Source organism: Schistocerca nitens, chromosome 8 (genome assembly GCF_023898315.1).
Source record: "Schistocerca nitens isolate TAMUIC-IGC-003100 chromosome 8, iqSchNite1.1, whole genome shotgun sequence".
Classification (NCBI taxonomy): domain Eukaryota; kingdom Metazoa; phylum Arthropoda; class Insecta; order Orthoptera; family Acrididae; genus Schistocerca; species Schistocerca nitens.
The window spans coordinates 540628949-540772076 of record NC_064621.1 but is presented as its reverse complement, the minus strand read 5'-3'; the positions used below and the strand labels follow the sequence as shown (position 1 = coordinate 540772076).

The 143128-nt window shown below is 39.9% G+C and overlaps 1 protein-coding gene across 5 annotated transcripts; it reads left to right on the top strand.

Annotated features, from left to right (window-relative positions):
- The first annotated feature begins 44730 nt into the window (after positions 1-44730).
- Positions 44731-138489, top strand: LOC126198434 (F-box/LRR-repeat protein 7-like). Of its 5 annotated transcripts, none has more exons than XM_049934745.1 (12): positions 44731-44942; positions 45631-45709; positions 71547-71620; positions 71699-71835; positions 97489-97784; positions 107595-107780; positions 109210-109490; positions 111330-111609; positions 119674-119828; positions 121836-122004; positions 132035-132262; positions 138250-138485. In XM_049934745.1, the coding sequence occupies exons 1-12, from the start codon at positions 44940-44942 to the stop codon at positions 138309-138311; spliced, it is 1950 nt and encodes a 649-aa protein (XP_049790702.1). In that variant the 5' UTR covers positions 44731-44939; the 3' UTR covers positions 138312-138485. The 5 variants fall into 5 exon arrangements, with proteins under 5 accessions (XP_049790702.1, XP_049790703.1, XP_049790705.1 ...); XM_049934746.1 differs by having other exon boundaries at positions 44731-45000; positions 138250-138484; XM_049934748.1 differs by having other exon boundaries at positions 44743-44840; positions 138250-138484.
- The last annotated feature ends 4639 nt before the right edge of the window (positions 138490-143128 follow it).

The window sequence follows — 143128 nt, the reverse complement described above, 5'->3', positions numbered from 1 at the left end:
TTCAAAAGACGGCGGAAGATGATGATTGGTTGAGTAACGTGTTGTGGACCAACAAAGCTCATTTCATGCTCCAAGGGTCTGTCAACGCCCACAACTACAGAATTTGGGCTACCGAAAATCGTAAAACGGTTATGGAAAGTCCATTGCATGACGAGAAAGTCACGGTATGGGTTGGATTTACCACATCTACTGTTATAGGGCCTTTTTTCTTCGACGAAATGCGTGATTCTGGTTTTGTAACTGCTACCGTGACGGGTGAGAGGTACGCCGATATGTTACAGAATCGCACCGTCCTGAGCCTGGCTGATAAACACCTGCTGGAATGTACAATGTTTATGCAGGATGGCGCTCCACCCCATATTGCTAGACGCATGCAAGATCTCTTGCAAGCGTCGTTTGGTGGTGATCGTGTGCTCAGCCGCCACTTTTGTCATGCTTGGCCTCCCATGTCCCCAGACCTCAGTACGTGCGATTATTGGCTTTGGGGTTATCTGAAGTCGCAAGTGTATCGTGATCGACCGACATCTCTAGGGATGCTGAAAGACAACATCCGACGCCAATGCCTCACCATAACTCTGGACATGCTTTACAGTGCTGTTCACAACATTTTCCTCGACTACAGCTATTGTTGAAGAATGATGGTGGACATATTGGGCATTTCCTGTAAAGATCATCATCTTTGCTTTGTCTTACTTTGTTTTGCTAATTATTGCTATTCTGATCAGATGAAGTGCCATCCGTCGGAAATTTTTTGAACTTTTGGTCAATTTGTACTTCTCTATCTACATTATTCTGTGATTTATTCAGTTTTCAAATTAATACTGACTTTTTGATCACCTGTACATACATAGTTTTTGTGTATTGTTGGCTGCAACAGGCGGAAACATGCTTTGTTGGTGCTGCACATTTTAGGGATTTTGTTAAATTCAAGCTGCAGTGTTCTACTTTGGCATGCCATTGTGGACGTTGGCACAGAGACTAATAAATGAAAAATCTGTGCAATTTGCACATTTATTTATATATAAAAGCCAACTTCTGAATTTACTTTTGTGCGAGACAGCGTGTGCGAGATCTGTGTGCCGATTTGAAATACATATTGTACTGTTCGCATCAGTTCTGCATAATCTTCCACTGATTGTATCAAAACATATTTGAATTGTGATGTATTGCGAAAATTCTAACATTCGCAAGTGTCGCGAAAAACTCTTAATGTTATCGTCAGTTGTAGGCTTTAACTTATTTATCATTGTTGCAAACAATCATTCTGTAATTTCATTGGGTGATTACGTGAGAAGTAGGGTATTTTTGAGAATTTTGGATGCTTACAAATCATTGTTTTAAAGTGTTATTACTTGATATTTTTTAAAAAATATGATTGTTTCACATATAGTACCTCCGAAGCTAGTTTTAGTTGCTAAATGAAGCTGTATCGTGAGAAAATATGCTGTTTGTAAATGTAACTGTGTCCTTTAGACTTAATAACAGGCCACATCTAACTGAACAAAATACAGTTTTTTTTTTTTAATTTTTTGTGAAGATTGAGTTACTCCAGTGTTCTTTTGACCAATCAGCAGGGAAGAACTGTTACACACTATTAAGTCATTAAAAAATAAATGTTCAGCTCGAGTTGATAATATGCCAGACTATATCATAAAAATATCGGCAGAATGTACACACACATCCCTGTTAGACATCTGCAATTATCCACTATCAAGTGGTATCTTCCTGCAGCACTTAAAAACTGGAAAAGTTACAAAACGGTCCTCAGTAGCAGATGGTCAACTATAGATCTATGTCGTCAGGCTTTTTAAAAAGCATTGAAAAATTAGTTCTGTCACAGTCAACCAACTTTTTAAACAACAGGATATCAACATGGCTTCAGGCCACAGCACAGTACTGAAACAGCCACTTTCACCCTCGCAAATTTTATTTTATATGCAGGGGATAATCGCAGAAATGTTTCAGGGGTTCTCCTTGATTTAACCAAAGCCTTTGATCTAATAGATCATGAAATTATTCTGAGAAAGTTAGAGTGTTCTAGTGTAAGAGATCTTCCAAGCAAGTGACTGAAATCTTACTTAGAAAATCGCTCTCAGATAAGAGAGGTCAAACATATGAAGAAGGAAAAAAAAAAAAAAAAAAAAAGAAACTCCAAGCTTATCACTGGAAACCTTCCACATTAACCCTTGGTGTACCGCAAGTTTCAGTTTTATGTCCCTCTCTCTTCTTAGTTTTCATAAATGACTTGCCCCTACATGTTCAACACTCTGAACCAGTCCTATTTGCAGACGGTACCAGTATATTTGTTGAAGGTGAAAACGAAAGGGCTCGTAATCTATATGCCAAAGACGAAAATGGAAAAGATTTCAGAGTAGTTTGTGAGGAATAAGCTAGTGGTAAACCTTAAAAAAACAGTCGCCACACACTTCCATACGCCGCAAAATAAAAATCATTATGAGGATAATGAAAAATGCAAACAGCTGAAAATCGTGTAAACCGTTCTTGAAAGTACTTAGGATCCTAGTCCTACCATGTTTCTATATATTTGAGGTTGTCATGTATGTAAAAAAGGAGCATACTAAAAAAGGAAAATAAGAGGGTGGCAAGTTACTTCAAGGCCATTAACAAACCATATCTTTAAAAATCTGTAACCTTATATTCTCTGGAAAACTAATTTTACTCAGTATCACAGTATCTTGGAAACTGAATTTGTAAATATACTGCACAGCTGATGCCAAGAAGCTGTCTCCTGGTAAATATGTACATACAAGTACTGAAAAATGACAGTGCAAAAGTGCCAAGTTGCATGAGGTATATTGAACTGCATTGTATTATATGTTAAACATATAACACTTAACAAAAGAAAATTATGTAAAATGCATATTTTAACAATTTTTTCTGTTGTAAAATATGCTTACATGAATATCATACAAATGATTCTAGCAAATAATAATACTAAATATAACAATGTTTAAATTAATGAACTTTTGTCCAACCTCTATGGTGTAATGTATGTACCTCAAAGCAATCAGAATGTAAAATAAATAAAAAAAGTAATGGATTTTTCCAGATTGTGGAACACAGAACAAACACAAAACAAAACAGTAACACAGCACAGTAAAAATACAATATTATTCCAGCAGATACATAAACTTTAGCTTTATCCACAAAAGTTCTTCTTTCAAGTCTCTTGTATCTCAAACATTCTAAAAATTCTGCTACTGAATAGAAGCAATAGCAATGATCTAGTATGAATTCCCTTAGGGTTTTACAAAAGTATGTGAATGATGATATGAGTTTTATCTTATGTGGAAGACTATTGCAAATTTGTATACCACTGTTTATTGTGGAAGTGATGTAGGCTGGAAGTGGGAGGATTGACAACTTTTGAAAGAGGGTTTGCAAGAATGTTTGTTCAGCATGTTGCATTGCTTTTACAGTTCTTTTCTGGATTAGGAAAATAAGTGAACTAGGTGGTGTATTACCCCAGAATTTAATTTCATACAGTGGGATGCTATGGAACTGAGCAAAGTAGGCGATTTGGACAGTGCTAAAAATCTCTTTAATGGAGATTAATCATAGACTATAACATATTTTTTTGGTGTTTCATTTATTTTGTTTGTATGTGTATGCCATTTGAAGTTATTTTGAGGCCATATGTTTCCAGAGAAGACGAAAGTTGGTTGGAGTTTATTGACACACTGGTGTTGCATGCATCACCTTTTAAACACAAATTTAGGTGTGTTTATCAGTAGTTAATTCCCCTCAAACCATCTGTTTAGCTGTGCTGTAGTTTTATTTAAAGCTACTTATAACTGACTTGGGGTGTTCCCTGTAATAAGGATGCTTGTGTCATCTGCAAAAAAAAAGTATTTGTTTGTGACTCAGTGTTTAGGTCCAATAAGGCTGGATCCCTGAGGGCCTCCCTCTTTTTCTTCGAATTTCTGCATCTGAGAAACATATCCTAGTATTTTTCTTTAGTTCATGTCTTGTTTGTATTTTCTGCTTCCTGTTCTTCAAGTACAATGTGAACCATTTTAGTGCAGTACCTCTAATGTCATGTACTTGGCATTTGTCCAGCAGTATGTTGTGGCCCAGTATGTAAAAGGCTTAACCTAAGTGGCACTTTATTTTTTGTCCATTGTTTGTAGAGCATTGTGTTTCCTGATGACATTTTCTTAAGAGTTGATGCAGTACATATGGTTTCACCTGGAGTTGTTCCACAAACATAGTTGAAAGAGGAACATGAGTGCACTTTGTTTTTTTCTTTCCAGTATCTGTTTTGCCACTGACTATTAAATTATTTGTGATATCTGCATAGTAGCACCCTTGTCCTCATGCTTCAGAGTGATATTTTCCATTTTAAGGAACACTTTATTTGCTTCCTTTTTATTAACTTCCATATTGCTTGGATTATATTACGAACTTATCATTGGCTTCTTTTGTGTGTGGCATATCACTCTTTGTAGGTGTGAATGTATTTCTGAAGGTAGCTATTCAGAAGTGGGGGTTATGTTATTTTTTCTCCTTTATCAGAGTAATTCTCTTTTCCTTGCTGTTGATATTTTCATACCTATTGTTATCCATCTCTTTGCTTTCCGAGTTGTGCCTTTTATTACTTGTGTTTTAAGAGGGAATGCAATTTCAAGGTAATCACTAAAGATGCTAGAGAATTTCTCAAACGAGTTATACAGTAAAAACATGGCTAGAAATGGAAAAAATAAAGTGAATATTGATAAATTTGAAGGGCCTGATAATTGTGGGAAATGGGAATGGCGTATCTCTGATGCTGTTCATATGAACTTGAAACATTATTATTGGTATTATTGGTAATCTGTGCTCTTGCCTTAGGAATCAAGTGAATAGAAAGCAGCATATGCAGAATTGCAAAAAAAAATTATGCAGACGCTACAGGTTTGGTAACAAGTGCCCTAAATCAGTTAAACTCGTGTTGAGCTGCGAAAGAACTACCCAATCGAGCTCAGCTGAAAGCATGTATTGCGGAAAAGAATAATACATTCAAAATTGCAGATGTTGAGAGACTTACACATGAGGCAATAGACAGCATCTCAACAGGGACACTGTTACGGAACGATTCATCATAAATCTTGCTGAATCTGATTCATCTACGTCAGACAGCAAAGAAGATGGCGTTGATTTCTTGCTGTGAAGTATGTAAGTACCAGTTACTGCTACTTATGACTATATGTGTGACTGTGCCTGCAGCAACATAAAAAAAATTTTAGTGGCTCAAGTTTCATCTTTGAGCTCGTGACAATGTCGTTTTCTTCATAAGACTTATTTCGTTTAGTTAAGAACATATACTATAACGCAGTAGCAGGTTGAACAATGAAAGAAAATTAGCTTGTAGTAACACATCTGATATCCTTATGGTCACAAATTACTAAAACTTGAAAATGCTTTAGATTATTCGATCACTGTGGTTGCCTAATGTAAGCAATGCAAAAATTTGTTTGATTAACGAAACAAATCGTTGTCGTTCATAAGACAGGAACATTAGACATTGACAGTATTTAAAGAAAGAATGCAGCTACATCACGATTGACAAAATAGTGTGTGTATTGAGGTTGAAGCTCTTCCGTCTGTGTTTGATTTATAAATAAATTGGTCTTTTGGAAGGGGTCCTCATTGCGCAAAACACAATTGTTTGTTTTTGTGCTATCACCCAGAGACGTATCGTTGAGGTTTCAGCATCATTGCTGGGCTTTCATTAGCTTTCTGCTATACAACAGGAAAAATATTCGTTATTACTTACATAAATTAAGAGTTTTTAAGAAAGTTTTTACAAACAGCATAAAGTTTTGCATGTATACCTTCTTACCACATGCAGTGATTTTCCTGTTTTTTATGTTTTCATTACAGCTGTTTTACTTTCAGAGTCTGTTGTCTTCAACCACATAGAACTTAATGTAGAGAAATTATTTATCTCGATATTTTATACGATTAGGAATGTAGTCATTGAGTTCAACATTAATTAAACCTATGTGGAAGGTTGTGTGTGTGTGTGTGTGTGTGTTCGCACGCGTAAGGATTCTCGTTACTAAGAATGCAGTTCTTAAAGTTCACTGTGGAACACTGTTTATGCTAGCGCGTCGTCAGCTGTCTCAGTGCGTGAACTGACGGAAGGAAATTGGCAGCGTCGCAACGTATCTTCCCTCCCTCTCTGCGCAGACGCGCGACGCACCCCGCCTTCGTAACTGCACTCCACAACAGTAGTATAAGTCTGTCTGTAAACTTAAGAGCGAGCAGCGCTTTTGGTGGGGGAAGTGGCCTTTCCCGGAAGAACGCTGCCACCGGCCTACAGGGGCACCCAAAATCGGTTGCCCGTTACCTGTCTAGAGGTGTAGATCGGCGTGCAGTGATATACGTCGTTTCTGTTCGTATGATCTTAGTTGCCAGTGTCAGTCAGTTAACTTTGTATACTTACTGATATACTTCGATTTCCGGAAGTGATGGATAATCGTCTAGGATTGCAAGAAAATGTGCAGAATACCGGGAATAGGACGTACTTGCGGAGTAACGAGCGTTCGATCGTCTCTAATGTTATTACATCGTGTATTAAAGAGGCGACCCAAAAAGAACTGTTGGCTAATATTACCAGTCCCAATCAAAGGGCTGCAATTTATGCAAACGTCAGCCGTGTCCAATAGGACGCATAAGGAAGGAACGCGCAAATAAGCCGCATGGTTTAGTGGAATTGCCACGAAGGAATACTAATAATCTTGGGAGGAAACCGATCGTTATAGACAGTTTCTAAATCACGTAAAACCTTTGATGCTTATGGAACTCTAAATCTCTATCTCGGTCACTCTTCACCTGATTCTGAGACATATTGCTTGAAATTTGTGCGCAATAGCTATTCTAAACACTGCTGAAATTTTCTTCGAAACATGTACGTGGATTCTGGAATTCAAAAAGCTTGACATACGAGATGCGTTCACGTATTAATTTTTATTTTTTGGTAAGAACTTTATTTGTTAATTTACAGCAATGTTATCCTCTTCAAAATATTCCCCAATACACTGGGGTTGTTTATAGGTCTCTTAACTGTGCAGTCTTAATCTCATCCATTCTTGTAAAACCGCTGTTCTTTAAGGCCTGCTTTGAAATGTTTATACCACTTGTATGCCCTTGGCTCACGTAACAGGCTCACCAAAAGCAATATTTGACATTTCTAAAAATTTCATACACTTCATTCCATTCCTATAACAAAATTTAATACAGAATCTCTAATCTATTTTTATACAAAACAAATTATCGTTGATGCTACCAAAACACATGTAACCTTTTTGACTGTTGACAACAGAGTAAATGCCCTATATGCATAACATTGTACACACACTTTTGAGACATGTTTACGAAGACAGTGACAAAAAGTAGTGCAAATCTGACTCATACAACACGCAAAGTTATAAATTTCTGCTTACTTTTTAAACACTCTTCGTGTTGCAAAAATTTTATGTTTCAATGCAGTCCTTCAAAGAAGACATCTGCCTTTTAGTAGAAACACAAAGTAAGAACAAGCCTCAAAATCTACAGATTGATTGCATTTTATGGGGTTCGTTTTAAGAATAGCAATAGAGGAACATACAATACATTCACATGAACAGGCATTCGGTTCTATGTTTGTAGTATAATCCTGACTTCCAGTCTTATCTTAATATCATTTACTCTATAATATTGTTATTCTGAAGAAGGTATCGTTTTTTGTATTCCTTATAGTCTTAATACATTTGTCTAAAAATGAACGCAGCCGAGACGTATCTGTACACGGCGTCGCCACATACACTCCTGGAAATTGAAATAAGAACACCGTGAATTCATTGTCCCAGGAAGGGGAAACTTTATTGACACATTCCTGGGGTCAGATACATCACATGATCACACTGACAGAACCACAGGCACATAGACACAGGCAACAGAGCATGCACAATGTCGGCACTAGTACAGTGTATATCCACCTTTCGCAGCAATGCAGGCTGCTACTCTCCCATGGAGACGATCGTAGAGATGCTGGATGTAGTCCTGTGGAACGGCTTGCCATGCCATTTCCACCTGGCGCCTCAGTTGGACCAGCGTTCGTGCTGGACGTGCAGACCGCGTGAGACGACGCTTCATCCAGTCCCAAACATGCTCAATGGGGGACAGGTCCGGAGATCTTGCTGGCCAGGGTAGTTGACTTACACCTTCTAGAGCACGTTGGGTGGCACGGGATACATGTGGACGTGCATTGTCCTGTTGGAACAGCAAGTTCCCTTGCCGGTCTAGGAATGGTAGAACGATGGGTTCGATGACGGTTTGGATGTACCGTGCACTATTCAGTGTCCCCTCGACGGTCACCAGTGGTGTACGGCCAGTGTAGGAGATCGCTCCCCACACCATGATGCCGGGTGTTGGCCCTGTGTGCCTCGGTCGTATGCAGTCCTGATTGTGGCGCTCACCTGCACGGCGCCAAACACGCATACGACCATCATTGGCACCAAGGCAGAAGCGACTCTCATCGCTGAAGACGACACGTCTCCATTCGTCCCTCCATTCACGCCTGTCGCGACACCACTGGAGGCGGGCTGCACGATGTTGGGGCGTGAGCGGAAGACGGCCTAACGGTGTGCGGGACCGTAGCCCAGCTTCATGGAGACGGTTGCGAATGGTCCTCGCCGATACCCCAGGAGCAACAGTGTCCCTAATTTGCTGGGAAGTGGCGGTGCGGTCCCCTACGGCACTGCGTAGGATCCTACGGTCTTGGCGTGCATCCGTGCGTAGCTGCGGTCCGGTCCCAGGTCGACGGGCACGTGCACCTTCCGCCGACCACTGGCGACAACATCGATGTACTGTGGAGACCTCACGCCCCACGTGTTGAGCAATTCGGCGGTACGTCCACCCGGCCTCCCGCATGCCCACTATACGCCCTCGCTCAAAGTCCATCAACTGCACATACGGTTCACGTCCACGCTGTCGCGGCATGCTACCAGTGTTAAAGACTGCGATGGAGCTCCGTATGCCACGGCAAACTGGCTGACACTGACGGCGGCGGTGCACAAATGCTGCGCAGCTAGCGCCATTCGACGGCCAACACCGCGGTTCCTGGTGTGTCCGCTGTGCCGTGCGTGTGATCATTGCTTGTACAGCCCTCTCGCAGTGTCCGGAGCAAGTATGGTGGGTCTGACACACCAGTGTCAATGTGTTCTTTTTTCCATTTCCAGGAGTGTATTTAAATCGTGCGCCGCGGCAGGGCCGGTACTGCGTTCTGAAACGGCCTGTAGAAGCGCCTTGTGACGTAGCTGGGTTGGCAGAGTGGGGACTCGCTACCGACAGACTATAGTTCCCATAGTGGTCATATACATATGACAACACAATAACGTGGAATTAACAGAATTCCTGAAAGCTGAAGCCTCTGAATTTTCTAATGAAGACTAATTAGAGATCGGAAATTTTTAGTGTCCCTTTTTACATATATAACATAGATATTTTGTCATAGAGTAGTCAATATAATTATATTGACATACCGGTAATGCATTTAGTCAAAGAACATTGAACATCGAAATAAACGAAATGTTTCGTCTTAACTGATCAGTTAATGGTACAGTGCTATAATGGAAAATGTTTTATATGGGCCCCATGCAAGTGCCAATTTGTCCTCAGCCAGAACAGCTACAATACACTGAGGTGACTTATACAGCTGGCGGTAGTATCGTGTACAGAAGGTACAAGGTAGTGCTTTGGCAGAGCTGTTGTTTGAACTCAGGTGAATGTGAAAAGGTTTTCCGCGTGATTACAGCCGCACGACAGGAATTAACGGACTTTGAATGCAGAACGCAACTTGGAACTAGACAAATGGGACATTCAGTTTCAGAAATCGTTTGGGAATTCAATATTCCGCGATGCAGAGTGTCAAGAGTGTGCCGAGAATACCAAAATTCAGGCTTCACCTATCATTACGGACAACGCAGTGGCCAACTGCCTTCACTTAATGATAGAGCAGCAGTATTTCTGTAGAGTTGTCAGTGCGAATAGACAAGCAACAGTGCGTGAAATAACCGCAGAAATCAGTGTGGGACGTACGATGAACGTGTCCGTTAGGGACAGTGCGGTGAGATTTGGCGTTACTCCCACTGACAATCTCGAGTAAACACATAAACATGGAGTGAGCAACTATATAGCATATAGAACTAGGGGATTAAATTTTAGTTGGAAACAAGTCACCCATAGGGAAGTGTCTAAAATAATTGCAAAATTGAGTAACTCCAAAACCGAAGATTATTACGGTTTCTCTTATGCTATATTGAAACAAATCTCACAAGGGGAGGCCGCCAATTGTGAAATTCAGATTCGATTCATACTGCGCATAATAAAAGCTCATGGCCAGAGGTGTAATGTGGCAAAGCACCAAGATGCACTTCTCAGCCGTTGTCGAGAAAATCGACAGTTAAAAGAAACCGTTGCGGTGAAATACTCTCTACGATTAATAATTTTCGACAGCGTCGTGGCGCAGCGGTAAGCGCCCGGGTTCGTAATCCGAAGGTCGCCGGATCGAATCTCGCGCCATGCAATTTTTTTTATTACCTTTTTTTTATCAAATATATATAAACTATTAATGAATTGCTTATGCATGTTGGTGAAGGCGGATCGCTCTCCAATTGTACCGCCTCCATTTTTCCGTTTTTTTAACAGGGTGTACCAAAGCTCTCCCGTCCGCACTGATTTTCGACGATGTTATAAGTTGCGCTAGGGACCGCACCTACCTTCTTTCGAAGTTAGCAGGCAACTACGCTGTTATGCGGAGGCTCGTTTTGGCCCATTCAACATCTGTTCTTCAAGTGTAACGAGCGAGTAACGGAGTTCATATTTCATACCTGCCGCAGCAAATTTGTGTTCGTGGGGTCTCTATTCTAATTCGAACGTTTGACGTACGCTATACGTATTCGTTTCGGAATACCGTTTCTACGTCTTCCGTTAACTATACGTGGTTAACATTATGAAGACAATTAATAACATTTGTGAAATACAACTTTGTTTGCGGAAAACATAATGATGTTCGAAGTCGGCAGTTTTTCCACGACAAACGACTTTCAACAACTTATTATGTGCATAATTGTTGCAACTTATTGCCGGAAATTTTATATATATATATATATATATATAATAAAATTTCCGGCAATAAGTTGCAACAATTATGCACATAATAAGTTGTTGAAAGTCGTTTGTATATATAATATCGTATTATTAATCGTAGAGAGTATTTCACCGCAACGGTTTCTTTTAACTGTCGATTTTCTCGACAACGGCTGAGAAGTGCATCTTGGTGCTTTGCCACATTACACCTCTGGCCATGAGCTTTTATTATGCGCAGTATGAATCGAATCTGAATTTCACAATTGGCGGCCTCCCCTTGTCAGACACAATATTGTTAACGTTAACTTATCTCATAAATTGCATCCTTGAGGAGGGAATCTTTCCAGATTGTTTAAAAATGACTATCACGGTTCCAATGCACAAGAAAGGAGACAGAGACTGTCCAAATAACTACAGACCAGTTTCGATTGCCCCTATTTTATCAAAGTCATTGAATATTGCATGAAAACACAACTATTGAAGTACTTTCAAACGAACAATTTATTTAACAATGCTCCGTTTGGATTTAGGACAGGTAAATCAACCATTAAAGCCGTAGACAATATCATCAACGAGATTGTTACCAATTTCGAGCTACATTTAATTACTGGTATTACACTCTTAGACCTCAGTAACGCTTTCGATACTATTTCCCATGAGATCTTATTTTCTAAGTTAAAACTATACGGAATAAAGGGCTCACAGTTATCGCTAATAGAATCGTACCTTGACAACAGACAACAAATGGTCATAATTGGGAACCAACTATGAGACATACTCAAAATTGAAACCGGAGTTATTCAAGGATCAGTAATTCGTCCATTTCTCTTTCTAGTGTATATCAATGACCTCCCACATAAGTTGCCAGACAAATCAATTCTATATGCTGACGACATCACCTTAATAACATCAGACGGAAATCTGGAAACTTTACAGGACAAAAATACAGACGTGGTAGAAAACACCACATGGTTGCAAAGCAATAATTTGGTCTTAAATGACAATAAAACAGAGGCAATATATTTTCATTTGAGTAAGTTGCACATCTGTCAAACTGCTAGGAATTTATTTAGACCCGAATTTGAACTTGGGCGAACATACACAACAACTGTGCAAGAAACTGTGCAGAGTAATTTTTTTACTGCGCAAACTTAGGACTTGTCTCAGTAAGAGCCAAATGTTAGAGGCATACTATGCTTTTTCCCACTCGCACCTGGTCTATGGCATAATACTTTGGAGGAACTCTTCAGGGGCTCAGTTTTTAAGTGGCAGAAGAGGGCAGTTAGGGGTATAAAGGACTTACCCAACAATGAATCATGCAGACCAGTATTCAGGGAGCTGAAAATAATGACTCTCTCTGAAATATTCATATACCACTGTGTGATAGACATCAAAGAAAACCAGAGTAACTTCACGGTAAGGGGGGAGATACATTCACACAACACAAGAAATAAATGTTACATTGCAGTCATGGACTGCGGCTGGTCCCGGCGGAGGTTCGAGTCCTCACTCGGGCATGTGTGTGTGTGAGTGTGTGTGTGTGTGTGTGTGTGTGTGTGTGTGTGTGTTTGTCCTTAGGATAATTTAGGTTAACTAGTGTGTAAGCTTAGGGACTGATGACCTTAGCAGTGAAGTCCCATAAGATTTCACTCACATTTGAACATTTTTTTTGCCTCTCCTGATCTCGTGACCATATCGGTTGGACCCTAGATGACTGGAAAACCGTGGTCTGGTAAGATGAGTCTCGATTTCAGCTGGTAATAGCTGATGGTAGGGTTCGAATGTGGCACAGACGCCATGAAGCCAGGGACCCTTGTTGTCAAAAAAGCACTGTGTAAGCTGGTGGTGGCTCTATAATGATGCAGGCTGTGTTCACGCGAAATGAACTGGGTGCTACAATGTGCAATGTCACAGGGACACAACAGTTCGCAACTCGTTTGAAGAACATTCTCAGATCGTGCACAAAATCCTGCACCAGCAACACTTTCGCAATTAGGGATAGCAATAGAGTCAGCATTGGTTCAATATTTCTGCAGGGGACTTTCAACCACTTATTGAGCCCACGCCCCATCGAGCTGCTCGGAGATACACGTGACTTTCACCACCTCAGTGTATGAAGTTCGACTGAAAAAGTGTTAGGATTTAGGAAAAAACCAGTGACGACATCGTCATTACAGGCTGTGTTCAAAATTAGCTGTATGTGTTGAGTACGTGTGTTGTTAGCCCAGAAAAGAGTAATCGTGTGGCATCTTCACGGAATATTACATTTTGCCACGAAAGATATGGACTTCAAAAGAACCAACACGTGAAGAACATCTTGAAGAAACTCGGGATCAATGTAGAAGCTTGTAAGGGTGAATTCCGTGATGGTCGTGCATTAGGAAAGGTGCATAGAATACCATTCAAACAACTAGCAAACCACTCCACCGTTACTAGCGTATTAATCCACGCAGATGTCAGTGGATCAAAGGGCACAGAATATTGGTGTTCGATATTATGTATGTTTAAAAGACGATTTCAGTAAATTTCTTCGAATTTTCTTTCTGGAGCACAAAAACAGAGTTTGCACCATTTTTAAATGAAACTCAAACCAAAGGACAGTCTGTTAAAAAATTTAGATGTGATGGAGGCACAGAATTTAATAATAGCAGAGTTCATGAACGATTTCTGAGTTGCGGAATTATGTTGCAACATGAAATGAAAAGAGTCAGTTAGCTGATATTTTGATGAAGCCACTTGAGTGAGTTCAGGGCCTGATCCAGGACGGACTCCAGTGGAGAGAGGTGAAAAAATTTTCCAGTGATCTGAAGTTGTTGTATATTACTACTTAACTAAACTGCTAATGATGCTTTGCGTTACCAATAACCAGACTGAAATTTACGGCCGTTGTGTAAATCGAAAAAAGTGCATCATTTTTAGTAATAACATTTTTAATTTGAAAATAAACAGCCTTTCTTTAATATCTGAATACAAAGTGCTGAATATAAACTTCAGAAATTTATCATAATTAAATTAAAGAACAACAGCGATCGAAAGATTGTCTTACATGTTAATGCGGCGCATTAATTTCTCACTATGGCGCACCTCTCAGTTACAGGGTCCGTCTTAACACTAACATTTCTGTGAATCTAAAGCAAAGCTAAGCCTGTCAGTCGATCAATATTCGGCCTTATATACAGTGGGAGGACAAAAATATGAAAACGATAGAAACACAACACATTACCATGCCTGACAGGTGGTAGGACAGCAGCTGGCATTCAAAATAGATTCCAGATACCTTGGAATCTATAGACACGGGTGCTGTATGGTTTTCAAGGGAATCTTATACCAAATCTGCAAAATAGTTGCACGTTCGGGTAACAATGATGGAGGTGGATTACGATTACGCACCCTTCTCTCCAAAGCAGACCACGACGACTCAATATCAGTTACACCTGGTAACTATGGTAGTCAGGGGAGATGCTACGATTCCTGCTCGTGCTCACAAAACCAATCCTGTATATCAAACAGGGGTTCTGTCGTCTCAGTACATGGCATCACTATTTGGGGACAAACAAATGTACCATGGGACTGACCTGATCAATCGAAATGGTCACACACTCCTTGGCAGTTATGCGACTTTGCAAAGTAACTATGAGTCTCATGGAGTTCCACAATGTTGCTGCCTAAATCATCACTGAACACCTACCATGTTTCACTATTTGGACGTAAACTGAGCCAGAAGTTGGAAACAGTGTGAAACAAGACTCATCCAAGCGAATGACTTTCTTAAATTGCTGCACAGTTTGGTGTTGAGAGTTGACGGGTGCGACTTTCAGTTCTGTAGTGACTTTTGCAGCTACAACCAGTGGATTGTTACACTGTCCACAGCTCCTTTCTACTATCCTCCATTTCTGTAATTCTCTTTGACTATTTTTCTTTTTCAAATGGGAACATCACAAGATTTTATGAAAAAAGGATCATGTTGTGTCAGTTTCAGTGTACACATATAGTCTGTCACTCTACCTGACTTCTCACTAAAGATTTCACAGTAATTCCACAAATCTTTATCTAAATCATCTCTTTTTTGTGATACTCAAATTAACTGCTGTGTTTATTTTATCTGGAACTAAATGTGAAAAGCTGTCATAAAACAAATGGTTGTTGTAAAACTCATCATCCTGCTCAATGTAATTTCTATCATCAAAAACTTCAACACCACTTAATTGATTCATAATTTTCCCAGTCAAAACTGAAACTGGCTTTAACTATCCAGTCCATCACTAACAAAATGTGTTCATTCAGACCAGCTACCACTAGACGACCTTGTTCAAAAGTAAAATTATCAACTGAATGAAATTAAAGCTTGTCTACTAATCAGTTTACTAAATTTTCCTGTGGCTCCTTTAATTCTAATATTGGTGATAGGAAATCCTGTATAACATTCAGTGTTGTTCCGTCTATCCCTGAACTTAACAGAAATAAAAACACGAACAGGACTACCAGTATCTACTAAACAAATTCTTTTCCAACTAACAATAGAAGTCTCAATGTATGGGCTACCAGGTATCTTATGTTTATCAATATTTTCATCTTCTGCTAGTAAATCATCTTCAGTCTCCTTAAAATTTAAATCAGTGTTCAACTGTAGTTCACTAGCTGCTGTAGGTTGTATCACTCTCAGTGACAACTTACAACTTAAGTGTGTATCTTCTAAAACTGACAAATCGCTGTCAAATGTGTATGTGTGTTGACTAAGCGAAAGAATCTGACTACCTGTATCCAAAGTATTAGAAGATGTTTGTGTGTCTTTAACATTAGTATCAAAACAGTATTACAATTAACTTCAGCATAATTTGATCTGTTCAAAACGTCAAGCGTGTTGTCACTGGTCTGCCTAATTTTCTCATCTTTATTACCGCAGCTGTGTAAGGTCTCACTGACATTAATGGGGATTAGTTGACTCTCAGGCACCTTCTCTACTAACATCAAAGTATCATCATCAAGTTCTATAATCTTTCAACTTACTTCATCATCCAACATTTCTACAAAAATCATACCATCTAATTCATCACAGAGGAATGGATCAGCAACAACATAAGTAGTATTATCACATCTACTAAAATCATCATCAAAATAATCAATATTATTACTAGCATCAATATGAACATCTGATTCTACTTCGAAACTCTTTACAGCTAAATCATCATCAATATCACTTGTGTTTGTGCCTGCAGACATACAGGCAGAATCAGTTACCAAGTTATCATTCTCCTTAGGTACAAGATTATCAGCCTCTGCCACATCTACCTCCGATGAGACTGACACTACATCACCACACAACAAACTGGCTAAACCATATTTATCAAAATCATTACATACAACATCATTACTAAAGACACGCTGATCATCAAGAAGACTAGTCAGTTCAAACTGGTTTCCTACTATTCTGTCATCTTTGCTCATCTCTTGTAGCGTGCAGTCCCAAAATTCATTCCCTGAATTGACTGTGTTTACCCAGTAATCACTACTGTGTCTGCTGCAGTATCTGTAATCTGAACTACATCTATGTCTTCTCCTCTTAGCCCAGTTTCTAGCAGTTCTTCTCACCTCAAACTGACAGGCATCCAGTGAGGTGGTTGTCTGTTTTCCTAACTGATATTACTATTCTTGCTTGATCTGTTGTCATTTCTCCTCTCCCTATTATTACTCTCGTTATTTTTGAGTTTATTACTAATATTGTCATTATTCCTATTGTGAGTGTAATGGTTATTACAACTGTTATTTCCTCTATTATTATTATTATTATTATTATTGTGCCTATTGTTTTTATGGTGTTGACATGACCCCCCCCCAATCCACACACACACACACACACACACACACACACACACACACGTTGAAATTGGTGCACTCTATGACTGTGGCTGTTATTTGACCTGTCATCTGTCATTATTTTTCCAGGAACAATCCAGTTTGTCAAAATATTTAAGAAATCCTTCTACCAAATCGTCTGGCCGACAGACCAGACCCCATTGGACACAGTAAGGCAAGCTCCATTTCAGTGTGTCAGTATGTATGAGCTAATCTAATGGCCTTTCAAGGTGCACTAATGTCCTAAGCTGTCTTCCACAAAATCCACACATCATCATATTTCTTTCACATCTCCTACCATTTAGAAATTGTATCTAAAGTCTGGCCTGTTTATTTTCTGACCAAAATTTGTTAAAAATAATCTTTCAAAAAAGGCAAAAGTCATTTCTGAGTTGACATGCTTTTTAGCCCAGTGGAAAGCTTCTCCATCCAGAAAACACTTCACTAATCTAATTTTAAGCGTTTCTGGCATAGAAGATGTGAAAGCTGTTCTTGTACTGGTATATAAAATCCATGGGATGCAATTTAAAATCTCGTGATAAAACACTCAGTGTAACACTATTACAATTATTTACAAACATGCTGCCGCTACCATAAGTGCTACTAAGCATATTTGTTTCCAAACCGCCTACACTGGAGTAGAGTGTTTGAAGATTTTGAGCAACTGTGTAAACTCTATTGTTAGTGGAAGCAGTTTGTCTGTAACAAGCACTGAATTTAATTTTTCCTGGGTATAATTACTACAGTATAGTTTTGAATTGTTTTGAAATCGGATTTTCACCTACTTGTCAATGACAATATTTTCGATCATTAACCAATTTTAATTCAAAATGTATGAATTTCTTCAGACAATCAAACTCTAACTCTACAACATGTACTAGTTCATTAGTAGCATCTAATTTTTTATTTGCTGCAACAGTAACCTACTTAATTCACTTTAGGCTATTATTTTATTTTTCGCACATTACATCTACTGTTTTAAATTTTTGGTCCATATTTTTACAAACATTTTTAAAATTATTATACATTTTTCTATTTTATTCTGATAATTTAATATCTAGTAGCTGAGAGAGCTGTTCAATTGGCTCCCATGGTGGCCGAGCGGTTCTAGGCCCTACAGTCTGGAACCGCGCAACCGCTACGGTCGCAGGTTCGAATCCTGCCTCGGGCATGGATGTGTGTGATGTCCTTATGTTAGTTAGGTTTAAGTAGTTCTAAGTTCTAGGGGACTGATGACCTCAGAAGTTAAGTCCCATAGTTCTCAGAGCCATTTGAACCAGCTGTTCAATTAAATTAACTGGCTATCCTATCTGTTGAAAACTTTGAAATAGTGATGATAAACTGCTGGATGTATATCCCTGATTCTGATCTGGAAAATTTAACGTTGGAGGCGATGTGTGTAGCAGACATCCAGATACGGTCATCACGCATATTTGGTCTAACTTTCACACATATTGGCGAAACTCGTTATCAAAAAAAAATCACGTGAAAACTCTTTCACTAATAAATTCCTTCAGAAATGTCACACGCAGTATTCTCTAACTAAGGTATGGACAGTGAAATCACTTCTTACTATCAAATTCTTTAATCACTGAAACCAGAGAAAGAAAAGACAATCAATAAATGTACTCACATGAAAAAAATTTCTTTTTGCCAGCTGGGTCTGTCCATATCCAAAGTGAAGCACAGCACTTTTTGCAACCAATTATTGTACCCGAAACTTAAGATGAATTAACACGTTTACACACTTATACACATCTGATCTCCTCCACCACATATCAAAATGGAACTGCTGACAATGAAGAAGTCAGTGTGGTTTTGGATGTGTGTAATACGGATTGCTAATAAATGAAATATTTGCAGTCTTATAAAAGTTGAAAATTTATGCCAAACGTTATACCAAGTTTCACAGCCACAATGACAAAGTGGACCACAAGAATTTAAAGAATGGGCCTCCACCAGCTGAGATGCAACTGTCTCAACAAATTGACTGAACTGAAAAATGCAGAACTGTTCATTAATTTAGAGATGAAATATTGTCACCAAGATGTTTGAGACATTTACATAACTTGTTGATCTTCATTCTTGAGATGTAGCTTCGCTGCAAATACTCTTGAGTTCTTGAGCTGTGTTGCTGTGCATGCAAAACTAATCATCTAATTTACAAAATAAATTCCAGGTACAGATTTTCCACAAAATTGCTTTAGTCACACGCTAGATATTTGGCAGAGAAAAATTTGTAAGCAAAGTTCTACATGCTGTGCCACTGATCATTGGTAACAAACTGACTCTCTGCTGTATGAAAACTGGTAGTATTTATATGATTTGCAAAATCATTTTCAATCAGAATTTACAAATTTTAAGAAACAGCAATTAAAAGTCTGTAACAAAATTAACTCACATACATAGAAAAATAACGAAAATAATGCTTTAAAATTTTATGTGGTCATGAATATAATTTCATTAAGAATTCCGAAGTAATTTGCAAATTTCCATAAAACAATAGTACATATTACTTACCATGTGTATGAATTCCAAGTAATGTGTTTATCAGAAATAGCTGGCCAATTTGCCAAGTATAAATTTGTAAACTGCAAGATACACTTTTTTATGTAGGTATATTCGGGTTTTGATAAATATCAAATAACAGACTCAGTGTAGTAATAATTTAAAACAAAATATTCCTAGTGTGCTGGCGAAAGCTGTCGCCAGCACTCCGATCGGCTAAGAGGCTGTGACAAGATCGACAGTAGGCACTATAGCAAGCGAGCCTATCAGGAGAGAGGGCAACAACAGACTCGTTAACAACCCGCCACCAACGCCCTCTCGACCGCCAGTATTTAGATCGCCGCCGCAGACCGGAGATCCCAGTCAGTTATACAGTGAGTCATCGAGTCGAGTCATCATTCACAGCCCAGTCATTTGCAGCCGCAGGTGTAAGTAGAGTCTCAGTCTCAGGCAGCACATAGCGACCAGAGTTGTGTGTACAGCATGACTTCTACTTCACCAGCAGTGAGGCTAACATGGACTATTACAAAAGCGCATGTACCACAACAACTAGCAAGATATGTAATCTCTTACTCTTATGAATAAAGAACCCTGTCGATACCTGCGTGCTGTTATTTTATACAACGTGGATAACATCCACCAAACATCCTTTCCTTGCTTCCCATGGTACAAGCCTCCAGTGACAACGAAATGACAGAACTGGTGATGAGTATAATTCAGTACAGATTTTGCTTGCTTCTCTTGTGTTTTAGCTTGCTTCTATTTGATAATGTGATTTTGTGTTCTTGTATGTATTTCAGGAGTGGGTCCGCAGACCCAATCAAATTTCTCTTTTCAGAGGCTTTGCTTGCTTTTTGCTATAACATATTTGTGTAAACCATGGCTACCCCCCCCCCTCATGAACCATGGACCTTGCCATTGGTGGGCAGGCTTGCGTGCCTCAGCGATACAGATAGCCGTACCGTAGGTGCAACCACAACGGAGGGGTATCTGTTGAGAGGCCAAACAAAAGTGTGGTTCCTGAAGAGGGCCAGCAGCCTTTTCAGTAGTTGCAAGGGCAACAGTCTGGATGATTGACTGATCTGGCCTTGTAACAATAACCAAAACGGCCTTGCTGTGCTGATACTGCGAACGGCTGAAAGCAAGGGGAAACTACAGCCGTAATTTTTCCCGAGGGCATGCAGCTTTACTGTATGATTAAATGATGATGGCGTCCTCTTGGGTAAAATATTCCAGAGGTAAAATAGTCCCCCATTCGGATCTCCGGGCGGGGACTACTCAAGAGGACGTCGTTATCAGGAGAAAGAAAACTGGCGTTCTACGGATCGGAGCGTGGAATGTCAGATCCCTTAATCGGGCAGGTAGGTTAGAAAATTTAAAAAGTGAAATGGATAGGTTAAAGTTAGATATAGTGGGAATTAGTGAAGTTCGGTGGCAGGAGGAACAAGACTTCTGGTCAGGTGACTACAGGATTATAAACACAAAATCAAATAGGGGTAATGCAGGAGTAGGTTTAATAATGAATAGGAATGCGGGTAAGCTACTACAAACAGCATAGTGAACGCATTATTGGGGCCAAGATAGATACGAAGCCCACACCTACTACAGTAGTACAAGTTTATATGCCAACTAGCTTTGCAGATGATGAAGGAATTGAAGAAATGTATGATGAAATAAAAGAAATTATTCAGATAGTGAAGGGAGACGAAAATTTAATAGTCATGGGTGACTGGAATTCGAGTGTAGGAAAAGGGAGAGAAGGAAACATAGTAGGTGAATATGGATTGGGGCTAAGAAATGAAAGAGGAAGCCGCCTGGTAGAATTTTGCACAGAGCACAACATCATCATAGCTAACACTTGGTTTAAGAATCATGAAAGAAGGTTGTATACATGGAAGAACCCTGGAGATACTAAAAGGTATCAGATAGATTATATAATGGTAAGACAGAGATTTAGGAACCAGGTTTTAAATTGTAAGACATTTCCAGGGGCAGATGTGGATTCTGACCACAATCTATTGGTTATGACCTGTAGATTAAAACTGAAGAAACTGCAAAAAGGTGGGAATTTAAGGAGATGGGACCTGGTTAAACTGACTAAACCAGAGGTTGTACAGAGTTTCAGGGAGAGCATAAGGGAACAATTGACAGGAATGGGGGAAGAAGAATGGGTAGCTTTGAGGGATGAAGTAGTGAAGGCAGCAGAGGATCAAGTACGTAAAAAGACGAGGGCTAGTAGAAATCCTTGGGTAACAGAAGAAATATTGAATTTAATTGATGAAAGGACAAAATATAAAAATGCAGTAAATGAAGCAGGCAAAAAGGAATACAAACGTCTCAAAAATGAGATCGACAGGAAGTGCAAAATGGCTAAGCAGGGATGGCTAGAGGACAAATGTAAGGATGAAGAGGCTTATCTCACTAGGGGTAAGATAGATACTGCCTACAGGAAAATTAAAGAGACCTTTGGAGATAAGAGAACGACTTGTATGAATATCAAGAGCTCAGATGGAAACCCAGTTCTAAGCAAAGAAGGGAAAGCAGAAAGGTGGAAGGAGTATATAGAGGGTCCATACAAGGGCGATGTACTTGAGGACAATATTATGGAAATGGAAGAGGATGTAGATGAAGATGAAATGGGAGATACTATACTGCGTGAAGAGTTTGACAGAGCACTGAAAGACCTGAGTCGAAACAAGGCCCCCGGAGTAGACAACATTCCATTGGAACTACTGACGGCCTTGGGAGAGCCATTCCTGACAAAACTCTACCATCTGATGAGCAAGATGTATGAAACAGGCGAAATACCCTCAGACTTCAAGAAGAATATAATAATCCCAATCCCAAAGAAAGCAGGTGTTGACAGATGTGAAAATTACCGAACTAACACGAATTCTTTACAGACGAATGGAAAAACTAGTAGAAGCCAACCTCGTGGAAGATCAGTTTGGATTCCGTAGAAACACTGGAACACGTGAGGCAATACTGACCTTACGACTTACCTTAGAAGAAAGATTAAGGAAAGGCAAACCTACGTTTCTAGCATTTGTAGACTTAGAGAAAGCTTTTGACAATGTTGACTGGAATACTCTCTTTCAAATTCTAAAGGTGGCAGGGGTAAAATACATGGAGCGAAAGGCTATTTACAATTTGTACAGAAACCAGATGGCAGTTATAAGAGTCGAGGGACATGAAAGGGAAGCAGTGGTTGGGAAGGGAGTAAGACAGGGTTGTAGCCTCTCCCCGATGTTGTTCAATCTGTATATTGAGCAAGCAGTAAAGGAAACAAAAGAAAATTCGGAGTAGGTATTAAAATCCATGGAGAAGAAATAAAAACTTTGAGGTTCGCCGATGACATTGTAATTCTGTCAGAGACAGCAAAGAACTTGGAAGAGCAGTTGCATGGAATGGACAGTGTCTTGAAAGGAGGATATAAGATGAACATCAACAACAGCAAAACGAGGATAATGGAATGTAGTCGAATTAAGTCATGTGATGCTGAGGGAATTAGATTAGGAAATGAGACACTTAAAGTAGTAAAGGAGTTTTGCTACTTGGGGAGCAAAATAACTGATTATGGTAGAGAGGATATAAAATGTAGACTGGCAATGGCAAGGAAAGCGTTTCTGAAGAAGAGAACTTCGTTAACATCGAGTATAGATTTAAGTGTCAGGAAGTCATTTCTGAAAGTATTTGTATGGAGTGTAGCCATGTATGGAAGTGAAACATGGACGATAAATAGTTTGGACAAGAAGAGAATAGAAGCTTTCGAAATGTGGTGCTACAGAAGAATGCTGTAGATTAGATGGGTAGATCACATAACTAATGAGGAAGTATTGAATAGGATTGGGGAGAAGAGACGTTTGTGGCACAACTTGACCAGAAGACGGGATCGGTTGGTAGGACATGTTCTGAGGCATCAAGGGATCACCAATTTAGTATTGGAGGGCAGCGTGGAGGCTAAAAATCGTAGAGGGAGACCAAGAGATGAATGCACTAAGCAGATTCAGAAGGATGTAGGTTGCAGTAGGTACTGGGAGATGAAGAAGCTTGTACAGGATAGAGTAGCATGGAGAGCTGCATCAAACCAGTCTCAGGACTGAAGACCACAACAACAACAACAATGGCTACCCCACCCCCTCCACCCTCTGCCCCCACGCCACAGCTGCAGATGGCCAATATGATAGATCTATCACAAGCTTTTCAGTTTCAGAACTAACAAATTGCTATCTTGCTGACAACTGCTCACTTCACAAGCTGCATCGCCCAACCGACCAGCCCAACAAGTGCCGCCGACCAGCATACCAACATTCCGGCAATTTAATGACGCAGAAGAGGAATGGCGTGAATGCCTGACACAATTCCAAGCATATTGTGAAGTTCATAGAGTTCGAGGTACTGTAAAGCTACAATACTTTCATTCGATCACGGGGTCCCCAGTGTTCAGGTTTATACAAAAATTATTCCCAGCTGCGTCCCCTGCTCTCAGCTATGACCAAGTAATTCAAGTAACTGCAGCCAGATATCAGTTTTTTCGCTTGCAGGAAAAGCCGGAACAGATGTACCATCATTGATGTGCAGAATTAACTGGCATGACTAGGAAGTGTTAATTTAATTGTAGTTGTGGCAACTTCTACAGTGATTTAATGATTAGGTATGCAATAACATTCTGTGTCCCAGATAGTAGAATCGGGAACAGATCTGAAGCACTCTGATCCCTCACTTCCAGAAAAGTTGCAAATCTTATAGCAATATGATTTGCGTGCCATGACGGCCGATAAGTTTGATCAGGACCCGACTTGTTGGATCGAGTCGCTCCTTGTTTGTGACCGCCCCAGCAGCCACAACAACTAGAGCATATACCGCTGACAGCCACATAGACAGGTAAGCAGATCTGTGAACTTAGTGAAGTCTTGCTCTAAATGTTTTGCTCGCCATAAAAGACAGGGTTGCCCATCACGTAATGCAGCGTGTTGCACGTGAGGGAAAAAAGGCCACGTCCCAGCAGTTTGACTGCAACGGTACGAAAACGCCAATTTTGCCCACTCTCAGAAGAAAAGAGGCTCATGCACCCGCAGTGAACGTTGTGTTTTCCAAACCTAAAACAAGTTCTGACAAAAGTAAGATTAAACTTGTGCCTCCTTCTCGCCCTAGTTCTGCGCAATGACGTTCTAACAAACTATTTGTCTCACTACCAATTGCTGGGCATCATGTGAACTTTCAGTTAGACACAGGCACTGCAGTAACTTTGCTTAATGATGCCACGTATGAACCGTTAGACTAAATCCAGCAAGCACCTCATTGCTTACAACGGACAGGAAATTCCAGTGTGTGGACAGTGTAGTTTGCATGCCACTTACAAATCTCACACTAGGACAGCGAATTTCACTGTGTTGAAATCGAGAGACACTGGGAACATTCTCGGTTTAGCTGCCTTTGATTTGTTTGGACTTATCATCCATGAGAATGTACTTTCCATATCAGCATTTGCACCAAAAGAACAGTGTCGCTAGCTTGCTTAAAGAATTTCCTAAACTACTTTCATAAGGAATGGGAAAAGCTAATAACTTTGTAGTGCATGTCACATTGAAAGCCTAAGTTGTTCCGGGACCCACCCTGTCCCAAATGCTTTAAGAGACAAAGTGGCAACTCAATTGAAAGACTTGCAAGATAGTGGGCTAATTGCTCCCATTCAAGCTAATCAATGGGCAAGTCCTCTCATTTTGTTGCCTAAGCCTTCTGGTCGCATTCGCATTTGTGTTCAAAAATGTTCAAATGTGTGTGAATTCTTTAGAGATGAAACTGCTCAGATCATCGGTCCCTAGACATACACACTACTTAAACTAACTTAAACTGACTCGAACCTCCGGCGGGAGGGGCCGTGCAATCCGTGACATGGCGCCTTTAAACGTGCGTCCAATCTGCCCGGCCATTTGTGTTAACTTCAAGTCTAGTTGTTGACACTTATCCGTTACCTCACCCTGAGAAACCCATGGACAGACTTGGTGCAGAACGCTACTTTTCTAAAATAGGTTTGTGTGATGCCTACTTGCGAATTCCATTGGATGAAGAATCATAGAAAGTGTTTGTTGTAAATACACACTTTGGACTGTTCAAGTATTTGCGTTTGCTTTTCAGCAGCGCTTCCACACCCACCATTTTTCAAGCTTACTTGGAACAGCTGACTGCAAAAGTGCGATTTATTTCAAACTATCTTGATGATATTGTCGTCTCAGGTCATACGCCAGAGGGACACATTGCCAATTTGCATACTCTTTTTCGAGTGTTGTCAGAAGCAGGACTCAAGTGTCGTCCCGAAAAGTGTGCCTTTTTTCAAACTAAGCTATAGCACTTAGGTCATGTGATAAACAGTTTGGGTGTGCAGCGCCTCCAATCTCATTTGCTTGCAATCCATGACCTGCCTGTTCCTCGCAATGTGTCTGAACTGCAGTCAGTACTTGGCAAGATGAAATACTACATTCGGTTCATACCGAATGCCGCTCAGATCGCGGCTCCATTGTATCGCTTGTGTCACAAAAATGTACCTTTTGTGTGGACAGAAGAGTGTCAAGACGCATTTCGGAAACTCAAAAATTCTTTGCTTGATGGCAGATATTTAGTGCATTTTGACCCTGACAAGCCGTCAGTTTTGCAAGTCAGTGCTTATTCCTACAGAATCTCACAGAATTGGTGCACAAGACAGACCTATTGCTTTTGGCTCAAAGTTGTTAATTCGAACTCAGTGCAATTATTCTCAAATTGAAAAATGGTATGACAAAATTCCATCACTATTTGTATGGTGGCAGGTTTTATTTAGTGACAGATCACAAGCCTTTGCAGTCCTTGTTTCATCCTTCAAATCTGGTTCCTACTCGCAGTAATTAAAAATTGCAACGATGGGCTTTGTTGGTTTCACAGTATCGGTATGAAATTGTTTACAGACCTACGGCAAAGTTTGGCAATGCAGACGCTCTATCTCGCCTTCCGATCGGCCCAGACCCTGATTTTGATGCATCTGCCGCATCTTGTTGCCAAATCGATGCGCAGGGCTGTGAATTGCTGGAATCTTTTCCCTTGCCCTACAGAAAATTTGCACAGGCCATGGAAGTAGACCCATATCTCAAGATTTTGTTGCATTACGTTCGCATGTCTTGGTCTCGCTCATTGAACAGTAAACCAGAACTTAGTTTTGCGCTGACGCTTTGCTCATCAGCATAACCTTTTGATACAACAAGATGTGTCCGCAGCTCGTGGTCTTGCGGTAGCATTCTCGCTTCCCGCGCACGGGGTCCCGGGTTCGATTCCCGGCGGGGATTTTCTCTGCTTCGTGATGACTGAGTCTTGTGTGTCTTTCACCATCATTTCATCATCATTGACTCGCAAGTTGCCGAAGTGGCGTCAACTAAAAAGGACTTGCAATACGGCGGCCAAACTTCCCGACCAACAATGCTATACGATCATTTCATTTCATTTCACAAGAAGATGTGACTCTAGTTAAAAATGACAGTGGACAATCGTGTGTGCTTACTTCAAAAGTGTTGCAAAAGGATGTGTTGCCGTTGCTCCACCAAGGACATTGGGGAATTGTTCGCACTAAACAGTTAGCGTGCCGGCACTATACTTGGCAGGGCATAGACGCCCACATTGGACAGATTAGGTCACAGTGTCGCGCATGCGCGGAGAACCAACGCGCTCCGCCACAGACATTCTCAACTTGCCCTAAGACTCGATCCCCATGGCAACGAGTGCACATTGACTTTGCAGGACCATTTTAGAACACTCGTTGGCTCATAGTGATAGACTCTTTTAGCAAGTTCCCATTTGTGTTGCCTGTGGCTTCTACCATATCACACAGCACTATTCAAGCTTTGTCTTCCATATTTTGCATACAAGATTTGCCAGAAATACTTGTGTCGGACAAGGGACCAGTTTACTTCAGGTGATTTTGAACAGTTTTGTGAACGAAATGGCATTCGTCATCTAACAAGTGCTCCGTTTTACCCACAGTCCAACGGAGAAGCAGAATGCTTCGTACACACGTTCAGACAACAGATGTCCAAGCTTTGCACCACCCACACACGGGAACAAGCGCTGCTACTCTTACTCGCCTCCCACTCTCCAGATGGACCATCATCGGCGGAACTTCTGCATGGCCGCCACCATCGGACCCTGCTCCACTTGCTACACCCACTGCAGCATCCAGTGCCGCCAATGGTTAGCAAATTTCGCTTTCCGACTCATGATCTTGTTGTTTTCAGAGTTAATGGCAACTGTGGGCGCTGGGAAAGAGGCGTGATCCAGGAACACATTGGCTCTTTTGTGTACTTTGTTGCAGGTCCCGATGGTTTGCAGTGCCGCCACCAGAACCAAATTCGCGCACAGCATTTGCCCCGTGATTTTGCTGCTTTTCTTCTCCCAGGTTCACGGTCTCATGATACTGCACGGCCTTCGCCGCCGCCCGATGGTGCCACCAGGGCACCCCAGGAGGAGCAGTCCCCGTTCGCCGACCCTATGGATCAGGACCCATCAATGCCGTCTCCATCGCCACCGTCACCCCAGGACATGCCCTCAGACCTGGACATTTGCGATGGCAGCAGTTTTTCGGAGGATGCTCCTTTTGCCAGATGGTGGGGTATAGTCGAGAGAATGCCATCCTCCACAGCTACGGCTCCAGGCTCATCTCTACATCTAGAGTCCTGCCTCTCTCCCTGTTGTCGTTCACAGCAGCCTCACTACATGACAATGGTACAGCATTTCGGGGGGGGGGGGGGGGGGGGAGGAATTTGCTAGCGTAGGCTGTTACCAGCACTCCAGTTGGCAAAGAGGCTGTGACAAGATGGATAGTAGGCAGCGGAGCAAATGAGACTATCAGGAGAGAGGGCAATGACAGACTCACAAACAATCACCGCCAATGCCCTCTCGATCACCGTGTACGGCAGGATTTGTACTTCACAAGCAGTGAGGCTAACTTGGACTATTACAGATGAGCCAGTACCACAACAACTAGGTTAAAGGCAAGTAGTTTAATAGTCTTATGAATAAAGAACTCTGTTAATACATGCGTGCTGTTGTGTTATAGAATGAGGATACCGGCCACCAAACAGCATCCTCTCCTTGCTTCCTATGGTATAAACCTACAGTGGCAAGGAGATGGGAGAAACCTAGCATATTCACAAACTTGTTACTGTCCACAGACTAAAACAGCAAACTCAGATTTTACATAAGTTGCGTTAAAGAGGGTATTTACTGACATAGGTGCGCTGTAGCATTGTACATTAAACAACTAATTGATCATAAAATAAAAGCAATCTCTTCAGAGGGTGACAAAGGATGCGCAAGGGGCTGTTTTATTGGATTGTGTAGATCACCTAAGAGTATCATTAATGTATTTTTAGGAAAATTTGGCGTTCTGATAGACATATTTAGAGAAACTGGATTCATACATTATGACATCGTAATAGGTGGAGATCTTAATGCAGATTTTGGTATGACAACACATAAATGTAGTGTCACTGAATTGAACACTCTATTAAGTCAGTGCAATTTACACTCCATTAATAACAGGCCCATTAGAAATCAAATATGTATTGACAATATTTTTGTCGGTTTTAAAACCACAGAAAAATTGTATGATGTGATAGTGTTTCAATTTTCAGACTATAATTCTGTAACACAAATAGGTTCCCTCTTGATAAGAGTAATGTAACTTGACCTGTCATAAAAGTTGTGATCATCAAGCTTGTCACTGACAATAAAATTGTCAGGTTTTGTAAGTCCCTTGATGACAGAGACTGGTTTGATTCATGTTATGACACACAATCTATTTTACATAATGATATGTCAGCAAAAATAATATCTGCTACACTGTTAAAGCATTTTAGATACAATGCAGGCAGTGTTCCCATAAAGACATAGAGAATAATTGATGAAGGGTTCACAACCAAAATTCGATGCAGACAAGATCCCTGGTATGCCAAGCGAATCACAAATTGTAAAAACCAAATTATGCTGTTGTTCAGTATATACAATACTCTGAAGACTTACCATGCCAGACTAACCTATGTTAAATGTAAGAATGAGCATAAAAAAGCCACTGTGGAAGCCAAAAAACTATGCAGTCTTAGTAGTAATGGGAACTATAACAATAAGTGGCAAGCTGCATGGAAAATTATTGTGGGAGTTTCATAATGGTGAGTATGTGGAAAAATGTGCGGCTACTGTTGCTATGAATTGAACCAATTTATTCACATGAATCAGTTCACAATAAGATACACTCACTTTAATACACAATGACATGGCAAGACAATAACAAGAGAGAAGAACAAATACATTATAATATTCAAATACATAAATTCATATAATTCTTCATATCGATTTTGTATGTCTGTATCTGCACCTCCAGTGCAGAGTACAGAGAACATGAAGTGGAATCCAAAATTCTTACTGGTGCTGCCAACTGGAAAGTAGGAGTAGTAGATCTTTGCACCACTAGGTGGCGAGAGATGCATATCTGATGAGTCAGTGTGCGGAGAGGCATTCAGCTGGGAGGATGTGTTGCGTGTCCAGAGTGATTTCCGTAATACTCTGTGTTAGGTGTGTGGCGATTTTATGATGGATCTGCGAACAGAACAGCGCATGTTGAAGTGTGCATGGAGCTTCGTCAGACCGCATCTGATGATCCAACCTTCTTGTCATGGGTTATCATTGGTGACGAGAGCTGGATTTACAGTTATGACCCAGAGACAAGACAACAGTCGTCCCAGTGGGAAGAGCCTGGGCTGTCCAAGACCCAAAAAAGCGAGACAGATGAAGAGTAAAGTGAAGAGCATGATCATCATTTTCTTTGATACCAAGGAATTGTGCACAAGGAATTCGTCTCACCCAAGCAAACAGTGACATTTTGCGACAGCTCCGTGAAAACGTACGGCGACGCCGGCCCGAACTTTGGCATCAAGGGAACTGCCTGCTGCATCACGACGATGCGCCCTGTCAGACTTCCTTGCTCACCAGGAGCTTTTTGGCAAAAAAAAAAAAACAACATGGCGGTTGTACCCCACCCACCGTACTCGCTCGATTTGGCACCTTTCGACTTTGCACTATTCCCAAAACTGAAACTCAAGTTGAAAGGCCGTTGGTTCGACACTCTAGAGAGGATTCAAGAAGCATTTATGGTCGTGATGAACACCCTCAAAGAAAACGTTTGACCAGTGGCAGAAGCACTGGGACCGATGTTTACATGTGGATGGGAACTACTTTGAGGGTGATAGTGACCATTAGTCTAAAAGTATGGTTTTCAACAGATGGCAGCACCAGTTCCGAAAATTTTGGATAGTACCTCACAGGATAGGAGGGGGATCCTTGTCCTGAATGTAATCTTTCAGAAAATCAGAAGGGTGCAGGGACCTGCTACAGTGAGAGTGGGGTGGATCACTATGAATGATACTTGGATATGGTAGTCAGAAGTCAAATTCCTCCCTGAGGGTAGGATGGTCTGACTGAAGAACCATGTCGTTTGTAGTGGAAACGGATGAAGGGTGCTCAGATAGCGATCGCAGGTTGTTTACCTCTTCCTGGTCACCCTCACCCAAGCTGGCTGGAGGCACTGGACAGAGATTGTTGACGGTTTACCATGCAGAAAGATAGAAAACGTTGGTTCTCCATTTTGAAGTACTTTATGGGGGCCAGAATAAGGTTGTTGGAGAACAGGACAGATGGTGTCATCTTAGAGCATCAGATGGGTGCCGTTATTTAAACTGGGTGTATATGCCCTGGGACAACTGGAAAAACGCGGGAGTCTTTTCATCTGGGAGAACCCCACGAACTTTATAGAATTCTGGGAATTTTTCATTGTTTTCGTTTTCAATTAATTTTTGTAATTTCGATTAGTAAGAACTGGTACTCTAACAAAGAATTTTACTGTAACTCCTCTACTGCAGAATAATACTGCAGTAATAAAACATAAACGAGAGAATAACACGAAAATAAAACTTTAATTGCAAAGAAAATGCGCCATTTACAATTTAAAAAAAAAAAAAAAAAACACAATACACACACAAGCGCCTGCCGACAGCAAAATGTGTCGAAGTCTAAGGACGAAGACTATGCAATACAACAAACTGCTTTTCATGAGTGTGACGTCGATACTGTATAAATTTCCAACAGGTCGCGGAAAAATGTTACGAATGTGGTTTGAGAAGCGTTACTTTCTTTCTATGCAAAACGAATTATGTGTGAGAAATTGCGATGAATTTTTGAAATCATGGAGCGATTGACTTTCATTCAAAACTTGACACTTAGAGGACCAGCCATTTCGAAAAATTATGCGCCCAGGAGACCGCCAATTATGCCATTATTTAAAATTTTATTGGCACATTTGAGTTTGATGTATCTTAAAGGATAGCACGCTCTAAAAAAAGAAGACCAAGCTACATGTTTCGTTTTTCATATTTATTTTAGCTCTTTCATAGATAACAAATTATTCAATAAAGTTGGCAAAAAGTAAAATCATCCTTCAAAAAAAAAAAAAAAGGAAAAGGTGACTTCTTGAGCAATTCCACATGCAAATGGCTTTTCTATTGAAATATCAAAGTGCTTGACGGGACATGTGTTCAGCCAGGTGACATACGAAATGTTCGATGTACAGCAGTGAAATTTATGATCGAGCTTGTCGGAAATATTCAGCTGCTGCAATTTAAGCTGTGCTCTGGCTCCTGCCTAACCATACCCTTGGAAAAAAACAATAAAAAAATTTTTGACAACAAGTGTTAAATGTCAAAGCTTAGCTTTTCTTGTAGCTATACTGCATATATATTAATTTAAACCGAAGACTTTTCCTATTTGCGTGCTCACACTGCTGAACAGCGATGTTGCTGTTGGCTGACTACATCACGTGTCCTATGCTCTGAATATCTGCTGTCATTGGCTGGAAAGATCGTGTGACATGGGATGTGACTGGCTCACAAAAGTGCATTGTGCTGGGCAGTCCTAATTTCAGGGCTGTAGAATCTATCATGCTGTGCTTAGCGTAATTCATATTGTCACGTAGAAGAAGGTGTAATTAGATGAATGACGAACACTAACTTCACTTAACGAAGCTTTATTCAGCACCTGCACATACAAGACAACTGCCTCCGGCCGGAACACACATGGTATATATACAGTCACAGAACATTTCTTTAATAGGTCGCGGTAAAATGTTTCGAATGTGTTTTGAGAAGCGTTATACAAAGGCCTCTGTGATGCTCAGCTGTTCTTTAATCAACGGCTCAGCGTTTGCTACTCACATGTGTGTTAGAAGGATCTGCGGTTCTCGGCGACACAAATCACTGAATCCGTTCTTAAACAAGACGACAGAAGCTGGGATAACTAAGTTATTCTTCAGTGGTATGCTTCTCTTACAGTCCACTACAAGATCCATGGGTTGATGCGTGGCATGACACATGACAGTTACCTTTCTAGCTCTGACTGCAGGATTGATCATTTCACCATGCACACAGTCTCCACACACTCGGATGCGCATCTTCCTGTCCACAGTATCTCATCTCGTCTAGCCCGAGAAGCTTTCAAAAAGTCCCATCCGAGAATGACATCATGACTACACTCTTGTAAGATGATGAATTCTAAGGGCTGTGTATGGCCACTTATACCCACACGAATGACACATCTTTCTGTAGGTTTTACATATTTCCCATTAGCCACCTTCAGTAGAGATGGTTTTCTGTTGACGAATACTGTTTTCCGCAACTGGCGTCAGTACTTCTCTAAAATGACTGAATATGACGCTCAAGAGTCCACAAGAGCTTGTGCTGGTCGGCCATCCACGAGAATATCGACGTAGTTTCCTATCATTTTTGTGGTGATCGACGGTGGAGGATTTTTCTCTTCGGCGGTCTCACCCCCAAGGAAGGTCGCACCCTTTAGTTTTCCAGGTTGCGGCGGTTAGATGATCGGCTGGAGCTTCTAAACGGCGATGGAGACCTCGATTGACGTGTTGGGGAGGGTCCTCTACAGCGGCTAGCATGTGGCGATGGTGATCTACGTCGTCCTGCACCCACATCTTCTTGTTCATCTTCGTCGTCCCGGAGCTGGCGTCGGCTAAGACCGGTCTGCTGTCTTCTGGCACGGGCGTCACCAAGTATCCGCCGCCTTTTTCGACAATAGCGCACCACATATCCCGGTCGTCCGCAGTGGAACCATAGTGGTTGGTTATCCTGGGTCCTCCAGACGTCAGTCTTCCTTGGTGCCCAAACAGGTTCCCCATGCGGCATTGTAGGAATGTAACTTCGGCTGGGTCTCGACTTTTTCGCCATTTTAAAGGGAAATGAGGGACGAGAGATTGGGTTCAATGTCTGTTCCACTTCCTCCCTTATGACCTCTTGAAGCGTCTTGGGTTTTTGCTCACTATGCAATCCAAGTGTCTTCTGAACTTCTTCTCTCACTATCTGACGAAGAACACTTGTGAAATCAGTTCCTTCGTCCATCACAGACGTCGGTACGACGTTTGGAAGCCGTTCGAACTTCTTGCTTCTAATAATTTTCTGATGCATTGTCTTGATATACTGGCACCATTTTATGAAGTCGTCTGCTGTCGAAACCTCCTTCAGGAGTAGGGGTTGATACATGTCCTCAGCAACACCCTTCAAGAGATGTGCAATCTTATCTTCCTCCTTCATTCTAGGATCCACTATTTTATACAGCTCCAAGACATCTTGAATGTAGGATGCTGTAGTTTCTCCTGGACGCTGTGCCCTGCACTTTAATTTATCTTCAGCATTGTACTTCTGTCGTTGACTGTCGCCGAAATACTTGCGCAATTCCACCTGGAATACTTCCCAGCTTGTGAACTTCTCTTTGTTGTTCTCATACCATTGCTTGGCAGTGCCCTCCAAGTAGAAAAATACGTTAGCCAAACACATGGTGTCATCCCATTTGTTAAATTTGGCTATACGCTCATATACCTTCAGCCACTTGTTTGGATAGTGGCCATTGTCACAAGAGAACCTGGAAGGATGTCTCATGTGGTGGCAAATGATTGCTGTCACTGTAATGCCCTCTTCTTCTTCTGTCTCCGATAGATTACGATCTGTTGAAACGGCGATTCTGTCGTGGCCTGATGGGAGCCACTGTGTCGTCGATAATGTGTGCTATCACTAGTTCTGTTACCCAGCGTCTCCACCAGAATAATGTCACGTAGAAGAAGGTGCAATTAGATGAATGACGAACACTAACTTCTCTTAACGAAGGTTTATTCAGCACTTCCACATACAAGAGCGCGGAGCGAACTGCCTCCGGCCAGAACACATACCTTATACATACAGTTACAGAATATTCCAGTACAATGATTCTTGACATTTGTGGATACTTCTAGAATGTACTCGAACCGAATATAGAAATTAAAATTTGTAGCCTATGTCCGTCCAAACATTTATTGGAGTACCACGTAAAAATTTGATTGAGATCGGCCTAGAACTTTTCGAGAAATTTGCTGGCAACGTTTCCTCTTGATATGTTATATACAGGGTGTTACAAAAAGGTACGGCCAAACTTTCAGGAAACATTCCTCACACACAAATAAAGAAAAGATGTTATGTGGACATGTGTCTGGAAACGCTTAATTTCCATGTTAGAGCTCATTTTAGTTTCGTCGGTATGTACTGTACTTCCTCGATTCACCGCCAGTTGGCCCAATTGAAGGAAGGTAATGTTGACTTCGGTACTTGTGTTGACATGCGACTCATTGCTCTACAGTACTAGCATCAAGCACATCAGTACGTAGCATCGACATGTTAGTGTTGATCACGAACGTGGTTTTGCAGTCAGTGCAATGTTTACAAATGCGGAGTTGGCAGATGCCCATTTGATGTATGGATTAGCACGGGGCAATAGCCGTGGCGTGGTACGTTTGTATCGAGATAGATTTCCAGAACGAAGGTGTCCCGACAAGAAGACGTTCGAAGCAATAGATCGGCGTCTTAGGGAGCGCGGAACATTCCAGCCTATGACTCGCGGCTGGGGAAGACCTAGAACGACGAGGACACCTGCAAAGGACGAGGCAATTCTTCGTACAGTTGACGATAGCCCTAATGTCAGCGTCAGAGAAGTTGCTGCTGTACAAGGTAACGTTGACCACGTCACTGTATGGAGAATGCTACGGGAGAACCAGTTGTTTCCGTTCCATATACAGCGTGCGCAGGCACTATCAGCAGCTGATTGGCCTCCATGGGTACACTTCTGCGAATGGTTCATCCAACAATGTGTCAATCCTCATTTCAGTGCAAATGTTCGCTTTACGGATGAGGCTTCATTCCAACGTGATCAAATAGTAAATTTTCACAATCAACATGTGTGTAGGCTGACGAGAATCTGCACGCAATTGTGCAATCACGTCATCAACACAGATTTTCTATGAACGTTTGGGCAGGCATTGTTGGTGATGTCTTGATTGGGCCCCATGTTCTTCCACCTACGCTCAATGGAGCACGTTATCATGATTTCATACGGGATACTCTACCTGTGCTGCTAGAACATGTGCCTTTACAAGTACGACACAACATGTGGTTCATGCACAATGGAGCTCCTGCGCATTTCAGTCGAAGTGTTCGTACGCTTCTCAACAACAGATTCGGTGACCGATGCATTGGTAGAAGCAGACGAATTCCATGGCCTCCACGCTCTTCTGGCCTCAACCCTCTTGGCTTTCATTTATGGGGGCATTTGAAAGTTCTTGTCTACGCAACCCCAGTACCAAATGTAGAGACTCTTTGTGCTCGTATTGTGGACGGCTGTCATACAATACGCCATTCTCCAGGGCTGCATCAGCGCATCAGGGGTTCCATGCGACGGAGGGTGGATGCATGTATCCTCGCTAACGGAAGACATTTTGAACATTTCCTGTAACAAAGTGTTTGAAGTCACGCTGGTACGTTCTGTTGCTGTGTGTTTCCATTCCATGATTAATGTGATTTGAAGAGAAGTAATAAAATGAGCTCTAACATGGAAAGTAAGCGTTTCTGGACACATGTCCACATAACATATTTTCTTTCTTTGTGTGTGAGGAATGTTTCCTGAAAGTCTGGCCGTACCTTTTTGTAACACCCTGTATACGTCTTTGTATACCATATATATTTAAAAACATGTTATGTATGTCCGCCTTAACGTTTATTAGGTTATCAAGATTTTTGGTAACATCGTTAGACATTAACTTGTCTTTGTATAGTGGTATAGATTTTAAATACATATCTGACTACAACTCATATTTAAAAAAAAAAGACTGCAGGCTATGTCCTCCCGAAGGTTTAAGAGACCATTGTATAATATTTGGAGTAAATCCATAAACCCGTCAAGAACTTGTCGAGAATTTGGCTAACAACTTTCCCAATTGCTACAGTAAGTATATATCTATATTGAAGCGCCAAAGAAACTTGTATAGGCATGTGTAGTCAAATACAGCGATATGTAAACAGGCAGAATACGACGCTGCGGTCGCACCGACAATGGACTGTTGATGAATGGAATGAGTCTCATTTCAAATTGTATTGTGCTGATGGACCTGTACAGATATGGAGATGACCTCATGAATCCATGGACCCTGCATGTCTTCAGTGAGCTGTTCTAGCTGGTGGAGGCTCTGTAATGGTGTGGGGCATGTGCAGCTGAAGTGATATGTGACCCATGATACTGTAGTAGGTGATACGTACGTAAGCACTGTGTCTGATCACCTGCATCCGTTCACGTTCATCGTGCATTTCGACGAACTTGGGTAATTCCAGCAGGACAATGAGACACCCCACACGTCCGAAATTGCTACAGAGTAGCTCCAGGAACACTCTTCTGAGTTTAAACATTTCCACTGGCCACCAAACTTCCCACACCAAACATTATTTAGCATATCTGGGATGCCTTGCAACGTGCTGTTCAGAAGAGGTCTCCACCACCTCATACTCTTACGGATTTATGGACAGCCCTGCGGGAGTCATGGTGTCAATTCCCTCCAGCAGTTCTTCAGATATTAATCGAGTCCATGCGATGTTGTGTTGCAGAACTTACGCGTGCTTGTGGGGGTCCTACATGATATTAGGCAGGTGTACTAGTTTCTTTGGACCTTCAGTGTATGTTCATCGTGTATTTAAATAATATTTATCACACGTCCGTCTGAACGTTTATTAGGGCATCATATAAAATATGAAGTAAAATTCTCAAGTACTTCCCGAGGATTTTTGGTAATAATGTTAAAAAACGACATGTCTTTATATAGCAGTATAGTTAAATTGGAATTTAGTATCATTATATGGTTTTCTGTGGGCACATGTCTATTTGTTGCTGCTTATGACCACATGTATGAGCTGCTCAATTTATATGCATTGTAAGTATATTTCTCGTATTCCACATTATTTTTGTTTGCATCTGTTTCTTATACTCATTGCATTTAATTGAGACTTCCAAAATTTCCATTGGAGTAAGAGGATGATTATGGCACATTGATTTCTGCTAAAAATGCGTTGTATATAGTAAATGTTAACAGAATGTGAACACATTTGCTTAACTACTGTAGCATTTGCGCATTTGTGGGGAAGACTGCTCTAGTCACTAAAAATACAAAGCATACTCACCTACATCTTTGTCCTTACTCTGGAAATGACTGTGATATGCATGGCACCCAGCGGCAAGAAGCAGTACTAATCAAAACAGAATTTCATACCATATTTATTCTGTGTCAAGACGTACTAATAAAGCTGAATAGTTACCAATTCTGTCAACAACTGCTAACATGGAGTTCTCCATTAAATGCGAGAAACTACAGAAATCGACACAAACAAAAAATAAAATTGAATATACATTTAAATCGAAGAGTTCACAGATGTATGGTAACACATGTACACAAGTCCACAGAAGACATATGACAAAACCAGTTTCAGTTTTGTACAAAACAAGAGCAAACATGGAATTATTTATTCTGGAGAATATTACAGAGTGCAGAAATCATGCTGAACACTCGCATCATATTTACTAATCATTATAAACAAGTCATTACAATCAGAAACACAATATGATGACTGTGAGGGATGGTGCAGTGGTTAACACACTGGACTCGCATTCGAGAGGATGATGGTTCAAACCCATATCTGCCCATCTCGATTTGTGCTCTTGTGATTTCTCTTAAACGCTTCAGGCAAATGTTGGGATGGTTCCTTTGAAAGGGAATGGCCAATTCCCTTCCCCAGTCTGGGGGACTGTTGACCTTACTGTTTGGTTCCCTCCCCCAAATCAACCAACCAATGATCCAATGAAATTAGTTTCTTTTTACTACGCAACAAAAACCAATATGGAAGATTTTAAATCATCCAGTACTAAAGGAGATGATGAAGGACTGATTAGGTTCTCTAGGATTGATATAGTTGCAGTATTCGTTATTGGAAGTCCCTATATGAATATCATCCTCGTGATGCCTAGTTGTGTATATTAGTAGTACCTTTGATTGTTGTGGTGGAACCAGCAATCTTTATAGTGTATGGATTCTTTGTTGTGCTATCTGTTAGACAAATTATTGTTTTGGGGGATTTTAGTGTAGATTTTCTGAAAGAGTCTGATAGAAAGCTTGACCCTGAAGTGTCGCTTGATTCTTTCAATATGATGTAATTATAGGTTTTTTACTCTGTTTTGACAGGGAACCAGCACACTGATACAATATTCAAAGTTTCTGAATGTATGAATTGATGAGAAATTGGAGTGGAAGAAACATGTTGATGATCTGCTGAAACGATTAGGTTCAGCTATTTATGATATTAGGATTATTGCAAATTTTGGTGATAAATATATCAGCAAATTTGTCTACTATTCCTGTTTTCATTCACTGCTTTCATATGGGATCATATTTTGGTGTAATTAATTACCAAGAGTTAAAGTATTCATTGCACAAAAGTGTGTAATCTGAATAATAGGTGGAGCCCACCCAAGATCACTTTAGAGACATTTATTTAAGGAACTCATGATATTCATAGTACCTTCAAAATACATATATTCACTTATGAATTTCATTATTAATAAACCCAGCCCAAAATAATAGCAAAGCACATACTGTAACACTAGAAGAAAGAATGATCTTCTCTAGTCTTTGTTAAATCTGACTTTGGCACAGAAAGGGATGAACTATGCTGCAAAAAAAATCTTTGGTCATTTGCCAAGTGGCATCAAAAGTCTGATAGGTAGCCAACCAGCATTTAAAAACGTATTAAAAGAATTTCTGAATGACAATTCCTTCTTCTCGATAGATGAATTAATAGCTATGAAGTAGTAATGATTAAAAAATGTAAAAAAGTGTATCATATAAAGAAAAGATATGTTAAACTGACACGTTCCACATCATTATGAAATATCGAATCCTTGATCTATAGAAAAAGTATTAATGTAATGTAATGTAATATGGCTGCGGAACTCTGATTTCTGAGTACAGAAGTTCAGTCTGCCTGCAGATTCCTGTTGTCTGTATTGCCTCCATGTTGTAGTTACATACAAAAGTTTCCATTGATGTGTATGTGATAATGAATTACTTACTTCCTTCTGGTTTTGAATCTTATGTCAACATGTGATTCAATAACCTGTAATGATCTTCTCTATTCTGGGTTAAATATGATTTTAGCATAGAAAGGTGTGAACAATGTTGGCACAAAAACCTTTGGTCATTTGCCAAATGGCATCAAAAGTCTGACAGGCAGCCTGACAGGAAGTGGAATCGAAAAGTATTTTCTTTTTCGTGTTGTAATAACATTTTGTGACAGCTATGTTGTAGTTTACATCTGATATTGTCTGCAACATTTCTGTTGGAGCATAACTGAGGAAGTTTTATTATTCGATCTGATTATTGTTGTTAATTCATGACTGGATTACACTACCAATAAGTTACCTATGATGTGCTTACTGTGTCACAAAGAACTTGTAGTCCACATCGTATCTGAACTCAACAATTGATGGAAAACTTTTTTCACCGCTATCGCAAACTATCGTGTCTTCAGTTTATTTAGAGGTTAGTTTTCATTAAGTTTGTTGAGCACTTGAGTGAAGAACACCATGTCGCTCTGGAGCTGCCTTCTACAGGGATGTGATGTATGTTTTCGTGGTGGACTTCTGAATGTACAGTATCGTGATCATGTAGTACCTATTGGACGAACAATGTAACACAATACAAGCAGTGCACTGCCTAAAAATGTAAATGTAGTGTGACTAGGGCTACACTGCTTCCTACAAAAGTGGAGCAGGCCACGACCAGCAACATGTGAGTTCCCTCTTCTAGAGTTGCAGCTTAAATCAGATAGGGCAAATAATGTCAGATTAGGAGGCTGGAAACAGCGCTCTTCTATCATGCAACATGATTTATAGAACAGCTTTCAGTCTTGGTAAATTGACAGTGTGAGCACACCATACGGCTTCTTCATGACAACTTAACAATTTTACTGGTGGGTCCAAAAGTGGAGAAAATCGGCTTAGTTGAACGATATTCATTTGTCCCAGAGCATTGCCGATCTTAACCTGCCCGTGGACGCGAAGTATTACCGTACATATTGTTGAGGATAGTTGTGCCACTGGTGCGACTATCAGCCGACGCTGCCTTCCCGTCGCCTCACTCACGGCTCCTCTCTCCTCGGCACTCCTACTGCGGTGGCAAGGAATGCCTCCTGTGATACCCGGCAGCCACTGGACGAACCATGAACTTATCGACTAGACAAGCCGTACAGTGTTTACTATACACTGTAGCATGAACGTATGTTTACACTTTTCTGGAACACTGCATGAGTTTTGTACTAGTCACAAATGCCGACGTCTTCCATGTACCTTTAACTAAACCAGATCGCGAATTCTTACTTTTCATTTACAAATTAATAAGTCTAGTGGACTATGAGATCACGGAGCGCAGCTCATCTCTCCTTTCGATCATTTCCTCAATTACATTTCAAGACAAAAAAAAGATACACCATGAAGGAATTATACAAATGAGATAGAAAATGGTAGTTGTGATGTACTTCTACGACAAAAAAATGTTTACAATTTCAAAATAAATTGATGATTTGTTCGAGAGAAAGAGCCTCACAAACTGAACAAGTCAATAACAAACTGGTCCACTCTGTTCCTTATTACAGCAGTTATTCGGCTTGGCATTGTTTGACAGAGTCGTTGGACATCCTCCTGAGAAATATCATGCCAAATTCTGTCCAACTAGCGCGTTAGATCGTCAAACTCCAGAGCTGGTTGGAGGGTCCTACCCATAATGCTCCAATCGTTATCGATTGGGCAGAGATCCGGCGACCTGGCTGGCCAAAATATGGTCTGGCATACAAAAACGAAGACAAGCAGTAGAAAGTATCGCCGTGTGTGGGCAGCAATATCTTGCTGAACCGTAAGCCTATGATGGCTTGCCATGGAAAGCAACAAAGCAGGGCATAAAGTATCGTCAATGTATCACTGTGCTGTAAGAGAGTCACAGATGACAACCAAAGTGGTCCTCCTTTGAAAGGAAATGACACCCCAGACTAACACTCTTGGTTGTCAAGCCATATTGCAGGTGACAGTCAGTTGGTGTCCCCTCTTTGTCTGGGTCATCTCCAGACACGTCTTCAGCCTAGAATCTCAGTGACTGGAGTAGATTTGTCTTCATGATGACACTCTCGAACTGAGCCCTAATGATCAGGGAAGCCTTCCCTGAGGATTCCCCGGACAACTGTGGGATACCAGTCAGACTGCAGCCTGCCATACGGCCCTACAACCGGGAGTGATGGACTGGGGCGCCATTTTTTTTTTTGCAGGACCCCTTTGGCTGTCATTCGCTGCATCCGTTTTGTTGCCATCCTGGACTTACATTTCAGCAATCTATCAGCCACCCATATAGGGTGAGAGTTTCTACTGCTCTTCTTCGTGCTTGCCAAATCCTAACGTGTCCAGCACGGTAGCCAGATCTTTCCCAGATTGAGAACGTTTGGAACATTTTTGACAAGGCCCTCCAACCAGCCAGGAACTCTAAAGATCTGGGGCGCCTTTTAAACAGAATTTAGCCCAGTATCGCTCAGGAAGACATCCAATAACTCTGCTTAATTTGGTAAGCTCTTTCTCTTGAATAAATCACCTGATTTTTCTGAAATAGTAATCATTTTTTTGTCCGTACATGTGCATCACACATATCGATTTCCGTCCCGTTTGGATTATTCACTCATCATGAGTCGTTTTTCTTTTTTTATTTAGAGTATATTTTTCTTATTTTAGTGTCATCATCCTATAAGACGAGCTGCAGTGCCAAAGCGTCTTCTCACTTCAAAACCTGTGAACAGTGGAGAGGGCTACATATTTATTTGCTTGATCTTCATTATTGTGTATAATATTATTTTCCAATTTGGGAAGAGTGGTCAGTGTAGGAAGCGTTTCAATGTTTCTATTTTCCTTTTTATAACAGATGATTTTGTTTTTGTGTGCGAGTTAAATCTGTTATATTACATTACCATGACAATACTTCACTTAGCTCTTATCTGATACACACAGTGACGTTAAAGTAAACAAGTGAAGTAATAACTGAAGAAAACGCATAGCACATACTTTCCGGTCATTCGTGTGTATACTATCAACACCGATAAGGTACTGACTCACAATGAGCTGCCCAACGCGCCCTCCCAGGTGCAGTAATATTCTGGTCGACTTGCGTTAAAAAGTTGCATTGTTGTAGATCATTCTAATTGTTACTCAAATTTATATATGATTTTGCTTAAGCTGGCCAGCTCTCCCCTACACAGTATAATAATATATTAAATTAACTCCATTGACGAACTTTCAAAGGGTTTTCAGGAACACCTTCCTGAGAATTTTAGTGTAGGGGTCCAACGGTCTCCACAATATGTAAGTATGGCTTATTCAATTTATAACGCTACTAACCATTGTGTATGGGAAAATACCTTCCCATTAATGAAAATGAGTGTGATAAGCGGTGATTGTAACATGTAGGCTCGTAGGTAGAGATTCATAAGTACTGTTATAAAGTTGCCATTTCTGCAGCAAAAGCTCAGCATAGCATTATTGTTGTGCCACTCTTCCACTGCATTCAGTGTACTCACACACGAGGCATACTCATCATCACTAAATTTATCCCTACTGTTAACATACAACTAACACTGTCGTAGATAGAAACCAGAGATGCAAGCTTAAGGTACAGAAAGGCATTATTTTTGTCACAAGTACCGTGAGTGAATAGAAAAAAATGTTTCCAGTTAAGACAGGCAACATATACCGGTGATATTTCCAATATTGCGCACTACTTTCGGTTCAATGCAGCTTCAAGAAACCAAACGAAATGCAGTAACTCGGTAACGAGTAACCCGAAAACATTGGGCCCTCTATACAGCAAAATACTCAGAAGGTATCCCTGAGCAATTTCTGACAGTTTATCTGTGGAGTTCTGGCCCACCCTGCAAGCTGTTTAAGAAAGTAACAACGTGAGTATACCGGCCCACGTTGTAAGAAGCTTTTAATATAGTTTAGAAGTAACTTTGGCTGCTGCCGTCTGGTTGAAGCATAACTCGACTCGCTACAATACGTTGGACTCGTTACGAATTCATGAAAGATGTCATTCGTACTCATGACGGCCTGTTTTCGTTGTTGTCGGTTGTGATCTGAAAACGATTGAACAACGAATTACTATTGAACAAAATTACAAAGCGTTACTGTAAGCCTATTCTCACGGTTACCGTTGTCTTTGTCTTTTCTATTCATTAATGACAGTTACCAAAAAGGATCCGTGTAGTATTTGTAGCACTGAATTAGTAATTAATAATCCATTTATATGCCATATGAAGTGACACGTATTTTTCAGTTTAACTGCTCATTGTGTGGAATTTGGAGTTCATTGTTCTTACTTGTCTCCTCCCACATAGCCTCGAACTCAACCTTGTGACTCGAATTGCACTATAAAGTTTAAGAAATTTGGAGGAAACAATTTTTCCATAGAAACCTGCTATTGTTGACACATTTGGAGTATTCTAAGGCGACTGAACTGTCCGTGTGTTGTTTTGAGCTAAATTTCATTTCAACGTTGTGAATAGGTTGCGATTTTTTTTAACAAGCAAGTCCATGCAAACAACAATGACACCCAGTATTGTAGTGGAATGTTCTATCTTACCATTCCTTGTGGACGTCATCAGGTCGATTCAACTTACTGTGTCGATTCTGAAGTATCGAGCTGTGGTGAACTGTGTTCTCTGTGAACTGAATTCTTTTTGTCCTGTAACGATTTTCTGTTAAGAGAGAATGGAAGTGTTGCGTCTTCGGGCGTTCATCAGTACAATATTATCCATTTGACTCCCATGGAACAGTACTAGGTCCTAGTAAATGAGCTACTCTGAAAGTGCTAGTGATAGAATACATTTATCTAAATCGATAGGCCACACTTAGAGTCTCTAGTGCTGGATGTTGCTGGGATGGTGGGTGCCGAGTATAGTTCACTAATATCGTTATCCGACGGAGTTCTTGTGACTGTGTGTAAGCCTCTATGCTTTTGATAAATTGGTAGATTTTGTCAAAATTTCCATATTTATTGGTATCTATGAAGTTTGTTTCACACAAACAATAAAATATAAATGATGTAGCAAACATGGGAGTGTTAAAAATTATGAGGGATACAGGCTGCGTAAAATAATGGCTATTCTTGTCATAAAGTATGACAATTTGGAATATTTCAATAATAAGTTTGGGTGTGCCATTGATGAAGCCGGTAAATGTGATGGTAATATACTTAAAATAGTGTAGCATACGCCCAGTTTTCTAATAGTATAAGGAACAGATCTTCAAGCTGAAGCGGTATAGACGATGCGTTACAAATGGTTGCGAATGACCGTTTGTGCGTTTCAAACGCCGCGACGAATTCTTTTCGTTATTCAATTTCGTTCGTGAAACAGTACGTAACAGATGTGTGTGTATTGTCAAAAGTACTCTTCTGTTTTGTAAACTATCTGGACCCTATTTTATGGCTATCGTAATGTGTTTATATACCGTAACTGTTTAATGCAATGATATTATCATCAGAGTATGTTAATTAATAAAATTTAATTTTTGCGTTTTTAAATTTCTAAATTGACTGGATCATGAAAAACATTTTTTGCCCTTTTTTAGGAGCTAGAAGTGAAAATGGAGGATTTGGTGGTGGCAATGGCAGCCGCAATGTTTCCCCACTCACCTGTTACGTCTGAGAGTAAGTATTTTTTCGTCGCACACATCGTAATTTAATAAGTTAGTGGAGTATAGATTCTGACCTTGCACTTCAGACAACCTTTCTAGGGATGCACATAGAATTAATTTTTTTCTCTAAATTTTTCGCTTATATTTACGAATTTTATTATTTTTTAAAATAGGTGTAGTGGACATTGGGTTTAATTTTATTGGAGGGGAATCAGTGGCTCCTAGCTGGTATCATTCTTACAGTTGTTGCTTTACCAATCTTGTGAAACCAAATTTTGACCATAGAACTTTAAATTTTTGAATTGCAAAAAAACATTTATAATGGTTGCATATTTTATTTATTTAAATTCCTTATTAACGTGTAATTGACATGATGCTTCTCAACTTTGTGAGTGTAATGGTGTAGAACTTTATATTAGCTGAAGTGCTGTTGTTTGTCTACCTTCATGTAATCAAGGTGTTCTAACATGTATCACAAAGGAGACTTGATGCAACCTTACATAGTGTCAGAGGTTGATGGTGCATATTACACTTAGTGTTTGTGGGGCATGGTGCTTATGACCTGTATCAATCTGTTCTATAATCAAAATGTTTACTGTAGACCCTTAGGTTTTGCATGTGACGCTATATAGTCACTCTTGTTAACTATAATCTCTGGCATTGGCATAATCTCTGTAGTAAAAGAATCACCCCATAGTTTGGTTTTTCTCTCAGGTTTTAATAATCTTACAGTTTTTGTGCTAAGATCATATTAATTTTCTGTAGCCCCATACTGAGCCCTTTAGCTGTGACTAGTTGCTGCTTTGCGCCAGACTCCTCTTCATGGTGTGACACGACTATAATACGCTGTCCATTCTGTACACACCTGCATACCATACCACGGATCAGCTATCAGTGGAAAGATGTTTTCATAATCGACAACGAGCGATTAGGCCCTATGGTATTCTCGTGACGGTTAGCCTTCTAGCAAGGGATTGTACCCAGTTTTGATGTTTTACACCTAGTTTGGAGCAAATCTTTACCTTGGCTCCTCCAGAGTCCCATTTACATCCCAGTCTTTCAAATTTCAAACAAACAGTGGAAACTCAAGGTTGGTATATCAGCAATATTAGTAAAAGGGTAGATTGCTACTCAATGTAAAAATGACTTGGGTTGCAGACAGGCTCAACAAAGACTGCAGTGCGTTATAGCTTTAGGGCAAAGTCTTCTTTAGAAGACACACAACCAACCATGGCCAGTCTGGATGCAAAGTTCCAACTGCAGCTGTTGTGTGCAGCAATATAGTGTTTGAGGATATGGTGGGGATGGGATAGGGCTGCTCAGTGTAAAATGAGAAGCTGTGCAGAGGGGGGGGGGGGGGGGGGGGGGAAGAAGATGAAAACACGATGTAGCTGTGTGGTACTGAAGAGGCAGCATGGAAGAGGGTAGATGAGTAGAGGACAGACTATTTAAGTTAGAGGCCAGGTGGTTTATGGCAACAAAGGGTATGTTTCAGGCTGAGTACTTGACTGTGGAGTTCAGTACAGCCAGGAGATTAGCCAGATGTGTCAGCATATGTTGGGTGGCATGGTCAGTAACTAAGTAGCCCAGTTGTCTATTAGCTGTAGTTTGGTGGTGGTAATTCATGTGGGCAGGCAGCTACAGTTGTCCAGCGCATGGTTGCAGGTAAGTTGATTGATCACATGGCTGGGCCATTCCATCCCAAGTGGTCTAATTTGAGAAGTTCTCACATCACCATCACGGATTTTGATGACATTTTGTGGGAACATTCACACAGGTTCCCAATGAACACTGGTATAGTTTCATGATCATTAATTCAGTAATTCCAGATACAATTATTTGCTTGACGCTCATAGCACAGCTATCAATAATGCACCCACGAGTTTTTGGCAACATTGTATCTCTGGCAGTGTTCTCTCGAATGAAACAGAACTATGCCATCTTGTACAACATTTACATTTCATTAAGCTAAATAGTGAAAAGAAGTTTCCTGGGCAGTTTTTGTGTGAATAATTTGAAGCAAATTCAGCTGAAAAAGTCTGAAAAATGTGAAGTTTTAGCTTCTTGTATCTCTGGAAGAAACTGGGGATAATCATGAAATTTTGCATGTAATAATTTACCAATACATTGACTTAATTGTTAAGATACAACATTTCTCTTGCTGCTTTTGAATAGTTTAAAAATTGAGGGCAAAGGTGATTTTTGTAAAAATGTTTAAAAAATGGCTGTTTTGGGCCCATTTTTACAAAAGTCTCCTACAGACCCTTTTGAACTATGTTCATGAGGAAGACTGTGTTCTAAACCACCTGAAAAGCAGGATCTGGTTTTCCAATGAGAGCATGTAAGGCCCAAAAAATAAGGGGGAGGTGCACTGAAAATGGGCCCCTGATAACCACTGGTACTGAAATCTGGCACTGTTTATTAAATTGTAAAATTTTTTAGTGCTCTCTGTGAAAGATACCAAAGTCCTGATGACTAGGAAATGATCTTGAGTTATAAGTGCTGTTTTATTTTAAACATGTCTAGTGTTCAAACTCCACAAAATTCTTTTATAAAATGAAATGGAATAAGGATGCCAATAAAAATAGTTATTTTTGTGACTCGAATAATCTGAGGTAATCACATTTGAAAAGTGTAATTTTTTTGGTTTCTGTCTTAACAAAATTTCTTCCCACATAATCCAATCCGTGACATCGGTCTGGTGGTAAAGTTTTTCTTATAACATTTTACAGCAAATTGGCACCTGTCGTGTCCATTCTTCCTGCAGAACATGAAGAAATCCTAATAACTCATACAATGTGATGTACTCTCTCTACACACCTCATGGCGATTTGCAGAGTATAGATGTAGAGACCCACCTGTGGCTGCTGTTGCACAGCTTTTGGGCGTGGCCCTATGGCGACGGTGATGCTGGCTTTCTCACTTTAAAAGGAACCAGCAGTGGTTAATTCACCATGGACCTTAGCAACTCATTTACACAATTTTTCATCAGTACACTATCTCACATAAACAGCAAACTATGCTAACACTAAGTATGATATACCTTAAACCAATGAAACTAGTGCATCAACTGCTTTACACAGTAGACATACTAATAATGCTCTGTAACATCAATCTAGTCCAGACAATGTCAAATAAACTGGTGTGAACTTTGCCAAAATTTACACAATGTGATAGTTACGTAAAACCTGCCAGCTATGTATGTGCTGAGTGCTACAGCTGTTACGCAACAATTTTATTACCATTATCTCCACTACTTTGACAGTGAAGTTAAATTGTAAAATTTATAACAGTGAAAATTATGTACAATATAATGTATATGGATAGACAAAAAATCTACTCACCATGTGGCTGCAGGAGAACACATGCACAAAAAGGTTTAACTTTTACAAGCTTTAGGAGCCAGTGGCTCCTTCTTGCAGAAAAGTTGTGGGGGAAGGAAGAAGGGTGAAGAAAGAGGACTAGAGAGGTTTAGGAAAGAGGGTACAGTTAAGAAGTCACCTAGAACCCCTGGTTGGAGGAGACTTACCAGACGGGATGAGAGGAAAAGACTGACCTGGGATTCTGGATGTTTATAATAAGTTTGATTTTGTAGCTATTGCAGGAAAACAGTAAGTCTAGAATAGTGCCAATGGAGTACTTAACACTGTTCTTGGAGGAATGTTGTCATTGCTTGCCTTGAGGTATGATGGGAACGAAAGGTGTGTTTTTTGTTATAACATTTTTCGGATGACGCAAGACAGTGTGGTACTGAGGTGCAAGACTCTCAAGTCTCTCGCAGTTGACTTACGTAGTGTGTGCAGCCGATTCTCTTCTCTGGGTAGGCAGCTAGGTTGATCTCCCAAAATCTTCTTCTTTGAAGCCTATAGTGGATTATAGGAATTTAAGCTACTTCTCTATTCTTGAAATAATTTGTGTACTCGTGGAACACTTTATCATTCTTGGTATATCATCTCTCAACACAAAGCAACATTTACTCTTTTTCACATACGTAATTAAACTCTGGCAAGCCAACTTGTGTCTTTAAGCGTCAGACTCGATAAAACACAAGTTCAATATCATAGTAACAATCCAATAATTTATGGACGTCACATGCGTCATGCGGAGCTAAGACATGAAGTAAGATAAGTCTCAAACGAGTCAACACATCTATATTCAATTGTTCATTAGCTTCTTCTTCTTCTTCTTCTTCTTCTTCTTCTTCTTCTTCCTTTTTTTTTTTTTTTTTTTTTTTTTTTTTTTTTTTTTTTTTTTTTTTTTTAATCAATCAACACACCAAAGAATACTACATAATTATTCCTTGGATTTTCATCACATCTTCGATGGCGCTGGCAGCAAACACTTGCCGTTGTCAGTGACTCGCCCCTCTTAGTCTTCTAATAACAAACTTCCGACCTGCACATAGAAACAGGTGGATCAGTAGAAACGTTCTCTCTCTCTCTCTCCCGCACTCGTACCTAAAATATCGGGTGCTAGACTGTGGAAGGCAGTGTTTCTAGAATTTACACTGAAATTCTTGAGGCGCTACGTATCCCTCCCCTTAAATCGAGCCCGCAATATTGTATATGTATTCATTGTGTACAATAATCTCACACAAGATAAAGAATTATCTTTTAACAGTATATCTTTTTCTACTAATAACCATGCCTTTTTTACCACAATTATAAAATGTAAACCTTTCAATCCATGTTAGAGTAAGCTGTTTTCAATCACAAAAAATTCGTGAGTACCAAATTTTTGTTTTCTATTCCTCGCCCAGTTGTAAATTTCAGATGTAGATAACTCATGAATACTCTACTGCTTTCTTCTTACTTCCCGTACTACTTTCCCTAAGTATGTACTTACTCATTACTTATTGTTATCTGGAGGAACCCTGGGTAGAATAAGTGTTCCCTTCTTCCGACACTTGTAAATCTAAAACGTAATAAGGCTATTTGTGCATAGAATTCAACTTACTAGACTATTTCCTTTAAACGTTAAAACAAGTGTGACTTCTATCACGATACTGCCCTTCTTCCATTTAGGAACAGTACCTATATCCTACATGGGTTGATCCGTTTTGGTAGGTACTCCCTTTCTTATTTCTATCCTCCTATGGTACTGGTAAATCCCCTTCATGGTGCCCTGTCCGTGCAGTGTAGGTCAACCTTTTGTAGGTCTGCATATCCGCCCTTTTTCTCATCCAATAAATGTCAAGTGCGCCCTCCGTATCCTTGAGTAGGCCTCCTGGTTCATTGCCCTAGCATACATCTTTATGTATACTATTCTTAACACTTTGAGGGCTGAGCACGAGTGTGGATGCTCAACCAGCTGGTACTGATTGATTTCAGTTTTTCTGAATTTTCTACAGCAGATTCTATACCACGGAAAATAGATTGCTCTTTTGCATTTAAAAAGTATGTCCATTCCCTTCAGAGTACTGCAAAGAAATAAACATTTACATTAGTTTTGTACAAAATGTATGAATTTAAGTCATGAGCATGAAAATGTGAAAAAGAACTTTTTTCCTCCACTTTGTTTTCGTTCAAAAGGATAGTACGCCATTAGCTGGTCACTTTGATCCACACCAGCTTTTTTACTATTGTAGTCCAAAACACAGTGTGGCTTTATTTTTTCCACCATTCCAAATTTAGTTTCTACAATGACATTTGTTGCCGTCATTTTATGCTTTGTTGTCAAAAGAAAAAAAGTCTGTTGTCCTTCCATTTTACAAACAGTAAGTGATCTCGCCTGCGAAACGAAAGTTTTTTTTTTTTTTACCAATAAGATCGCTTGGTAGTCCTTTTCTATTTTTCTGCACAGTACCAACTGCCTTAGTTCTTTCCCCCACAAGTAATCCAGTAAATCAGGGCTGGTGTAAAATCGGTCCATGTATAATGTGTGACCTTTATTATGAAATGAATGACACAATCTGTCTACAATGTATTGTATGCTGTTATCGGCATTAGACTGTTTCCAAGAATAAATTTTACGCCATATTTATTAGGCTTATTTTTCATATACACTCTAAAACTGTCTACCACGAAAAGGGCAAATTCGTTCATCTATAGTAATATTTTCGCCTGGCTTGTAAGCCTTTCCACTTTGGATCATGCATCTGTCGAATATAGGTCTTACCTTATGAATAGGATCGCGACCTACCTGGTTTTTAGGAATATATGTTGCGTTATCTACGAGATGTGTGATTCTAGTGTAGCGGTTTGTCTCTCGTTTGATCAGTCTCACCAGTTCTTCATCGAAAAAGTACGTGAAACACTCACACTGAAGAATGTTGGTCAATCCCATCTTGAATTCCACAGGATTCAGAAAAAACAGGAAGCTGGGGAGTGATTGTATCGTCATCTGTCCACTGGCCAGAAGAATGTGGCAAATTGCAATGACCAGTTGTGTTTGTTGTGACAACGATGTCAACAGCCTCATCTTCAGGGTCTTCCTGACGGTTCTCCATCCGAGGAATCATTTTCATCTATAAGAAAATTTGTAAAAGCTATCTTTTTTCTGACCAGGAATCAAACCACAGAACTACAGAAAATTCGGACAAAAAATAGCTTACCATCACTAATGTCAAAATCTGCCGTTTCTTCATCTAATTCTGAACCACTATTGTTCTATAAAAACTCTATTTCTTCATCTCGCAAGGCCATGACGAAAATAAAGCGCAAAGCTATCAGCCGACAACAATCTAAAGTTTATAACTGCCGCGCACCTGTTGTAAGTAGAGCGTGAACGCGGCAAAGCAAATGACTCAAAATGTACTCCTGTACCACATCCAACAGTGACATGTTCTGCCATCTGTAATTTTTTTTCTTGGTACTAGGATAACCAGAGAGTACTTATAAACCTACAGAACATGAAAGTCATGCGCTGGGAGTCGTTAACATCGCTGATAGTCGGCCGACGTAGGAGCTATGTCGATCGTCTTTTTGGGGTACGGTCTGACCGACGTAGGAGCTACCTTGCTTGTCACGAAAGAGTTGAATATTCTCTTGTAAAATTACAAATCTACTTCACACCTTAACTCCACTTTCCAATACTCCCTCTAATACCCAAGAGTTCTTTCATTCCTCGCTCCTACTATATAGACAGATATCGTGGCCACACGTAGTAGATGCTATGTCTATCTGTATTTACCAACTCCCAGTAGGTACTGTGCCTTTTCTCAAAGGACTATCATGGCATGTGCGTTGATTGTTAATATTCTGTCTTTATATACATGTAAATATAATAGAAAGAAACATTCCACATGGGAAAAATATATTAAAAACAAAGATGCTGTGACTTAGCAAACGAGAAAGCGATGGTAGATAGACACAATAAAACACGCGCGACGAACCAGCGAAAAATGACGTTGTACAAAGTGAAGTAAAATATGTAACATTTGTAGTTAGGAACAGAGTGTATATGACTTTCTGTAAACGTAAAGGTACCGTTACATTCTAAATAAAAATTATTCTTTACAGCATATGTCTGCGTTGGAATTTTTTTATGGAAACTGGGACCATATCCGGAATTACCCGGACGACCTACGCCTGGCCTTCCTTGTTCCTACCACACAGCAACGAATCGACGATTTAGCTTTAACATTTTATGGAAATAAGATTAATTATTCAGCTGCTGTAATTGTATTGGAGGAGTTGTGGTACTACAAGCCTAATTTGCAGCAACTTATTGGCAGTTTTCCAGATGCGTATAGGGATTTTGTATTTATGCCCAATGGTGTGAGGTGTGCACATCGGTACTATGATTTTAGGCAGGGTAGATACAGACCATTGTGGTATACTTATTAGAACCTCAATAAAACTCCACATAGTCCCCCTCAGACACACAGCCGTAGGCCATCCTATAAAATGGCCTCACGTCCAGTGAGGTCTCCAAGCCAGGGTAGCAAAAAATATCGGCTTGTTCGCAAGTTGTCTAAGGAGAAAGAATTCTGGCAGTGTAGCTGTCACTACGATTTTTGTTTGCATTTTAGGTGGCAAGCTTTGGCACGTTTGTATTATGTCCTCGACATTTCAGGATGGCGTACCACCTGCATTCCGCTCTGGGCTTCAGAAGAGTGTTTTTGATGTGCAGAAATGTAGGAGTAGAAAAACCGCGTTGATATATATTACTAAATCAGATGCAGAACCAATATCAAATTGTAATGACTGAGCCTTATCATTTAATGTACGTCTTCGTAGATGGGCAGAACGCACCAATTACATTGATTACACAGATCCATTTCTAGTTAATAACTGGTCACGTGTTAGGTTTATAGAAAAATATTTCGAATCATTTCAGGCGAAGAAGTTTGTTGTGCGTGCACTTACCGAGTGTCATTTGAAGTACAATGGCTGGGCGGGGCGTGTGGTCCGCTGGTACAATGAGGCCTTTCGGTCCCAAATGGTTCGTAAAAAAACAGTTGTATTTATATGGAGACACAAATATAGGCAAGTCAACTCTTGTTGAAAAAATTTTGTCAAGGAAGCAGCATGTGTACCTTCCATTTTGTTCAGAATTTGGCTTTGGTGGTTACGATCCTTGTGTGCATAATGTCATTGTGGTAGATAGACACAATAAAGCGCGCGCGCGCACACACACACACACACACACACACACACACACACACACACACACACACTTGCGAGTGTATACCTGTCCCTTTTTTCCCCCTAAGGTAAGCCTTTCTGCTCCTGGGATTGGAATGACTCCTTACCCTCTCCCTTAAAACCCACATCCTTTCGTCTTTCCCTCTTTCCTGATGAAGCAACCATGGGTTGTGAAAGCTTGAAATTAGTGTGTGTGTGTGTTTGTATGTTTTTTATTGTCTATCTACCAGCGCTTTCTCGTTTGGTAAGTCACAATATGTATACATGTAAATACACATTTGAGAGCGACAAAAAAGATGCAGAACCATAACATATCAACAATGGAATATGTGCATCTACTCAGATGTACATTTATCTTTATTCCCCTACATCATTTGGTGGTTCTGACATCACTTCAGGTGTATCTAATTTGTAATTCTCCTGTCTGTGTTTAAGTGTATCTTTGTATGTGTGTAGATGTGTTTTGGTGTATCCTGATTCTTCGGCCTATTAATATGAATTAGGTTGAAGGTTATTGGAAACCATGGAAAATAGACTTCAGCGATAGAAGTACATGCATATGAAAAGACGGAAAGATAGACCAGTACTCAAATGAGAAGTAAGAAAGGAAAAAGTAGAAACAGTTGCTAATATCAAAGAAGAGAAAGAAGATAGCCCCAAAGACAGGAAAACCCTTCCCACCCCACTTCCACAGGATACCTACTTCGCCGGCACTTGAGAAGCAGGATGTGGTATGATGTTAAATGTCTCCTACAGAATGGGCATTCTCACCTTCACCTTGGAAGCCTCCGAAGAAAAATCTTAGCAAAAAGTCAAGCTTGTACTTAAACAGCCCACCCCTTCCAAAAGTGATACAAACCCTCCCATTTAAATTATATTTCATAAGAGGATAAAGTATTGTATACCAAGTGTAAAAATTCTTATACACTATAGGTAGATATAAGATGAAAATCAACAAAAGGAAAAAGAGGATAATGGAATGTAGTCGAATTAAGTCAGATGATGCTGAGGGCATTAGATTAGGAAATAAGACACTTAAAGTTGTAGACGAGTTTTGCTATTTGGGGAGCAAAATAACTGACGATGGTTGAAGTATAGAGGATATAAAATGTAAACTGGCAATGGCAAGGAAAGTGTTTCTGAAGAAGAGAAATTTAACATAGAGTGTAGATTTGTATGGTGCGTAGCCATGTATGGAAGTGAAGCATGAACGATAAAGTTTGGACAGGAAGAGAATAGCTTTTGAAATGTGGTGTTACAGAAGAATGCTGATGATTAGATGGGTAGATCACATAACTAATGAGGTATTGAATAGAATTGGGGAGAAGAGGAGTTTGTGGCACAACTTGATTAGAAGGTGGTATCGGTTGATAGGACATGTTCTGAGGTGTCAGGGGATCACCAATTTAGTATTGGAGGGCAGTGTGGAGGGTAAAAATTGTAGAGGGAGACAGATGAATACACTAAACTGATTCAGAATGATGTTGGTTGCAGTAGGTACTGGGAGATGAAGCAGCTTGCACAGGATAGAGTAGCATGGAGAGCTGCATCAAACCAGTCTCTGGACTGAAGAGGAAGAGGAAGAGGAAGAGGAAGAAGAAGAAGAAGAAGAAGACATAGTATAATAACTGTTTAGTTAACCACATTACTATCTATTTCACACAGACAATACTCTGTTCGGTTGTCGTCTCAATATCACTTCGTTTAATTAGTACCCTCATATTATACTTTCCACTAATACACTGCTGCCCACCGTAAATGCAACACCAAGAAAGACAAGAGGTAGCACAACAAGATTTATTTTGTAGATAACATGTTGACCAAGTATCAAATGATTACGTTTACAGACGTCTGTGACATGTGGTTCCTGCCAGAATCAGTAGCCAGAGTAGCCGCCATTGCTGGAGATCACCGCTGCCACATGTCTCGGCATTGAGTCAAAGAGATGTTGGATGTGTTCCTGGGGTACAGCAGCCCAAGCAGCTTCCACACGTTGCCAAAGTTCATCTGGTGTGGCAGATGGGGATGTCATCTTGGTCACTCGTTGAGCAACCATGGACCACAAGTTTTCTATTGGCGAAAGATCCGGAGGGCGAGCCGGCCAGGGAAGCAATTCAATCTGGTTATTGACGAAGAACCTTTGGACAATGCGTGCCACGTGTGGTCGCGCATTATCCTGTTGAAATATGGCTCTGGCCGAGCCCTGAAGGTAAGGAAGGACAACTGGCTCCAGCACCTTGGATATGTAGCGCCGGCTATTTAAAGTACCGGCAATGCGTACTAGCGACGTGGGAGAGTAATATCCAATATCACCCCATACCATAATACCCGGTGCAAGACCAGTGTGGCGGTGCATAATGCCGCTGTCGAGCATCCTCTCTCCACGGTGTCTCCACACTCGAATCCGACCATCATGGTGCTGCAGAAAGAAGCGTGCCTCGTCAGTAAAGACGTCATTCCATTCTGCCGTCCACAACCGTCTGTCATCACACCGTTGGTGACGGAGACGTCTGTGGTTCTGCGTCAGTGGTAGATGAAGCAATGGACGTCTTGCGGACAGACCACTCTGCTGTAAACGGCGTCGAATGGTACAAGCAGACACTGGATGATGTGTTACAGATGCAATGTGCTGTGCTATGGTTCGGGATGTCACTGAGCGATCCGTCACTGCCATGCGCACAATTTGCCTATCAGCACGTGCAGTGGTGCACCGAGGTGAATGCGATCGACCACGTCGGTCCGTTGTACCCTCCTGCATCCAACGGTCACATATCCGCATTACAGTTGTTTGGTTTCGTCCAACACGACTAGAGATTTCTCTGTATGATAATCCACAATCTCGGTAAGCCACTATCCTTCCTCTGTCGAACTCGGATACTTGATCAAACGATGTTCGCTGTTGTCTACGAGGCATAACTGATCGTCTTGTGAAACAACCACAAGGTAAACACACATGCCGAACGTACACTCGTCGAAATCGCCAAGCCTTAAATGGCGCTATGAGGTGGCGCCACAGGCACGCGTGATGTGCGTCTGCGCAGAAATTCTAATCAGTTGCATATCTCATCGCTGCAAACCCATGGTGTAAATTTCACTTGATTCGGATGCTTCCTTCGGGGTGTTGCATTTACGGTGGCCAGCAGTGTATAATATTCTGTTTGTTCCATTTTATTTCTAGAGATCATTGTTTATCTGTGATCCTCTTTAATCAGTCTTTATCTTGTAGTCATATTCTGGTTTCATATACACTAAACTTATAGGATAGTTTAAGAATTCAAGAATAGATTACAGAATAGTTTACGATTTGAAGGGAATTCGGTGCAGGAAAAACATTACAGAAGAAACTCCGAAAACAACTATGAATCTGACAGTCGTCACTCTGCCCGTTAACACAGAACGTTAACATCCCTGGGAAACAGGTGTGACTCTACCCGGATCCCATGAATCTGACATTAACCTCACTTGAGCAAATGCAAACCAGTACTTCTCATTAAATTTTGTCTCTCCCCACGACAAAACAATCGCCACTTTACTAGGAAACACAACATTAGGTAAAGTTATTCTGTTTTCTACTTTGTCCTGGACAAGTTTGAATCCTTGACACAGGTTGTCCATAACCTTGCTAGCAGCATTAAGTTAGGAAAAAGCAACTGTTAAAATGTTTCCGGAGATTATACTCCCGGTAACTTCTCGATCTTTAATTAGTTCAAATGGTTCTGCCAAACTACTTACGTTTATAGTGTCAAAGTTGGCTATTTTTCGTTTAAGACTTCGTCCTATATTATCTACTCGCGAACTAACATGTGTAGTAGCTTCTGGGATTTTAGATTGAATGATCAATATTACTTCCTTAGGTCGATCTGTGTGCTCTTTTTGAAAGTATTGATGTCCTGTCTTATGGAATTAAATTTAACATTACATACATTTTGAAATAATCCTAATTTTTCACTAAATTCAGATTCTACATTATTATATTTATCTTCAATGTCAAATTATAATTTTTTAGTTAAATCTTGAAGTTGCTCATCCTGTCTGGTTAAATTAGGTAAATAGTAGATTAATTTGAGTATTCAAAGAACTAGTGAGTTCACTATTTAAATCTAACTTAAGATTTTCTACCTTATTATTGAAAGAGTCAAATTCAGTCTTCAATAAAACTATATTTGGTGCTTTACTGTTAAAGGTTTCACTTTGAGCATCTAATTTTTCACTTAGTGGCTGAATCAGCCCTCTGGTCATCCAACTTGTCACTTTGGTCATCTAATTTAGCATTTAACTGAGTATTTACTGAGTTTAACTTTGCCACTTCACTCCAGTCTGGCGTGTCCCTACTCACTGTCATGGCCATGGCTGGTCCTGAAGTTTCTGTTCTTGATCCATAATTTTATTGATCTTAGACCTAGTAATCATCTAAAAGAATAGTCACCACCGAGTACAATAAGTATAATAAGTTTGTTATTCAGCTGTCCCCTCAACTTTTACCAAATAATTATTGGTTTTCGCTCACCTGGTGTAGATTTCTAGCTGCGTTGGTGAGCGAATATGTAATCAGCACCAGTGGACGGCACTGGCACTGTCGAATGTTGGTTTCAGCGGCGGCGAGTGGATGCGGAGTCAGCACCGGTGAGCAAAAGCTGGTGCAGTCGGTGTTGGTGGCTGCTTACTGTGTCGGTGTTGCCATGATGTACGTGTGTGAAGACTGCTTACTCTCCACACCCAATCTTCTTAGTCAAAAAGTTGAGGTCTTCTCTCAAGTACTTTCCCACGTATTCTACTGAGTTGCACTCGCAACGTTCTTCCATTGGTTTATTGGGCTCAAAACGATTACTGGAAACAGCTCTCATATGTTGTTAGGCTTTGGTAATGCCTAATATCTTCTTTCGGTTTCTGTCTTTAAATTCCCGTTTTCTTTGGGCTTTGTCACTTAGGTCACCACATTCTAACGTTTTTACTAATTACAAATCAAAAGCAAAAATAATACATTACATGCTATGATAAGGAGCAAAACATTCATTATAAAGTCCTACATTACATTTCTTGCATTAAGTACATGCTGATGTAATACAGTTTTGTTCCAACACATTCTTCTTTTGTGTTTTTGATTTTCGCAGTCAGCTGGTTCATACTATCGATTTGAACCCAATCTACTACTGTACTGGTGTGTGGTATTTGTACAGGTTCTTCTAGTGGTATTGCATACCTAAAGTACAATCGCATTATCTCTGTTTGCATTTCCAGTTTTGTGGTAGAGTATCCAGGCATGTCCAATATCCCACTGAAAAGAGGTCAGTGTCATTTTGTGCTGTGGGTATTTATCGCTGTGCTGACTAACATTTAGATCCATTCAATCAGTTCCATGCATCTGCTTGTTGTATTGTCAGGATGGAGTTTTGAGGAGTTAGTTTCCTTGACCATTGATAATGTATTTTGACATTAGTTGCTGGGTCCAATCATGTTGTATTTGATGCTGCAGAAACAATGGAGTTTTTGTGCTGTTTTGTATGGCAGAAAAAAATAGTAATTCTTTCATCTTTTTCTATTTCCTTCTCTGGAAGGGGACAGTTTTGGGTGACATGATTTTCTCTCTGCCACAGAGTCCTCAAAATCTCTACAAAAAATTAACAAATTAAATCTTTTAAATAAGTTGTGGAAATAACTCGTTAGTGCTCAGTTATGTAAAAGTAATACTGAAAATTTAGCATGTCCCTGCAAAACAAATGATACATAAATTTCAGTAAAAGGCATGAGGTTGGTTGGTTGTTAAGGATATACTAAATTTTTTTGAACCTGAATGATAAAATATTTTGTTTACATACATGAAATGTATAGTGTGGTGTCAGGCTGCAGAAATTGTTTTAAATTAAACTGCTTACTATTCACAGTAGTGGACTACATATTAAGACTACTAACACAAAAATGCAAGAACAGCTGTTAACAATCCTTAAATAAGTATAACAGAATTTGTAATTGATAGTTCGCCTAAAAACCAGTAATAGTCCAGTCTTGCCACTTATACTATTAATGTGTAGCTAGGCACTAATGGGTCAATATCAAAATTTGTGATCACAAAATCAGGAATTTTTTGCTACTTTGGAAGCAAAACATATGGACAAAGAAAGCAAGAAGCAAATAAAAAGCAGGCTAGCCCAAGCAGAGAAGGCATAGCTGACCAGTGGAATAAAAGTCTTTAAGTTGTGGAAGAAATTTTGGAGAATTCATTTGAACTACAGAATGTATGGTAGTGAATTGCTAACTGTGGGAACACTGGCAAAGAAGAGTTTCTAAGATATGAGATGTGCTGTGGACGGATGTTTAAATTAGGTGAACTGATACAGAATGAGATAGGTGTATAAGGTAAAAATTATGAGGAAAGACAGATTGGAGTATACGCAACAAATACAGGACAAAGTGCAAGTGCTACTCTGATATGGAAGAGATTTTCCAGTAAATTGTTTCTCAGCATACTGCTTTCGAAATTCCAGAAGATAGCATCCAACCACTGTACTGAAAAAAATTTCATCCTGTTTCTCAACAGAGGAAAAGAAGGCAGTTGACAAAGATTGAGTGTACTGGCTGTGTACTGTAACCTGAAGTATTCATTTTTGAATGTGGATTGATCACTATGAGCAACACAATATAAGAACATAAAAAATGTTTCTCCAATAAGTGTAAAGGTTATTGCAATTGATGGTACCTTATCTTTGTGAGTGGGTTTTGTGTGTAGCATCGTGCCAACAAACAATAACAATAAATGAAAGTGAAACAGGTACAGAAATGTTATTCTGAGTGCTGTGCAGTAACTTGATTACAGACAGCATCTACAGTCACATGGATTCCATCCAAGTGTGAATAGCTTGAGGAATATTTGATGGATAGAAATCTGCATGTAATAGTGGATGGTAACTGTTCTTTGAAAACAAAAGTAACATTCAGGTTTTCCCCAAAGAAGTGTAATAGAACCTCTGATCTCAATGTATGATTTATTAGGCAGTATCAGTGACATAAAGATTACTTACTGACCTTACTGTTGTGTATGGGAAAGTATCATTGGTCTATCATACATAATTGCAGAAAGACTTGGACACGCACGAGAGAGAGAGAGAGAGAGAGAGAGAGAGAGAATCGGTAAAAAAGAAGTAAATTAGTATCAATTTGCAATGACATCGTTTGCTGCAGTAATTTTTTCTCAGTATGAAATATGAAAATACAAGGGTGGTTTCAAAAGTTCTTGGAACGGACTAGAAAAAGTACTTACATCACTGAAACTAGGGCGGGTGTGGCAACAATTCATACCTTAGTTTGTGTAATTATGCCATGGCAACAGTATGTGTGTGCAGGTGCCCATTGTCTTGATGGAAGAGGACTTTCTTCCTTGTTAATCCTGGCCTTTTTTCACGTATCTTTTGTTGCAATTCATCCAGGAAGTTAGCATAGTATTCTCCAATAATTCATTGCCCAGTGGGGAGATAATATACAAACAGAATCCCCTTTGTATCCCAGAGCACTGATGCCATGACCTTTCCTGCCAAAGGAATCATCTTTGCTTTCTTTGGTGGCAGAGAATCAGCATGTTTCCACTGCTTTGACTGTTGTTTTGTCTCTGGGGTATAGTAGTGCACCCAAGTTTCATCTGTGGTCACAAACTGGTCTGTTTCTCCTAAAACATGCAAAACATTGTTCCAATATGTCCATTCTCAAGTGTTTTTGATCCAGTGTCAAGAATCATGGCACCCATCTTGCAGATAATTTTTTCATTTCTATCTCTTCAGTTAAAATGTGATATACCCTTTGAGATGACATCTGGCAAGTGTGAGCAATTTCACGCAATTTATCCATGACCATTTTGTGCACTTTTGCAATGATTTCTGGAGTAGTGACACATCTTGACCAACCACCACATGGATGATCATCTAAGCTTTCTCTTCCAAATTTTAATTCATTTACCCACTTGGCAATAGTTGAATATGAAGGAGCAGTCCCCCTCCCCTCCCAGTGTATTCTGGAAATCGGCTTGAATGTCCTTTGCTTTCATACCTTTCTTTACGAAGTACTTAATCACTGCTCGAATCTTGATTGCCCCCCACCCCCTCCCTCCCTCCCCCTTCCGTCTTGGCAAATCCCTACGTGGGAACAGAACCACGTCACTGCCACAGCTCTCTTCCAACATCCCTGACGTGGCATGTGTTTACAGGCAACAGACCAATGAATTATCATGTGGACAACTTGTTGCACTAGTGCTGACCTCTCACGGTGATTCCAAGAACTTTTCAAACCACCCTTGTATCAGTGTGCAAGAAATTTGATTAAAAACAAAAACAAAAAAAAAAAAATGAATTGACAGGTTCTTGGATGTAGCAGTTGCAAATTGCCTAACTATTTAATGTGTAGCAATAAGAATACAAAGGTTCAAAATTTTGACAGCTGCACATGTGCAGTGAATCTGGAGTCAGCATATCGTATGGCAATACTGGAAGCCATGGGGGGAGAAACATTTGGAGCACACCTCGTTTTTTGCGATAAGGCAATCTTCCACCTTGTGATAATGTTAACTGGCACAGCATTCAAATCTAGCCTTCATGACTCAGAAATTTAATGTGTTCTGTGCAGTCAAAAAAACTGTAGGGTCTAATTTCTTCATTGAAGTAAGTGTTGTTTATATAACTTACCTAGACGAGCTTGTGCAATGGCATTTCATGCCAAGAATTACGTATTTCAGCAAGGTGAAAAATCACCACATTGGGTTGAAGAGGTTTGCACATTATTAAATGAATGTCTTTCAAACTGTTGCATTTGTTATACTGGACATGTCAACACTGTTCTGTTCTTGGGCATCTATATCTTTGAACTTAACATCAGAGGATTTCTTTTTGTGCAGTTATGTCAAGGACCTTGTGTATGTGCTTATTGTGCTGAAAGAAATTTGAAAACTCAAAATGCTCATTTATAATATAGACATATAGTTACTCTACATTTCAGAATGTATTACGTGGTATGGATTATTGCTTAGATATGCTATCTGTGTGACAAAGGGAATTAATATAAAACACTGGTGGAGTACATGAAAAGAAAATGTGTAGTTTTTGTGTGTGTTGTTACCCATTAGTTATGGCCATTCATTGTGGTTGTCCTGTATGTGTGAAGTAGAAGTCTTGACACCTGTAAACTGTTTAACAGAAACCTAAAAGCTTGCCCACAAAGATGACATAGTGATATACACAGCACTTGAAATGAATCCTTTTATTTATTGTGTAGTGTTACGTGGACAGCAAAGTAAAATTTATGTAAAATAATTTCAACTGGCATTGAGACAAGGGATTAGGTGTTAGTCCTAGGCTCTATAAGGCTAATAAGTTGTTAAATACATGAAAAATAAAACAACCAAGAAGTGGTTCACACTGCCATTTGAGTAGCATTGGTATCACTTGCTGTGTAACACAGAAGTAACATATTAGACTGTTGAAACTCTGCATTTGTTAGTAATTGAGCAGATGTGCCATTTTTCATAACATTAGTGTAATTCGTATACAGGTAAAGAATAGTTGTCTTTGTTACCAAGGTAAACATGGATGAGCAGAATCACAGTTTATTCTTAGTTTAATTAAACGATACAATGAACATACATTATATCAGCTAAATCACTCTTTAATCGGATAGTAATAAAATAATCTTTTATTATCACTCCGATGCTGTGTGTTACCATACGGTAATGACCCACTTGAAGCATTAAACAGCACAGTTGCATCAGATCCCAGCCAGACACTTATTTGGTTACTAATTATCTCATAGACAGTGGTTTCATTGTGGGACTTTTCCTGCTAGCTCAGAATATGGGTCATTTTCTGTAGCGATCGTAAATTTTTTTTCTAAGTATGCTGCTTATTTTATATTACTGTTGCTTACTTGGAAGTATGACAAAACTTATCACTGTGATAGCTGAAGCAATAGTGGATGAATAGGTATGGGCTTGCAATTGTAAAACAGCAATGGAATGCTACCAAAAAATGGTATTTGTGGGTTAATGGTATTAGAGGGTTAACATTGATTCAGCCAGTGCAGTAGTTTGTCAAATTTGTACAACATTTTGTGAGTTTTACTATAAATTAACTGCCTTTGTGGAACACTAGAACTTCTCTCAACCAATTTACCTTGAAGCAAGCAGTTGCGCCCCCACCCCACACTCCAGTCTTTAACTTCATCCTTTGTTGCTTGATTCTTCTTGTGTGTTGAAAGCTTGAAATTCTTGGGTGTTAAGCAGTACTAATACATGTTTGTTTCTAAGTAATAGGTAAGTAACAAACCATGGATTATAAGTTTGGCATATAAGAAAACAATTTTTATCATATAAATACTTATGGTCAGTCATGATAGTTTTCTAAATGTGTTTGTCAATGTGACTTCTGTAACAGTCTTCGTAACATTTACGTTCACGTTCGTTTCATTTTTGTATTGATCTGTTCTTAAACCAAACTAACAGTTTATTATTATGTCTGGAGTAGGAGATTTTGTTGTTGTTGTTGTTGTTGTTGTTGTTGTTGTTGTTGTTGTAGTCTTCAGTCCTGAGACTGGTTTGATGCAGCTCTCCATGCTACTCTATCCTGAGCAAGCTTCTTCATCTCCCAGTACCTACTGCAACCTACATCCTTCTGAATCTGCTTAGTGTATTCATCTCTTGGTCTCCCTCTACGATTTTTACCCTCCACGCTGCCCTCCAATGCTAAATTTTTGATCCCTTGATGCCTCAAAACATGTCCTACCAACCGATCCCTTCTTCTAGTCAAGTTGTGCCACAAACTTCTCTTCTCCCCAATCCTATTCAATACCTCCTCATTAGTTACGTGATCTACCCACCTTATCTTCAGCATTCTTCTGTAGCACCACATTTCGAAAGCTTCTATTCTCTTCTTGTCCAAACTATTTATCGTCCATGTTTCACTTCCATACATGGCTACACTCCATACAAATACTTTCAGAAACGACTTCCTGACACTTAAATCTATACTCGATGTTAACAAATTTTTCTTCTTCAGAAACGGTTTCCTTGCCATTGCCAGTCTACATTTTATATCCTCTCTACTTCGACCATCATCAGTTATTTTACTCCCTAAATAGCAAAACTCCTTTACTACTTTGTGTCTCACTTCCTAATCTAATCACCTCAGCGTCACCCGATTTAATTAAACTACATTCCATTATCCTCGTTTTGCTTTTGTTGATGTTCATCTTATATCCTCCTTTCAAGACACTGTCCATTCCGTTCAACTGCTCTTCCAAGACCTTTGCTGTCTCTGACAGAATTACAATGTCATCGGCGAACCTCAAAGTTTTTACTTCTTCTCCATGAATTTTAATACCTACTCCGAATTTTTCTTTTGTTTCCTTTACTGCTTGCTCAATAGACAGATTGAATAACATCGGGGAGAGGCTACAACCCTGTCTCACTCCTTTCCCAACCACTGCTCCCCTTTCATGCCCCTCCACTCTTATAACTGCCATCTGGTTTCTGTACAAATTGTAAATAGCCTTTCGCTCCCTGTATTTTACCCCTGCCACCTTCAGAATAGGATATATATAGGGAAACATTCCACGTAGGAAAAATATATCTAAAAACAAAGATGATGTGACTTACCAAATGAAAGTGCTGGCAGGTCGACATACACACAGAATTCAAGCTTTCGCAACAAACTGTTGCCTCATCAGGAAAGAGGGAAGGAGAGGGAAAGACGAAAGGATGTGGGTTTTAAGGGAGAGGGTAAGGAGTCATTCCAATCCTGGGAGCGGAAAGACTTACCTTAGGGGGGAAAAAGGACAGTTATACACTCTCCCTCCCTCCCTCCCTCCCTCCCTCCCTCCCTGTCTCTCTCGCGCGCGCGCGCGCGCACACACACACACACACACACACACACACACACACACACACACACACACAAGCAGACATATTTAAAGACAAAGAGTTTGGGCAGAGATGTCAGTCGAGGCAGAAGTGCAGAGGCAAAGATGTTGAATGACAGGTGAGGTATGAGTGGCGGCAACTTGAAATTAGCGGAGATTGAGGCCTGGTGGATAACGGGAAGAGAGGATATATTGAAGAGCAAGTTCCCATCTCCGGAGTTCGGATAGGTTGGTGTTAGTGGGAAGTATCCTGATAACCCGGACGGTGTAACACTGTGCCAAGATGTGCTGGCCGTGCACCAAGGCATGTTTAGCCACAGGGTGATCCTCATTACCAACAAACACTGTCTGCCTGTGTCCATTCATGCGAATGGACAGTTTGTTGCTGGTCATTCCCACATAGAATGCGTCACAGTGTAGGCAGGTCAGTTGGTAGATCACGTGGGTGCTTTCACACGTGGCTCTGCCTTTGATCGTGTACACCTTCCGGGTTACAGGACTGGACTAGGTGGTGGTGGTGGGAGGGTGCATGGGACGGGTTTTACACCGGGGGCGGTTACAAGGGTAGGAGCCAGAGGGTAGGGAAGGTGGTTTGGGGATTTCATAGGGATGAACTAAGAGGTTACGAAGGTTAGGTGGACGGCGGAAAGACACTCTTGGTGGAGTGGGGAGGATTTCATGAAGGATGGATCTAATTTCAGGGCAGGATTTGAGGAAGTCTTATCCCTGCTGGAAAGCCACATTCAGAATCTGATCCAGTCCCGGAAAGTATCCTGTCACAAGTGGGGCACTTTTGTGGTTCTTCTGTGGGAGGTTCTGGGTTTGAGAGGATGAGGAAGTGGCTCTGGTTATTTGCTTCTGTACCAGGTCGGGAGGGTAGTTGCGGGATGCGAAAGCTGTTGTCAGGTTGTTGGTGTAATGGTTCAGGGATTCCGGACTGGAGCAGATTCGTTTGCCACGAAGACCTAAGCTGTAGGGAAGGGACCGTTTGATGTGGAATGGGTGGCAGCTGTCGTAATGGAGGTACTGTTGCTTGTTGGTGGGTTTGATGTGGACGGACGTGTGAAGCTGGCCATTGGACAGGTGGAGGTCAACATCAAGGAAAGTGGCATGGGATTTGGAGTAGGACCAGGTGATTCTGATGGAACCAAAGGAGTTGAGGTTGGAGAGGAAATTCTGGAGTTCTTCTTCACTGTGAGTCCAGATCATGAAGATGTCAACAATAAATCTGTACCAAACTTTGGGTTGGCAGGCCTGGGTAACCAAGAAGGCTTCCTCTAAGCGACCCATGAATAGGTTGGCGTACGAAGGGGCCATCCTGGTACCCATGGCTGTTCCCTTTAATTGTTGGTATGTCTGGTCTTCAAAAGTGAAGAAGTTGTGGGTCAGGATGAAGCTGGCTAAGGTAATGAGGAAAGAGGTTTTAGGTAGGGTGGCAGGTGATCGGCGTGAAAGGAAGTGCTCCATCGCAGCGAGGCCCTGGACATGCGGGATATTTGTGTATAAGGAAGTGGCATCAATGGTTACAAGGATGGTTTCTGGGGGTAACGGATTGGGTGAGGATTCCAGGCGTTCGAGAAAGTGGTTGGTGTCTTTGATGAAGGATGGGAGACTGCATGTAATGGGTTGAAGGTGTTGATCTACGTAGGCAGAGATACGTTCTGGGGGGATTGGTAACCAGCTACAATGGGGTGGCCGGGATGATTGGGTTTGTGAATTTTAGGAAGAAGGTAGAAGGTAGGGGTGCGGGGTGTCGGTGGGGTCAGGAGGTTGATGGAGTCAGGTGAAAGGTTTTGTAGGGGGGCCTAAGGTTCTGAGGATTCCTTGAAGCTCTCCCTGGACATCAGGAATGGGATTACCTTGGCAAACTTTGTATGTGGTGTTGTCTGAAAGCTGACGCAGTCCCTCAGCCACATACTCTCGACGATCAAGTACCACGGTCGTGGAACCCTTGTCCGCCGGAAGAATGACGATGGACCGGTCAGCTTTCAGATCACGGATAGCCTGGGCTTAAGCAGTGGTGATGTTGGGAGTAAGATTAAGGTTTTTTAAGGAGGATTGAGAGGCAAGGCTGGAAGTCAGAAATTCCTGGAAGGTTTGGAGAGGGTGATTTTGAGGAAGAGGAGGTGGGTCCCGCTGTGACGGAGGACGGAACTGTCCAGGCAGGGTTCAATTTGGATAGTATATATATATATATCTATATATAATAGAGGGAAACATTCCACGTGGGAAAAATATATCTAAAAACAAAGATGATGTGACTTACCAAACGAAATCGCTGGCACGTCGATAGACACACAAATATACACACAAAATTCTAGCTTTCGCAACCAACGGTTGCTTCATCAGGAAAGAGGGAAGGAGAGGGAAAGACGAAAGGATGTGGGTTTTAAAGGAGAGGGTAATGAGTCATTCCAATCCCGGGAGCGGAAAGACTTACCTTAGGGGGGAAAAAGGACTGGTATACACTCTCACTCTCTCTCTCTCTCTCTCTCTCTCTCTCTCTCTCTTTCTCACTCGCTCACACACACACACACACACACACACACACACACACACACACACACATATATTCATTCATCAAAACACAGAAGTCCATAATACCTATCCTTAAATAGGGTGTCAACTGGCATCTTAACTCAGATTTTTACACAGTAATTTCCACATTTGTAAAATTAAGCTTTCAGATGCCAGCAATAATTTAATATGGAGTTAACCTAAATATATCAAGTTTCCCTGCTTCTCAATAATGCCTATATAGCATCTGGGTAAAACTTGAGTATTAAATATTATTTTGTCTTAACATTATTCAGGATGAACATTAATAAAACTTACAAACTGCAGGGACAGATTCCCAACTGGAAATTGAGGAAAAAAAGGTCCCATGAACAAGCCTAGAAATGCATCATTGCCATGGTAGATGGTTCCGATGAATTAAATTTCCTCTGACCACGTGCTGTGCTCCCCCTTGCTGTAGGCTGTGTGATTGATGCAGTGGACAATAAGCAGTAGAATAGTCCAGTATTCATGTCAGGAAGAAGCAGAGATGGTATTTGTCTATAGCTATTGAGAGGCAGCACAGCTTTACCAACCCAAGTACCCTCACACACCAACCACATCACACATCATTTTGAGCCCTGTTTGGGCATTTATGTGATCATGACTTTGTGGACTAACGTGTAGGGAGACGACACTGTGTGTACACCCGATTTGGAGGAGTGTTCAACAGGGTATTGAGACAAATCCTAGTATAAGGTCCAAGCAAGTGGCCTGCCAACATGATGTATACCAAAGCACGATTATGTGTATCCTGCATGACATCCCTATCACCTGCAATGAGAGCAAGGATTATCAGCAGTGGATTTGCCTCTGTGAGGAGGATTTTGTTGGTGAGTTTTACACCAGACCATCACAGATATGGGATTTCTGTCATCAACTCTCTTTCCTGATGAAGCAGCCTTTACCCAAATTGGCATCATCAGTCTGCATAATCATCTGTGGGCCACACAGTCCTCAAGGAATGGTTGAGGTGTCTTTTCCGCATTGTTTCAGTGGTTAGTATTCCACAATGCCTCAATAGAGGAATGTATGTGGACTCCCTTCAGAATACTCTGCCTAGGCTGCTTTAAAATGTGCCTTTGGCAGTATGACAGGTTGTTGTTTCTGTATAACGGGGCACTGCCCCAGTTTTGCATTACAGTTTGCCGACACCTCTTAATTTACGCTGTATGTTGGATAAGATGGGGAGGTCCTGTAGCATGGCCTGCCAGATCACAGGACTTAAACCACCTGGATTTTACCTCTGGGACATCTGAAAAGTGGTGTGTGATGAACTAGTGCTTGATATGCAGACTCTTAAACAGCGTTTACCTTACCAGTGACACTATTTGGAGAGTGCGAATGTGCGAAAGAATGCGGCAGCCCATAATACAATGTGTGAATGCTTGCATTGCATCCCATGGAGGCCACTTAGAACATACGTTGACATGGATGCGATGCACTTCTGTGCTTTGTTCAGAGATGATTTGTCGTCGTCGCGTGCACTCACACACTACTCATTTCTGGAAACATGTTTATAGGATCTTTTTTCCTCCATTTCCAGTCAGGAATCCATCCTTGCAATTTGTTGATTCTATTAATGTTCACTGTATATTACGATCATAAATAGTATTTGCTCTTATGTAGGGAAAAGGCAGATTGCTACTTCCCATAAAGATAACACAAGTTATAGACAGGTGCAAGGCACTTAATCATTAGCTTTCAGGCGAAGCCTTTGTCAGGGAAGGAAATACCCCACCCCCCTCGCGCACTCACGCGTACCAGTCCGTCTCCCCCCCCCCCCCCCCGTACCGGGCCGTCTCTCCCCCCCCCCCGTACCGGGCCGTCTCTCCCCCCCCCCCCCGTACCGGGCCGTCTCCCCCCCCCCCCCCCGTACCGGGCCGTCTCTCCCCCCCCCCCCCGTACCGGGCCGTCTCCCCCCCCCCCCCCCCCCGTACCGGGCCGTCTCTCCCCCCCCCGTACCGGGCCGTCTCTCCCCCCCCTCACGTTCCGGTCCGTCTCCCCCCCCCCCTCCTCTTCCGGGGCAGAGTCGAGTTTGACAACTAACGTGAATACTGTTTCCTGTTAGAAGTTAGTGTGTCATACATTGGTCTGCTCAGGTGATCATGGCCTTCCCCTCATTTTACGCCAAATTGGTTATTCCGTTAATGTAATTGGCTCTGGTTCTACAGCCAGTTGTAGGTGCCTATATTTTAATGACTAAATAGTTTTATTTTTGTGATCAGTTTTAGAAATTTACAAATGTTTGTAGTCGTTTAACCAAATTTCCTCTCAGAGCATTTAGTTTCAATGAATTGTATACTTGTAACTATCAGAGATAATACTGTTGTAATGACATGATAGAAAAACAGATTTATGAGAACCTGTTGTACTTCATAGTGAACTCCACATTGACTTACTACTGTCATCTGAAAAGCTAATTTTATAATTCTGCAGTGGTGGTTGTATCTTAACAATAATGGAAAGTTCTTAGATAGAAAGATGCACAAAATAGGGGATAATTAGCAACTTACTTATAGAAGATTGGTGCATGGTACGTAGAAGAATGCAGTAAACTGTTAACGGATTTTTCTATTACAGGTTTCTGAGTAGATTAATTTCTCAATATCATTGTGCTGCTTCTTAAAATTTCTGGTGCATTACAACATACAAAATCGGAACTGTTTGACACTTTAAAGATGAATTCCTTTCATAGATTTCTAAATGTTAAGTATTGATACATCATAAGCTGTTTCTGTTTTAGTGTTCTGCTGAGTATGTGCATAAAGAGCTACAAAGGTACGTGAAAATTAAATAGGTGAAATTTTTTTCCAGGTGGTGAAGATGCTTCTAATGGCCATGCAGAACGTCCAATACGGAAAATTTTTGTTGGCAACATTAGTCCAGGTGTAAGTAAGAATTCAAAATGACTTCGTAAATTAAGGAAAAATACTTTAATTCTCTGTAACACAGCCCATTTATTTCAGACGACTCGGGCTGAGTTAAAGGAATGTTTTGACTCATATGGTGTTGTCCTGGATGCAGTTGTTATAGTGGATAAGAATGCCTGCAAAAGAAAATATTATGGATTTGTTACATTTCTGGTCCCAGCACAGGCTTGTTCGTAAGTGTCTGTCATTTAGATTTCTTGAGATTGCATTTTTTCATGTAAAACAGTTCTCTTGACATTGTAATTTATGCAAAATTGTGCACATCTGGCAGTCTAACAAATTTTGAATGAATGATTGTGTCCTGTCAGAACGTGGATTGGCCCTCTCTAATTGAATATATATACTTGAGGAAAATTTTTGGTTCAGTCTTGATTACTGAATGTTACTGAAATGTTTTTCTTTGGTCCCTATGCTTGAAATTGTAGTGTACTCCTAAATTTTTGCCACAGGTACCACTGCAATGATAATTCTCATTAGTCATGTTGGTAAAAAAAATAGGTTATTAAGTCACTAACTCAGGGAATATTGTTGATTTCACATTGTTCATGCGCTCCTTTAGGGCACACAAGTAGCGATTGATAGGGGCAATCTGAATCGATTGAAATTGGAGATACTTGACTGTTGGCACAGACAACTTCCCTTCACTGCCAAACCAATATGACTTAGCAGAGAACACTGAAAGTATCATGTTAACTTTTATGTACAAAAGCAGATGTAACGTGAGATAGCAATACATGAAATAACTCTGCACAGTGAAGACAGTGTAATATGGTGACTACAGCGACATTGTATGGTGCAGTGTTCTCTGCATACGGTTGGTATTAACCTGAAACAAATCATACAAAATGTTGAGACTATATTGTGCTACTCATTACAGCTGCTGCATTTGGTGTCATACTACTATGCATCATTTATGCTTAATCATTGGCGTTTCAAATAGTGTTTCTGAAACACAGTTGCGGACTTCAACAAAGAATTTAAAATATTTCATATACAGCAGCGACTTTATCAATTGGACTAATTTTTGTCATAGGGCATACAGATAATTGAAAATCCGGATAATCGAATGTATTAAGGAAAGACTTTTGTATGATTAGCTCTAGAAAGGTAACCTGCATCGACTGCGTATGGTTATTTTTTTGGGTATGTTGTCATATGGTTATCTTTCTAGGGTTAATACACAATGTTAGGTGTTTATTCAAAACAACAAAAATTATTCAAACTGATTAAAATCACACAAATCAATGTTTATTAGATTAGAGATAAATTTTCATATTTATGTACACATTTTCTTATAATTACTGAAGTATTGCAACCTTGGTCATGCAATGGGTAACTGGAGTTTAATTTTTAAAAATATTTGCTATCAATCTGTTAGTTTTCGAACCATTTGCAAGCTATTTCCAGGGCTGAAAATGCTTCTGCTTGAGATGGTCTCAGTCATTTTCTGCATTTTCATTTTTTTTCTTTTTCTTTCTTACACTTCTTGTTGTCTGCATGCAATAAGTTCCAACGATGTCATCATCCGACATGATCTGTAAACCTTAATCATTAGTGTCACAAGTGAGTCACTTCTTCATATCATCAGCATGACATTCCTAGCATATTAGCATGTGTCAGTACCTTATTTACATCCTCCAAAACAGAATCATTTGTATCAGCTACTGAATTTTCATGCTTTCATTGTTGTATTTGGTTTGAAGCTTTGTTCAGTCTTCCTTTCAATCAAATCCCAGGCACCTTCAACTCTGTAATGACACTCCTTCAAATTCATTTGCCTGAAAAATAACAAAAGTACTATGTAAAAATCTATGTAAATCTATAGAAAAGATCAAGAATGAGATTTTTATTCTGCAGCGGAGTGTGCACTGATATGAAACTTCCTGGCAGATTAAAACTGTGTGCCCGACCGAGACTCGAACTCGGAACCTTTGCCTTTCGTAGGCAAGTGCTCTACCATCTGAGCTACCGTAGCACGACTCGCGCCCGGTACTCACAGCTTTACTTCTGCCAGTATCTTGTCCCCTACCTTCCAAACTTTACAGATGTAAAGCTGTGAGTACCGGGCGTGAGTCGTGCTTCGGTAGCTCAGATGGTAGAGCACTTGCCCGCGAAAGGCATAGGTCCCGATTTCGAGTCTCGGTCGGGCACACAGTTTTAATCTGCCAGGAAGTTTTATATAAAAGATGTTTGTAAATTTGTGTTGATGTTTCAGTAACATTTTGATCTATTGGTTGTAGCAAGAATGACACATTAGGAGGCAAAATTTTACTGGAAACGTGTCATTTTCTGTTGCCAACAGTTCAGCTGTTGGTGCCTTATTCAGTAAAAGCAAGACATTCCCACGTTTGCCAATTTTGTTTTGATTTTTTTTTATTTTTTTATTTTATTTTATTTTTTTTTTCCGTCATGGATAAGTGTTGTCATACTAGTCAGTGAAGATTTCGGTGTTCATCCATGCGCTTCTTCGGTTTCTATGAGGAGGAGGAACTCTGATATTTTGAAGTATCTGGAGTTTTTTATTTTCTGGTGGGGGAGCAGAGGCATTTTATGGGTCTCGGTAGTGTTTGCGCAAACTAATATTGTTACTTGCTCTTTACTATTTTATTGTGGAGCTGAACAAGCTCACCAAGAATTTAAAGATTTTGAAAATAATTTTTTATAATTTAATTTGGTTTCATCAGTGTTGTAAACAAAGTCCACATCAGTCATTTTTGTCCACTTTTTTAAAATCACAGTTAAAAGAATTTGCTGCATCTGCTGAATTTTTTCACTTTGTATTTCCAATTCATGAATTCCATAATGATATTTCAGTCTGTATTACCATCTGTTACTTGCCATTTTTTAACTGTAACGTCTTTTCATGGAGTGAAGGACTAGATATCAGTTGCCCAGTTGATTATTTTGTAAAAATCAACAATACAAAGTTTATATTAAAACTTCTCTTATTGTAGCCTTATTTATCGGCTGCCTTTCAACCAGTTCCTTCCTTTTTTTATGAATCGGTAATGTTTATTTTATCTTTGAGAGATAACTCCTCTCTTGAACTCTGACATTCAAAAGCATAGACATGGTGCAACACAGTGCAGCACAGTAGCAATTGGCAACTGTCTTAAACTATACTTAAAAGCAAGCTGTCTAACTCAAACAGTAATGAAATTGGTGGGGCAGAGACTGCACAGGGTGCAGGATGGTAGTCCAGCATGACATGTCTGTATGTGCATGGACTAAACTACAAAGATATTTGCTCAGGGTTGGCAGTCCGGATATTGCGAATCTGTGTAACTGAGGTCCCTCATGAATCGAAACATGACTGCGTCGCGTCGTTTCATGATTCGAGGGTCAGCAACTGATAAAAATAATTTCCATCTTTGTTAATCATTGCTAGGATGGTATTTTTTTTTTTAGGATTGAGTAATTTATCAGGGAAATCAGAGGAACTTAATTAGGTGCCAGTTGCTTGTATTTTATGTGTAATGTTAATGGATGAATTACTGTCCAATACAAGCAATGTGTGCCATTGATTGCACATTATTCAGCTTTTTCACCCATTATGAACTTTTCTATTTTGTGAAAGAAGTAGTCATTTTGAAGTTTGATTGAGCAATGAACATTTAGATCAAGATGATCGTATCAAAGATGGAACCTTTTTAATCTTGGATTATACTAATACACAGACCCATACTAGTCCATTGGACTGTTTTGTTATGTGAAGACACAATTGAAAACTTGTTCCAGGATGTTTTGGATCAGGATTGAACAACAGGATTGAACAACCAGTAGCCAGCCCATTATGCTGTCAAAGTATGCATGCTTTGTGGTCTGATTGAGATTGTTTCAATTGATGTTTTGTTGTGTATATAAAGATTCTCCCTTTACAAGAATAGACACTCACTAAGAAATGTGGGTGGAGTACCTGGGCCGAGTTAATCCAACTATGTGGAGATGCATGTCTCATCGCTGATTGCTAATTTTCCCCAAAGTTCCTTTGTCACATTGTTCTGTCACTTCAGATGCACACAAGGTTGTTTAAATCTTAGTGTTTGCAGTATTCTTCATGCTTATAATTCTCACTGGGAGAAAATAGCTAAGCCACTAAATTCTCATCCTTGTAGGATTCAAATTCTGATAAGTGGTTTTAAAATCTTTGTTGCCCTTATTTTCAGGTAAATATTAGATTAATGGCTTACAGCCAGTGCAGTGTATCCCATCAATTCTCCTCTATGCTTTTACTGTCTGATGCACTTTACTAAGATTTTTCACAATTTCTTTTAATCATTTGAGAGATTATTCTTTTTAAAAATCGTGGTAAATTCTTGTCCCTTCCGAACTGATTGAGTACTAAATCTCTGACAGCCTCAATGTCTAGACAACCACCACCACCATACTTTTACTAAGGTTCTGTCTAGTTGAAAAATGATCGAAACTCTTGCTCCATTTTGAATGACCTTCTGTCATAATTAGGTTCCAGAAAATTGCAAAATTCGTATCCTTTTTTATTTATAAATGATTAGATGACAAAAGGTTGTCACACTACATGCTGGAGACAAGGTATTAGTGGTTTGAAATTGGCTCTTTAAAAAATGATTGGGGAACTTTCTGACTGGAACATTGACTTTTGCCAAAAATTCAAGTATTTTTCTGAAATTGCCTTATTCTTTTGTCAGTCTTTAAGCTTTCAACAAATGCTCGGTCTGTTGAGAATCAGCAGCATTGTCTCACTGAGGGGCTGCATGTGTATCTGATTTAAGTTATTCAACATTATTTTTTTCCCACCCAGTTCAATAATTACAAAATCTGCAGAATATTAATTTCAGCCTTTTGTTGGGGTTAAGTTGTGCTACTCATACTTAACACCACTACAGATAGAACCTATGAAGCACATAACATAGAAGTAGAATAGAAAATTGTGTTCATGCACTTTCTATCTAGCAAACACATTTTTACACATATTATCTTCCCAAACTGGGTTTTGTCAGATGACATGCAATACCAGTGACTGAAAATTGGTTACATTTTAGATATTTAGGCACAAAAAGAATTGTATCGGACTACTGTATTTACTCGAATATAAGCCGCACTCGAATCTTAAGCCGCACCTGAAAAATGAGACTCGAAATCAAGGAAAAAAAATTTCCCGAATCTAAGCCGCACCTGAAATTTGAGACTCGAAATTCAAGGGGAGAGAAGAGGTTTAGGCCGCACCTCCAAATCGAAACAAAGTTGGTCCAATGAGACACAGTTTAGGTCGAATGAATGACGATACAGCTACAGTAGTTTGGTTCGAGTCGTAAGCTTAGCAGTCAAGCTTTACCAGGTAGCCATTGCTATGCGTCAGGCGCTCCGTCCGTATTTATACGGGTACTCTTCCTTTTTCATGTGCTTCGTCTGGTTTGAATCTATTGCTTATTTTGCTTCGATCTGATAAGTTCCGTTTTCTTTGTTATAGGTGTTTACGTCACTCTAAGCTGAAAATGCATTACTGTACTGTGTCATGCATTGTTTGTAGCATTCTGATAGTGCGTGTTTACGGACTATCGCCGCTCGCGGCATGGCTTGCTTTTGTGCGCGCTACTGCCGCTAACAATAAAAAAAAAAAAAAAAAGAGAGAGGAATCGTCTCATTAGCGAAACAATGGCAAGAGACTGCTAATTGTTGTTACTTACACTGCTGTTTCTTTGATAATGATCAACAAGAACCAAATAATAGACTGCGTATGATAGGACATGTTCTGAACGAGAGTTTAGCGAAAATTTTTCTCTGTTTGAAAATCTTTGCGGCCGCTTCTTCAGTACATCAAATTCTGCACAGAAATTAGTCATCTTAGATTTGAAAATCTAGTCAGTTGCCGTGCTTCATTTCTGACTGTATCACTTAATACGAATATAAACATGACATGATACATATACTCTTCCGCGTTTGCTGTTGTCTCACTCTAGTTTCGTAGTTTATTAGGCAGGCAAGATTTAAATGAGATAGCAGCATACACAAAAGAAAACATGGCAAAATGTTTATATTCGTATTATTCTTATGGTGCAGAGAATACTGCATGTGATTCACAATTCTTAAAAGTTCCTATTAGCAACCATCTCTTGTGACAGATACGAAAAATTTCAGAACGTAGAGTTGGCCATATTGACAAACATCCCAAACAGTCTTGCCAGTCGGATTTTCGTAGTACATTGAAATTCTGCTACATTCGAAGATGAACAATACGGAGTTTGTATTTACTTCGTTGGATAATGTATGAAAATGCAGTGGTTGAAACTTGGGGCGGAGAAAAAAAGCTAGTCTTCCACCTTTAAAAAAAAAATAAAAAAAAAATTATTTACTGACGCAGAGGTTTTGGCGCCAGTATTTATCTTTGTGCCTACAAACCATGCCTGTGTAGCGCTACATATATTCGACAGCAGAAGTTCGTTGTGGCGGCACCTACCAACATTTTTCAGAACTCCCACTTGCTTTGCACTCGATTCTAAGCCGCAGGTGGTTTTTTGGATTACAAAAACCGGAAAAAAAGTGCGGCTTAGATTCGAGTAAATACGGTAACGCCTATTTCAAAATAGTGCCTATTAGGTAACTTCACATTTGTGCGTTTTGATGCAGAATTTGCCCCTGCATTCACATTTATTGCAAAATGTAAATTTTTCAGGCCCCTAGTCATAAGTTCGATCAGTGGTAACATTGGAATGTAATAGAGGATATGAATTGTGGTTCATATTTAAAGAATGGTTATGTTTTAAAAGCAGTTTAGTTATGATTGTTTAGAAATTAATTTGCTGATTGCAATTGAATTGACATTCACCATGTTTGGTATAGACCTACTATTCAAAACAAATGCATGAAAATTTCAGCCAGCCTGGGATTTCCCCATTGTAGCAACCTATTGCCTTGACCACTTGAGATCTGTGCGAGCTCCTCAGACTGACCCAGACATCTGCATGTCTCGCTGTCTGCCTCCTAATATTGTCGTTCTTTAAACGCGTTATCTAATATTCACATTACTTGGCTTAACCAATGGAAAATCCACTGTGGAATAACAACATGAAAAGGATAGATTGCTACTCACCACATAGAAATGAAGTCACAGACATGCACAACAAAGACTGCTGTACATTTTAGCTTTTGCCCAAAAGGCCTCCTCCTAAAATAAAAAAAAACCCACACACATGCACGTAAGCACAACTCGCATGCACGTAACTACTCTCTGGCAACTGAAGCTGGACTGCAATCGGCCATGTGGGGGTAAGGAAGCGGCTGAGGTGGGGAAGGGGAAGATAGCAGGGTGGTGGTGGAGGGTGTAGTGCTGCTTGAGAGAGCATGCAGACACATAGTGGGGAAAGGTAGGGTTGCTAGATGTAGTCTGGGTGATAGAAAAGGAGATAAGTGAGGTGGAAAGACTAGTGTTGCATTGGTGGAGTAGAAGGCTGTGTAGTGCTGGAATGGGAGCTTTACTGTTCATGCCACTGGTCGACAAAGAGCTATGGTGCCTTTCTTTGCACAGTCTCTTGTTTCAGCTTGGTGATAGAAGGGTGTATACGACCCGGGAAAAACCTGGGGATTTTTTCATCCGGGAGAAACCTGGGACAAATCCGGGAATTTTTTAGAATTCCGGGAATTTTCCATTGTTTTTGTTTTCAGTTAAATTTTTGTAATTTTGACTGGTAAGAACCGATGCTCTAACAAAAGGTATAACTGTATCCCGCTACTGCAGAATAACACTTCAACAATAAAACATAAACAAGAGAAAAAACAAAAATAACTTAAATTGCAAAGGAAATGTGCCATATACGATGACACACAGTGCCCATGCAAGCGGGTGCCAACAGCAAAATGTGTCAAAGGCTTTAGGAAGACTATGCAATGCTTTTAGATTAGATTTACTTTCATTCCAATTGATCCATAGTGAGGAGGTCCTCCAGGATGTAGAACATCTCAGAAAAACAATAATACATGACAAATATTTACAACTAAAACAAATAAGCTAATGTACCATTCCACAGGTCCCAAGTGGAATGATCGTCATTTTTTTAATGAACACTATATGAAAGTCATTTTACAAATACTAATGCACTGAATTTAAAGAAGTTTATTTATTTATTTATAAGGTAATAAACGTTTAATACAACTACTAGAATACTTATTTACAATGAATACATTACTGCACTGAAATGGTGCAGAACATAGATTGTACTTGCGCGCGCGCGCGCACACACACACACACACACACACACACACACACACACACACACACACACACACAGCCTCCAATGTGTGTGAAGTCACAACTGTTTACATTAGATTCTTTTTAGCAGTTATTACGAGCGGGATCATGTGCATGTGCAGTTGAGCCACATTTGCATAGTAGATTCTCCATCTTCTGGCTACAGGAATGTGGCTATTGGCTGTGCAAGCAATCGCAGCAAGCAGCTAGATGCTACTGGGAAAAGGGGGTGCCAAATTCATATTCTAGAGGGAAAAAAACTTGTTTCACAAAGCACTTAGCATCCAGCGCACGTTGGTATATCAATTATTTATGATTTCAAAATGCATCCCTGTTGGTTTTTAACATTTTTGAAGACATTCTAAGTTGATTTCTGAATGAATCATAAGTTGATTTGTGAATGCATGCATAGTGTATGTGATGTCTCAGGGAGAATCCTCGTCTCGTCTAGAAATAATTTTCTGCAGACAAAAGGGGACGGGGCTATACGAGCTGAGCGGAGTAAAGCCGAACGGATGAATGCCAATCGCTGTCTGATTATGTGGTTGATTAGGTTTGCGAATGATCGGTGTTGTTATGATTACTAGCGAAACCCATAGATTCAGACTACCAGAATGGAAATAAATGGCTAACAGGAATAACAGGTGAGAAAGATTACATATTATCTTCTCAGTGTATTCAAGAGAATGAAATTTTGACAGAAAATTTTTGGCCAGATTGCTACTCTAGTAAGGACCAGTTGTACAGCCACCGGCTAGCAGCCGCTTGAAGTTCTTTTCTTGAAGTAACGCGGAAAACGTGTTGTACGAACATGTAACAAAGCCTAACCAGAGAATAATCACAGGATAACTAAACCTGTGATTCTGGTAGGGTTAATGAAGTTGATCGGTGAACAAATTTTGACAAAGACAGGAATAGCTACAGAATTGGTGATGACAAGATTGTTTGTTAGAATGAGTAAGGAGAAGAAATGGGGACATCACATAAATTATGTAAGAATAAGAAGATACAAAATTTATATAAAAATTTCATAATATTACTTTTTCGATCTCGTGCTTGAGAAACTGGTGCCTATGAATGAAATGTGAAACAATTTCCTAACAAAAAACTTTTTGCTTGTTGTGGACCTAATCAAGGTGTATCCGCAAACAAGGAAAAAAAATTGGATTTCCCGGTTAAAAATACACTTTCTCCTGGATGAAAACATACTTTTTCCCTGTTAACTGATGCGAGATTTTCTCTCGGAACTGTATAACTTCTGTCCTTTGAATGATTATGGTTTTATACATGGACATAGAATGTCCCGGTGCTATCTAAATCCAAACACAGGGAAAAAATGTGTTTTGGAAAGATCTTTGATGTGCAGCAACACGTACACTGCATATTTTCGTGTTACGAAAGTATAAATTTGAATTCCACCAAACACCGCATGTTACTTTCCGATGCATTGAAATCGAGACTGCGATGCACTTTTGTAAGCAAGTTATAGCTCATGTCACGTGATCTTGCCAGCTGATGAAAGTGGGTATTCAGAGCTTAGAACATGTGATGTAGTTGGCCAATAGCAACATAACTGTTAAGTAGTGTGAGCACATAAACAGAATAAGTTAATGGTTTAAATTAATATACGTAGTGTTGCTACATGAAACACAATGCTTCCACATATAATATTGGTCGGGCTCGAAATTCTTCTAAATGGCTCGTCATCAAAGAATTTATTTTTAAATGAGAGTGAAACGTTCTGTGATTTAAGAAATTCATCGCACAGTTTTGCATATAGGTCCGGTGTAACTACCAGAATGGTACTTGATGGTAAGGCTTTTCAAACCATTGTTCAGAATATTTTCCCGCGACCTGTTAGAAATAGGTTCGTTTCTGCAGTTGTCAGAGAGCGCCAGATGCAGGCATCACCGCACTTGTGCAGCTTTGATGTCGTAGGGAGCCCGTATGTTCGTATGTGTAAAACATTAAAACATCTTACACTATGTCATAAAAGAAACAAGACATCAGAGGATACTCAAAGAGCATCGAAATTTCGTGACCCATACTAAAATGTGCACATTTAAAGTGCACATTTGTATGTCCAGATACCCAGTGAAGTAGGCAATGACCTGATATTAAGTTTTCAATGTGGTTTTAAGGATATACATTTTCTTGGAGTACCAGTACTGTGTTTTCTCATGTTTGGTTCTTTGTTATGGCCTAATGCCGTATGTGCTAGAAGTTGAAAATATGCACTTGAAATGCAACGAACAGTGTGTGGAATTAAACACTTATTTTCAAATATATTGTCTACTTCAGCGGAAAAGATTAATAAAAGAAAATTTCTTTAGCAAAGTGACAAAAATAACATTGTTCTGCAAGGCAATTAACCTCTTGAGTCTCGAAGATAAAATAAGTGAGGAAAATTGTTTTCAGTGTTATTTTTATTAGTCTTACACATAATTACATTCAGGATTACATTATTTGTATTTTTATTTTTTGTACAGTCCAAAATATTTTAGGTACACATGTGGACTTCAGGTCTTAACTGGTAAATAAATAATACATTGAAAAACAGGTTGAAGTTTTTGTTGATGGAATTTTAAAAAACAGTTGTTTTTAGTCACACACAAATAAACATTGCACTTCTTGCACAAGGTTCTTGTGCAGGATTTGCAATCTTCAAAAAGACATTTAGAAGCATTCTTTGCCTCTACGTATTGGGGAAGATGATCAATCCGGTCATATGGAGTTGGCTTCCTTGACATGGAAACAACTTTTCTTCTTTTGGGTTTATTGTCTTCATCTTCTCCTGAGCTGTCGGTGATCTACTGTTCATCGAAGATTATTTGTTTGGAGAGTTGTGAGGACCCTTTGACATGAGAACCCTTTATCAGTACATTGGCCAAATTCAGTCTGAAGTTTATTAGGGACAGTCTGTTACACTTTGGTACTACTTCTTTTGCACAGGTTCTTTTGTACATAATACAGCAATTAATAATAGCTAAATCAATAAAATGGTTAAATAGTCCGAAAGTCCATTTTCTTGTTCTGGTATTTGACCTGTAGTAGGCCACGAATCTGTCACATAGGTCAATACCACCCATGTTAACAGTATAACTCTTCACAATAGCTGGTTGTGGTACATCAATACTTTCGTTCTGCACCTTTGACCATCACTTACAACTAACTTGCGGCTCACTCCCAACACAAGATGATACCAAAATGACAGCCTTGTTATCTTTCCATTTAAGTGCACACACCTTTTTGTCTTCCCTCACATATTCATCCCATTCACCTCCGTTTGGATCACAATCAGTTTCAAATTTTGAAGCCACATCAGAAATTCTGTTTTTCATTAACAGTACCTGTTTGATATGTTGCTGCTTAAGAGAAGCTCAATTGACTTAATGTCTGTAAAAAAAAGTCACTATATATCACATGCTGCCCATTGTTTGGAACTGTCAGTCAACAGCTTAATTACACTTGCACTTAAACCTATTTCTTTTAATTCAGGGTCAGGCACTGTTCCTTTGCCACTACATATTATGAAGTCAAGAACTAAACCATCTGATGATGCCAAAATAAAGTTTTTCAACCCAAGAGGATTGGGTTTCGATGGCACATAAGTTCTCATTGCACATCTGCCAGAGAATCATCTGCTCATCAATTGATAGGTGCTTTGATCGTGGCAAAGCAAGACACTTATTCCTGAAAACATTAATGAAAGACCTCACTTTCCAAAGTTTGTCACTCCTATCTTGGTCATGTAATTTATTTACAAAATGTAAATGATTGCGTAACTTAAAGTATCTGTCTAGAGTTAGAGTATCACTTATGAGAGGCAGATCAAGTAGCCTACTCCAGTACATCTTGGCTTGTGGTAGCTTGAGCATACCCACTAGAATTTCAATGCCAACAAAGGAAAGAGTTTCGTTCTTATTTGTGTTCAAATTCTTACTATTACTTTGCACATGATATAGATTTGTCTGTTCTGCAACAACATTCCAAAAATTCTTATCATAATATTCGAAAAAGTATTCAGCAGGATCCCTTAACACACCATCCGTCATATCTTCGAAATTATATTCACCTGGTTCCTTGTTTTCCATTTTTGGGCACTTCCATTTCAACTTAACGTTTACGTCCACTGTCCTGCGACGAACCAAGTGTAGGGTCTTCTATTTTGATGTCTGCTTGTTCAGTAGTGACTGTAGATTCGGGGATAGCCTCCTCATCTGACAATTGTTGACTCTCATCATCTGAAAGTGAACTGAAGTCACTCTCCTCCAGCAACCGAAGTACATCTTCATCGTTGATTACTGAAAATAATGCCAAAAATTAATTTTTGATGTTTAAATAATCGAGATTGTAAACATTATATAATATTTTGCCACAACAGTTGGATAATTGAGGATTTCTTCACACAATACCATAACAACTAAAACTTTACAATGAATAAGGTAAGCAGGAAAACTTTGAGGTTGAGGCCTGAAGTACACATACGTGTAATCCGACTTTCGATGTCCACTGTATTCACAGTAAGAGAGAATTTGGGGGGGGGGGATATCAATCACATTTGTGACTATTTTTACATATGTAAAGCAGAAAATAAAGTAAAGTTAGTGTATAGAATAAGGTATTATTTTGAATTACCTTCAGAGTGTGTGCTGTGTGTAGCAATTTTGCCGACCCAAATCTTCAAAACATGAGAGGGCACTGCAAGCAGATTGTGGTGCAATCTGGTGGCATGGACTGAAACTACGAAGCTTCCACAAACGTGTACTAGAGGTATTTAGTCGATAGAAACTGTTCATAAGCTTTATGAAATAAAACCACGAAATCCACGCATGTGGACCCACGGACTGAGGTCAATGCTTGACTGTCAGAAAGGTGGAAATAAAATAAAATCTGCTACTAAAAACACATTTTAACCTTCCGTAATTATGTGAATGTGTTTTAATTCACTTGATAACTCCCGGCCACAGAAATCTGTTTTGTTTTCATTTGACGTGAGAGTAGTAAATGAAGAGGAAACAGCAAAATCAATAAATGTAAACATGGGTCACGTCGAGACTACCCACTGTAACTCAGACTGCTCTGCGCATCAGCCCTTGATCTAAGGTATTTCCAAACCGGGGAAATACCCCGCCACTCCCTCGAGCGTTTGAGATAGGACGTTAAAAACTAAAAAAAAAGAATAGAATTTTCAAAAATATGTTCATTTTGTAGTGCACATCTTTCTGAAGAGTCTGATACATAAAACGTGTGTTCGAGGAAATGTAATAACACGTTATTTGGGTGTAAGTGTGCCAAAGTGCAGTGTCTCGCCTTCTCACACAGCATTCTTCTATCGCACGTCACTCTACTTCACTCTGTGGAATTGAAACGTGTATCTTTTGTAATGGATGCCATTAAACCATATTCATAACAGTGGAAATTAAAATGTTCTGTGGTGCCTCTCCTGCTTACAATCGGTGGGTTCGACATCCTGCCCCCCCCCCCCCCCCTTGCTACTTTGTGTGACATAAAATTAAATAAAGGATACATAAACCCAGTAAAGACATGAGACAAGCAAGACATTACACATTGCTTCAATCTTTAGCTCCTAGAATTTTTTTCTCTCTGATCTTGCTACAGCTTTACATGGCGTGCCTTCCTTTCTTGGAAAGAATCTATTACCTCGTCAAAGTTCATCAAACATTTTCTACCTGAAAAGTCGAAATGTCATTGTATAATACTGAAAACGCTGTTAATACAAATAGGACCCAAGACTGGTATGGTTTCCCGATCTGATTACGTCTATTTTGTCACTGGCCTTTCTAATACTGCAACAATTGTAACACACACCAAATAAACGAGACTGTTTTGGCACAAACTATCTTTTTTGTAACAGAATATAATTCACAAAGTACCAATATCAAATGCCTATAAGGCCTACTACTAGTAAAAAGCTTTACAGCAGGAAATAGTTTCACACTTCATTCATACGCTTCAGTTTCTCAGGCATGAGATCGAAAAGTAGTAGAACGAAATTTGTATAAAAACTTGGAATTTTCATATTGTTCCATAATTTGTGTAATGTCCTCGTTCCATAATTTGTGTAATGTCCTCGTTTCTTCTCCTTCCTCGTTCTAACAAAGTCTTGTTATCACTAATTCTGTAACTATTCCTGCCAATGTCAAAGCTTAATCGCAGGTTAACTTCACTAACTCTGCCAGAATCACCGGTTTAGTTCACCCGCTATTATTATCTGGTTAGGCATTGTTACATGTTCGTATAACGCGTTTTCCGCACTTATTCCAGAACTTAGAGTGGCTGCTAGCCGGAGACTGTACAACTGGCCCTTACTAGTATAGTGATCTGGGCAAAAATTTTGTGTCAAAATTTCGTTTTCTTGGGTACACAGAGAAGGTAATATGTAATCTTTTTTTACCTGTTATTCATTTATTTCCGCTCCTGTAGTCTGAATCTATGGATTTTGCTAGTAATTATAACAACCTCATCATTCGCAGACTGAATCAACCACAGAGACAGTGGTTTGCATTCATCCATTCGTCCTTACTCCGCTCAGCTCGATAGCCCCTTTTTGTCTGTAGGAAAGTTTGTTTCTACATGCGACGAGGATTCCACTGACAGAGACATCAGGTACACTATGCGTGCATTCACAAATCAACTTGAGATTCATTCAGAAATCAACTCGGAATGTGTTCGAAAACTGACAGGAATGTGTTTCAAAGTCAGGAATAATCGATAGACGAACGTGTACTGAATGCTAGTTGCTTTGTGAAACAAGGTTTTCTCCCCTGAAGAATAAGAATATTCCCCCCCCCCCCCCCCCCCTGGGCCTGCTGCGCATGTAGGAATCTGACAGCTGGGATGCTCCAGTAAAATTTTTCCCAGTAGCATCTAGCTGCTTGCTGTGACTGCTTACACAGCCCACATTTCTGTAGCCAGAGGTGGGAGAAGATACTACTCAACTGCACATGCGCATGATCCCGCTTGTAACTGCTAAAATGAATCTAATATAAACAGTTGTGACTTCACGCTCATTGGAGGCAATTTGTTATGAAGCATTGTGTAGTCTTCCTAAACCATTTTACACATTTTGCTGTTGGCGCCCGCTTGCATGAGCACTGTGTGTCGTCATCGTATATGACGCATTTCCTTTGCAATTTAAGTTATTTTCGTTTTTTCTCTTCATGTTTTATTGTTGAAGTGTTATTCTGCAGTTAGAGTATCAGTTCTTACCAGTCAAAATTACAAAAATTTAACTGAAAACAAAAACAATGGAAAAATCCCGGAACTATAAAAAATTCCCGGGTTTTTCCCTGTTTTCTCCCGGATGAAAAAATTCCCAGGTTTTTCCCAAATCTCCCAGTTGTCCTGGGTCGTATACACCCTGCTAATAGGCATTTGATATTGGTACTTCGTGAATTATATTCTGTCGTGTTATAAAAATGACCATTTGTGCCAAAATAGTCTTGTTTATTTGGTGTGTGTTACAAAATTGCTGCAATAGTAGAAAGGCCTATTTTGTTTTATCTATCAGACAGTGACGAAATAGACGTAATCAGATCAAGAAACCACACCAGTCTTGGGTATTATTTGTATTAACAGCTTTTTCAGTATTAGGTAACGACATTTCGATTTTTCATGTAGCAAAACGTTTGACGAACTTTGATGAGGTAATAGATCCTTTCGCAGAATGGAAAGCACGCCATGTAAAGCTCTAGCAAGATTAGAGAGAGAAAAATGCTAGGAGCTAAGGATGGAGAAATGTGTACTTCCTCTTGTCTTTATTGGTTTTATGTATCCGTTATTAATTTTGTCACACAACAGCAAGTTATTAGCTAATAGGCAATAAAGAGTGCAAATATTCTGAAGAGTTCTTGTTCTCCCGATTACAAATAATCCCATTCGCTATTAATTGTGAGATTTTTTTAAGAGGGTCAGGCTGTCAAACCGGCTGACTGGGAGCAGGAGAGGCACCACAGGACATTTTAATTTCCACTGTCCCAAATATAGTTTGATGGCATCCATTACAAAATATACGCGTTTCAATACCACAGAGCAAATACAGTGACGCACGATAGAAGAATGCTGTATGAATAGGCGTGACACTGCACTTTGGCACGCCAAGACCAAACAACATGCCATAAATTTCCTTGAACATGTATGTTTTAATGTTTCAGACTTTTCAGAAATATGTGCGCTACAAGATGAACATATTTTTGAAAATTCAAATTTTTTAAATTATTGACCCCGTTAGCAAATATCGTAAATCTGGGGCTAATGCCCAGAGCAGTCTGAGTTACGGTGGGTAGTCTCCACGTGCCCCGTGTTTACATTTAGTGATTTTGCTGTTTGTCCATCATTTACTCTCACGTCAGATGGAAACAAAAAGATTATCTGTGGCTGGGAGCTATCTAGTGAATTAAAATACATTCACATAATTATGGAAGGCTAAAAGATGTTATTAGTTTCAGATTTTTATTTTCACCTTTCTGACAGTAAAGCATTAATCACCTTGCAGAACGATGAAGTTATTTTTGTCTGTTTGCTAAAGAAATTTGAGTTTTATTAACCTTTTCCGCAGAGGCAGTCAATGTATTTTAAATTAAATGTGTAATTCCACAGTACTGGCTAGTTTCAACTGTTCACTGCATTTCAAGTGCACGTTTTCATCTGCTGGCATGTATGGCATTATGCCATAATAAAAAACCAAACATGATATAATACAGTACTGGTGCTCCAAGAAAATTTACGTTCTGAAAACCACAATGAAAAGCTTAATACCGGGTCGAGGTCTACTTCATTGGGAATCTGGACATACAAATGTGCACTTTAAGTATGCATTTTAAATGTTGTTCACGAAATTCCAATGCTCTTGGAGTATCCTTCGATGTCTTTCTTTTATGACATAATACGTTCTACATGTACCTACATACGGGCTTCCTACGTCATGGTAGCTGCGCAAGCGTGGTGTCACCTGTTATCTGCGCTCTCTGGCATCTGCTGAAACTAACCTATTTCTGACAGGTCGTGGGAAAATATTGCGAATGGTGGTTTGAAAAGTGTTACTTTCAAAGTAAATATCCTTTTACGTAAGTTGAACTGTGTGCAAGAATGTACCATGAATTTCTCAACTCTGAGTGTTTGACTCTTATTAAAAATCTCCTCTTTGATGAGGAGTCATTTAGAATTTTGAACCCTGAAGATCAGACATTTGTCATTGTTAAAAATTTTACTGGTGCATTTGTATGACACATCTTAAAGTGTAACACGCGCAAAAAGATCAACATTATATGCGAAAGCTTAGCTTTCCTTGCAGCATATTAACCTTAGAGACCAAGCTTTGCTTTTCTTGTATGAACACTATTAATTTAAACTGTTAACTTTCCCTGTTTGTGTTTTCGTGTTATTTAAGTGATGTTGCTGTTGGCTGACTACATCACGTGTTCTGAATATCTGCTGTCATCGGCTGGTGAGATCACGTGACATGAGCTATGACTGGCTTACAAAAGCGCATCACAATCTGGATTTCAATGATTTGGAAAGTAACATGCAGTGTTTGGTGGAATTCCAGTGTATACTTTCATAATACGAAAATATGCAGCGTACATGTTGCTGCACATCAAAGATATTTCCAAAATGTGTCTTTTTCCCTGAGTTTCGTTTTCTAAAGTGCCGGGAAATTCAATGCCCGTGTATAAAACCATGACCATTCAAATGATAAGTTTTGCAGGAAAAATATACTGTCACTTAACATGGAAAAAGAGTGTTTTCACCTGGGAGAAAGTGTATGTTTAACCGGGAAAAATCCGGGTATTTTTTTCCTTGACCACGTACACACCCTGTGATAGAAAACCAGTTTCATGTCCAGTTACAGCTCTGTCCAGAAGTCAATTACCTTTCACCTGCAAACAACGCGAAAGTTCCTTGCAGGGACTGACACAATGATCTTTCACTTCAACTCGCAACAGATTTGGCACCCATTTTGCAGTCTTGCTATGGAAGCTCAACACATCATGGACAATATAGTGTGCTGAACCAACACTAATATCCAAAAAATGGCTATTTTGTTTACAGTAATGAGATTGCTATCCTTCACAAACTCTCTACAGCAAACGGTTTGTCATTTTTCGAAAAACAAGGATAACTCCTGTCAACATCCAAATCAACAGTACATCTTCTAGAAATTTTATTGCACTTTTAAAGATGTCATTTGAATCACCATTGTAGATCGTTAATCCAGACACTAGCCCGGCATTTCTGTGCTTCTTGTGAATGTTTGAATGGACCTTCTTAATGTCAAGGCATAATTGCCTCCATTTTCAGTAGGCCCACAGGTTTCATTCAATTAATTGCAGCATTATGAAATCTAATTGTTGTCAGACTTTCGCAAGTTTTGGGATTTCTTTTTCCTCCTCCTTTTTTAGTGGACTTTGAATGGTAGACAACAGTGAACTGAGGGGTGCACAGACCACTCTGTATATTGGTATTGCAAGTCACTTTTTATGTAAGATTGGCCATCAGTTTTGCACTGCATATCAGAGTAGTTAGTTTTGGTTGAAGTCGTCCTCTAGTGAGATGATTCCCCACCCCACGGCTTCACAAGACTTGTAGAATGTAGGTTTCATTTCTGAAATTGTGGGGAAAATACTATTATTAAAACAGTCTAAAGATTTGTGATAATGTTGACAACATATCCCAGAAACCAACTCAGTGTGGTGAATTACTGGCATGTGTCATTCAGTAAGCATACAGTACTTACTGACTTTGCATTGTTATGGATTTCATGACACTTAACCATCAATGAAATTGGTCACTGGACAAGCAGTCTGAGAAGGATCTCTGTGTACATTGGAAAATTGTTCACAATTTGTTCTACCTAGTTGTAATTATACTTTTTGTACATAATGAAACCTGGGATTCATATTTATTAGATGGCAAAATCACAGTGTCAGTATGTGTTGAAGAGCCTGTTCTGAAATTTGTTTCGGAAACTCTCATTTAACACGACAATGCAAATAACACTAGTTAGAATGATACTATGTTGGTGGTGATACGTTCAGGAATACTTTTAGCAGAAGTATGTGTTGCTAATGGAGTCAGTTTGGTACTTCATTCCTATTAAGAGCTAGAAATAGTATTGTTTTCATGTGTGTATTGACATGCCTCCAATTTTTACAACAGTGATTAAAGCACTGGACTGGTATGTGGGAGGAGAAGGATTGAAATTCCTACCAGGTCATCTAGGTTTTGGTTTTGTGTGATTTCTGTAAATCTTTAAAGATGAATACTTTGGTGATGGCTTTGTCTTTGACAACTTCATTGTTGACAGTATGTTAAACATAAATTTACTTAAAAGTTCAACTTTTTTGGTAGATAGTGATGCGGTGATTCCACATGCTTTTAATTCTTCATTTGTTCATGTTTTTTGATTGTCCTCGGTGTCTTTGTACTGCGTTGCTACACTGGCTGAAAAATGGGTTGTGGATTCCGGCACTGACTACTTCAAATGATGTAACCAATAGATGCACAGTTACGTTTTACAATACTTTAATTTCACTGTTCACAACCCCCTGATAATACACAGCTATATGTGTATGGCCAGTGCACTATTGTTTAAACTTCCCATAAGCCTCATTAATACAGGTTGTATAAAACCCGGGAATTTTTTTTCATCCGGGAAAACCCGGGAATTTTTCATTGTTTTAACTTCAGTTAAATTTTTGTAAGTTTGACTGGTAAGAATTGATTCTCTAGCAATGAATGTTACTGAGTCCTGCTACTAGAGAATGATACTGCAGCAATAAAATATAAACGAGAGGAAAAAAATAAAACATTAATGGCAAAGGAAATGTGCCATTTACTTCAATAAAACACCGTGCCCTCACAAGCGTCTGCGAACAGAAAAAATGTCAAAGGCCTTAGGCGAAGACTATGTAATACTTTGTAACAATAAACTGTTTCCTATGAGCGTGACGTCACAACTGTTTACATTAGGTTCGTTTGACCAGTTGGCCAGTGGGCTCATGCACATGCGCAGTTGACTTGCGTATGAGCAGTACCTTCTCAACGAGAGAATTTTTTTTCTCGCACTCTAGCTGCCAGATTCCCGCATGCGCAGGTGCAAAGGTCTGAGTTGTAGTGGGAGGGGGTTAGTCTCCCCTGACCCCTGTTTGTGTTAAGTAATTGTGCTGTTTCCTCTTCGTTTACAGCTCCCACGTTAAATGAAAACAAAATGGATTTCTGCGGCCGGGAACTATCAAGTGAATTATAATACATTCACATAATTACGGAGGGCAAAAATATATTATTAGTTTCAGTTTTACGATTTTATTTTGGTTTCCAAAATATTAACAGTCAAGCATTAATCGCCTTGCAGAACAGTGAAGTTATTTTTGTCAGCTTGCTAAAGAAATTTGACTTTATTAATTTTTCTGCAGAGGCAATCAATTTATTTGAAATGAAGTGTTTCGTTCCACAGCATTGACTAGTTCAAACTGTTCGATGAATTTCAAGTGCACGTTTTCATCTTCTGCCGTGTATGGCATTATGCCATAATAAAGAACCAAATATGAGAGAGTACAGTACTGGTACTCCAAGAAAATTTACATCGAGGAAACCACACCGAAAAGCTTAATATCAGATGGGACCTACTTGATTGTGAATCTGGAAGAAGACCAATGTGCACTGCAAGCCAAATTATGCATTTCAGTATGGTTTACGAAATTCCGATGCTTTTGGAGTATCCTCTGATGTCCTGTTCAATGGCATAATGTAAGCTCTCTTAGTGCTTTATACATACAAACATGCGGGCTTCCTACACTAATGCAGCTGTGTATGTGCAATAATGCCTGTTTTCTGTCACTCTCTGGCAACTGCTAAATCGAATATGTTTCCAACAGATTCGGGGTAGGATTCCAAACAGTGCTTCGAAAAGCGTTACCTTCAAAGTAAATTTCTTTTCATGCAAGGTAAATTATGTTAAATGTGAGAAAGTGGGATGAATTTCTTGAATCACAGAGCGTTTAAAACTGAACATTTGAGGACCAGCTACTTACAAGAATTTTGAGCACAGAAGATCAGACATTGGCAAAATAGATAGATATTACATGTGAAAGCTTAGCTTCTCTTGTAGCTTATTAATCTTAGAGATCAATATTATACATGAAAGCTTAGCTTTTCTTTTAGCTATACTATGTATATTAACGTGAACTGTTAACTTTTCCTCTTTGTGTGTTCGCACTATGTAACAGTGATCTTGCTATTGGCTGACTATAACACGTGTCCTTTGCTCTGAATATCTGGTGTCATCGGCTGGCGAGACCACATGGCATGAGATATGATTGGCTTACAAAAGGACATTGCAATCTTGATTTCAATGCTCCGGAAATTAACGTGCTGTGTTCGGTGCAATTCGAATTTGTACTTTGGTAATACGAAAATATGCAGTGTATATGTTGCTACTCATCAGAGGTCTTTCCAAAGCTTCTCTCTCTCTCTCTCTCTCTCTCTCTCTCTCTCTCTCTCTTTTTTTTTCCCCATACTTCCTCCGCTAGTGTATAAAACATTAACTATTCAAAGGAATGATAAGTTTTACAGTTCCGAGGGAAAATAATGGAAAACCTACTGTCACCTAGCACTCAAAAAGTGTATTTTCGCCTGGGAAAAGTATATTTTTTAAACAGGAGATCCGGGTATAGTCTGGGAATTTTTTTTCCTTGGCCACGTATACACCCTGTAATAGTTTGCAGGCAAAACTCCACATACAGCTAAAATAGTTTCTTGTTAAACATCTATGAGCAATAGAACCTAACCACAAAGTTCACAGTTCTTAAAGAATAATCAGGTACGTATGGAAACACAGTGCCACTCCTTGCTTTACCCACGGCCTAATTGTCGGGAGTCGCTGCTACAACCTTGAGACTCTGGCCTAAAAATGGGGATGAGATGTGAATTCAAGAACTCAACAAGAGTTCTCTTAGCCTTTCTCACCTCAATTCTCCACAATCCTACCTACATGTGGTGCCCCGTTAAGCTGAGCAACCCAGTGGAAGGTTGGGTAACCAACCCCAGCGGGAAACTGAGTCAGTGAGCCAACAGGATGTGGAGGACAGTGGAAGGCAGTGGGAAACCACCACTGGAATTACTTCCGTAGATGTTCATGGGATGGACCTCTCTGTACAATATTCGGGAGGTAAAGCTTCTCCTCAATCGGATCTCCGGGAGAGGAATAATAGGACTCCAGAGATTAGAGCAAATGGAAAAGGAAGGAAGGAGAAAAGGAAGACTTGTTGAGGATTGGGACTTGGAATGTTTTGACCCTTCTCCAGGAAGGGAAATTAGAACACGCCAAACATGAAATGACAAGAAACAAATTGGATGTACTCGGAATGTGTGAGGTGAGATGGGGTGGTTGTGGAGAACTAGAAAGTGACGACTTCAGATTGTGCTGTTCAGGTGAAGATAAAAATGGAATGTATGGGATTGGAATTTTAATAGGTAAGACTGAAAGACAAGGTTATCAAGGTTGAATATGTTAGTGGAAGAATAATGATGATGAGACTGAAAGGGAAAAAGAAAGACTTAGTTATCATCAAGGTCTATATGCCAACAAGTAATCATTTAGATGAAAAGATAGAAGAATGAGATGATAGGAAACTTAGCAGAGAGAGAAAAGAAATGCATGTATTGTTATAATGGGTGATTGGCATGCCGTAGTTGGCGAAGGACCAGAAGGAAAAGCTCTGGGAAAATTTGGACTGGGAGAAAGAAATGAGAGAGGATAAAGATTGTTGGAATACTGCAATGAAAATTTCATGGTAGTTGGGAATAATCTATTTGATAACCACAAAAGACGTTAAACTCGGATATGTCAATTTGACAACAAAAGATATCAAATTGATTACTTAATGATACAACAAAGGCACCGAAATTGCCTAAAGAGTGTCAAAAGCTATCCAGGGGCAGATATTTATTCACATCATATATTAGTAATAGCTGAGGTTCTAGTTAAATTGAAAAGAACCTGGAAAGGACAGAAGAAAGAGCACATTAACTTTGAGAAACTGAAAGACAAAGGCAATTGTGAAAAATTCGAGAATGCATATTATGAAATCGTGATGAAAGGACAGGAGACAGTGCATAGAAGGAAGATGTGATCGTTTTAAAAATGGGATCAGAAAGGGAGCTAAGGAAACACTGGGAGTCAAGGAAAGGAAAAAAGTAAAGAAAGAATGGGTAACAGCAGATACGATAACCAAGATGGATGATCGCAGGAAATGGAAAAATGTAAATACAGAAGATGGGAAGGGAAACAGAAAAAGCAAAGGAGAAATGGCTGACAGAAAAGTGACAAGATAGAGAAATTAGAGAGAGAGAAGGAAAATGATATGATGTATAAAGAAGCAATGGATTTGATATTCAGGGAAAAGAGAAACAACACTGGACTAAAGGAAGTAGAGGCAGCAGATGGTAAAATGGTGAGTGTACCCCAAGAAATAATGAGAAGATGGGAAGAATATATAGGATGGCTATACTCTGCAGACAGCCAACCAAGTGAAGAAGACTTTGGGATAGAAGAAAAAGATAAAGTTGCAGGTGGTGACGAACAATTTGGTTTCAGGCGAAGGAGTGGGAACTAGAGATGCCATTGGGCTACTGAGTGATAGGGGAGAGGTACACAGAGAAGAAATGGAAGGTGTATGTTGTGTTCATTGATCTTGAGGCTTTTGACTGTCATATGGGACAAACTGATGGAAATCCTAAGGAAACATGGAGTTGACTGGAGGGATAGATGGCTAATTAGAAATTTGAACCAGGGAGCAAGAGTAAGAATAGGTGGTGTGATGAGTGAAGAAATTGAACTGGGAAGAGGTGTAAGACAAGGTTGTTCTTTATCACCAACACTGTTTAATATATATCTGGAGGAAATTATTAGTGAAAGTTTTGGTGGAAGGAGAGGAGTTTGTATAGGGGGACGGACAGTGGAGTGTATAAGATTTGCAGAAGACAAGATTGTGATGGCAGAGTGTGCAAGAGAGATGGAACAAATGTTAGATGGTCTAAACACCAAATTAGAATAATATGGAATGAAGATCAAGAAGAGGAAGAAAACAGAAAGCATGGTAATCGGAGGAAAGGAGAGAAAATGCCATATGAAAATAGGGGGAGAGGAAATAGATCAAGTGAGTAACTTCAGTTACTTGGGAAGTGTAGTAATGGATGATATTTAGTGCTCAACAGAAATTAGGAAAAGAATTGCAATTGCAAAAGGAGGATTCAAGAGGAAACAGAAATTACTTTGTGGACCACTAAACAAAGATCTGAGGAAAAGACTTGCCAAATGTTTCATCTGGAGTGTTGCACTATATGGTGCGCATAGACCTGGACATTGAGGAAGGAAGATGAAAGAAGATTGGAGGCACTAGAGTTGTGGATATGGAGAAGAATGGAAAATGTGAAATGGGAAGACAGAGTAAGGAATGAGGAAGTGTTAAGAAGAGTTGGAGAAGAAACATGGTGAAAGTCGTCAAAGAGAAAACGGAACTGGATTGGACATTGTTTGAGGAGGGACAGTTTATTGAAGGAAGGAATGGTGGAGGGAAAAAGGAAAGAGGAAAAAGAAGATATCAAATGCTGGACAATATCAAAGGAGGCAAATATTCAGAAATGAAAAGACTGGCTATGGACAAACAAACGTGGAAGAGGCTTAACCCATGACAAGACCTGCTGTAAGGCAGAATACCATACAACACTGATTCCACAGTTAATTCGAAGCATTGTTGTTTTTTGTTCTAACCAGCACAGGTCACTTGTCTGAAACTCGGCCATGGACTGACTGTCTGACCAAAAATTGGGGCCCTTATATATAATCACAATAATTGGTACTGAAACTGCACATTGTTTGAAGTTAAATTTACAGAAATTACAATTAAATTTTAACTTCCTCAATGAAATGAATACATCGAAAAATTGCATCTTTTTAACAGTTTTTTCTGCTCTGAGGTTTAGGCTGAATTATTTGTTTAAACCATGAAATTAACAAATATAATTATGCAAACAATACATATAACAAAACTGTTAATTACTTTGGAATTAATGAAGGGCCAGTTTTACTAACATGTTTTTGAATAGAGCTAAATAGGTACTTTAAGATTATTAATATTTTGTCTTCCAAATGTTTATTATAAGTATAGAATTTATACTTGTTTGTGTGTCAACATTCACCCTATAATGTAACTTACTAACTCGGAATAACCAAAATAAATTAGAAAATCAAATACATACTCAAAACTAAGCACAAAATTAGATCTGTTGTTATAATCTTTAAAACTGAGGGTCAACCTTTCTCTATTATGAAAATGCAGATTATATTCACGTAAGTTAATGTTAATTAAGTCAAAATGAAAAAAATTAATTTCAAGGAGGCAGAGGACAAAACAAGGGGAATTAAAATTATCCCAGCTTGCTTTGTCAGTGAGAAGGTACTTTTTCTCTATGTAGTGATTGTAGCTGTTGCTTAATAAATATTTATTATTGTTGTATAAAACTCAATTAGAACCTGTCCATTGTGTACCAAATCAGATCTGTGTATACATATTCACAGAGCCATGATGAAGAGTAAGACCTTGCATGGTATCACACTGAATGGCAAGAGACTATATGTGGCACCTGCTGACAGCTGGCACCAACCATATCAAGCAGCGGATGGTACATTAGTCCTTGATCCATGGCGGGGATCACAAAGTGCTAGTGCTGGTGGTACCAAGAAAGTAGCTCCCATACTGCAGCAAGATACAGATGTAGAAGAGTCTCTGTGTATGGTCAATATCCTCAACGATGACTGTCTTATGCATGTTTTTTCCTATCTGTCATGCTATGAAAGGATTGCAATTGAACGAGGTAATTATTAAATGTTTTGGTGAACTTCTGTATATAAATAGTATGCTGTTGAATAGTGTGTGCGTGTGTATCATGTGTACCAGTCCTGTCAAGGAAAAGATAATGTGAGAAAGTAATTAGAAAAGTTTTTGTCATTTGAATTTTTTTCTGCTGTCGTTGTGCTGAAGTTTGTATACCTTGCTGTTAGAGAATATTGTGAATAACTTAGAATTATTCATTCTTTAATCACCTTGTGTAAAGAATATTATTCTAAAACCTAATATTTTAGCCTTAAGCATTCCTTCCACTTTAGGAGTTACTTGCTGTAATAGTTACATTCTGTGGAATTGTTTCCTCATTTCCAGGGAAAGGAAGGGAAAGTAAGTAACTGTTGAGATGTGCATTGTTCATGCCACTGGACACTCAGCACAGCACCTTCTAGATTTTCTGTAATCTCCTGAAATCATTTGAGGCAAATATTGGGATAGTTCTGTTGCAAAGGCAAAATTTTGATTTCATGCTCTATCCTTTTCCAGTCTAAACTTACACTTTGTAATGACCTTCCTTCCTATTGTGTGTGGTGATAGTGTATCAGCTGTACAGGCTGATATATTTTCTGAAAATGGTATTTATATCGGCTCTTCCAGTTGTTTATTTGGATAATAAATTTGCTTAGTGTCCATAAACAATTATTTCACATTGGCAGCCACTATTGCTCTTCTTAGTAAATTTATTAGATGGATTGCTTCTTTTGTTCTCATGATTATCAATCTGATTGTTTTGAAGCCTAAAATATTCCAGCATTTATTTTGTTGCCCATCAGTGTCTATCTGTAGAGGAATTACTGTAGTGACATTTTTCAGGATGTTTATAAAAAGTGCTTGTAATTCGGATGGATAATGACAAACCTTTGACCTTTAAATTATTGTGTGTTCTTCTACTCGCTGTCAAAAATATCTGTAGAAGATAATGGGACTGACAATGGGGACGGTAAATTAACTGCCAATTGACTGGTTGTGACAAACTATCAGCCAATCACTTTCTGTGGGCTTCGAAATAAGTTTCAAAAAAATGGTTCAAATGGCTCTGAGCACTATGGGACTCAACTGCTGTGGTCATCAGTCCCCTAGAACTTAGAACTACTTAAACCTAACTAACCTAAGGACATCACACACATCCATGCCCGAGGCAGGATTCGAACCTGCGACCGTAGCAGTCGCACGGTTCCGGACTGCGCACCTAGAACCGCGAGACCACCGCGGCCGGCGAAACATGTTTGTGCATTGTAAAAAAACAGTGCCCTTCACAACATTATAGCATTGCTGAAGCCTCTCAAGTGTTTCTATTCTTCAAAATATTTTGCTGTCTGTGTAATCTTAAACACTATCCACAATTAAGTTCCTGTAGGAATTACTCGCAAAACTTTGCCCTGTGTTGTTGCACTGAATCATTGTTGTAGGGATAAAGGATTGCAGGTACAAGATGGATTGGGAAGGTTGGTTAACCTGCCTGTATGTGAAGACATCCTTCTAGTACAGTAACTTGCTGAGGCTACAGACCTTATACTACTACCCCCAGGGGGTTCACAACTCTTTTGTGGATACGTGCGTGGCGAGCACGGGACCCCGAGCTAATGTGGCCTTCCTTCCTTTCCGGGCTGCATACCTTCCCTTCCCTTCCCTTCCTTTCCGCATCCTTCCCCATTCCCCATCTTCGCCCCCCCCCCCCCCCCCCGCCACCTCCGCCTCTTTCCTTCCCTTTTTCTCCCTCTGGGAGTATTGTTTGTGCCTACGTCCGGAGACGGTCGCTCGAAACTGTAACAAATTCTTTGCTTTCTCCGCTTGCAAGTCTTCGTCCTTCCTTTGACCTTCTCTTTTCCTTAACTCTTCTCTTTGCCCTTTTCTCCGCTGCGGCGTTTGAGACCTCTCTTCTTTCCTTTCCCTTTCTCTTTTTTCCTCCCTGTGCGTGTCTGAAGGCCGACCCACGCAATTCCATGCGTAGCCGGTGACGGGGTAATGTGTAATTCCCCTCCCCGGGTAGACAAGTAGGACACGTACATACCCGCTGGTAACGGCCAGGCCCAGGGAGGGGTGATTACCCGAGCTGATACCTTCCGAAAGTGCCGATTGGTCCATCCGTCCGTTTGTCGGGAGGTGTGACCTGAGGTGTGAACAATCACCTAAGGCGGGAGTGCCCTCAGAGAGGGCCCCCACAAGGAAGGAGCGCGCCATCGGAGACGCCGGTAATCATGGGGGATACTATCGCAATGGTTTCCTCATCTTCTACTATGTCAGCTCACAAGCGTAAGTTCAATGACTCTCAGCCACAGACAGTCCTTCAATCGTTGCCACAGTTCCTTGTTGTTTCTCGGTCTGACGAAGGTCACGACTTCTCCACGGTCAACCCTTTCATTATTCAGAAAGGTGTCGACGCAATTGCAGGTCCTGTAAAGTCTTGTTCCAGATTACGAAATGGCACCTTGTTGTTAGAAACAGTCAGTGCCCTCCAGGCACAAAAATTGCTGCGTACTTCACTGCTACACACCTTCCCTGTCCGTGTGGAACCGCACCGTACTTTAAATTCATCACGTGGGGTCGTTTATACTCGCTCCCTCGACGGATTGTCCGATAAGGAAATTCAACACTACCTGTCTGACCAGGACGTAACGGCAGTTCATAGTCATGAAAAGGGTTGACACGAACATCATTCCAACCCGTACTGTCTTCTTGACATTTGACAAAGTTCAACTCCCATCGAAAATCAAAGCAGGCTATGAGATAATTTCTGTTCGCCCTTACATCCCAACCCTATGCGTTGCTATCGGTGTCAGCGGTTCAATCACACCAGCCAGTCCTGTTCCAATCCGGCCAAATGTGTTACATGTGGCAAGGATGCCCATGAGGGTGCTTGTCCACCTCCACCCCTCGTTGCATCAACTGTATGGGTGACCACGCTGCTTCCTCTCGAGATTGCCCCATTTTTAAAGACGAAAAGCTCATTCAGGAAATTACTGAAGGAAAAAGTGTCGACCTTTGCTGCTCGAAAATTATTCGTCAGTCGACAGCCCACCGTGCCTCAGACAGGAAAATACAGTACTGTCCTTGCCTCTCCTCGGCCAACAAAGGAGGTGGCCATGCAGACTTGTGACCTTATCTTTTCTGCCACGGTCGTCAGATCAGCCAGTACAAAGATCGCCCGTTCAACCTCCCCACTTTCGCTTGCCCACTCTATGGCTCACCCTTCATCGGGTTCTGCTAAATCTCGAGCCCAAAAGTCAGACACCAAGACTTTGAAAAAAGAGCATACTCGTGAAGATTTTGTACGTACCCCAACTTCACAACCATCGGTTCCTCCTTCTTCTAAACATCATGTTTCCAAGAAGGCTAGTAAGAAACCCAGTTCATCTCCTTCTCCGCCAAGGCGTGTCTCATCTACAGCACCACCTGGCGGTAATCGCCCTCGGCCGTCTTCTGTGTCGCCGAGGCGCACTGCTGGTGGCCGATCAACCAGCCGATCGCTGGTGGCAGGAGCTGCTGCTGAACAACCTATGGATCAGGATCTTCTGCCTTCGGCTGAATGCCATTCCATGCTGTCGGTCGCAAGCTCTGAGCAGTCGCTGAGTTGACGGCAACCTTGGTCACATTCCTCCATTTTCTGTTCACCGTATGTCCATTATCCACTGGAATATCCGCGGCCTTCGAGCCAATCGGGATGAATTGTCGATCCTCTTACGATCCTACTCGTTAGTCATCTGTCTTCAGGAAACAAAGCTGCGTCCCCATGACCGCTTTGTTCTCCCCCATTTTCAGTCCGTCCGATTTGATCTCCCCTCTGTTGAAGGCACTCCAGCACATTGAGGACTCATGATTCTTCTCCATGATACTCTCCATTATCACCCAATCCCCTTAAACACTTCCTTCCAAGCTGTCGCTATCCGTCTTTCCCTTTCTGGATATACCTTTTCTCTTTGTACTGTATACATTCCATCGTCCACACCAATGGCACGAGCTGATCTCCTTCATCTTCTTGGTCAGCTTCCACCCCCCCTATTTGCTGGTTGGGGACTTCAATGCCCACCATCCGCTTTGGGGATCTCCACATCCTTGTCCGCGTGGCTCACTATTGCTAGACGTCTTCCACCAAGCGGATCTAGTTTGCCTCAACACTGGGGACCCTACATATTTGTCTGCCTCCACGACAAATTTCTCTCATTTGGACCTTTCGGCCGGTACTGTTCCGCTAGCTCAGTGCTTCGAATGGTTCGCCCTTGATGATACACAATAGAGTGACCACTTTCCATGTGTCCTTAGACGGCAGCCTCAACAGCCATATATGCGCCCGCGACGCTGGAAGTTTGGCCAAGCCGATTGGACACTTTTTTTCGTCTCTAGCGACATTCGATGACCGACACTTTCCTAGCGTCGACGATGAGGTCACACATATTACAGACGTTATTCTTACAGCTGTGGAACGTTCAATACCACGCACCTCCGCATTGCTCCGGCACCCCCCAGTTCCTTGGTGGAACGCGGTATACCGTGACGCAATACATGAGCGGCGACGTGCTCTTCGCATTTTCCGCCACCATCCTACTTTGGACAACTGTATCTGCTATAAGCAGTTCCGTGCGCGATGCCGTCGCGTCATCCGCGATAGCAATTCTTTACTAGCTCATTTACCACCTTCACTCCCTCCTCGGAAGTTTGGAGTCGGATTCGACGGTTCTCAGGCGCGCCTAGTTTCTCCCCGGTCTCTGAGCTCACTGTCGCGCATGATACATTAGTGGACCCCGTCGCAATTTCTAACTCATTTGGTCAACACTTTGCTGAGATTTCAAGCTCTTCAAATTACCCGCCAGCGTTTCTCCCAAAGAAACGTGCAGTGGAAGTGCGAACTCTTGCTTTCTCCTCTCAAAATCGTGAAAGCTACAATACCTTTTTCTCCATGCGGGAACTCCAACATGCTTTCTCTTCTTCTCGCTCCTCCGCCCCAGGACCGGATGGTATCCACATCCAAATGTAGCTGCATTTATCATACCATAGTCTGCTTTACCTCCTTCGCCTTTATAATCGAATTTGGACCGACAGTACTTTTCCCAGACGATGGCGGGAAGCTATCATCGTCCCTGTTCCGAAACCTGGAAAGGACAAACATCTCCCCTATAGCTATCGCCCCATTTCTCTCAAGAGTAGTGTATGTAAGGTTTTGGAGCGTATGGTGAATTGCCGTTAAGCTTGGTGGCTGGAGTCGCGCAGTCTTTTAACACCTGCCCAATGCGGTTTCCGAAAGCATCGTTCTGCAGTTGACCATCTTGTTGCTCTCTCCACTTAATCATGAACAATTTTCTCCGGAAACGCCAAACAGTAGCAATATTTTTTGATCTGGAGAGAGCATACGATACCTGTTGGAGGACAGGCATCCTCCGCACACTGTTCTCTTGGGGCTTTCGAGGTCGGCTGCCCCTTTTTCTTCACGAATTTATGGCAGAGCGCACATTTAGAGTGCGGGTGAACACCACTCTCTCCCGTACTTTCTCCCAAGAAAACGGGGTACCCCAGGGCTCCGTGCTGAGTGTTTTACTGTTTGCCATTGCCATAAATCCGATTATGGATTGTCTCCTTCCTGATGATGTCTCGGGCTCCCTCTTTGTGGACGATTTTGCGATCTACTACAGCTCTCAACGGACCAGCCTTCTTGAACGGCATCTTCAAGGATGTCTCGATCGCCTCCACTCTTGGAGCATCGAAACCGGCTTCCGTTTTTCTCCCCGTAAGACTGTTGGTGTTAATTTTTGGCGACTTAAGGAGTTTCTTCCACCCTCCTTACATCTAGGACCTGTCAACCTTCCGTTTTCGGACGTCGCTAAATTCTCGGGTCTTATGTTTGACAGAAAACTGTGCTGGTCCTCCTACGTTTCCTATCTTTCGGCTCGCTGTCTGCGATCCCTCAACACCCTCCGTGTCCTGAATGGTACCTCCTGGGTAGCAGACAGAGTGGTCCTTCTTCGCCTGTATCGCACCTTAGTGCGCTCGAAATTGGACTATGGAAGCATAGTTCACTCCTCTGCTCGGCCGTCTATTCTTCGGCGTCTCGACTCTATCCACCACCGTGGATTACGTTCAGTGTCTGGAGCTTTTTACACCAGCCCTGTGGAAAGCCTTTATGCTGAGACTGCTGAACCTCCGCGGTCCATTCGGCGAGCTGTCCTTCTGAGTCGTTATGCTAGCCATCTGTCTTCCATGCCTGCTAATCCAGCCCATGACATTTTCTTCGATGCCTCCTTGGATGTAGGGTACGCAGGCCGCCCTTCCTCCCTACTACCACCGGGAGTCCGCTTCCGTCAACTGCTCCATTCTCTTTCCTTCCGCTTTCCTAAAACCTTCTTGACAACTTGGGGTACAGCACTGCCTTGGCTCCGTCCCCGGATCTGCCTGCTCCGTGACCTTTGTCAATTTCCCAAGGATGGTACCCCTTCACTTGTTTATCGTCGGGCATTTTCTGCTCTATGTGCACAAATGTAGGAAGCCACATTTATTTACACTTACGGCTCGAAAACATCGTTAGGTGTAGGGAGTGCCTATATTGGTGGCAACACCCCCAAATAGATTTCGGCTTCCCGACCAGTGTCGGTTTATACTGCGGAGCTTTACGCTGTTCTCCAGGCTGTCCAATACATCCGCCGCCATCAGCGGATACAGTATGTTATCTGTTCAGATTCTCTCAGCTCTCTCCTCAGTCTCCAAGCTCTCTACCCTGGCCTCCCTCTGGTCCACCGGATTCAGGACTGCCTGCGCTTGCTCCATTTGGGGGGCGTCTCTGTGGCGTTCCTCTGGCTCCCAGGACACATTGGTATCTGTGGCAATGAGGCGGCCGATATAGCGGCCAAGGCTGCAGTCTCTTCTTCGGCCAGCTATTCGATAGATTCCCTTCGCCGATCTACAGAGTGTTTTATGTCGTCGTGTTCTTTTAGGGCACACACATTGGTCGACACTTCCCCATAATAAATTGCGTGACGTGAAAGCTCTTCCCTGTGCTTGGACCTCTTCCTCCCGAACGCGTCATCGGGAGGAGGTAATTTTAATTAGACTCCGGATAGGGCACCGTCTTTTTAGCCATCGACATCTTTTAAAGCGGCGATCCTCCCCCACTGTGTCCCCACTGCTCTCAGCTGTGGACGGTAAGACACCTTTTAATTGAGTGCCCCTATTTTACTCAGTTACGCGCCCGTCTACAGCTGTCACCTGAGATATCGTCCATTTTAGCAGATGACACGCGCTCGGCCGATCGCTTTCTCGAGTTTATTAGTGCCAGTGAAATGTCAGTCATTTGAAGCTCCTTTTGGGGACAACCAACCACTTTCTGTAGTGGATTTTTAAGCTTTCCTTCTGCTTTTAGTTTCTCCAATTTTTTGAGTTTCGTTCCCATTGCTGCTGCTTTCCATTTGCATTTTTTACCGTTTCCTAAGTCACAGACCGGGCGCTAATGACCATAGCAGTTTTGCGCCCTAAAATCAAAACAAAAAAAAGACCTTGTACTGGCCTTCAGAATTTACTATCAGTCACAATGTTTCCCATCATAGAGGAGCTGCTGAGTGACCTGTCCTGCACCTTCCACTCTTATAAAGGCACTGCGCGATGAGGTGAATGCACTGTCGCCCCGTGAGATGATTTGGGAATAGTGTTTACTTACGACGGGAAGTTAAGTTTGGCGATTGTCTGTTGGTATAGTGTGTTTCTGGGACGTGGGACAACCTTGACTGAATTATGAAAAGGGACAAATAAGGTGTTAATGTTATTATGGGGCAATATTATGTTGTTTCAATCCTATGAACACCAGTATCAGGGTGGTTTGACAAGTCTGGTAAATTTCCATGAAAGAAAGGAACATTTTTGTTGTGCCTTCAATTTTGGTGAGCTTGATTATTCCAAGGACTGTATAAAGAATTTCAACAATGTACAGTGTAGTTTGTTGACACTGTTTGAATTGGTCATGTCAGCTGTGATTGAAAGTGGAGAAAACAGTTTTTTCTGCTGTTAATAAACATCTTCATTTGAAGGGTTGGACTATCACACAAATCAGAGTTGGATGAAGTTTACATGGCCTCTGCACCATCGTTGAAGAGGATTTACTTTTGGATCAGTGAATTTAAATGTGATTGGACGATTACCAAAGGCAGTGTGTTCTGGCTGTCCAGTTGTCACCGCACAGGATACCATTGACAAAATTCGTGATATGGTAATGCAAGACCACTGAATAAAATATTGAGAGATGAGACTGTAGGCATCTCAACCGAGTGAGTGCATAGTATCCTGCACTGTGAATTGGCTATGAATAAGCTGTGTGCGAGGTGGGTGCCACAATTGGTCAGTCAAACAAAAGCGCATTTGGCACATTATTTCAACACAGTGTCCGGCGATCTTTAATCACAATCTAAAAGACTTGTGCTGATGAAACCTGGATCCATCGTGATTCTGCAGTCAAAACAATGAAAAGATGCTGGTGAAAGTGCACCAAAGAAGGCAAAGATCATTTTGTCAGCTGGCAAGGTGATGGCCAATGAGTTTGACGATTCCCAAGGAATAGTCATAAGCTATTACTTGGAAAAAATCAGTCTTAACTGGACTCTGTTTTGCTTCATTGTTGGACTATTTGATTCTTGGATTAGCTGAAAAAGACCAAGGTTGGCACTCAGGAAAGTGCTCTTTCCCCAGGATAAAGCACCATCACGGACATAAATTATGATAATGGCGAAAGTGAATGAATTGCGCTTTGAATTGTTTCTCATCCACCCTATGCACCGAACTTCAGCTGAAGTGACTTCTTCCTGCTCCCTAACTTGAGCTTTAATTTGCTGGGAAGAAATTTGCATCAAATGAGGAACTGATAGTAACAGTCAATGAGTATTTTGCAGAGTTTGATGGAACCTACATTTATGATAGAATGAAAAAGCTGGAGTATTGCTGTGGACCAAGTGTATCTCCATCAAAGGAGACTATATTGAAAAGTAAGGAGAGTTGTTTACAAAACTAACATTCTCTCTCTCTCTCTCTCTCTCTCTCTCTCTCTCTCTCTCTCTCTCTCTCTCTCTCTCTCACACACACACACACACACACTCACTTTTTGTCAGGCCATCCTCATATAATTTTCTAAATTTATAAATCTTTCTTTCGTAAGTGTTTATCTCACAAGTATTGCCATTTAAGTTCGCCACATTCGCATATTGAGAAAAGTGGTCAGTTTAAAGTAGCTGTATGCCACAGGGTGGCCAGAATGAAACTGTCTTGGATATGTATGTATTTTTACGTGGGCAGCTGACTCATTGCGATTTTTAGATACTATTTACAGGCTGTATTGCATGTTTTCTGAAGCAGGTCTATAAAATCCCACCATTGGTTTCTATGCAAGACACTTAAATTTTCCAGGGGTGTTTTATTTTGGCCTCCCTGTTATTTAACTGGAATACATTCATGTTGACAGTTACTAAAAAATGGTGGGGCAACAATATAGTCTTACATTAAAGTTAATTGAAAATTTTAAAAATGACAGGCTGTATGTAAAACTTGTAATAAATGGCCGTAGAAGATGATAATTAAGGGAAATAAGAGATACAGTGTAAGACTTGCTAAAAATATAGCCTGAAGTTGATGGACAAGATAAACTGTTAGTAAGTGGCTACTCAGCTTCTCTTAAGTGTTATCCTTCTTAGTTCTTACTGGTCTATTTTATACAACAAGTATTTTATGTGCATAATTGTACCAGTAAATTTTCTGAGAGATGTGTCTTCCTGATTGTTGAACCCTGCAGTGCTTTATAACATTCTTTTATTGTTAGTGTGCAAAAGGTGGCAGTCCATCAGCCAAATGATGTGGAAATCAACTCGTGAACTCTGTGCAAAGAAATTGCGGAATATACATAAGAGTTTGCCAGCCATTATACAGCGCTGTGGTAGCAGTCTAAAGAAACTAGACCTGTCGCATGATACACAGACAATAAGCAGAGAGACAGTTGTTTGTGTTGGTAAGTACAAAACTTTAAATGATTCACATACCGCTTTCGTTGTAAGCATTACCAACTTATATGTGGGGTTTCCATGATATGCATAAAGTTAAATTATATACTCATTTCAACAATTCCAGGAAAGATTTTAATAGTGTCATATCTAAATATATTAAATAGAACAAGGTCTGTTTTTAATATGAAACTCATGACAGTAATTTCAATCAGTGTGGTTAGTTGTTGGGTTCTAGAGCAAATAGTAATATCACCATGACAACTAGTTGTGGATAATTGCTATCACAATATCTTTGTGTGTTAAATTAGTAGGAGTCTTTTTTTAGCCCCTTCTCCTTTCATGACTTGACCTCTTGGGGACACTTTCAGTGAGGTGTTTGAATATCTGTGGACTAGTGGCTGGCCAGTCTTCTAAAGCCAAAATCAGGGAAGGTCAGTGTGAAGTAGACACCCTGATTCATCCCAGAGGTGTTCCACTGGATTCAGGTTTTTACTCTGGGCAGCCATACCATTCCAAGAATGTTGCTGTTCACAAACCATTGCCTCCCAGGTGCTGCTTTAACAAAATTTGTCGCACTGATCTCATAGTCTTCAAACCGTTCCTCTACTGTGTGCAGTGCACAGCACTGTAAAATGCATTCTTATCCTTCCACATCTAAGGGATCTCTCACTGATCACACACCCTCTTATAGTAATACCACCACCTCTCTACTTTGCTGTTGGCACTATACACAATGGCAGGTAACATTTTCCAGACATAGGGCAAACTGAAACCCTTTCTTTGGTTTACCACAGGGTTATTCATCACTCCAGTTGACTCATTCCAGTCGTCCACTGTCCAGTGCTATCGCTCTTTATGTGGTGTAAAGTGTTATTTGACATGGACTCCAGAAATGTGTATCTTATGAGGAGCTGCTTGGCTTATGAGGAGCTGCTTGTGCATTGTATCCCATTTGTACAAGCTCCCTACATTCAGCTGGACTGATGGTAGCATGTATATAATGTTTAGCAGGGATTGTTCCTTCGTGTTTCCACTCCACTCACATCACCAACAGTTGCCTTGGGCACCATTAGAAGGATTGAAATGTCTGATAGATTTGCTATTCAGACAACAGCCAATGACTAGTCAATGTTTAAAGATGCTTATCTCTCCTGGCTGAGCCATTCTGCTGTCTCTGCTTCTGTGCCGACAACACAGCCCTCCCACCTCTTTATACTAATGAGTCTATCAGGACATCTGCTGACCAGTTCCGCATTGCATAGGCGTGTCGGGATACTTTTGATCAGATGATGTATAAACCCCCCCCCCCCCTCTCTCTCTCTCTCTCTCTCTCTCTCTCTCTCTCTCTCTCTGTGTGTGTGTGTGTGTGTGTGTGTGTGTGTGTGTGTGTGTGTGTAAAAGTTTTTGCAAGACCTTATAGACTGACTGTTGCAGGGCGTTATTGTAGGGAGCTGGAAGAACTGCGCATAACACATTCTCGGCTTAATGGTTCTACATTGCGGCCTCTCAATGGACCACAACTACGTGTCCTGGATTTAACAGGCTGCTGTGGAATATCAGATCGGGATTTATCTCACTTATTAGTGAAGTGCCCTGTGTTGGAGAGACTGTCAGTTGCAGGATGGTTCCGTCTCAGTGGCTGGGGTCTGGGACGTGTCAGCAACTCACTCCGCCACCTCACATTAGATGGGTGCACAGGGCTTGATGGCAAACAGGTGTGTGCTAACAAATAATTAAGTTCAAGAATATTAAGTTGGTACACATTCTGAACTTAAATTTTAGGAACACATTGTAAGGGGGGGGGGGGGGGGGAGTGAAGCTTGGATGATTGCACAGTTAGTTTGAATGATTGTTATAACATTCTCTTTAGTTAAAACCTTATAATTCACTTTCACAGCTGCTATTTGCATTTTTGCTGATATTCCTTGTATGGGCATCAGACTGTGGTCCAGGGCTTAATATCTCTGCATAATGATTAGTCTTCTCTGTGCTGGAAACATCATCAGAGGCTTTTACTCAGAAAGCAGTTAGTCTTAAATAAGTTCAGCGTGCCAAACTTTTTATATGCATCCACACAATCCTCGGAATTTCATAATTTTCTAAATAATTTTTTTGATATAAAGTTCACTATGAAAAAAAAGAAAGTAGTTTCAGTTTTTGATGTATAAGTACTTCAAAAGCACTATGGAACTACATACCTTAAAGTCTACAGAAAGCCAGTTAACACGTATAAATACCTTCACAGAACATTCAATCTCAAGGATGAGCTAGATCATTTAAGAACATTCATCAGAAGAATTACCTGCTCTTATGGAGGTAAGCGGGACACTACACTCCAAAAAGTAAGACATTCTGATCAGAAAGAACCAGCTAAATGGGAAGTTTTCCATTTGTAAAAACTGTCACATATCATATCAGAAAACCTGGTGTTGATACAGTGTTTAAACCAACTAGAGAGGTGTGTGAATATTTGAACACAGCAGAGGATCTATGTGCACTGGTTGCCACTGCAGGAGTATATAAAATACCTCACATTTGGCAAGTGCACTTACAAAGTACAAAAAGAAGCATTAACGCACAACTTATAGAAACGAGCAATTGTTGCCTGGGAAAAAGGAATAAATCAGCAGTAGCAGATGGGGCACTGGGACTAGGGAATCGCCTAAGTTTCCTTTGACACTGTCGTTTTATTAAAAACTAATCATTACTTTGCTAGGCTGTACAGGGGCCGTAGAACTTCAAAAACACAACTACTTTAACAGAAGAAGAGGTGGTCTGAAATTACACAAGTTGTGGTCCTTAGTCCTAAACAAAACAAGCACTGCCAATTTTTCCCCACACAAGCTCCAAAACGCACACTGATGTGACTGCGATCTTAGGTAGCAGTCTGTCAGGAACCTACATGGTGTATATAAGTATAAACAATTTGGCTTGCTGAGCTTGTTTAAGACTCTAATTGCTTTTTGAGTTGTTACAGGTTCAAATGCTTCCAGCATTGAAAGATGGAACTTTAGGCAGATAATTATACCTGGGACCAAGGCCTTGTGACTGTAAAGTAAATATAAGAAATTTAAGTAAAACATTTTTGCTGCTGCCTTCAAGCCTATTCATTAAAATTTTTTGTTTGTTCGATCTGTGTGGTTAGAATCTTGCTTTAATGAGGGGATTCTGTCTACATTTGCTACATGTTCATGTATTTTGCTTAATTTGTACTTCGCAGTTTAATTCATGTTTAATACTATAGACATAGTTTAGCTTCCCAATGTACAGTGCAGCTTTTCTCCATTTCACCCTTATTTCAATCTGTTGCTTCCCCCGTGACATTTAAGAATCTTGGTAACCAATGTGCCTTCTAAATATTGTACAGGCTCAGCTTGTAGACATTGTTTCGCCAAAATGGATTTATTAAAGTAATGAATTTTGTTAGTCTTTGCTTTGAGTAAATTATTTAACATACTGACAGCAATAACAAATTGCACATGCCATAGATAGCTAAGTAAATTATGTGAAAACACAAAGAAAAACTTGTAATTAACAATTGATATATCTTCCAGGTTGCACGTGCGGTTAAAACTATAACAAAGCTGGATTTGAGTGCAAATTGCAGCTTGGGTGATATAGATGTTAAACACATACTGGATAGTGCCAAAAATTTGGAAGAGCTTACAATGGCACAATTATTTCCTCTTCTTAATGGGAGGGCATTCTCTGCCATCGCTGCCAAGGGCGAGCAGCTTACACTTCTAGATCTAAAATTTAATGCATCTTTAACTGATGACCTGTTAATTTCTATTGTAAATAGTTGTATCAATATGAAAGAATTGAATGTAGAAGGTAAGTGACATTTTACAGTAGTAATGCACAATTATAATTCTATATTATTTTCTTAATCAGATAGTTACTTCTGCTGTGGTTAAATTAGTAATGAATCTCAAATTGAAATTTATGGTGCGTACAACTATAGGCGTACAAAAATTGAACAGTTACATAAATTATTGGGCGAATGTTATTGTTTTCGGAAACCAACAGACTTGTCTGTAATGGCTTGGAAATATGCTCATGGACTAAATTTAGCTTCATTATGAACAGCCAGTGCAGTCTGTCTTCCAGTTCCCAAGTAATAATAATCCTTAAATGTTTGATCTGTGCCGTGTCTGGCAGAAATGCATGCCAGTGATGTAGAAGTATGTTGTGCTGTAAAAAGTTATTCTCAATAGTACACCATGCTGTAGAGCTGGTCAGATGCATACTGTACATTATGAAATGCCTAAAGTGTGTGTACGCACGCACATCTTGTTTTATGAAATACTGATTTTTGTCAACACACTTCATGATGGAACTTTCATGTTAGAGTTATTAACAAATAGGTCTGATTTCACACACTTATAAGCAGTCCATTGTTACACTGCAAATGAAATTAATTTAAATTAATCTTAAACATGTGCAGTTCACATGGTAGTGAAATTGATGTGGAAAGTGTAAAACCAGTGTGACAGGATTTTAAGTCTGAGGTTTTGAATTCATATATTCTAAAATTTTCTTTAAATTAATAGGGAGAAGCAGTTTAAGAATTGGAACTCTAGTAAACTGTGTCACTGCAGTGTTATTCTCCTGATTAGTAATTAATTGTAGATGTATCCTTTCAGAAGAATAAATATACAATTTAATTGGAGGGGGAGAAAGGGAAGGAATTCTTTATATTAGCTGCATCAGGACTGTGTGCAAAACCAGTGGTGACATGTGAAAATGTGTGCTGGACCAAGGATCTTGTGCTTACTAGGCAGTTGTGTTAACCATTGCCCCACCCAGGACAGTGTCATAACTGCGCGAACTATCTTGGCACTCTCACAACCGACCCACACTCCCACAGTGTGTCACCTGTCTGCAGTCTTTGTCCATTTCCTCCATGCTTTTTTTTTTTTACTAAGAGATTCGCGCAGGACGTCAGATGTACTTGTGGATCCATTGTCCATCTAGGCAGATCAGTTATATGAATGTGTGATATCTGTTCTTTTGGACATGACCTCCGTTCAATTTGATATGAACTCCCTTATTATCAAGTTACTTGTATGTTTGTATTGTAGCCATCAGTAATTGTGCTGCTACATACAAGCCAGTCAGTTAAAAGCGTACTGTAGGCAACATCAATCAAAGCAGTTCAAGTACAACCCCCACTTTCACATTCCTAGAATTAATGCTTTCCCACCATTTGACATTTTTTATTGCTCTTTTCAAATTGCGTATGTTAACAGTGTTAATTCGCACCCATTTTTACGTTAACATATCAGTAATTTCCCCATGATATACATTTTATGAAACAGTTTGTGGAGGAAAACTGGCATGATTGGCACAAAATGATGGAGGCACTGTTAGCCTTAAAGTAGTGTGTGCAAATGCTTCAGTGTTAACTTTCTGAACACAAAGGCACTCTACTCAGCAGTTCTAAATCGGTAAAAGTCAGAACAATTCGCGATTTGTATTCTGCCTGCTACTGCCAACCTAAACTCAGCCGCAGTGGCTGAGAGGAGTAACTGTTACGATAGAAGTTGGAAGAAAGTATGGACTTCAGAGGAACATTAATTTGTTTCGTGTTAATACCAATTTTCTTTCAGTACTGTGTGCTATAGTAAATAGGATCCTTCTATTATTGTAGCAACGTTGTTTTGGCATTAACTTCTCCCTGTGATAATGATCATATGCAGAGGATATCCATGTCCCCTCATTTGTAACTTGATCATATACGGTAATTTCCTTTATAGTTTGTATACGCTCTGTACATAGTGTCATTTGCTAGCTAAGATTGACAACGCTGATAAGCCTCTTCCGAAAACCAAAAGGCTACTCTAGACAACTGGCTTGCCAAGGGTTTGTGTGTAATGTTTGTAATTTTAAGTGCTTGAAATGTGTCATTAGTTGTTTCTTTCATGTTGTTTTCTGTCACAATTTTAATACTGAAAAAGCCAGTATTGCCAAAAGAGACAGAAAAACTTGTTCTGTGGAATAAAAGGTAAAAACTCCATGAAAAGTTGCTCACCATGGAATACGGGTTGCATTGGCAAAGAGTATAGGAATACCTGTGTCTACACTGAACAATTGTCATGAAAAAGAGACAGAGAACCTATTTTGGAAAGTGCAAGCAACAGTGTGCCAAATTCCAAAAATGAAATACGCCAGTTGTTCAGAATGTGTGGAGCTAGAAGAAATTAAGAACAAATGGTTTCAGCCAGCACGTGCATCGAACGTCCCAGTAAACTATCTGGTGATGTGCGACAGAGTGCTGAAAATTTAGTATTCTTGGGTTCGAGAACTTTATAGCATCTAGTGGGTGGATTTAAGAAGCAGTACAGTGTAGTGTATAAAACTGAATGTGATAAAGAAAACGATGTAGATACAAAATCTGTTCACAGAATGGCAGTGGTAGGTTACAGGAACTTATGAAACAATATAAACTGAAGGATATATTCAGCATTGATGAAACGGCTCTCTCTTTCAGCATACTGTCAGACAAAACGCTTGCCTTCAAAGGCAAAAATTGCCATGTAGTTAAATACAGTAAAGTTTGCGTGACAGTAATGTTAGGCACAAACTCGGATGGTTCCAAAAAACTTTAAACTGTTCTTGATTGGCAAATCGAAAAAAACCACCTTGTTTTAAAAATATAAAAACATTGCCAACAAACTACAATGCCAGCAATGAAGGGCGGATGATGTCGGAATTATTCGAGAAGCAGTTACATTGCGTTGATGCAAGACTAGGCACTCCCAACAGAATAATTCTCTCATTAGTGGATTGTTAAACTGCACATCCCAAAAATATAAGTTTATGTAACGTGCAATCAGTTTGACAGCAAACTGCACAAATTAAACTTTGGATTTGGGTATTATCCCAGTCTTAAAAACATCCTACAGGAAGGAGATTGTGCAGAAAGCATTAACTTTGATCGAGGCCAGGAAAGATGAAGGACGTGGTTTGCACACCAGTACGAAGTGCTAATGACGTCGCTGAGAAACTGCTTGCTTCATTATGGGAAAAGTGGCAGCATCTGGTTAAAGATTTCATACACGCAGACTTTCACACATAAGAAAATGCTGACAGTGCCGACAGTGATAGTGATGGGGACAGTAAGATTCCCTCAATTGGAGTTGTAAATGCAGCTGTGAAAAATATATTTCAGCTGCAGATGTTGATGGCAAAGTTTTCAGTTGTGTTTATGAACTTGAAAACCACATAAAAAATCAGTCAATCCACAGTTCTGCATTTTTTGCTAAAAAGTAGTAACTACTGAACCCATTTGTTCACATCGCATATAGACCATCCAAATTAAATGTCAGTATAATAAAAACAATGATTTATTAATATTTTATGAATGTGTGCTTAAAATGCTTGTCGTACTGTATCCTTTCCTGTAATCTTGGCTGTGGATACAGCATAACCTCAGTTTGTTGATTTGAAGGTGAAAATTTGGCTGCAAGCTGACAAAGCTGGTGAATGTCAAATGAAGGCTGCAGTGATTGACTGATCTGTAGTGTAGTGCCATGTTTAATGCACTCTAAAATGTTTCGCATACTATAAAACCGTTAGATAAGTGGCTGATACTGTGTACATCTGCTGACTTCACTTTTGCAGGAGAAATCTAAAAATGGAGTGTATACTTGATCTGCACTTTTCATTTGCTTCAAGTATAAATACTAAAACTGCCAATTACATCACCTTAGCTTTGCAGGCACGTCAATCAACACAGTGGCTGCTTGGTTAGGGTTTTTTTAGTGTGACTTGTTGTGCTAAAGTGTCACTAAATGTCGTGTCAGCTGCTAAACATGGCACTAAATTCAGATAATCTTTACTAAATAATAAACAATCCCTGATGAGTATTTTGTTATCTGTTAGTGGCATTTATCATACATAACTACAAAAATGAAAGGGGGCCCCCCTGTACATAATCTGTAAAACTTAGTCATTTCCTACATTTTACATCCCCCCCCCCCCCCCCCCCCAATCCATTGAAAAGTGTAGAAGTGGAATTTTACTGTACTTCTGATTGCTGGTATAGTCTTGTTGCTATTTGTGGTACTGTTTTTACTCTGTTTGTTACCACAATATGCACTGACATCTGAAGCATTAGGACACACAGAATAGACATTGTACAGTTTAAATGACTGTAAAGAAGACACACACCACTGTTCTAACCTGTTAACTTTTTCAAATTATATTCCAAAAAATAATAGGTTCTTTTATTTATGAAAAATCCTTTAATGAATGAAATTACATGTAGACATATAAAGACAGCTTTCAAAGTTTTGATTAATGAGTTGCAAAATTTTGAAAATCAACAATAAAATCCAGAGAACACTTGTGCACTGGATTTTCACCAAAAATCCTGAAACTGGAAGTCATTTTTTACTTTCTGTGTAGCTATGAAGTCTAATCTTGTATTTCACAAAGATTTCCTGTGAATACAAGTCTTGAAAGAGCTGGCTGGGGCACAGTGGCTGTATTACGTACCTCTGGTAAACACTTGTTGTTCAACTGATGAATTGTCACTTTTTCTTTAAGAAAATCACCTTCATCTTTACTGCTGCTAAATTCAATGTCGGACAAAGGATCACTGTAGTAATACTTTTTTTAAGCATTGTCTAAACGGCATTGTAGCAGAGCATCTAAAAACGTGCGTTTCATTGTAGAGTATGCAAAGCTGCACCAGGTAAAGGCGATATCTAGTGGCAACCTCCTCAACCAGAAAATGACACCCAGGCTACAAATGTAGTACCAGAAGTTTCTCTGAAGGCATAAAAACAAGATAACTCGAGGTTTTATGTTAAGGAGTTAGAAAATCGTGTATGTGAACAGTACTTCGGATTCTGCTCCCTTGTTCGTGTTGTGCAGCTCTCTTACTATTGTCCAGGGGTATGCCTTTGTATGCAGGGACTTTCATCATTACAATGAGTTATCTTGGTTTTAGAGGCTTTATTATACGGGACCCAATAGCTGCATGTAACTATCATTGTGTGTAGCCTTTATGAAACAACTAATTACAACTTGAAATAGATTTCCATTTTTGTCCCATTGATCTCAATGAAGTTGCCTTTATACACTCCTGGAAATGGAAAAAAGAACACATTGACACCGGTGTGTCAGACCCACCATACTTGCTCCGGACACTGCGAGAGGGCTGTACAAGCAATGATCACACGCACGGCACAGCGGACACACCAGGAACCGCGGTGTTGGCCGTCGAATGGCGCTAGCTGCGCAGCATTTGTGCACCGCCGCCGTCAGTGTCAGCCAGTTTGCCGTGGCATACGGAGCTCCATCGCAGTCTTTAACACTGGTAGCATGCCGCGACAGCGTGGACGTGAACCGTATGTGCAGTTGACGGACTTTGAGCGAGGGCGTATAGTGGGCATGCGGGAGGCCGGGTGGACGTACCGCCGAATTGCTCAACACGTGGGGCGTGAGGTCTCCACAGTACATCGATGTTGTCGCCAGTGGTCGGCGGAAGGTGCACGTGCCCGTCGACCTGGGACCGGACCGCAGCGACGCACGGATGCACGCCAAGACCGTAGGATCCTACGCAGTGCCGTAGGGGACCGCACCGCCACTTCCCAGCAAATTAGGGACACTGTTGCTCCTGGGGTATCGGCGAGGACCATTCGCAACCGTTTCCATGAAGCTGGGCTACGGTCCCGCACACCGTTAGGCCGTCTTCCGCTCACGCCCCAACATCGTGCAGCCCGCCTCCAGTGGTGTCGCGACAGGCGTGAATGGAGGGACGAATGGAGACGTGTCGGCTTCAGCGATGAGAGTCGCTTCTGCCTTGGTGCCAATAATGGTCGTATGCGTGTTTGGCGCCGTGCAGGTGAGCGCCACAATCAGGACTGCATACGACCGAGGCACACAGGGCCAACACCCGGCATCATGGTGTGGGGAGCGATCTCCTACACTGGCCGTACACCACTGATGATCGTCGAGGGGACACTGAATAGTGCACGGTACATCCAAACCGTCATCGAACCCATCGTTCTACCATTCCTAGACCGGCAAGGGAACTTGCTGTTCCAACAGGACAATGCACGTCCGCATGTATCCCGTGCCACCCAACGTGCTCTAGAAGGTGTAAGTCAACTACCCTGGCCAGCAAGATCTCCGGATCTGTCCCCCATTGAGCATGTTTGGGACTGGATGAAGCGTCGTCTCACGCGGTCTGCACGTCCAGCACGAACGCTGGTCCAACTGAGGCGCCAGGTGGAAATGGCATGGCAAGCCGTTCCACAGGACAACATCCAGCATCTCTACGATCGTCTCCATGGGAGAATAGCAGCCTGCATTGCTGCGAAAGGTGGATATACACTGTACTAGTGCCGACATTGTGCATGCTCTGTTGCCTGTGTCTATGTGCCTGTGGTTCTGTCAGTGTGATCATGTGATGTATCTGACCCCAGGAATGTGTCAATAAAGTTTCCCCTTCCTGGGACAATGAATTCACGGTGTTCTTATTTCAATTTCCAGGAGTGTAGAAACTTATTTAGGCAAATGATTGAAGATGAGAATGTGCAGTACACTGACATTTGCAATTATATGGCAAATTTAACACCCTAGTATTGTAAAAAATCTCTTATTGGAAAAATCCATTGTAAACTCAAAACCATTTTCCACTGAGCTTTTTTACTTCTCCATTTACTTTTATTAGCTTCCAAAGCAAACTCAAAATTATGCCATCACAGAAAGCTTATAACACGACTTATTAAACATCTAAAAAGTGTGCTGTTTTTATATTAGAGTTAAAAAAAATAAAATGCTGCGTTCCAAGTGAGGTAAGTAGAATGGGGATTTTAGTGCCCTTTGTGGCCATTTGAATCTCAAAAATATTCCTGAGTTAGTGCACTGTTGGATTTGTAGGACCTGTTATTGTTTTTAGAGCCTTATTCTCAAACTTACATATGAATGTTAAATTACCTCTTAAGTAGTACACACAAGTGCCATTTGGAAACTCATTCTTTGTCTAAAATTCTATAATAGTAAGCTAAGGGTGGCCTTGCAGTCTTGTGTTGATATTCTAGCTTATCCTTTGATTTCCACTTCTCTTTGCAAGGGACTCAGGTTTCATCATGTAAAAAGTTCGGTAAGCAACTCCCCCACAGAAACACACGCGTGTGCATGCACATGCACATGTACCTTGATAAAAAAAAACACACCTCAGAATCACAATCCCTACATTGTATGTGAAGCTATTTTTGAGAGGCATGCAAAAAATTTCGTTTCAGACAGCCTTCAGATATACCTGTGCAGTAACTCTTAAAAATGGCACATACTTAAATGTCAAATATCCAGTGAAACAGCACACATTTAGAACTTTCCTGTGAGAAGTATTGTTGCATATATGAAAGCAGTCATTTGGCATGTGCGCTCTATATATAATAGAATGAATAAGGCTGCGATCCCTTTCATTGCAATATCTCCTATCACCTGCCCACCCCACTCTCACTTGCTTTTCTCCTTGAGATGTAAATTTTGTATGCCTCAGACATATTAACTTGACCTAAGTATGAATAATATAGAGGGCAGTTTGTCATATTAGTTTTATTTTTTTTCTTTCCATAACACTGTTATTAGACTTTAGACCCTTAGTGAAGATGTTAACTTGAATAAATAATTCCACATATGTGCTTTTATTTCATATTACCAGGTGCCAGCTTTGTCATAATTATTTTCCTTGGTTCTGAATCAACTGCGTTTAGACATGGGTTCTGATAGCCACTTCCATTATGTTGTAATGCTGTTCTTGTTGGTATTTCTTAGCAAAATCAGGTGCAGTTAATGTAAAATGTGATACATATAAATGTAAGCTTGTGCACTAGATTACTTTTGTGTCTCCAGTAAAACATTTCTATGTTTAAATAGGTTGCTGTGCATTGAACAACATTGCTTTGATTATGGAATGCCTTTCGGCACTGAAGAATCTGGAGATCTTGATCATGAGCTATCTGCCAGGGAAATCGGATTCATGTATGCTGCAGTTTAGAGAGGAAGGTTTTCCAGCACTCAAGAAGTTGGAGGTGTGTGCATATTGTCAATGATTCCTTAAAATATTAAGACTGTGAACTGTATTTGCATGCAGGGTTACACATTTTCAGAATATACAATTAAAATTTCTATTCCATAGCATCCTCATCAGTTGCATCTCTCAAATTTAATTTTTTAGATTTCTAATGTTTCTCGATACTCTAAGTACTGGAAATTGCTGTGTTCAGCCACCTCTAATAGGAAGTAAAAGAAAAGGTGCATTCTCAGTTTAGTTCAGTAGTGTATACTGTGAATGAGGATATGAGGCTTGTTCAATTTTTTGTGTTAAATGCAAGCTGCCTCCATGCCTACCCACCTCCACCCCACCTCAATCAGATTTTCAAATTGCTCCTGTCATTCTGCTAGTAACTGGCCTAAACACTCTTTCAGCTAAGGTAGCTTCCTAATCATGATGGTTTGTGATGCCTGTCTTAGGGAGTCAGTGAAGCCCTATGTTGAAATTTGTTTTCTGAATCACATTTTATTTTAGTAGGATTGTTAAGTTAGAATGTAAATAAATAAGGGAGTAAAGGAGACTGCAGACCGAAAAGCAGAAATCAACAGGTACACAGTTTTTAGAGTTAATGCTTTGAGCTAGAGTACAAATGCACTCACACCTGTGTCCACCTGTATCGAGGTATTTAGACCTTGTACATACCTTGATATGTAAATTGTTTCAGAATTTTTTTCAGAGGCAGTTTAAGTTAACCAGTTTGCATAATTAGTTCATGCGAGCTATCCTCCAAAAAAATCACTTGTCGCTGCAAATAACATGTGCTTCAGATTTCCAATAAATGTTTGTAATGCTGGAATAATAATAATAACACGTGGAAACTTAAATCACATCAAGAAAGCTGACAAAGCATATATGAGTAAAGAGACTGAGATGAAGAGACTGATAGCTTCAGGCATTGTTGTGGCTGAAAATGTACCTTGTTATATCAGATCCAACTTTTATCACTTGTAAATTTGTTTATGGGCAAAGGTCATTCTGAAGCAGTCAGTTACATGTATATCAAGTGCTCATGGTTCATCGTTAATTTACAGAAATAATAACAAAAATTGATATATTAAATTTTGTACACTGTTCAGTATTCTTAAAACGGTCATTTCAAGCTTAGACTGTGTGCACATTATAACTTTATAGTTACAAGGTTGTCAGCATGGGAAATAGCCCTACAAATTAGTATGCCTCATAGTGACTATCCAGTTAACATTGTCTGCCAACCATTATCTATAAATTAAGGCCCATTGACACACCAAGGAGAATGAACAGTACTGCATGCTGTCTTTCTGGAGGCAAAAGGGAGGACTGTGGACCCAGGTAATATGCAGCTAGCTGCACACAATTATTTCTTGGTGTGTGTTGAAAGCAGAACCCTTTCCATTATGGTGGTGTGTGAAGATGGGCAAGAAGTCACCTGGAATTGAAACTAGTGACATAGGTTCTCTTTCTGGATAAATGCAAGATTTGACATGGGATAACTGTCACAGAAGTGTGTCCTGGTGGTCACTTACCAATTCATGTCTTAGGCATCTGACACCCGAATATGATATGTATCCACCCAAACCATGACTCTCATAACTGTTTAAGGCAATTTGAGGGCTGTGCAGTACCAGGACAGGATCCTCAAATATATTTTCTCCCCTCTGGAGCCTACTCTTATGTTTCATTCCCCGATTCTTGTGCATCTAAGGAGTAGTTAATATTTATAACACAATAGATGTTACCCGAGTTGCATGTTCAAAATACTCATTTTATGCCCTTTAGACTTTCTGTTAAGTGAATGTGTAAGTGGTGATTGGGGTGATTTGCATTTTTGTGCTAATTTCTTCCATCCATAAGGTAATTGATTTCACTGTGGTTGGTGCTGTTTGACTTTTGTAGTTTTATTGAAGAAATGCATGTGTCCGTTAAAAATGGTTATCTTTGGGTAACATATAGTCAGAATACTGACTGACTGACTGACTGACTTGTTTTGGTCATCTTCTTTTTACAGATGCGTGGCAGCCCTTACCTTGGAGACATTGGCACTGCTTGTATACTGTCTCTTTGTTACAAACTTGAGTGTCTTGATATAAGTGGCTGTCAGTGTGTCACCACTAAAGGCCTTAGTTGTGCACTGGCACAACGTAAAAGTTCAGTTCCGCTTCAGATTATTGTAGGAGGTAAGACAGATCAAATGTCGACAGTACATCAGCTTTTGGTGCTTATGTGTTATTTTATGAATTTAGACTACCTCTGAGCTTATGATGTAGGTTTTCTAAAAATGATGGTTAAGCCTTTAACTGCTCTGGACATGTTAACGCGTGCGCCTTCGTACCTGTCCCTGTGTGCTCTGAACGTGTTTCTGCATGCCACCAGTCTTTCTACCTTGTACTGTGAACGTGTCTACGCTTAGACACATTCAGAGTACTAGGTAGAAGGACTGATGGCACGCGTAAATACGTTCAGAGCACACGGGGACAGGTACAAAGGCACGCGCTTTAACACGTCTAGAGCAGTGAAAGGGTTAAAATAATTTGAGTGTTAACTTGGAATAGATATTAACTAGTATTTCCTGTGTTTCAGTGTGTGTGTGTGTGTGTGTGTGTGTGTGTGTGTGTGTGTGTGTGTGTGTGTGTGTGTGTTTTTCATATCCATATGAAACTGCTATTGCATTTGGATAGTATATGTAATCTCAAGTATTCAGAAGTACTTACAATAATAGAAATATGACATGAGTCACATTTCTTGCCACAGCACTTTGAAGAAACTCAAATATTGCCTAATAGTAAGTTGAGCTAAAGCTTTCAAAGTGGAAATAAATTTTTTTTTTTTTTTCACTGTCCCTAGTTAATTTCAGTCAGTTGTTGAGACTCTTTTGTGCCATAATATCGTGTGGTTTTCAATTAGTTTTATACATTACATATACACTCCTGGAAATGGAAAAAAGAACACATTGACACCGGTGTGTCAGACCCACCATACTTGCTCCGGACACTGCGAGAGGGCTGTACAAGCAATGATCACACGCACGGCACAGCGGACACACCAGGACCCGCGGTGTTGGCCGTCGAATGGCGCCAGCTGCGCAGCATTTGTGCACCGCCGCCGTCAGTGTCAGCCAGTTTGCCGTGGCATACGGAGCTCCATCGCAGTCTTTAACACTGGTAGCATGCCGCGACAGCGTGGACGTGAACCGTATGTGCAGTTGACGGACTTTGAGCGAGGGCGTATAGTGGGCATGCGGGAGGCCGGGTGGACGTACCGCCGAATTGCTCAACACGTGGGGCGTAAGGTCTCCACAGTACATCGATGTTGTCGCCAGTGGTCGGCGGAAGGTGCACGTGCCCATCGACCTGGGACCGGACCGCAGCGACGCACGGATGCACGCCAAGACCGTAGGATCCTACGCAGTGCCGTAGGGGACCGCACCGCCACTTCGCAGCAAATTAGGGACACTGATGCTCCTGGGGTATCGGCGAGGACCATTCGCAACCGTCTCCATGAAGCTGGGCTACGGTCCCGCACACCGTTAGGCCGTCTTCCGCTCACGCCCCAACATCGTGCAGCCCGCCTCCAGTGGTGTCGCGACAGGCGTGAATGGAGGGACGAATGGAGACGTGTCGTCTTCAGCGATGAGAGTCGCTTCTGCCTTGGTGCCAATGATGGTCGTATGCGTGTTTGGCGCCGTGCAGGTGAGCGCTACAATCAGGACTGCATACGACCGAGGCACACAGGGCCAACACCCGGCATCATGGTGTGGGGAGCGATCTCCTACACTGGTCGTACACCACTGGTGATCGTCGAGGGGACACTGAATAGTGCACGGTACATCCAAACCGTCATCGAACCCATCGTTCTACCATTCCTAGACCGGCAAGGGAACTTGCTGTTGCACGTCCGCATGTATCCCGCGCGTAAGGGCAAAGAGTTTGGGCAGAGATGTTAGTCAAGGCGGAAGTACAGAGGCAAAGATTTTGAGTGACAAGTGATGTACGAGGGGTGGCAATTTCAAATTAGCGGAGGTTGAGGCCTGGTGGGTAACGGGAAGAGAGGATATATTGAAGAGCAAGTTCCCATCTCTGGAGTTCGGATAGGTCGGTGTCAGTGGGAAGTATCCAGATCACCCGGACGGTGTAACACTGTGCCAAGATGTGCTGGCCGTGCACCAAGGCATGTTTAGCCACAGGGTGATCCTCATTACCAACAAACACTGTCTGCCTGTGTCCATTCATGCGAATGGACAGTTTGTTGCTGGTCATTCCCACATAGAATGCGTCACAGTGTAGGCAGGTCAGTTGGTAGATCATGTGGGTGCTTTCACACGTGGCTCTGCCTTTGATCGTGTACACCTTCCGGGTTACAGGACTGGAGTAGGTGGTGGTGGGAGGGTGCATGGGACAGGTTTTACACCGGGGGCGGTTACAAGGGTAGGAGCCAGAGGGTAAGGAAGGTGGTTTGGGGATTTCATAGGGATGAACCAGGAGGTTACGAAGGTTAGGTGGACGGCGGAAAGACACTCTTGGTGGAGTGGGGAGGATTTCATGAAGGATGGATCTCATTTCAGGGCAGGATTTGAGGAAGTCGTATCCCTGCTGGAAAGCCACATTCAAAGTCTGATCCAGTCCCGGAAAGTATCCTGTCACAAGTGGGGCACTTTTGTGGTTCTTCTGTGGGAGGTTCTGGGTTTGAGGTGATGAGGAAGTGGCTCTGGTTATTTGCTTCTGTACCAGGTCGGGAGGGTAGTTGCGGGATGCGAAAGCTGTTTTCAGGTTGTTGGTGTAATGGTTCAGGGATTCAGGACTGGAACAGATTCGTTTGTCACGAAGACCTAAGCTGTAGGGAAGGGACTGTGTGATATGGAATGGGTGGCAGCTGTCGTAATGCAGGTACTGTTGCTTTTTTGTGGGTTTGATGTGGACGGGTGTGTGAAGCTGGCCATTGGACAGATGGAGATCAATGTCGAGGAAAGTGGCGTGGGATTTGGAGTAGGACCAGGTGAATCTGATGGAACCAAAGGAGTTGAGGTTGGAGAGGAAATTCTGGAGTTGTTCTTCACTGTGAGTCCAGGTGATGAAGATGTCATCAATAAATCTGTACCAAACTTTGGGTTGGCAGGCTTGGGTGACCAAGAAGGCTTCCGCTAAGAGACCCATGAATAGGTTGGTGTATGAGTGGGTCATCCTGGTGCCCATGGCTGTTCCCTTTAATTGTTGGTATGTCTGGTCTTCAAAAATGAAGAAGGTGTGAGTTAGGATGAAGCTGGCTAAGGTAATGAGGGAAGAGGATTTAGGTAGGGTGGCAGGTGATTGGTGTGAAAGGAAGTGCTCCATTGCAGCGAGGCCCTGGACGTGCGGGATATTTGTGTATAGGGAAGTGGAATCAATACAAGCTACTGTGGCAGAACACGTTACGAATATCCTGGTGGAACTGGAATACCGCCTCGACATTCTCAGAGCTACCAAGGGAGGACATGTTGAGGTTTACTAACGTAAGAGGTCTTAAAAAACTAGTAACACTAACCTGTGTAACAGCATTGAATGTAAATTATTATGTCAAATGGTTATTCTGTAATAAATTGTTGTAATTAGGGTAAGACTTTGTGCTCACCCTGTATATGAAAGCAGTTTGATGCCTTGTTAGCTGTCATGATTATGGTAGCCTAGAAATCAACTGAACGAATTATTTCAATGGGTAATTGCATCCTGAATGGGCATTTACTTACAGCCTACAAGTTCATACAGTTATGCCACTTTTTTTATAAAAAGAGCTGCTTGATGACAACCATTCATGCATTTTGTCACAGTAATCATACATGCAAGGCCCATCAGTCTTATTTTAAATTGTGTATAATTGAAAATGATTGCATCTTTATTCACAGAAAAATAGCAGAATTTTATTAATTATTATGTTTCCTTAGATTATGGCCCACAGTAATTGTTGTTCTTGATTTAATAAATTTTGTGAGACACATGATGAGTCATCAGTTCTCCTTGACTTATGCTACAGTGTGACATTCCCTTCCGTTGTAACATTCTCCTGTCTATTCCTCGCTCCTCCCCAAAGATGAAACACACAGTTCACATAGCTTGGATAGTTTTTTCTAATTGTCTATTTGCAGTACTAAAATTTAGTCTTGTGAGAGCAAGTAATGGCTAGCCTTTATACCATAGTTATTAGTTTCCTTCAGTGAAATTTCCTTTTAATAAAACTAGGATGATAAATTCTCAAGGATGGCAATGTTTTTATGACATTTTTGGAGTCATGTTAACAAAGATTTTTAATTAATGCTGATAACTGCTGCATCAAAGCACACTGACCTGCCAATCTCAATGTTACAGCTCTCACATAGTAGATGGTCAGTGTGGCGTATTTTGTTTGATCTCCAGAGAGGCAATAGAAAGACATTCCAGTGTTACTTCCTGTGCATTTTTACAAGAGAAGGCCGCAGATAGTCAACCGATTCACTTCATATATGGCAAGTTCGTTGTGTACAACATTGAATGAAAGATTAAGATATTTTGGCTCAAACACCCTCTTCTGGTCTTCGAGAAATCTACCCGTAACCTCCTTGAAAATAACATGCAGTAGACTCAACACGGAGGGATCATCATACGTATAGGGTCCACAAATGAATATTTTCCTAGAAATCTAGGAAGGAAACTGTAGAGACGGCCACTTGTTTACCCATAAGGTAAACTGTATTCAACAAAAGTGCCACTGGTGTAGCGATGAAGGCTTATGGCTGGGCAGCAGAGAACCTGTCCTTAGTTTCAAAATGTATTCTACAGTCTTTCATATACACTTTTTTCTATACCAAAGTTGGAAGGAATAGAAAGGTAAGAAGGATCCTAGATTTCTAGGATAACATGCATTGCCAGACCCCATATATGATGATGAAAAATGCCCGGAAAATGCCCAGTCTCTTTCATTTTAGGTTGTATACAAGTGTTCTGCCATATGAGCAAAATTGATTGGCTGTGTGGGACCTTCCACTCGTTAGCTGAATTATAGATGGCTATTGTACACCATATTTGATGGTTTCTAGCATCATGACACTGCGTTCTTGTGGTGTAAACCTGTCATTACTTATGGTGGGCAGAATGTCCTGAGTGAAGATTCAGTGTGAAGTCCTGCCAAATCAAATCTTTGGTTGTCGATGAGCGCTGCTACATATTCATCACTGCTCACAATGTAATATTTATGATCTCAATTTTGAAATGACAGAAGAGAGAGACAACTAGTTATGCTTGAGTAGTCTTTTTGTGCAGCATAATCATATGGATTGTTTCAGGATTATCTTTGGTTGTCGATGAGCACTGCTACATATTCACCACTGCTCACAATGTAATGTTTATGAACTCAATTTTGAAATGACAGAAGAGACAACTAGTTATGCTTGAGTAGTCTTTTTGTGCAGCATAATCGTATGGATTGTTTCAGGATTATCATTTGATATATCTGTAGTAAACAAAATGATCAGCTGACATGGAACTGACAATCGGACCATATGGAATTTTTAAATATATGAAGTTCACAACTCAAATACACCTCTCCCAAAGCAGTTTGATGCAACTCCCAAAAAATACTAGAGAAAATTGACTTTAAAGTTATAATGTGTCCATTTTTCATAAAAAGACAATTAGATGTGCTAATTAGCATATAAAAGATGAATTTTATGTTTAAATGTTGTAACAACTGGAAAAAAGTAAAATGATCAAAATGAGACTAATCTAGTAATGACCAGTCTCATCCGCTTTATGTATTCTGGTCTTTGTGAAAATGCTTGTAGAACATGCATGTTTGTTTAAAAATTTTATTCCACCTGGAATCAAACCCACACTCCACACACAGTGAGTAAGGAAGCAAGCAAGCACTCCATCACAAAACCACACTACTCATTGAAAACATGAACCTCATTTTAACATATTAAACATGGTTGGAAAACTTAAAAGTAGATTTTCTTGAATATGTGTGTGTGTGTGTTTTGCATCAAACTGCTTAGAGAGAAGTGTAAGAGTTCTGAACTTAATGTACAATAAATATAAAAAATTACAAAAACCAGGTCATCTTGTGGTCCCCATGTGAGATGGCTATTACATCTTCCAGATGTAATCTTATTTAAGCTTTGATTGCCATATATTTCACCATGGCAAACATTCTTACTACTGTTGAGATTGTAGAACTTTAAAAGTGAAAGTTGTTGAAAGCAAAAATGGTAAATTGTGCCAAAGAGTCTGATGTACTCATTGAAATTATGTTTGCTGAAGACATTATTAGTAGTCCTCATGACGTATGTTTGCTCACCTTTGCATGATAGAATTGATCATAGTGTCATAACATGTTTTAGACACAACAAATGTTGTAGACACATTGCTTATTGTGCAGAAAAATACTTGATTGGTATTGTGAGGCAAGAAATGCAATTTGTTGAACAAATCTAGATTATGGTAGAGTTGAGCCCAAGATAAGGCTGAGCTTGAGGGCTGTCAAGTTTTGTGCTCAAAGCACTTGTAGATACATATTCAACATATGGGGAAAAGTTGTCAAAAGCAGACTCTAATTTTGACTTACTGGGATACATTTTTTCACATGTTACAGGAAGGAAGCACTTGAAAGCTTAAAGCGTAGGTGAACTGAAACTTCATGGCAGATTAAAACTGTGTGCTGGACTGAGTCTCTAACTTGGGACTTTTGCCTTTCTCAGGCAATTGCTTTACCATCTTGGCTACCCTATCACGACTTGTGCCCTGTTCTCACAGCTTTACTTCTGCCAGCACCTCGCCCCCTACCAAACTGTTTGCTTGAAACCTGTCTCTAAGAAACCAGATACTATGTAGTAACTGTTACAGCCAGTTCTGTAATTTTGGTGCACCAGGAAATATTAAAAATTTAAGATAGACTTTGATAAGCTTTTAAATAGGATGATGAAATACACAGCCTTCCATTATCTTTCGTACCCTGATTCATGACTAACCACATGGAAGAAATTTGCTTACTAACGCCAAATGCACAGCATAAGCAATATTAGAAAATTGTAAAGGAAAATACATGAAACAAAACCCAACTAAGCTTCTGACTTCACCTTTGCCAGTTTGAAACCCTTTACAAAGAGAGACATTTATTCATGTTGTTGTTGTGGTCTTCAGTCCTGAGACTGGTTTGATGCAGCTCTCCATGCTACTCTATCCTGTGCAAGCTTCTTCATCTCCCAGTACCTACTGCAACTTACAGCCTTCTGAATCTGCTTAGTGTATTCATCTCTTGGTCTCCCCCTAAGATTTTTACCCTCCACGCTGCCCTCCAATACTAAATTGGTGATCCCTTGATGCCTCAGAACATGTCCTACCAACCGATCCTGTCTTCTGGTCAAGTTGTGCCACAAACGTCTCTTTTCCCCAATTCTATTCAATACCTCCTCATTAGTTATGTGATCTACCCATCTAATCTTCAGCATTCATCTGTAACACCACATTTCAAAAGCTATTCTCTTCTTGTCCAAACTATTTATCGTCCACGTTTCACTTCCATACATGGCTACATTCCATACAAATACTTTCAGAAATGACTTCCTGACATTTAAATCTAAATTTGATGTTAACAAATTTCTCTTCTTCAGAAACGCTTTCCTTGCGATTGCCAGTCTACATTTTATATTCTCTCTACTTCGACCATCATCAGTTATTGTGTTCCCCAAACAGCAAAACTTCTTTACTACTTTCAGTGTCTCATTTATTCATATAAACAGTATTTGTACACTTTATTTTGAGCTGTGTGTCTCAATGAATTAATGCGTCAACACTTGTACTTACGCCATGTGCTAAAGAATATATTTTGAATGTAAATCAGAAAATGAAAACGCAGCACATGTTGAGTGAATTTAACAGTGAATTGTCTATTTCCAAGACAGTTATTTTTATCAGTATAAAGTAGTCATGCACTTAGCCTTCGTTTTTCTGGAAACAATTTGTTTTATTTGTGTACAGGAAACTTATCCATTAACTTAAGTGCTCTGAAACAGACATGCCCTTAGTCTTGAAGGTATGAACAGATAGTACTAGCAGCAGATTAGCGGAGAAGATTGGGCATAGCAAATTACATTGCTATATGAAAAGGTACAAAAAATTGCAACAGCACGGGCAGAGCTCTTAACGCTCAAGTGGTTGCATCAATTTTTGTAACACAAGTGGTCGCATGGTTGACTCTGTCAACCAGCCATCGTTTTCATTCAGGACGTGAAAAGTTCTACCATATTATGCATGCTACTGAAAAAAATTGGTTTTTTAATTAATAGAAATATAAATTTTAATAGTTGACCTTCATTATTTCTAAAGATACAGTTACAAAATCTAATTAAAGAATCCTAGTTTTTCATTTAACAATACATTCCTAACACATGGGATAAAGTTAAATCACATTTGACCTGCATTTATTATACAGCACATGTTACTCATACATCATTTATTGGATTATACTCTCTTTATTAAACATGGCTGTATTGTTTCTACATAAAGTGTTTACTCATCCTGTTCCTTTACCTCATCCACAGTGCTACATGCGTGCGCGCGCACACACACACACACACACACACGCACACGCGCGCGCGCACGCACGGAATGTTTATTGCGTACAAACATCTTACACTGGCTACAACATTGTTTTTTCTTCTGCACACAACGCAGCAACTCTTCTTTGTTTGGAGGTTATTACGGTTTATAAGGTGCCAAAAATATTTTGAGATAATTTGGAAGCATTGAAATGTGGGATCTTGTAACTAAATGATCTTTCATAAGTTGTTGGGACAACTGTTCCAAAAATAGCCTCCTTGGTTTTTTGGGTTTTTGGCGTTGCAGTGAAACAGCATTTGGGTATTGATACCAGCGTTGTTTAGTAAAGCGAACAATAAAGCCATCATCCGCCTCCTTGTTACTCGTGCAACAGAATATTTACTGCACATTTGGTCAACTGTGTCAACCCCTCCTTTCGTCATGTTGTAGTCCATGATAATGTGTGGTTTATTGGTATTCTCATCAACTGTGCCTTCACTGTGCATAGTGCTACGCAGAACAACCAGTGTGATATCTTCGTGGTATCCAAACAGTGAAGACCAAATGTTCCTGGATTTCAGAGACAGGAATTCTGGAGGGATTTCAGTTTTATTTTTCTTCAGAGTTCCACTGCATGTGAAGTTTCTGTGCAAAAGTGAGACTGCCAGTGGATAACTGGTATACCAATTATCAAAAGTAATATCCTGATTTGATCACAGCAGCGGTTCTGCCGGACGATGCACAATATGGAACGGTTTGACACCTTGCGTACTTTGTTGGTTTGTTCGGTAGGTACTGAACAAACGAACATCTCCCTCTGAAAGGTATCAGCATCTATTCCACGGTCACAAACTCTCCCAAACCGTAGCTTTCCTTACAGTCGGTGACAAATTTATCTACATATGACCTGATTGCTGCGAATTTGTTTGTCTCGTGTTTTTGTGTTCATCAATTTGTCGTCAAATCTCGCGCTTCTGAGGAGAAATAAGAACAGTCTGTATGACATGCAAGCTCTAATGATCTTCATACCAGTACCATCTTTACTCCAAAGTTCCTAAACATCTGTTTTATTTCCACCCTTCAAGCCAGTCAATATAAGGATTCAAATGAGGGCATGTATCTCTTCCCTAGAAGTTTCCTTCATGTTTTCCCCTCTAGAATAGATGTTCTGTGATACTAAGTTTCTGATATGCAGATTGGTGTATTCCACAAGTGAATCAATAATATCTGCACTAACAATCCTATTGAATGTTGTCACTTCTTATGTAAGACCTTAGCAGACCTCTTCGGATCAGGTAGAAATTTTATAATATTTTTTGAGGGCATTTTCAGTGTGTGGTCATTGCTTTGATTGGTGATTGTCTTCAGCACATTGTGGCATGTGACCAGATATTTTTCAGTGTTGCCTGTCTTCAGAGGCGCCACACATTGTCAGCCTTTACGTGAAAAGAGGGACTTTGTGTGATATATGTACATATAATTCAAAATGTAATAAAGTTGAATAAAATGTGTTGATTTTCTGTTGGGGAAAAATGAATTGCAAATTTGATACTAAATGTGCTCTTAATATGTGTACCAAAGCCTGGTTTAGTCGTTGTTATTGAAAGTTAGGTTAATTTTGTTGCTTGCTTAAGAAATCAAATTGTATTTCATTGCTGTTTTGTAGGAACTTCTGTATCAGAAGGCTCACTCCAGCCTCCAAGCTCAGTGGCCTTGAGTTTCCACAACAACTGCACAGACCACCTTAGGCCCGATTTTGTAGACGATTATCTTCTCCCTATGTTTGAAGACTACAGTGATGATGATTTCATCGACTCTGACAACGAGTATGACTTCGGTAGTGGTATTGATGAATATGATAGTGACATGTCTGATTCATATGATGCATTTGAAGGTATGTTATATGCACAATTCCTGATGTAATCGCTATCAATGTTGAACTAGTTAAATATTGTGCTGAAGAGGTGTTTTAATATTGTGCCTGTTTTTCTGGACACTGGTATCTGTTATTTGTGAGTGCTGAATGTTTTGTGTGCTGGACTGTTGTGAAGTTCGTAGCAGAATTTGGTTTGTAACTTATATTTAATTTTTATTTATGTGGCATCTCGCAGAAGTTTGATTCAATCACTCCTTTCTCATTTACCTCTCTCGTTTTGAGAACACATTTCCTCAGCATGAGGAAACATTGTGTTGTAGCTGAATTGTTAAGCTACAAGGAGTTAGAAATACTTTTTTTTTTTTTTTTAATTAAAGTGACAATTTTACAAAGAACAAACAGATTGATAGAGCCCACAGCTTATCTGTGATAGTAACAGTTTTTGAAAAAATAATCATATTTTTGTAACAATTTAAGCTTTTTGCTTGTATGTAAATATGAAATACAACTGAATAATGTGAAATGTGTAAAATACATTTGTTTGGTAATATACAAATGGACTATTATACGTAAACACTATAGCTAATTGTTCCAAAAACTTTTACAGTCTTGTTTTTACTTGTTTGGGCTAGCCTCACACTTTTTATTCCACATGTAATAACTTTGAATAAATATCTGTTAAAATTGTTTTGTTAAATTTTACTCCTCTAAGACGAATATTTGTTACCTTGCCTTTTTAATTTTTTTCGTTGGGCACCTGTAGCATGTAGACATCTTTTGTACCATAACATGTTCCATATTAGATATTTTATTTTAAAGCTCTTGAATAGCCAAACTTGGTTTGTATAACTATATTCATAGAACACAGCAGATGCAAAATTCAACCTTTACTGGTCATGCTGCTCATTGTTGGGGACAAGTAGTTCATAGATTGTGAAAATAATTTAAAAAAGTTTCTCTTTTGGCTGTTGCTCGTGAAACACGCCTCTGTGTGTTATATCTGTACGGGGCAGCACACGTGGTGCCCTACTTTCCGTTCTGTTTCTCCATTTATGGATAATGGGTGTTTTGTAATGGATGCTCCCTTATTTCTGATAACTGATTTATTATGCTGAAGCTTTAGATGTGAACATAATGTTTCATTCATTTCAAATTTTTTTACCCATTCTTGCTTAATTTTTTGTCTTGCATGTCAAAAACATGTAATATGAAAATTGCCATGTGTGAAGCTGAAAGAGACTATAGATATCTAAAACATTAGTTCTTGGAGCCATTTAGATCTGTTTTTGTATTTAAAAAGCTGGGCACAAATTAAATTTTTCACTGTGTAGATGTTAATGTCTGCAATAGAATAACTGGGATTTCACAAACTCCTGCTCTTCCACAGCTAAGTAAATATTGCCTTTGGTCCCATGAAAGGAAGTACAAAAAATACAAAAGGAAGGGAAGATATTTCAGAAAGGGAACACAAAAAAGGAAACCAAAAATTGATATGAGAGGTAGCTGGCAAATGAAATTTGGAGTCCAGATTCTGTATGTACATGACATAAGTCAGAAAATGACAGGGCACAATAATTTTACTGCTGCATTAATCAGGAGAACAGTAGTATGTGTGTTGGCTCCTTGTGATAGAAAATGCTGGGTTTGGTACGTTCTCTACTGCATTAAATGTAATATATACATATTTTAAATTTGTGTGTCTGATTTGTTCTGTAAGGCAACATTGTGTCTGATTTGTTCTGTAAGGCAACATGAGACGTGCTTAAAGTTATGTAAACCTTTTTAATGCACAGATAAAATGACAGCAGTGATTTATTTATTTCTAGTTTTGCTCATCTGACATTAGCACCTTTAAATATTTATTACTCAAATGGTAACACATTAGTGTACACTTTTGCTTAGTGCAGTTGTGTTGACAGTGGTGCTCAGAAGAGCTTTAAACTTTGTGTGTTGCCAACAGGGCAATGAATACCTGAAGATGCCAATGTCTGATGAGCAAAAATAATAGTAAATAAAATTACTTGTGGCAGTTCATTTGTATATAAATTACAATGATCACTTAAGACTTCGACAAACAATGTTTGTCCTTGATAAGTAAACATTATTCTTGAAATTGATTATGACATATTCTGAATTTTGTAGTGCATTTACTTACCCCAAACCCCCTGTGTCAAAGGCAGTTGAGTTCTACCCATGGAGACAACACACATTTGGTATCTTGATGTTCAACTTAGGCACACCTGAAGTAACATCTGCCCATAGGTTTATCTTCTCTGACTGTTTAGAAATAAAGACATTGTAGGAAATTAAATAATTTTGATTTTTGCACCTGATGCACTAAAAATTAGTGTGCTGCTGTTGCTCTTACTTTCCCAGTTACAGTGATCAAAAAGGAAACGTTTCATCCTGAGACAAATCACGTTTATTCCTGTATATGGATTAAACATAACATATTCATTGCAGATCGTGGAGTTTTCTGGAAGGTTCTATGTTTGAGTGCTTCATAGTAGTGGGGCTGGTGGTAATAAGTTACGCTCCACCATAAATATGGTGTGAATATTCTAACCCAGGAACTCGTAGTATGTGTGTGTGAAATGTATCTCAAATACAGTGGTTAGTGTGAACAGCTACTGAGAAATATACATTAGCAAGGTAAAATACTGTTACTTGATCGTGGGCTGCAATAAAATACAAGCCGTCAGATTGAAATTTTTCACAATTTCTCATCTTTTCCAATTAAGATAGGCTGAAAACAGTTGGAATCCCTTTCTCTGATCATTGTCTAAACTGTCCTACCAACTGTATGGGTTTTGCAGGTGACAAATTGCCAGTGTAACCTTAAAAAAATTTAATAATAAAACTGATGGTTGGTGTATGTCATTTTCTTAATGTTGTTAGTTGTTACCTTATGAGGTCCCCTAGTTGGTTATTTAAAGTAGAGATAAATATTTTGATGATGCCTACACAATGAGGTTGAATAAAAAATTATATTAATGTAAATAAGTAAACTGGATTATTTTGTTCTGTAGAGGTTAATATTCAGTAATTGTTACTGATTGGGCACCTTGATATTCAGTTGTTAGTTAGGATATGATGAAGCATTGAAACCCTTTCACAGAATGAAGAAATTAGTAAAGTGTTTTCATAGTTCAGGTATTGGTCATGTATGTTATGTCAGTGTTGAGAAGTTTGTGTGATGTAAATAATTCCCAAAAATTGCAGTCCTGTAGTGAGATGGAAAATCGGCTCGTAGACAGTGTGAGCATAAAATTAGAGGCATTTTTGGTTGCATGGAGATTGTGTTGAGACTTGCTCACATGTAAAGTAAGGACATATTACAGGAGGGTTGATCTGAAGATGATACTTAGTAATTGAAAAGTTAGAATATGAAGAGATTGAGCATCCAGGCTAGATATTGTGTAGGTATCTTCTCATAATTTCTGGGTGAGAATGTTCTGGTCTTTATTGTTTAGTGTAGATAAAAGTAAGCTTTTCTTTGTCCTTTATTGCATTGTCATTCTTAAAATACTTAAAATTTTCAAGTGCAGTGTTGTATGAATCCTTTGGTGAATTTGTTTTCAATGTACCTTTGTTGTGTTCAGAGATTTAGGTTCAAAACGTGTTTTTTGTCATTAAATTACATTATGTAATGATTCAAACCCCCTATTGAGAGTGTGTGATGCTATTGTTTTGATTTGGAATGAGAGCAGAGAAAAAGGAAACCAATTTAAAAACAAAAATAATAAGCTCCACCTTTAAATATATGTAGGTTTTGTAGAGTTAGTTTTGCCGTAATGAAAAATTTAGTATTATGGTCTACATGTTTAAGTTTCATGTATTTGTGAATGTCTAATATTTGACTGTTAATAAACTGTAATACATATCATCTGCAAATTAAACAAGAAATAACTATAGATTGCAGAAATTCTACTTAGCAGATGGCAGCTGCCACAGGCATAGAGGTGGTGTACACAAGATTTCAGAGCTGCTAAAGTGAAGAGCAGCTGGAAAGCCAGTCAGTGTTGGCTGCACAGAACCATGCGGAAGTGTACCACATGAGTGATATCTAATCGCACATCAGTGACATTTTTGTCTTTGTTCATGCTGTATTTGTAAAACTTACTGTTCACTCATAATGTTATGTGCCGAGTGATTATTTTGCGCTCACAGCATTCATTATGAGTGATGGTAAGCGATCACTCAGTGCTGCACAAACAAGTGAAGAGGAACAGTGTTTCATGTGTATCAGTACTTTAAGACAGTCTTCTGTTGAATCCACACCGGCACAAGATGTCGCACCAGTGACAGCAGATAGCTGAAGTGTATGGTATTGGTTTTAGAACCATTCAGAGAATATCTAGTGAAGTAAGATGTCTATGCAACCCTGCAACTCAGCTGTCTTTGTCACCAGGCAAGCAACTCAACCACAAAAAAGAATTAAGTGACCCAGATGTACTGCAAAAAAAAAAAAAAAAATAAATAAATAATGCAGTGCATAGTATTTGGCATGTATGTCAAAATCATCAGTCAAACATGTGCAAGGGATATGTGCCAGAAGATGAGTGATAAGTACATGGTGGATTAAAAGTTCCTGTTGGTAAGGTTAATTGAATTACAGTGCTTCATGTCTGATCAGCAGAAACTGATTTTGTTCACCCTGATTTTTAAGGTGTCAAAGGTTAAGAACTCTGAAGAAAACCATTCATAATTGGACAGTCTCTTCAAATGGTGGTGTAAAGAAAAATATCCCTGTGCATTCAGTTATTGTCGAGGATAATGCATCCACACATGAAAGTTGAACAAAGCTCCAACTACGAATTCCAAAAGGCAGATACTATTGCATGGTTGTCATCTAATGCAATACCTTATAGTTATAGTCGCATACCAGTGCAGAATTGCTGGTTCATGTCAGTGCAACAAGTCTGCATGCAGTGTTTGACATGTGAAATTGTAGAGCAGCATTGAAATGGCACTGTTAGATTACCCCCATACCATTGCCATTACAACCCAGTCTAGCTGGTATGGGCTCAGGTAATAACACACATTGTGGAAAACAACAATGAGGAATACGCAGCACCTTAACATTTGCATGGGCAGCTCACATAAGACAAGCAGAAAACTGCAGGGTGAAGATTACCGCAGAGCAATGAGCAGGAATGTTATTATGGAACATTTTGTTATAAATCTTGCTGAAAGTCTGACATCTATCTCAGACAGCAAAGACTACGGTGTGGATTTCTTACTGTGAAGTATGTAAGAATTAATTACTGCTGCATATGACTTTTGTATGACTGTCCCTGCAACTGCATTAAAAATTAATAGCTAAAGTATTCATTTTTGGTTGCATAATAATGCAGTTTCCTTCAAAAAATATATTTCATTCAATTGGATACATATGTCATAATGCTGTAGCAGGTTGCACAGTGAAATCCATTAAACAATTATTTTTGATATCCTTAGGCTCACATTTTTAATTCTAAAATAAATTCTTTAAATATATTAAATCTCTGTGGATGCTGCGCATGCGTTCACATTTCTAATAATTCTGTTCATTGTAGAACAATGTGTATAGTGCACAGTCAGCTCTCACGGTGCCTAAACTGACAGAAGAATATTGGAGCAATTTCCTCTCTTTGCAGAATGCACAATACCTATCTCTACAGCTGCCCACCACTTTAGTGATTATGCCTGTGTTCTGCAATCTGTTAAGTAGAACTTAATATTACATTACATCTGCATAATCAGTCCATCTTTTTAGCAGGTAACACATTACATTCTGATATGTTGAAATGTGAGTGGTACAAGAAGACAAGTAGTATGAAATACAGAGGTAAAATTCTGGAGCAGTATGATGGAATAAAGTTAGCTTTAAAGAGTTTTTAAAGCTTTTTGAATATGTGGTGATTTTTTTTTAGAGTGGGGACAACTGTATGTGTAAGGTAGCCTTGTATGTGCTATAATGACTGAAGGCCTGTAACTTACAGAGTTTTCTGTTTTTGTTGCAGATAATAATTTATATCCAGAACTGTTTGGTGATACATTTCTTCTCTATCATTATTTATACTGAAACACTGAGGGCAAAGTGTTTAGAAAGGTGCTTCTTGCCATTCAGATAAGAAAAGTTTTCTGTTGTATTATGTAAATTAAAAAAAAAACATTTTTGAGGTTGTCAGAAGTTGCCCATTGCTTAGTATTTCATATGGTCACATTTTTATATTTGAAAATTGACATGGCAGTTATAAAACTATCTTCCATTCTGATGAAAGTGTTCTGTTGTGGTCTGTGTTTTGTTTTTGGTAGCTTTCTTTTGAAACTAAATAAATTTTGTGCAGATATTTAGATCAAAGTTTACAGTAATATTTTGTAACCACTGACATTTTTAAAGTTCAAAATTGGGTCCCATTCAAAAACACTTCCTGTTCAAATATTTAAATGCATGATTCATGTGCTGGTCACAAGCAAGTATTGGTGTTATGTACTTCCTGTAATCTCCATTGGAGTCAAATCAGCAAATTTAATATTGTATGCAGTGAAAGGAAAATTTGTTTCTAATGAGTGTAGCAGAAAAATAAATTTTCACTTCGTGGCGACAAAGTAATAAAGGATGAAACTTTCCTGATGATCAGAAGAATGTGGAATTATGTGCACTCATCATGGTAAAAGACTTTTTGAGTTTTCCCTTGTAGGGAAGGGTCTGCAGCGGTTTCTCATTTGCATTGTATATGTGGTTGATGATATCTATGATTATAAACTCAAAATACTCCAGTCCAGAAACTGATAGTTTGTTCAGTATGAAATTGGTGAATTGTCCATTCCTGAATGATAGGTCTTATCATTTGGAGGGAGTGAAAGGTTTCTCACAATTCTAACGTAGGCGGTGTTATCATTTAACATACAATTTTGGTAAATAAGAGAAGTAAAATGTTACAATAATGGAACTAATACAGCTACAGATAGAAAAAACTGGCTCCCACAGGACGGCACACAATGTACACAGTGTCTGGCAACAGGGGAAAAGGTAACAGGACAGTGTCTCATGGCCCCAGCTTGAGAGATAACAGGGTACAATGAAAGATGAAAAAAGAGAGAAAACTTAACAGAAGACATTTAAAAAACATATGAAGTTGTCAAAGATCCTATGCGAAAATGAAATTTGTAATAAACATTGTGATAGAAGCTTCAGTAGTCAGTCTAGTCATTATTCCTGATTTATCAGCTGCCTTCTCTAACAGATAGAATCCAGGTTTCCAAGTCTCAACTGTTAAGTGTTTTATTATTCTTTTTCCTTCTCTTTTGTTGGCCCTCCTGTGGTTTTTAAGAGATAACTACATAATGTACTTTTTTCTGACTATTGCCTTTCATTTAGCAGACAAAGAAACACCCTGGTTCAGAGGATGCATAATTACTTTTTTTTTAGTGAGTGTGTTTACCGTATTGAGTGCACAGTTTTTTTTTTTTTTGTAATGAAATAACATTTTGGAAAGTTTCATGAAATTAATGTTCATAGTTTTGTGAAACTGCATCATTTTTGGAAGACACTTGTGTAGTTAGTGAGAAGTTTTATTGCATTCCTTATATAAAACTTGCTGTAAAATACAGTCAGGCTGAAATTTATAGAATTGATAATTTTGTCAGTAAGTTGATGTAGGTTGACCCTCTAGCGACCACTCTAACATTTTTATTTTTATGAGAAATTAAAAACAGTTGTGTTTTTAATGGTTTCTTTTAACTGATAGAGGTAGATGAGTAACATGAGTATTGGTTTAACTTTCCAACTTGGTTGAATTATTGCTGGATGTATAGTTAAAATTTATTTGCTTGATAAATCTCTTGTGGTGCTAATTAATTAGTAGCTTTCTATACTGCATAACTGTCACATATTAACAATTTCCTTGTGAAAACTGCCGTCTTTAGATTAGGAATTCAACTGGAAAAAAGAGGAAGGCAGCATTCTGTGAAATGCCTGTTGGTGGTGTTGATTTCACTGTATGTTTTTAGAGAATATCATGTTTGATGTGGTGTAGTAAATTGCAAAGTAGCTATTAAAATTTTGTGGCATGACGCAAGGTATATGTTGCATGTTGTCTTAGTGGCTGTTACACCTAACAGTAAGCGGTCACTTCATAGAGGTTTGGCTTCATTAGATAAGTAAATGTGACCCATTGTGGCCTGCAGTGTCTGCTCATATTTCCCAGTAATCAAGTTTTCTGAAACCTGTAAGGAATTATTTACCTTTTGATTATAAAGTAATTGAGTGTATTGTAGTATACTTTTCTTAAATGACAGCACCATTTATATTTTTTTCAGATAAATAAGTGTATGCAGCAAGTAACTGGCCTGCTCCGAGCCCTTGTCATTCTCCTGTCCAGTGTGTATGTGACTACTGGACGGAGATATGATAAGGTCTTGGGATAGGCGAAGTCAACTGTAAACCAGCAGTCAGCTTATAATGCAGTGTAACAATGGAACTGATCTTAGTAATTTTTTAGGTTAACATTAACTTTTTATCTCATTCAGTCTGTAAACTGTATTCTAGCAGGATTCTGTGCCAGTTAACTTAATAAATACAGTTTGTTATAATGACTTGCTCCATTTGATTAAATAATTAGCACAATTCCTTCCCTCACTTTCCTGGAGAATCTTTCTGTTCTACTTAAGTTTAGTCATGTAGCCTAAATAAAAACGTAAACTTAATATACAGTAAGACATGTTCAAGCTTGAATTTGAATTCTTTATGTTAATATGTCTGTTGACCATTGTATGTTTGTACTGAATAGTCTTAAGCTACATCTACACTATGCAGGTGTGGATTGGCAAATCCTTACCATCATGCCAATATTTTATTCGTATTCAAATGTCGAGTAAATTGATTTTGTAAAAGGTCGGAAAATGTTCGTGACAGTGTAATTACCTTGATACATTACAAATTGATCTTGACAAGTAATTTTGAATCTCCATATTATAGTGGTCACTTTAATTCTTTATGAACTGTCTGATCAAATTTTGCAGCTAAAATAACTTTATTGGATCTGACAAATGCACAGAGTAATACAGTCATCATGTTTTGACTGTAACTGGGTGATCATATTAGTGCCATGCAGAGATTGGCATTTGAGGAAATGTGTATCAGTTACACCATGAACAGAATGTAGTTAGCAAATATTTAATCTGTACTGGCCTAAAAGATTGACAGATAAGTTGTGTAACTTAAAAGTCTCCTACAATAGGAAACTATTAATGAAGTTATTGATTTTGTTTAATTTTTGAACATAAAAAGTATGTAATCTGTAGTAGTGATGAACAGATTATACTAGTGAAATCCCTTAGCACATAAGGCACATTAAGAAGCAATGCTGATTATGCTAAGCAGAGAGAATTTTGTGATGAGTTAAGTTTCCGTACTGGGTCCCCCCCCCCCCCCCCCCCCATTCCTTACTCCTACAATTTTTTTCATATAGTCTGGCTTATTTTCAATATAATTTCTTTACTTCTTGTATTGTAAACTTCAGTAATAAAGAGTGAATGTAGTGTTTGTTTCTTTTTCCACCTTGCAAATGAACTGTCTGCTGAGAAACAGCTTTTAAAATGTTGTAAAATGTAGCTCAGCATTTTTAATATGTTTAAGTGGAACTGCAGTATATGGAGGAGATGGGAGTGAACAGTTTTTTTAATGTAATTTTGCCATTGCACTGCTGCAGAAAAAATCTTTGGTTGCTACGGTAGGTACTTCATATTCTGCAAACAGTCTTCTTTTCTTTTAACCGTATAATTTACTGATAATATTTAATGAAGAGTTTGTCATTTTTCTTCATTGTGTACTGACGGACAAGACAACAAATAGGCCATTAAAAATTGATCCCCAATATAAAATATCCCATGAATATATTAAAAATCAACAACATTGTATACCAGGTTTCCTTCATAAGAGTTGTAAGGCACGTTTGGTACCACTCTATCTAAAGGACATGTAATATTCTTCTTTAAAAATTGTTCTGTTTGTAACAGAAAGCAAACTGATGCTTTCCCTTGGCACAGGGTGTCACACGAGACATGATTACCGGTGTTTGTTTGTTTGTTTGTTTTACTCCAACTACACATTGCAAAGACAAAATTGCTACAATTATCTGCTGAAACACCAGAAAAAAATGCACCTGGCACCTTTTAGGAGGGACACACTAAAAGTTCTTAAAATCTGTAAACAGCATGGAAAGCTTCATTACATAAGTATTTGTACTTACATCAATAATACAGTTTAGTTGATTTGAGAAATAACCTGGTGGAAATTTTAGGTAAGTGCTATTTTGTGAGTGCTGGATATGCAGAATGCTTATTTATGTAGTCTCCTTATGTAGTCTCCTTACATGTATTCTTTCAATACAGTGTAGAAGGTTAGGAAAGATGAGCATTAATGGCAGTGCACAGTGTATAAAGATGTAAGATTTAATGATATTCTTCCACACTTGTCATTACAATTTAGTAAGGGCACTATAGGCCTTTAATAATAATAATAATAATAATAATAATAACCACCATAATTAATATGTAATGTCTGTTCTTTGAACTACTGGTAGGAGAAACATGAGAACAGCACTGGAAAGTGGGTGATGAAACAGTTAATAGCATACACCAGCGTATTGCTTCTTTTGAGTAGAAATAGTCATTATGGGTTAAGAAGATGAAACTATAATATTCCTCTCTGAGGAACTAGATGTAGGTAAAATTTTCAGTTTGTTAAAGGAGGCTTACTCAAAACTTATGGCGTATTATGAAAAATACACAAATTTAATACAGACTTCAATATTTCCTTTGGGTATCACTGCACGGATACATGTAACACCTGAATATACACGTAAAATGAAATACTTGGAAATGGAAAAATGAAAA

Bases quoted from the DNA above. Each gene is read 5' to 3' on its own strand.
- LOC126198434 (XM_049934744.1), top strand. From the start codon at position 45,179: ATGACAATTTGGAATATTTCAATAATAAGTTTGGGTGTGCCATTGATG. The intron at 71,621-71,698 runs GTAAGTAAGAAT...CATTTATTTCAG, and splicing joins TTGGCAACATTAGTCCAGGT to ACGACTCGGGCTGAGTTAAA. The intron at 107,781-109,209 runs GTAAGTACAAAA...TGACTGTTGCAG, and splicing joins AGAGACAGTTGTTTGTGTTG to GGCGTTATTGTAGGGAGCTG.